The sequence below is a fragment of the Ovis aries genome, chromosome 6 (genome assembly GCF_016772045.2).
Source record: "Ovis aries strain OAR_USU_Benz2616 breed Rambouillet chromosome 6, ARS-UI_Ramb_v3.0, whole genome shotgun sequence".
Taxonomy (NCBI): domain Eukaryota; kingdom Metazoa; phylum Chordata; class Mammalia; order Artiodactyla; family Bovidae; genus Ovis; species Ovis aries.
In genome coordinates, this window is record NC_056059.1 from 87,964,912 (window position 1) to 88,086,807 (window position 121,896).

At 38.4% G+C, this 121,896-nt stretch overlaps 1 protein-coding gene across 3 annotated transcripts; it reads left to right on the top strand.

Annotated features, from left to right (window-relative positions):
- Positions 1-42,666: 42,666 nt before the first annotated feature.
- NPFFR2 (neuropeptide FF receptor 2) lies at positions 42,667-121,392 on the top strand. Of its 3 annotated transcripts, XM_060416660.1 has the most exons (5): positions 42,667-42,810; positions 104,997-105,052; positions 110,417-110,748; positions 113,419-113,518; positions 116,635-121,392. In XM_060416660.1, the coding sequence occupies exons 2-5, from the start codon at positions 105,009-105,011 to the stop codon at positions 117,467-117,469; spliced, it is 1,311 nt and encodes a 436-aa protein (XP_060272643.1). In that variant the 5' UTR covers positions 42,667-42,810; positions 104,997-105,008; the 3' UTR covers positions 117,470-121,392.
- Positions 121,393-121,896: the final 504 nt, after the last annotated feature.

The window sequence follows — 121,896 nt, forward strand, 5'->3', positions numbered from 1 at the left end:
TATAACCTATAAAATGCTAATGAAAACAATTGAAGATGACACAAACAGATGGAAAGATATACTAAGTTCTTGGATTGAAAGAATCAGTATTGTCACAATGAGTATGCTATCCGCAGAAACCTATAGATTCAATGCCATCCCTATTAAATGATGAATGGCAATTTTCACAGAACTAGAACAATTTAAAAAAATTTTTAATGTAAACACAAAAGACCCTAAATAGATTTGCAAAGCAATCCTGAGAAAGAAAAACAGAGCTAGAGGAATCAGGTTCTCTATCTTCAGACTATTCCACAAGGCTACAGCAAGTAAAATAGTATGGTACTGGCATAAAAACAGCCACATAGATTAATGGAAGAGAACAGAGCCTGGAAATGTTCCTACACTTATATGATCAATTAATCTATGACAAAGGAGGTAAGAATATACAATGGAGAAAAGACAGTCTCTTCAATAAGTGATGCTGGGAAAACCAGACAGCTACGTGTAAAAGAAGGAAACTAGAATGTTCTCTAATACCATACACAAAAATAAACTCAAAATGGATTAAAGACCTAAACATAAGACTGGATACTATAAAACTCTAATAGGAAAATACAGGCAGAACACTCTTTGATATAAATTGCAGCAATATCTTTTCTGGATCTACCTCCTAGAGAAGTGAAAATAAAAACAAAGATAAACAGATAGGACCTAATCAATAAACTTAAAAACTTTTTCCCAGCAAAGGAAACCAGAAACAAAATAAAAAGAAAAGCCACATATGGAAGAAAATATTTGCGAACAAAGTGACTGACAAGGGATTAATATCTCAAGTATGCAAACAGCTCTTATAACTCAATGTAAAAAGAAAACAAACAACCAAATCAAAAAATGTGCAGAATATCTAAATAGATAGTTCCTCAAAGAAGACATACAGATGGTCAAAAGCATATGAAAAGATGCTCAACATCACTAATTATTAGAGAAAAGCAAATCAAAATTATAATGAGGTATCACCTCATCTGGACAGAATGGTTATCATCAGACCATCTACAAACAATAAATGCTAGAGAGGGAGTGGAGAAAAGGAACTGTCTTACACTGTTGGTGGGAATGTAAATTGATACAATCATTATGGAAAGCACCATAGATGTTCTTTAAAAAAACTAACGGGAGAACTACTATATGATTCAGCAATCACACTCCTTTGGCATATATCTGGGAGAAAACCATAATTTGAAAAGATACTGCACCCCAGTGTTCATTTCAGCACTATTTACAACAACCAAGACAGGGAGGCAACCTGAGTGTCCACTGACAGAAGATTGAATAAAGAAGATGTGGCGCATATATACATTGCAATATTATTCAGTTATGAAAAAGAATGACATTATGCCATTTGCAGGAACATGGATGGACCTAGAGATTATCATACAGAAGTCAGAGAAAGCCAAATATCATATCACTTATTTGTGGAGTCTAGAAAATGGTACAGATGAACTAACTTATAATACAGAAACAGACTCACAGACTTAGAAAACAAACTTATGGTTATCAAAGGGGAAAGGTGGGAGGGAGGGATAAATTAGGAGTTGAGATTAACATATACACACTACTGTATATAAAATAGTCAACAAGGACCTATTGTAAAGCACAAGGAACTAATGAGAAAAGAATCTGAAAAGAATGGTTATACGTATAACTTAATCTCTTTGGTTTACAACCAAAACTAACATATTGCAAATCAGCTTTCTCTAATATATAATATATAATAAAAATTATATTTCAAAGAGTTAAAAATATAATAGGTAATTTAGACCGCTAAAGATAAGGAAAACAATTCAGTATGCAAGAAAAATAAAAGAAAGTATAAGGAATGGAAATCCATTTTCTTAAGTGGAAAGAATTATTTTGTCCTAGAAATCCTTGTTTCTGGAAGGGAAAATAAGGGGCCAAACTAATGTGAATACTGAAAGCTGTGAAAGATTTGTGAAAAAGGAACCATTAAAAAGACTTTTGTAATACTCCATTATATATATGTACCACAGCTTTCTTATCCATTCATCTGCTGATGGACGTCTAGGTTGCTTCCATGTCCTGGCTATTATAAACAGTGCTGCGATGAACATTGGGGTACACATGTCTCTTTCAATTCTGGTTTCCTCAGTGTGTATGCCCAGTAAAGGGACTGCTGGGTCATATGGCAGTTCTATTTCCAGTTTTTTAAGGAATCTCCATTAAAAAGAATACATTTGAATCAGTTCTAATGAAGTGGATGAAACTGGAGCCTATTATACAGAATGAAGTAAGCCAGAAAGAAAAACACTAATACAGTATACTAACATATATATATGGAATTTAGAAAGATGGTAATGATAACCCTATATGCGAGACAGCAAAAGAGGCACAGATGTATAGAACAGTCTTTTGGACTCTGTGGGAGATGGCGAGGGTGGGATGGTTTGGGAGAATGCCACTGAAACATGCATATTATCATATGTGAAACAAATTGCCAGTCCAGGTTCGATGCATGAAACACGGTGCTCTGGGCTGGTGCACTGGGATGACCCAGAGGGATGGGATGGGGAGGGAGGTGGGAGGGGGGTTCAGAATGGGGAACACATGTACACCCATGGCTGATTCATGTCAGTGTATGGCAAAACCACTACAATACTGTAAAGTAATTAGCCTCCAATTAAAATAAATAAATTTATATTAAAAAAAGACTTTTGTACATGGTCAGGCTTGAATAAATTTAATTAGGTAAATGGATTTTTTCATTAAAAGTAGGCTAGTACAAGACTGTGTATGTAACTTCTCTCTGTTAAGAGAACACAGTTTTCTTGAAATATTGCATTTTGATAATAGATGTGTGAGTTTCTTTGCCTTTAACTGCTCTGTATTTGTTTTTGAAATCTTTTGTCATTTGGTTAAGTAAATAAGTGTTGTTTCACAGTGATTAATGATCTTATTTGACCAAGTATTTAAAAATTTTTTAAATATTTTCTATAAACTTCCCTAATATCAAATTGTAACTCAAGTTCTTTTAACCTCCTGCTAACTTGGGGATACTACAAACAAATCCCTAGAGGTCTCAGAGAAGAGATGGGCTTATTTGGTATGTGAAATTCCTTGAGAAGCATTGTCAAGTGATTCAAGATAAATCTTCTTAGGGTGTAAGTAAATTTCACTGATACATATATTCTAAAATTTGTATGGAATTCCCAAAAGTCTGGTATGCAGTGATATGTTGTCAGTCATAATTCTAGGTATTATCTTAAAATGCTATATGTCATAGAAATATCAAGTTTCTGATTAATTGCATTGTAATTGGATCTTTAACCATGCCATTTTTAAGCCTTGTCATTTATAGACAATCATTACTTTGATGCTTTTATGAAATGAAGATTTTAAGAAGAGTCATAAAAAAAAGGAATTTTTGCCAAATTAAACAATACTGAATTGAGTAAGAAATTACAAAACTAATAAAAAACCTGATGACTACATTCGTATCAATAAAGATTAATTACATAGAACTTAATAAACTGTTAAATATGATTTATAATTTTATGACTTGTAAAGCCAATGTATGTATTTTTAAAACTTTATTTTCCAGAAAAATCTTTCCTCTTAGGCTATGATCTACAACAATGAATAAAGTGAAACTTTGTAAACAAAGATGAAACATTTTTCTCTCTACCTGATCCTTCCATGATTTGACTTCTCCAGCTGGTTTATTGCAATCAGATTACAACGGTTTATATTAGTAATTGTTTTAATTTGTTCTTTGTTTTAAAATTATCAATGCTTTGTATCTCTCTGCTGTACCATGACCTTAGTAATGTTACTAGCTATATTACTTATCCTGTCTATTTTGTAAGATTGCATCTAGTATTATCCAATGTGTAACCAGACAAAATTAATAATGGCTAAAATCTTGAAGCAGTTGATCATATATATAACTCTACATAGAATAATTAGTGCGCGGGCCAGCGCACTAAGTGCAGGTGGTGGTGGCGGCGGGCGGGTGCACTAAGCACGGCCAAGAGCTACCCCACATCCGAAGTCAGGGACAGCGGCCCAGACTACCAGGCTGCGATGGCGCAGGAACGGCTGGGAGGAGATACCCCATGTCAGAGGTCAGGGGCTGTGACCCTGAGGAGCCACCCCGAGCCTGAGGCCAGGGACGGCAGCTGGGAGGAGCCACCCTAGGAGCAGTGGCTGAGCAGGCCCAGGAGGGCCTAGAGGAGCTATCCCACGTTGAAGGTCAAGAACAGCGGTGGTAAGGAGATAACCCTCGTCCAAGGTAAGGAGCAGCGGCTGTGCTTTGCTGGAGCAGCCGTGAAGAGATACCCCACGCCCAAGGTAAGAGAAACCCAAGTAAGATGGTAGGTGCTGCAAGAGGGCATCAGAGGGCAGATACACTGAAACCATACTCACAGAAAACTAGTCAATCTAATCACACTAGGACCACAGCCTTGTCTAACTCAATGAAACCAAGCCATGCCTGTGGGGCAACCCAAGACGGGCGGGTCATGGTGGAGAGGTCTGACAGAATGTAGTACACTGGAGAAGGGAATGGTAAGCCACTTCAGTATTCTTGCCTTGAGAACCCCATGAACAGTAGGAAAAGGCAGAATGATAGGATACCGAAAGAGGAACTCCCCAGGTCATTAGGTGCCCAATATGCTACTGGAAATCAGTGGAGAAATAACTCCAGAGAGAATGAAGGGATGGAGCCAAAGCAAAACCAATACCCAGTTGTGGATGTGACTGGTGATAGAAGCAAGATCCAATGCTGTAAAGAGCAATATTGCGTAGGAACCTGGACTGTCAGGTCCATGAATCAAGACAAATTGGAAGTGGTCAAACAAGAGATGGCAAGGGTGAACGTCGACATTCTAGGAATCAACAAACTAAAATGGACTGGAATGGGTGAATTTAACTCAGATGACCATTATATCTACTACTACAGGCAGGAATCCCTCAGAAGAAATGGAGTAGCCATCATGGTCAACAAGAGTCCGAAATGCAGTGCTTGGATGCAGTCTCAAAAACGACAGAATGATCTCTGTTTGTCTCCAAGGCAAACCATTCAATATCACAGTTATCCAAGTCTATGCCCCAACCAGTAATGCTGAAGAAACTGAAGTTGAACGGTTTTATGAATACCTACAAGATCTTTTAGAACTAACACCCAAAAAAGATGTCCTTTTCATTATAGGGGACTGGAATGCAAAAGTAGGAAGTCAAGAAACACCTGGAGTAACAGGCAAATTTGGCCTTGGAATGCGGAATGAAGCAGGGCAAAGACTAATAGAGGTTTGCCAAGAAAATGCACTGGTCATAGCAAACACCCTCTTCCAACAACACAAGAGAAGACTCTACACATGGACATCACCAGATGGTCAACACCGAAATCAGATTGATTATATTCTTTGCAGCCAAAGATGGAGAAGCTCTATACAGTCAACAAAAATGAGACCAGGAGCTAACTGTGGCTCAGATCATGAACTCCTTATTACCAAATTCAGACTCAAAATGAAGAAAATAGGGAAAACTGCTATACCATTCAGGTATGACCTAAATCAAATCCCCTATGATTATATAGTGGAAGTGAGAAATAGATTTAAGGGCCTAGAACTGTTAGACAGAGTGCCTGATGAACTATGGACTGAGGTTCGTGACACTGTACAGGAGACAGGGATCAAGACCATCCCCATGGAAAAGAAATGCAAAAAAGCAAAATGGCTGTCTGGGAGGCCTTACAAATACCTGTGAAAAAAAGAGAGGCGAAAAGCAAAGGAGAAAGGGAAAGATATCAGCATCTGAATGCAGAGTTCCAAAGAATAGCAAGAAGAGATAAGAAAGCTTTCTTCAGCGATCAATGCAAAGAAATAGAGGAAAACAACAGAATGGGAAAGACTAGAGATCTCTTCAAGAAAATTAGAAATACCAAGGGAACATTTCATGCAAAGATGGGCTCCATAAAGTCCAGAAATGGTATGGACCTAACAGAAGCAGAAGATATTAAGAAGAGGTGGCAAGAATACACAGAAGAACTGTACAAAAAAGATCTTCACGACCCAGATAATCACGATGGTGTGACACTCACCTAGAGCCAGACATCCTGGAATGTGAAGTCAAGTGGGCCTTAGAAAGCATCACTATGACCAAAGCTAGTGGAGGTGATGGAATTCCAGTTGAGCTGTGCCAAATCCTGAAAGATGATGCTGTGAAAGTGCTGCACTCAATATGCCAGCCAATTTGGAAAACTCAGCAGTGGCCACAGGACTGGAAAAGGTCAGTTTTCATTCCAGTTCCAAAGAAAGGCAATGCCAAAGAACACTCAAACTACCACACAATTGCACTCATCTCACACTCTAGTAAAGTAGTGCTCAAAATTCTCCAAGCCAGGCTTCAGTAATACGTGAACCGTGAACTTCCTGATGTTCAAGCTGGTTTTCGAAAAGGCAGAGGAACCAGAGTTCAAACTGCCAACATCCACTGGATCAAGGAAAAAGCAAGAGCATTCCAGATAAACATCTATTTCTGCTTTATTGACTATGCCAAAGCCTTTGATTGTGTGGATCACAATCAACTGTGGAAAATTCTGAAAGAGATAGGAATACCAGACCACCTGACCTGCCTCTTGAGAAATCTGTATGCAGGTCAGGAAGCAACAATTAGAACTGGACATGGAACAACAGACTGCTTCCAAATAGGAAAAGGAGTACGTCAAGGCTGTATATTGTCACCCTGCTTATTTAACTTATATGCAGAGTACATCATGAGAAACGCTGGACTGGAAGAAACACAAGCTGGAATCAAGATTGCCAGGAGAAATATCAATAACCTAAGATATGCAGATGACACCACCCTTATGGCAGAAAGTAAAGAGGAGCTAAAAGCCTCTTGATGAAAGTGAAAGAGGAGAGTGAAAATGTTGGCTTAAAGCTCAACATTCAGAAAGCGAAGATCATGGCATCTGGTCCCATCACTTCATGGGAAATAGATGGGGAAACAGTGGAAACAGTGGCAGACTTTATTTTGGGGGGCTCCAAAATCACTGCAGATGGTGACTGCAGCCATGAAATTAAAAGACGTTTACTCCTTGGAAGAAAAGGTATGACCAACCTAGATAGTATATTCAAAAGCAGAGACATTACTTTGCTGACTAAGGTCCGTCTAGTCAAGGCTATGGTTTTTCCAGTGGTCATGTATGGATGTGAGAGTTGGATTGTGAAGAAGGCTGAGTGCCAAAGAATTGATGCTTTTGACCTGTGGTGTTGGAGAAGACTCTTGAAAGTCCCTTGGACTGCAAGGAGATTCAACCAGTCCATTCTGAAAGAGAACAACCCTGGGATTTCTTTGGAAGGAATGATGCTAAAGCTGAAGCTCCAATACTTTGGACACCTCATGCGAAGAGTTGACTCATTGGAAAAGACTCTGATGCTGGGAGGGATTGGGGGCAGGAGGAGAAGGGGACAAAGGAGGATGAGATGGTTGGATGGCATCACCGACTCAATGGACGTGAGTCTGAGTGAACGCTGGGAGTGCTGCGATTCATGGGATCACAAAGAGTTGGACACGACTGAGTGACTGAACTGAGCTGAGAATAATTAGGACAACTCTAGATATGAAAAGAAGCAACAAGGAAAAACATTTCCTGCGTCATAACAGACTAAATCAGGTGATCCAGAGATTTTAGATTATTAGTTGGGTCAAAGCCAATATTTAACACATTGAGTGACCTATCAACAGAATAGTCGCCTGATCTAGGAGTGAGCTTGCTTTGCATTGTGGGACATGAAATCCCTCCCAAAGACTGGTTAAATTTATGACCAAGAGGTGACACTGTAGAGGAAGAATGTCACTCACCATATCAGTAAACAAAGGATGTTGCAGCCATCAGCGACTGCAGCCATCCCCAATTGTGCACACTGAGGGGATTCAGGATGGAAAAGGCAGGAAAATGGCTCTAGACAGTTAAGGTGCATACCGATGAGTCCAGACTCTTGCATCTTCCTGTATACAGGAAAGTGCTAAACTCATTAATTTGAGATACTAGGTTCTTTGTATTGGAGAAGGAAATGGCAACCCACTCCAGTGTTCTTGCCTGGAGAATCCCAGGGATGGGGGAGCCTGGTGGGCTGCTGTCTCTGGGGTCGCACAGAGTCGGACATGACTGAAGCGACTTAGCAGCAGCAGCAGCAGCAGGTTCTTTGTAATTAAGTTATCTTTTAATGTTCTGAATACCTGGTCTTTGCTGCAAAAACTCCTATATATATCCTGGCTCCTCCCTTAGCTCTTTAGGACAGTCCCTTAGGGTCATCGCAGAGCCTGTTTCCCAGGCTTAAGTCCTCAGCAGGTCTTCCAAATCAACTATATTTCTCAGTTTTTAAGTTGTGCAGTTTTCAGTTTATAATATTAAATTTCAAACAGGAAATCATGTATCTTTTTATGTTCTACATTTTTATTTTTCAAATGTTATTTTAGTAGGCTCTAAAAACAAATTAGAATGTTAGAGAATAATTTTCTGTCTTCCAGCTGCTATGTTGTAATAGATTTTCTTAACATTAATTTTCACACATTATTGCCTCTCTCATTTCAAAACAATATTTTAAAGATGAAAAATAAAAGAAATACCAAAACCAAAAATGTTGTCTTTGAGTAAGCACTATGGTTAAAAGAATACAAAAAGTTGTATTATTAGCAATGTAACACTATGTGGGTATATATTCATTTCCTCACAATTACCTAAAATGAAGAAATGAATAAAAGTAATCTATGTGAAGACGGGCTAGAAAACCTGTTCATGGAGAAGTCACTCATAATGTCAATGCTAGAAAGAAAAACTGCCCGTGACAGCCCGTAGCTGGCCTGGTACTCATAGCTAGGTCTTGGTATTCGTTTGTTGGACATGCACCGTTCACCAGAGAACTGACATTAGTCACGGCAAAACCAAAGTTGTATAATCATGTCTAAGCACAGGCAAAAACATAACTACTGTACAAACCACAAGAAAGATAGAATATTCCAGCTGAGTGACTACTGCTTTTTTTAACTGAAGTCTTTAGCTCCATTTCATTCTTCTGACCTTCTGGGTAAGATTTATTAAGACATTCAGTCACATAATTATGCTCCACTTTCTGACAGCCTCCAAGCTAGAGAAAATCTTTCCTTTTTTAAACCCTCCCCAAAGCAGCTAACACAAAGCCCAGATCCTACTCTTAAGTATTTCTCATACCCTCTTACTAAGCTGCCCCAGGATTTGCCATGGGTAGCTTCTCACTCACAGCAAAAGCAATAAAATTGAGATTTGTGCCCCTGGTGATATTTGGCTGGAAGGAACTAACAAATGTCACTGGTTCTTTGAATGAGCAGATTTGCCTCATAAATTATATTCAGTTTTTTCTGCAAAATATTTTTCTATGATTTAGCTGAGTGCATGGATTTACAGTCTTGTGAATGTCTAAACTGCTAATTTTTGCTGTATAAGTCAATATTTTAAAAAAAATGAGCTCCTATTTCAGTTATACCAATATGCTTTAAGTCTGCTAACTTTACCTTTTTGTCATATCATTTTAAATTATTTCAGTTTCTTTAATTTTTAAATTATGTACAACACAAATTTCAGTTTCTACATTTCCCTTTCATGTTCAGAATAGAAAAATAAGCAGGACATTCCAGAAAAGAGGAAAACATCTACATTTACCTAAGATAACTGAGCTTGGCTACTAGTCTACATGGTTGACTATTTTTCCTGTAGTTCACTGTGACTTTTAAATATATTCCTTCAGCAGCTTAGGCTATAATATGAGTTATCCTTAGTTCCTTTCTTTCTCTTACGACTGATCATTTTCTTCTTCTACTCTCTATGTCCTTGGCCTGCACTACAGCCCAATTCCAATTTAACAGTAAGTCTTTTAAAATAGATGATGACCAGGTAATTTATCTTCCTCTCCATGTAAACGAGCCTAGGTCAAATGATGTCCATCTCCAACCTGCATTATCACAAATGCCTCCTAACATATTTTTCTGTTTCCAGTACTTTTCCTTCCCCAGTGTACATTTTCTGCCCAGTACCTGGTATGAATCTTTATTTTTATTTTGCAGCATGTCTTGTTGGATCTTAGTTGCCTGACCAAGAGTTGAAAATCTTGCCCCCCTGGCACCGGAAATACTGAGTTCTAACCCCTGGACTTCGAGGGAAGTCCCTTGGGTGAACTTTTAAAAACATAAGTCGAATCATGTCATTTCCCTTCTTAAAACTTTTCAGTGGTCTTTCAGTAAACTTTAAATTCATATTCCTTATAATGGTCTACAAAGTCTAGCCCTATCTGTCTCCTCTGACTCATTTCCTAATCTTTTCAATTTGTCACTATTGGCTCCTCTTCAGAGTTCTGTTAATATGTTTCCTCTTCAAAAAACACTTTCCTACTACTTAGCTAAATGTCTCCTCCTAATCACTTTCAAATCTCTTATTCTGTTCTTTTCATAGCTGTCACTAACTGATTGTGTATCATTAATTTGTTTACTTGGCTAGTTCATCTTCCCAACCCATCAAATCTGAGGATAATGGAAGCAAACACTTAAAGACAAAATCCTACACACAGAAGTGACTGGTTATTCATGCTAAAACTATCAGTTCCCAATAATGCAAACTCCAAGGCAATTCTGTCAAATAGAACACAATTTATAAGAAATATTAGAAAACAGTGGGAACCAACACCTACACCTCTTCCCCAAAGGTCTATGTTGCTGCTGCAGAAAGTGAAGGTAGTTCGGACAAAGTTCACCGAGTTCCTTTCATCTAGAGAGACAGACAGAGGATGGGAGAATGACCTAACGGGTGCTTAGTTGCTCAGGCTGTGTCTGACTCTTCGCGACCTCATGGACTGTAGCCTGCCCGGGCTCCTCTGTCCATGGGGATTATCCAGGTAAGAAGACTGGATTGGGTTGCCATACCCTTCTCCAGGGGATCTTCCCGACCCAGAGATCAAACCCAGATCTCCCGCATTGCAGGCAGATTCTTTACTGTCTAAACCACCAGGGAATTTCAACCAGAAATTGAGGCGATTTTCCTCTCTTTAACGCAGCCAAAACAAGTTATTTAAAAATAAAATAGCAACAAACTCAGAATTAGTATGGTTTTTCAGTAAAGTGCCTTTACTTTCTAAGTAATAATTAGATATTAATTTTCTTTTCTTTTGGTGAGGGCTGTTTCCTTAATGGTGATACTGTTTCAGATTTCTAGGAGAGATCTGAGACTATCTCTAAACTGCTTACCCTGTCCTAGTTTTATGAGGGGCATAAAATATGCTCCTGCATTTAAAGTGTCCTTGTCCAATCACTGCTTCTCCCTCCACAGACACCCTGCTTTCCTCTTTATATAAGGTGACTCATCATGATGGATTCCAAATTCAACTTGTCCTTTCTCCTGTTGAGCATAGAGCGGCCAGATTCATCTGTTCTCTAACAGAGCTCTTACAAAATAAAATGAAAAAGAATGATCACAATGTAAGCCATAAAACAAAAGAACACAGTATGCTTTTACTTTTTGCCCTTGTCAAACTTATCTAAGGGGAACAGAATAATACAGCATCGCTGAATCATGCTGTCCAAGTAGCCAGCTCATCAGATTCATATGTTTACCAAAAATGACGTTATCATCCAGAAATTGACCAAAAGAGCCCCACTAGTTTGCTAAGGCAGTGTGGTCTAAGATTCTTTAGAAAACTAGATCTTGGAAGTGAGGAGAACTGAAATATACTTAGAGTTCCTTTCCCTGACAACATGCATTCATAAAAGGGGAATATTTTCCATTGTTTATCAACAAGGCCTGTTAATAGTGAAGTAGACTCCCTTCAAAGAGAAGGAGCCAGCCTTACACTGAGGGGAAAGTCTGGAGGCTACTCAAGCTAAAAGAAGAGGTAGGGATTGATGCCCTTGAAGGCAAGTTGCAAATATTGACCAATAGTCAAAGGTCTGTTGGTGTGCAGTACACATAAACACTCAAACAGAGTGTCATAGGTATTAGGACTTTTCTCTAATTTAGGTTCTCAGTTCCATTCTAAAGCAGCATACAACCTGATAATGAGTTTAATTCATCCATAAGGCAGATAGAAAATGGGGATGAAAAGATATGGTGGAGTGTATACTCGAAGAAGAAAAGCTAATAGAGGTAGAGTGGATTACCCAGGTAGTATTCTAACATATGGAGAAAAGGTTAAAACTACATAAAATGACCTGTCTCTCTTCATGTCTTCAGGGTACTTGGATGACTGCAAATATTATGAAAACATTATCAATCAGGCCTTTAATCTTAAATTCTATGACATTTTAACCCTGTTCAGTAAACTCAAATCTACCCTTGGACCATCCACCCAGAATGATTTAAGAAAATAAGGAAGGAAGGAAGGAAGAAATGAAGGAAATAAAGAACATGAACCTTTTGGACCTATGCAAAGTTTTTCCAAAAGGAAAAAAAGAAAGCGTAATGGAACTTTCCAAAGATTAGTTTAGAGAGCATTCTTTTGCAGTAAACCCCACATTCTTAATAGCATTTTTACAAACTGTAGTTCTAATTGAATTATTAATAATGAACTATATAATTAATATATAACTGCAATGTATTCTATAATTAATATTATAATTATCAAATAACTCAGAATTGAATTAATTCTGAAATATCATAGATGACAAATCATAAGGATGTTTTTAGTTTTCATATCATAATAACATTGTCATACAAATATATATTCATATTTTTTATTTCTTTCCGCATTAAAAATGGGAAATTCACCAATGCACACATAACATTTAAAATCCTTTTATCTATATATATATACCTTGAAACTAAAACCATGTAAACATTTTGTCAAAATTTTTATTTCAACCACCAGAACTAGAGTGCTGTTCCCAACTAAGATGATTATGATATTACTTTAAACTTGAATGGTTATTTCTTGACATAGGTGGCATTTATATGGGTGGATTCATGTTAAGTTGTCTATTTATGATTTGTGAACTTTTCTATACAGATGTTATCCTTCTTTAGACATAATTTTTTAAAGTCTTGGATAGTTTTCTTTTGTATGGGTGCTTGACTCTTTGGGGAAGGGCTTTGAAAATTCACATAACTTGGGTAAGCAGCTAGTTTCATCAGGAGTCTTAAGGAACCATGGAAATAGAAAAGACAATTCAGTGCACTTTGGTATGGGAGGTAAATTAAGTGTGTGTGTGTGTGTGTGTGTGTGTGTGTGTGTGTCTGAACAGCAACTTCTCTTTAAAGCAACTTCTCACCTGTCATTAGGAACCCAGGTAATAACTGAATATCAACAATATACACTTTTAGATTCTATGTAAATTGCAAAATTTCCAATCTAAATTCAGATCCAGCCTCAGAAAAATTTATAAAAATGAATCATCTTCAGGGCAAATCTTGGCAAAAGTAGATAAACTGGAATAAACAAACATGTTTATATACATTTTATACTACATACATAAAATTTTATTTCTGTACAAGGATGAGAGTTTTTTTGTCATTAAAATGATAAAATATCTAATAATAATATTATAACCAATGATATATGTTAAAGGAACTATTTATAAAAGTTTGTATTAAAAGAAGAATGTTTGTAATGAAGTAACATTAAAAATTTAAAAGATTCATTAGGTTTTGATGAAATGGTGATTCACATAAATGTTTCAGTTGCTTAATGAATAGATATCTAATTAAAATTGGATTACTTACGTTCCATTAAATGTCATCTATTTCTACTCCAATTGAAACTGGAGCTCATTGCTTAGATGTTTACCATAAATATCATAAGTAAAAATTCTAGCTCACTGGGTAATACAGAATTTTCCATTCCTTTGATTTTATTATCTATGCCTTAGGTGAAAACAGGGCTATTTATTATCAAAGTGGGAAATCTGACAGGGTAATCAAATTGGGATTTCCCCCAAGTATTATTTATATCATCCACATGTATCTCTTCCAATATTTTTTTGATTACTCTGTGCTTCCAAATTTGACTCATTTATTACTATATTCACACACTTTTTAATTTTTGTAATTTTGTTATTCTGCCTTACAGTTCTTTCCAATTTTAGGCTCATTTCCAAGTAATATCTATTAAATTTATGCAAAAATAAAAAGCAAACTAAATATTCATAATCAATAGTTCTGAAGTATTTTGATAACATTTCTTTCTTTCATTTATTAACAAATTTTATTTTTAAACCAGTTTTAGGGTCACTGAAATATTGAACAGAAAGCAGAGTTTCAATGTACTCCTTTTGCTCACATACACAGCTACCCCTACTACCAACATTCTGCCTCACAATGATATGTTTGCTATATTCAGTGAACTTACATTGCCACATCATTATTATTGTATAATATTTTAAATTAAAATTTACTCAAGAATTTCAATGTTAATCTGTTCCTTCAGGCAGTTTGAATGGTATTGTTTGTGAAGATATACATATGGTTTAGAATCTCTGAAAACACCTCTTATTCAGTGAGGCACAGTTTATAAACCAGACTTTTAAATAATACCAGCTGGAAATTTATAAACACTACTTATTGTATCACCTGGTCATCAGAGAGTAAGAACTCAAAACAATTTGTAAACTATTTTTTCCGTATGCATTCAATTTTTAAAGTGATTTTTAAGCAATTAAGTTTGACAGATGGCCAAAAGGCATGTGGAAAGATGTTCATATCACTAATTATCATAGAAGTGCAAAACAGCCAAAATGAAGTATCACCTCACATCAGTCAGAATGGCCATCATTCAAAAGTCTACAAATAATAAATGCCAGAGAGGGTATGGACAAAAAGGAACCCTCCTACACTGCTGGAAAGAATGCAAATGGGTACAGTAACTATGGAAAACAGTATGGAGTTTCCTTGAAGAACTAAAAAGAGAGCTACCATAGGAGCCAGCAATATTACTCCTAGGCATATATCCAGAGAAACCCATAATTCCAAACGATGGATGCATCCCAGTGTTCAGTGCAGCACTATTTACAATAGCCCTAGACATGGAAGCAACCTAAATGTCCAGTGACAGAGGAATGGATAAGGAAAATGTGGTACATACGTACAATGGAATATTACTCAGCCACGAAAGAGAAGGAGAGAATGCCATTCGCAGCAACACAGATGGGCCTAGAGATTATTATACTATATGAAGTAACTCAGACAAATATATATGATATCACTTATATGTGGGATCTAAAAATGATATAAATAAACATATTTGCAACACAGAAACAGATTCACAGACTTTCAAAACAAACATAATTACCAAAGGGAAACGGAGGAAAGGAGTAATAAATTAGGAGTTAGGGATTAACATATACATACTACTATATATAAAATACATAACCAACAAGGACCTACTATATAGCACAGAGAGCTATATTCAATATTTTGTAATGACTTACAGGGCAAAAGAATCTGAAAAAGAAAAAATATATAAATGAATCACTGTGCCGTACATTTGAAACTAACACAATATTTTAAATCAACTACTATAAAAAATAAAAATTTAAAATAAGTTTGCATTATTGCCATACACTGAGCATTTGTTTATAAATTACACTCCTTTATCTGTATAAGTGGTGTTTCTATCCTATATTTGCATAGTACTGTATTGATTGTTTTCAAAGCACAATGATACTTCATCTGTTAAGCATGATGAGTACATTTATAGAAATGTAAAATGACCTTCTTTATCACAGCTCTGAAACTCCTTGGCATCCTAAGTAATCAAAGAAAGCCCAATTATATATAATCAGTCTACTATACCTTCAAGTCCAGAAGAGTATAGTTGTGTTTTGTTTTGTTTCTTAAGGATTAAGAAATGGCTTGGGGGAAAAAGAAAAATGAGAAGCATTAGGAAGTGATAGTTGACCTTGCTGACTGCTACTTCATCATGAGCCACACAGACACAACGTATTTCTTGGGAGTCCATCTGCTTGGCCTGGGAGACTTTTCTCCATGACTGCAAGGAAGATCCATGCATCAGAGCATGATCTGCCTAGGTCCCTCCTGTCTCCTAGTTCCGATTGGTCAACCACCATCAACTTCCTGGTTTCATTTCATCATTTTATCCCTTCTATGGTTGTCTGGGATGTCGTATATCAGTCCTCGTGGGGTAGTGTTCCATTCAGGCCCAGAAGTGGTGGCAACAATCAGAAACTCTCAGCACATGGCTAGTCAGCCTGACTGTCCTTGAGATTAGGGAAAGGGCCCAGGGTAAGTTGGTTATAGGCAACACGGTCCTGGCAGTGGTTAACCAGAAGTGGATGCAACTGCAGCAGAGATAAGAAGCATCAGAGGGTTTAGAGGATTGGAGGAGGTGCTAAGTCTTACACAGAGTTCCAATAAATAACAGATGGAACACTTGAGTTTGGTTAATTTGTGGTGAGTTTATTGCCAAAGGTGCTATTTTTAAAGAGCTTATTTTGCAAAGGTGTGGGTGAGTTTTAGCAGAACCACAGGCAATCATAAAGTTATTCAGAAATAGTAGCAATAAAGTTGACACCATTCCTAGGCTTAAGGGGACCAGGGGAGGGAGCTTCTGCTAGAATCAGGAAGAAGAGAACGTTGGAGAGAGAACACCTAGAGAAGAGAAATGACCTTGATCAAAAGGCACAGGCAGCCTGAGGCAACCCACAGAGAGAGGGAACCAGGGAAATAAACTGACCTCTGACCTCATCATCTTTTCTCTGTGCACTTTCATGCTGGGGCTCCCCATGGACTGAATCTAAGCAGAACCACAGAGACAGGGACGTTTTGATGCAGCCCCTATAAGTCAGCTTCTCCTGCCCAGGTGGGAAAGGGTGAAGAGCAGATGGAAGGGACAAATATAAGCCACCAGGCACACCTGTCTAGTAAATCTATGTGTGTGTGTGTATGTGTATGTGTGTGTGTGTGTGTGTATACACATGTGCTCAGTCATGTCTGACTCTTTGTGACCCCATAGACTGTAGCCCACTAGGCTTCTCTGCCCATGGGATTTCCCAGGCAAAAATACTGAAGTGGGTTGCCATTCCCTTCCCCAGGGGATCTTCCCAACCCAGAGATCAAACCCAGGTCTCCTGTGACTTGTCTTCCGAGTCTTGTCTCCTGCATTGGCAGGTGGATTCTTTACCACTGTGCCACCTGTTTAGCAAATAGAACTTGCTATTCTGTAATGTGGAACTAGTCAAATGAAATTTCATGTTTTCTTAAAGGAGAAATTCCCGAGAAAGTCTCTCTTCCAGTTTTCCTATAGTTCACTCTACCTCCTATTTTTAAACTAGTCTTACCTGCTAGCTCAATGGTTCTCAAATTTTTTTTTTCCCTGTGAGCATCAGAACCACCTGCAGGGCTTGTTAAAACACAGACCACTGGGTCCCACAACCAGAGGCCCAGTTTTTGATTGAGTAGACCTGATGTGTGCCCTCCATCCTAAGGGAGACCAGTCCTGGGTGTTCATTGGAAGGACTGATGCTGAGGCTGAAACTCCAATACTTTGGACACCTCATGCGAAGAGTTGACTCATTGGAAAAGACCCCGATGCTGGGAGGGATTGGGGGCAGGAGGAGAAGGGGACGACAGAGGATGAGATGGCTGGATGGCATCACTGACTCAATGCACATGAGTTTGGGTGAACTCCAGGAGTTGGTGATGGACAGGGAGGCCTGGTGTGCTGCAGTTCATGGGGTTGGATAGATTCGGACACAACTGAGCAACTGAACTGAACTGAACTGAATTGATGTGTGCCTGAGAATTTACATGTCTCACAAGTCCCAGGAGATCCCATTGCTGCTGGTCTGAGAGAACCTCTCCACTGGCCATCATAAAAGCCAGCCTCCAGTACTTGTGTTTTCAGAGGAAATGACTGAGACTTCTCTTTAGCCCTTCACCACTGATTGCTTGTCCTTCTGTTGCCCACCTTACCTGCTACTCTCTCCACCTCTTTCCCCAACATACACAGAATTTCGATCCTTTCTTTGTTTTTGCCTGAGACGGTTGTGAATTCATGGCTTTTATATATATGTGTGTGTGTGTGTGTGTGTGTGTGTGTGTGTGTGTATACATATATATATGAATATATATGTATAAGGAATAGTATATGTATAAGGAATGGAATAGCATATGTATAAGGAATAGCAAACTTCAGCTGTTTTTTTTTTTTTTTTGTCACTTACTGTGTTGCGATGCTCTGGAGTTTTTACCTCAAGACAATTTTCTCTTGAGAGTATTATCAGCTAAGATGGTTAATAATACTTCAAGAGGTAGAAAAAAATATCTGGAGAGTGGATAGTGGGCCAAGCCAAGCACTGTCTTGTGCCATGGTTTGAGAAGGAGTTGGGGTTTGCCATCTCCAGACACTGAGCTCTTGGCACCTTCATCTAGGCTGGCTTGTTTCAGTAACAACCCGAAGGCTGCCTGCCAGGGAGTCAATCTCTCAATAACTCTGCATTGCACAATATATTTTCTTTACATAGTCTCGTTAATGAGTTATACTCATTAGAGAATATGGCCAGTACAATTTACTGAATTTATAGAGATTTACTTTGTGACTAAAATGTCAACTTTAGAAACATTTTCTGGATGATAGAAAAGAACTAGCTTTCTTTTTGCAAGACAGAAAGTTCAACATGAATTCATGGCTTTAGTGAGCCCCCTGGCTTTAATTCTTGCTTCCTGCTCTTTCTAGACTAGCCACTGACCACTGACCAGCCTCTTGACCATTTCCCTTCCTTTGGACCATCACCCCTCTATACCATTTCTGGTTTAACGCCTTCAAGGCTCTGCATCTCCTATTCTTTCATTTAATAACCCCTTGCTCCTGGTTCTCAGGTGGATTTCAGTTCCCAGACTTTCAGAACCCTATTCTTGCTCATTCCCTCCCACAGGGTCCACTCAGGGCAACTTTCCACCTCTGGGATGCATAGTTGAGGACAACTGAACAGTTTGGATCCCAGCCAACAAATATGGTCACAATCCTAGTGCCCAGAAAAAGAAGATAAAAATGTATGCTACAAATAGTACAGATTTAAAGGACTTTTTCCCCCCTTAGAAAAACATGTATTTCTGCTTTATTGACTATGCCAAAGCCTTTGACTGTGTGGATCACAATAAACTATGGAAAATTCTGAAAGAGATGGGAATACCAAGCCACCTGACCTGACTCTTGAGAAATCTGTATGCAGGTCAGGAAACAACAGTTAGAACTGGACATGGAACAACAGGCTGGTTCCAAATAAGAAAAGGAGTACATCAAGGCTGTATATTGTCTCCCTGCTTATTTAACTTCTATGCAGAGTACATCATGAGAAACGTTGGGCTGGAAGAAGCACAAGCTGGAATCAAGATTGCCGGGAGAAATATCAATAACCTAAGATATGCAGATGACACCACCCTTATGGCAGAAAGTGAAGAAGAACTTAAAGAGCCTCTTGATGAAAGTGAAAGAGGAGAATGAAAAAGTTGGCTTAAAGCTCAACATTCAGAAAACGAAGATCATGGCATCCGGTCCCATCACTACATGGGAAATAGATGGGAAACAGTGGAAACAGTGGTTGACTTTATTTTTTTGGGCTCCAAAATCACTGCAGATGGTGACTGTAGCCATGAAATTGAAAAATGCTTACTCCTTGGAAGGAAAGTTATGACCAACAAAGACAGCATATTAAAAAGTAGAGATGTTGCTTTGCCAACAAAGGTCCATCTAGTCAAAGCTATGGTTTTTCCAGTAGTCATGTGTGGCTGTAGAGTTGGACTATAAAGAAAGCTGAGCCCCGAAGAATTGGTGCTTTTGAACTGTGGTGGTGGAGTAAACTCTTGGGAGTCCCTTAGACTGCAAGGAGATCCAACCAGTCCATCCTAAAGGAGATTAGTCCTGAATATTCATTAGAAGGACTGATGCTGAAGCTGAAACTCCAATACTTTGGCCACCTGATATGAAGAACTGAGTCATTGGAAAAGACCCTGATGCTGGGAAAGGTTGAAGGCAGGAAAAGGGGATGACAGAGGATGAGATGGTTGGATGGCATCACTGGCTCAATGGACATGAGTTTGGGTAAGCTCCAGGATTTGGTGATGGACAGGGAGGCCTGGCATGCTGCAGTCCATGGAGTCGCAAAGAGTCAGACATGACTGAGCGACTGAACAGAACTGAAGCACCCTGGATGCTTTACCCCATTGGTAGTTTTTATTTTCTTGCTTGCCTACTGTTTTAGGTAGATTAAGCTGGCATCAGTATGCAGGATGGATGGGAAAACTGAAGAGGCCAGAGGCTTATTAGAGTTTTAGAAAAAAGAAATATGTTCCAGCTATTCACAGAACATTTACTATACTACACTATTAGTTTGTGTGATGACATTCTTGTTCGAATTGGGGGAAGATAGGGTGGGAAGGTCATTATTTCATGTCCTAAGAAGATTAAGTTTCCATTGCATAGAGGGTTTAGGCTACGTATTTAGGCTACTTATCAATCTGGCGAATGGCTTGTGTTGGGGAGACGAAGGTCTCATAACGGTGAGCAGTTTTAAGGCATCTGTTTTGCTTTCCTTCTCATGTCTCTGCTCCTGTGTATACCCTTCCTCTTAATCTTAGCCACACCAAGTTTGGCCATAGCTGTACTGGACATGATGACAAAACCCATTTATTTTCTTTCAATTTTCTGATGTACACCATTCTGCTTAAATCATGCTGTTAAGCTTGCATATTTCAAAGTAATGAAGGCATCCCTGGTGATGTGGAGATTAGTTCTGAAAATGGAGTGTGGAAGTCAGCATCTTTTCCTCATTGCCATAATTACAGCCTCCTGGAAAAGAAAACGTGCCCTGAAATTTCTGTTTTAGCTCATAGATATCTAACACAATAATTTCTGAAATTTTAACTTATGGGGTTTCCCAAGTGATGCTTGTGGTAATCTGCCTGCAAATGCAGGAGATGCAGGAGGTGTGGATTCAATCCTTGGGTCAGGAAGATTCCCTGGAGGAGGAGATGGAAACCCATTCCTGTATTCTGGCCTGAAAATTCCATGGGCACGGGAGCCTGGTGGGTTACAGTCCTGGAGCCATAAAGAATCAACACGACTGAGCCCTGAGTGCCTGCATGCTCAGTTGGGTCTGACTCTTTGTGACACCCATGGATTAAAGCCTGCAATGATCCTCTGTCCATGAAGTTATCCAGGCAAAAAACCTGGGACAGGTTGCCATTTCCTCATCCAGGAGATCTTCCTGACCCAGGGGTCACACTTGCATCTCCTGCATTGGCAGATGGATTCATTACCATGTGCCACCTGGGAAGGCATATCTGACATGTTAATATATAATTATATATCACATGAGGCTTCTGAGATGGCTCAGTGGTAAGGAATCCATCTGTCTATGCAGGGGATGCAGGTTCAATTCCTGGGTGGGGGAGATATCCTGGAGAAGGAAACAGCAACCCATGCTAGTATTCTTACCTGGGAAATCCCATGGACAAAGGAGCCTAGCAGACTACAGTCCTTGTGGTCATGAGTTGGGCATGGCATAGCGACTAAACCACCACCACTATATATCATATACAATATATAATCTTTGAATATATAAATATATATTTACATATGTAATACATTAAGTGTATATACACAAACACCATATAGACAGTGCCATTCAAATCCCTATTAGATTGAAAGAGTGCCCAAGAGACTACACATGAACATTACCAGATGGTTAACACCGAAATCAGGTTGATTATATTCTTTGCAGCCAAAGACGGAAAAGCTATATACAGTCAGCAAGAACAAGACCTGGAGCTGACTGTGGCTCAGATTATCAACTCCTTATTGCAAAATTCAGGCTCAAATTGAACAAAATAGGGAAAACCACTAGGTCATTCAGTTATGACTTAAACCCCTTTTGATCATATAGTGAAGGTGATGAATAGATTCAAGGGATTAGATCTGGTAGACAGAGTGTCTGAAGAACTATGGACAGAGGTTAGTAACATTGTACAGAAGGTGGTGACCAAGATCATTCCTGAGAAAAAGAAATGCAAGAAGGCAGAGTAGATGTCTGAGGAGGCCTAACAAATAGCTGAGGAAAGAAGAGAAGTGAAAGGCAGAGGAGAAAGGGAAAGATATACCTATCTGAATGCAGAAGTTCCAGAGAATAGCAAGGAGAGATAAAAACTTCTTAAGTGAACAGTACAAAGAAACAGAGGAAAACAATAGGATGGGAAAGACTAGAGATCTCTTCAAGAAAATTGGAGATACAAAGGGAACATTTCATGCAAAGATTGGCACAATAAAGACAGAAATGGCAAGGATCTAACAGAAGCAGACGAGATAAAGAAAAGGTGGCAAGAATACACAGAAGAACTGTACAAAAAGGTCTTAATGACCTGGATAACCAGAGTGGTGTGATCACTCACTCAGAGCCAGATATCCTGGAATATAAAGTCAAGAGGGCCTTCACAAGCACTACTATGAATAAAGCTAGTGGAAGTGATGGAATTCTAGCTGAGCTATTTAAAGTCCTAAAGGATGACGCTGTTAAAGTGCTGCATTCAATATGCTAGGAAATTTGAAAAGCTCAATAGTGGCTATAGGACTGGAAAAGGTTAGTTTTTATTTCAATCCCAAAGAAAGCCAATGTCAAAGAATGCTCAAACTACCATACATGTGTACTCATTTTACATGACAGCAAGATTATACTCCTTTAAATCCTTTAAGCTATGCTTCAGCAGTATGTGAACCAAGAACTTCCAGATGGATTTAGAAAAGGCAGAGGAACAGAAGATCAAACTGCCAACATCTGCTGGATCATAGAAAAATCAAGGGAATTAAAAAAAAAACACATCTACTTCCACTTCATTGATTACACTAAAGCCTTTGACTGTGTGGATTGTGACAAACGGGAAAATTCTTTAAGAGATGGGAATACCAGACCACTTTACCTGTCTCCTGATAAACCTGTATAGAGGACAAGAAATAACAGAACCAGACATGGAGCAATGGACTGGTTCAAAATTGGGAAAGGAGTATGTCAAGGCTGTATATTGTCACTTTGTTTGTTTAACTTTTATACAGAGTACTTCATGAGAAATGCTGGGCTTAATGAATCACAAGTTGGAATCAAGATTGCCAGGAAATATATCAACAACCTCAGATATGCAGATGATACCACTTCAGTGGCAGAAAGCAGAGAGGAATTCAAGAGCTTCTTGATGAAGTTGAAAGAGGAGAGTGAAAAAGCTGGCTTAAAACTCAACATGCAAAAAACTAAGGTCATGGCATCCAGTCCCATCACTTTAGGACAAATAGATGGGGGAAAAGTGCAAATAGTGAGGGATTTATTTTTTGTGCTCCAAAATCACTATGGATGGGGGCATGATAAACCTATACAGCACATTAAAAAGCAGAGACATCAATTTGCCATCAAAGGCCTATATAGTCTAAGCTATGGCTTTTCCAGTAGTCACATATGGATGTCAGAGTTGGACCATAAAGAAGGCTGAATGCCAAAGAATTGACGCTTCTGAATTGTGGTGCTGGAGAACATTCTCGAGAGTACCTTGGACAGCAGTGAGATCAAACCAGTCAATCCTAAAGGAAACCCACTCTGAATATTCACTGGAGGGACTGAACCCAAGCTGAAGCTCCATCACTTTGGCCACCTGTTTCCCAGAGCTGACTCACTGGAAAAGACCCTGATGCTGGAAAGACTGAGGGCAGGAGGAGAAATGGGTGACAGAGGATGAGATGGTTGGATGGCATCACCAATTCAATGGACCTGAGTCTGAGCAAACTCTGGGGGATAGCGAAGGATAGAAATGCCTGGTGTCTTGCAGTTCATGTGGTTGCAAGAGTTGGACATGACTTAGAGACTGAACAGCCACAAAAACTTTAATTTGGTATCACTGTTGATTTTGCTTTTCTTTACCTTCCATATTCTTGGGCATAAGGCGTTCCTATTATTGAGAGAATTCCAACTGAGGGCTTCCAACAAGAATTGTGGAAAGGTGAGGATGCCATCATAGACTGCAGGATGGGAGTTGTTCTCTCCCATGTCTTGTCTTGATTTAGATATGGCAGACCGCAGCATGGCTTAGTCTCTCAGCTGGAAGTGTCAGCTAGAGAATTCATGGAGGGCAGTGAAATTTCCTCACTTTAATGAAAGTTAAAAACAGCAAAACCGGTATCAACCTTTATTTCACACAAGCCTCAAAGAAAGGTTATGCATCGTGTTCTTCCTGATATGCCTCACCCACTGACACACTCGATCTCTTAGCAGTGCTTAATCTCAGACAATCAAATGTTTGGCCATACTGGAAAATTCATTATATTCAACTGATCTCTGGCTCATTACAAGTGCTTCTACTTCTCTCCATTTCAATGAAATAGCAAAAGAATAAACTTCTTTTCAGACTTCTGTTTCAGGGGCTCATAAATCTTTTGATGTTATCTTCCCCAATGAGATGACATGGCTGTTTTGAGTGAAACTCATTTGAAACTAATTTGAAAAAGTTTCACAGTTGATTTAAGAAGATACAGTGTTTGGAGTAAAACTGCTTGTGAAGATAAATGCTAATTCTGAATAATAAGAGGAGAAACATATTACAGTTTTAAAAATGAGAGATGAGAGTAAGAAGTGAGAAGAGAGTGAAAAATGACAGGAATTACTAAACACTAATAAAGTCATCTGGAAGTGCATAAATATGGTTTTCTTCTTTCCTTGTAGAAAAGATTATAGATTATAGTTTCTTAAATAGTCAGTCTTCTCTTAGTGTTAACATATCAAGATGTTATTAAAAGAAAGATTGCAGCATTTTTTAGATGCCTCTTTGCTCTCAGATCCATATTTGTCCTTCTCCAACTACTCTGTTGCCTCAAATAACCATATTGCCCAGGCTCCCATGTCTTTCTGATTTCTAGTTAGTGAAGTCAATGAGAGGTACTAGCAAAAGACTACACAGTAGAAGAGATGAATCCAGAAAATGTCTTCTCCTTCTGTCACTGGTGGCATTTCCTGTACGATCTGCATCACCTTCAGGGTTCCAGCTTTCCACCAGTTCGTCCCTTCCTTGGTAGCCCCAGGTTCCTCCAGATTGCTCACTATCATTCTAGCTTCTTTGGGATGGTTGCTCCTAAGCCTGCTAATGCCATCCCTTGATGCCACAAACACTTGGAGTGGCAGCAGATTCTAGCTCTTTCTTGTCTGGTTTCTTAGCTTTTCCCATCACGTGTGTAACCAATTCTTGATATTAAATTTTTCTACTTGAACTATCTCAAGAAATTTCAGTTATCCTGATTTCTATAGTGATTTCTCTCCACTGATTTTTAAAATAATTTTTTTCTTTTAGAACAGTTACAGAATTACAGAAAATTTGTGAAGCTAGTACAGAGAGACACCATATACTCTGTACTTAATTTCCCATATTATTAACATCTTATATTAGTATGGTGCATTTGTGACAATTAATAAGCCAATAAATGTATTATTATTGACAAAAGTCTACACTTTATCCAAATATCCTTAATTTTTACTAGATATCTTTTCCTGCTACAGGATTCCATCCAGAAAACATTCACTAGTCTTCTGAGACTCCTCTTGGCTATGACAGTTTCTTAAACTTTGCTTGTTTTGGACAATCTTGACAGTTTTGGTAAACACTGGTTGGGTATTTTGCAGAACTGTACTTCCATTGGGATTTAACTGTTTTTTTTTTTTTTTCCTCATGATTAGATTGAGTTTGGGAGAGGAAGACTGAAAAGGTAAAATGCCATTTTCATGATCTCATATCAAAGGTCTATACTATCAACAGGGATAATCTCTATTGCTGTTGACCTTGGCCACCTGGTGGAGGTGTTCATTAGATTTATCCATTGTAAAGTTCTCCTCCCCAGTTCTTTTTTTCACATTGTATTTTTTTTTGGAGGAATTTATTGCTATGTGTAGTTCACACTGAAGGAGTAGTTCACACTGTTGATTTTAAAGCTTATAATTCTGCAGGTTAAAGGTTGTTGTTCAGTTATTAATTCTTGTCTGGCTCTTTACGACCCCATGGACTGCAGCCCACCAAGCTTCCCTGTCCTTCACTATCTCCCAGGGTTTGCTCAAACTCAAGTCTATTGAGTCAGTGATGCCATCCAACCATCTCATTCTCTGCCAGCTCCTCCTCCTCCTGCCCTCAATCTTTCTCAGCATCAGGGTCTTTTCCAATAAGATAGTGCTACTTTATTGTGCCACAGAAAGGCTGTTCTCAGTCCACTCTAGAGACTTATTTTTCCCTATCTTGACAGGTAGTGATTTTTCTAATTTAATGTAAATAAATTGTAGTCTGTCTATGGATTAAACCACAATACCTTTGCACTAAAAGGTATTATTGCTTTCTCTAATTCAAATTAAAAAATCCTATATCAGTCAAAGCTCTCTTATCCTATTCCTGTAAATTAGAAATAGGCATCATACTCCACAGTTTGAAGTGAGATTTCAGAGCCCTGCAATTTTTAAAGCCTCAAAGATTTCCTTTCCCTGGAGGAACCTGGAAGAACAATTAGGTATTCATTTGGTAGAACTGTCTCATTATCTTCAGATATGTAGGTGATTAAAAAAAAAAAAAAACCTCAGCAGCATAAGAATAAGAGGCTCAGATGAAACTGTTGTGTCAGGCCCATTGATCACACAATTAGCAATAAGGACTAAATTCTTAGCTGTTTTGCTGTTGAAAAAAAAAAAGTGGAACTGCAGCCTGATATTATGCATTTAGTCCTCTATAATTAGGGAAAGTGGTGGCATGGTCTTTAGCTTCTTTAAACAAGACTGTCAGTTAAAGCAAGCATCCTCCTTATCTATCCCTAATGAGTAGCAAAAATTTCACAGAGGGGCACTTGTCCATGGACCATACAGACGGTGGTAGCACTGATTTAGGGGACAATTCATCATGGTTTAGTAGTTGTCCACACGTTAGTGTTGTCCGTGGAATGTTAACTGAGACAGAGCTGTATGACTTCAGTTATTCTAAAAATCTGCTAAAAACACTTCTTTGCTATTTTTCTAGGCATTTTTAAAGATCTAAAATCAAGAAATATAATCTGAGAGAAGAGAAAAGGACAGAACAATTCTGGAAGCAGGCAAGGAATTAGATTCTGAAGTTAGGAAATCACACCTACCTAACCTTGGAAAGTCTAGAATGGAAGAAAGGATTTCATTGGGAATGCAAAACATTTTTATTTTTGCAAAACAAAAATAAATTATGCAAATTCCTCTCTTCCTCATCTCTGATAGGCATTATATTCACTTCCCTAAGTTGTTCTTTGTCTGGCTTCTCCATTCTCATTGCCTCTGATAAGTGCAAGACACTTGTTTCCCCTGTATAATCATTCATAGTCTCTTATTTTTTTCCTGCTCATATTTTGGGTACAATTTATTTACTTGAATACTTCTAAGACATATTTCCTATCAAGTCTCCAATAATTCCAATATCAGATGTGCTGGAGGACTGAAATATTTGAAAGTTGAATTTGTATGTATACGGATAGACTGATGGATATTGCTGCAATAGTCTATTGGAATTCAGTATTGAGATGTAGATTATTGTCTGGTTTAGCATAATATTTTGCTGTCTCCAAAGAAAGTGATTTTTTTTTTCATAAGAGACAGGCCCCATGACTGGACGATTGTGTCTTTGCTTTTGGTAATGATAATACAATCATCCAATAGTAGAAACATCCATCTGAAAAGTCCAGTACTTTGAGATGTGATCAGTGGATCTCTTTCTTAGACAGAAATATTTAAACTTTGTTTCTTCTCCAAATAGAGACTATTTACAAATATCTAACCCTTTAGAACTTTTGAGAACTTATTTGTTATTGAGCATAAAAGAATATAAAGATTTACCAACTAATCTATTTTCCTGTTCCATGTAGTTGAGACAGCCCAGTATATTTCTCAATAATTTAGTACTTATATTTCACAGAAAATGTCAAAATAATGAGTACATCCAATAAGTGATAAAACCTTCAAATAAGATACAGAGTACAATATTTTTTATTTAAAAGGCATTAATGGATAATTTGGAATGGGACCAAGATTTTAATAAAATATTTGATTTATTACCATATCAGGCAGGATTTTATTAAATGAATTTATTGTCAGGAGGCGCCCTCTACAGACTATATGGAAAAAACTTCTCTAAAGAACACATTAAATTACTGTGGTTGATTAATCTGTTTCAGTTCAGTTCAGTCACTCAGTCATGTCCGACTCTTTGCTACCCTATGAACCGCAGCACGCCAGCCCTCCCTGTCCACCATAAATCCCAGAGTTTACCCAAACTCATGTCAGTTGAGTCGGTGATGCCATAAAAAACATCTCATCCTCTGTCGTCCCTTTGTCCTCCTGCCCTCAATCTTTCCCAGCATCAGGGTCTTTTCAAATGAGTCAGCTCTTCGTATCAGGTGGCCAAGATACTGGAGTTTCAGCCTCAGCATTAGTTCTTCCAGTGAACACCCAGGACTGATCTCCTTTAGGATGGACTGGTTGGATCTCCTTGCAGTCCAAGGGACTTTCAAGAGTATTCTCCAGCACCACAGTTCAAAAGCACTAATTCTTTGGTGCTCAGCTTTCTTTATAGTCTAACTGTCACATCCATACATGACTACTGGAAAACCCGTAGCCTTGACTAGACAGACTTTGTTGACAAAGTAATGTCTCTGCTTTTTAATATGTTGTCTAGGTTGGTCATAACTTTCCTTCCAAGGGCCAAGGGTCTTTTGATTTCATGGCTGCAATCACCATCTGCAGTGATTTTGGAGCCCAGAAAAATAAAGTCAGCCACTGTTTCCACTGTTTCTCCATCTATTTTCCATGAAGTGATGGGACCAGATGCCATGATCTTCGTTTTCTGAATGTTGAGCTTTAAGACAACTTTTTTACTCTCCTCTTTCACTTTCATCAAGAGGCTCTTTAGGTTCTTCTTCACTTTATGCCATAAGGGTGGTGTCATCTGCATATCTGAGGTTTTTATATTTCTCCTGGCAATCTTGATTCCAGCTTATGCTTCCTCCAGCCTAGCATTTCTCATGATGTACTCTGCATATAAGTTAAACAGGGTGACAATATACAGCATTGGCGTACTCCTTTGCCTATTTGGAACCAGTCTGTTGTTCCATGTCCAGTTCTAACTGTTGCTTCCTGACCTGCATATAAGTTTCTCAAGAGGCAGGTCAGGTGGTCTGGTATTCCCACCTCTTTCAGAATTTTCCACAGTTTATTGTGATCTACACAGTAAAAGACTTTGGCATAACCAATAAAGCAGAAATAGATGTTTTTCTGGAACTCTCTTGCTTTTACAGTGATCCAACGGATGTTGTCAATTTGATCTCTGGTTCCTCTGCTTTTCTAAAACCAGCTTGAACATCTGGAAGTTCATTGTTCATGTACCGCTGAGGCCTGGCTTGGAGAATTTTGAGGATTACTTTACTTACTAGCGTGTGAGATGAGTGCAACTGTGTGGTAGTTTGAGCATTCTTTGGCATTGCCTTTCTTTGGGATTGGAATGAAAACTGACCTTTTCCAGTCCTGTGGCCACTGCTGAGTTTTCCAAATGTGCTGGCATATTGAGTGCAGCACTTTCACAGCATCATCTTTCAGGATTTGAAATAGCTCAACTGGAATTCCATCACCTCCACTAGCTTTGTTTTTAGTGATGCTTCCTAAGGCCCACTTGACTTCACATTCCAGGATGTCTGGTTCTAGGTGAGTGATCACACCATTGTGATTCAGTTCAGTTCAGTAGCTCAGTTGTATCTGACTCTTTGCAACCCCATGAATCACAGCATGCCAGGCCTCCCTGTCCATCACCAAAACCCAGAGTTCACTCAGACTCACGTCCATCGAGTCAGTGATGCCATCCAACCATCTCATCCTCTGTTGTCCCCTTCTCCTCCTGCCCCCAATCCCTCCCAGCATCAGAGTCTTTTCCAATGAGTAAATTTCATCTTCTTTAATTATAAAAATATTATCATTGCACATATAATCAATGTATTTTTAAATGATATAAACCTTAAGTCTGATGATGAATTTGATCTTTTGTGATTAGTAGGAAAATACTTTGAGAGCGCAAAAGTTTAGAAATAAAACTTACTTTGAAAGAAACCCAGATCTGTTAACTATCTTATGTTTTTTTTCTATTATGTAATTGACTCAAATATCTCTAGTTTCAATATACTTTAAAAGAGGAAAATAGGGATATATTTATCAGCAGCTGTCTGATAGACTGCTATGAAGACGAAAGGAATGGTGTTTACACCGTAATGACAACCATTTCATCTAAATGAAAGTAGCCTAAATTCTACTTTTCTTAAAGCTGGTTAGTGAAGAGCATTACTCACTGTTAAGTGTAGAACTTTTTTCTCTTAGATCTTAAGAAAAGGGAGACTTACTCTTAGCAGGGAAAGAGAGAGAAAGTGAAACTTGTGGCTAATACCATATGATTAAAATCCATCATGATCAATCAGGAAATTAATAGCTAATGTTTGAATTCTCTAATGCATAAGACATTATAACACTTTATATGTCCTAGCTTATTTAATGGTCACAAATATCTTAAGAAAGGGAAGAAAAACCAGAAGTAAAACAAAAAGACAATCTACAGAATGGGGGGAAATATTCACAAATGATGCAACTGACAAAGGATTTGTCTCCAAAAATTTATAAACAGCTCACGTTACTCAATATCCAAAAAACAACCTAATCAAAAAAGAGGCAGAAGACCTAAATAGATATTTCTCTCAAAGATGACATACAGATGGCCAAGATGCATATAAAAAGACACTCTACTTCACTAATTATTAGAAAAATGCAAATCAAAAGTACAGTGAGATATCACTTCACACCAGTCAGAGTGCACACCAAAAAGTCTAAAACCAACAAGTGCCTAGAGGATATAGAGAGAAGGGAACCCTCTTACACTGTTGGTGGGAATGTAAAATGGTACAGTCATTATGGAGAAGAGAATGAAGTTTTCTTTAAAAACTGAAAGCAGAGATACCATATGATCCAGCAATTCCACTGCTGGGCATGTATCCAGAGAAAATCATGGTTTGAAAGTATACGTGGACTTCAGTGTTCATTGCAGCACTGTTTATAATAGCCAAGACATTAAAGCAACTTAAATGTTCATTGGCAGATTAATAGATAAAGAAGATAAGTAAAGTAAGTAAAGTCACTCAGTCGTGTCCGACTCTTTATGACCCTGTGGACTGTAGCCCACCAGGCTTCTCCGTCCATGGGATTCTCCAGGCAAGAATACTGGAGTGGGTTGCCATTTCCTTCTCCAGGGGATCTTCCTGACCCAGGGATCGAACCCGGGTCTCCTGCACTGGAGGCAGACGCTTTAACCTCTGAGCCACCAGAGAAGCCCCATAAAGAAGATATGGTACACATATACAATGGAATATTACTCAACCATTAAAAAGAATGAAATAATGATGTTATACAGCAACATGGATGAAACTGGAGATTATCATACTAAGTGAAATAAGTCAGACAGAAAAAGACAAGTATGATATCATTTACCTGAGGAATCTAAAAAATGATACAAACTTATTTATAAAACAGGAAGACTCACAGTCTTAGAGAATGAACTTATAGTTACCAGGGTGGAAGGGCAGTGGGAGAGGGATAGACTTTGAGTTTGGGATTGACATATACACACTGCTATATTTTAACTATCAAGGTTCTACTGTAAAAAATAAATTAGAAAATACCTTATGAGTAGATTGGAGAAGGAAGAAATAGCAACCCACTCCAATATTCTTGCTTGGAAAATCCCATGGATGGTGGAGCCTGGCAGGCTGCAGTCAATGGGGTTGCCAAGAGTTAGACATGACTGAGTGGCTTCACTTCGCTATGAGTAGGTAATACTATTATCCCTATTTTATAGGTAAGAAAACCAAATAGCAGAGAGAAGTAACATGTCCAATATTCACCAAGATGATAATTGTGGAACTAAGATTCTCTAAGCTATAATGCTCTATTGCTTTTATAACAAATATTACTTTTATCAAAGAAACAGCATGCTGAAGACTTTGCATCCATCTCTCTAGTCCTGGCTTACTAAAGCGTTAATTAGCTCAAATGACAGGCTCAGCACTTGCTACAGGACAATAAAAATTGTATTCCAAAGTGATTAAATTAAGACTCACTCAGCTGGGGCTTTACATTTAATGAAGGAAGCAGACATAGTAACAATGAGATGTGATAACTTTGAAGAGATGTATGTATGAAGTCCTAAAAGCACACAGGAGAGGGGTATTCTTGTGAAGGGAAAGTCCAAGAAGATAGAGCAGCCTCTGTAAATACTCAGCATTGAAAGAGCAAGGCTTGCTTAGAGAAGTACAAGTATGGAGCTCAAAATGGCTGGAGCATGAAGGTCAAAGGCAGACCAATGGGAAACGGGAATGTAACAGAGGTAGGGGATAAATCAGAAAGCAGATTGTATCCAGCTATCTCAAACTAGTGGTTACCGGTGAGAAGACTGTTAGGAGGAGGGGTAGGACAGGGGTAGGGGATTAAGGAGGTACAAACTACTATGGTAAAACAAATAATATATAAGGATACATTGTACAGCACAGAAAATACAGCCAATATTTTATAATAACTTTAAATGGAATACAAAAATATTAAATCACTATGTTGTACTCCTGAAAGCAATGCAATACTGTAACTCAGCTGTATGATAATAATAACAGAGCTTATTTTCTTCTGGTGAAACATGGTCCTTTTGTGGAGTTTCTCATTTTGGTTAACAGTACCCCAAACCACACAATTAACCAAAGCAGAAATATCTGAAGCATCTTCAAAGCTTTTTATTTAGTCACACTTTTCATCCAATGACTCTTCAAATTCTACTGATACTACATCCCAAATCTCCAGAGAGTCTTCCATTCATCTCTCAATCTAGGCCACTACCTCTTTAGTTAAGTTCTTATTGTTTGTCAGCATCTCTCAGGGTAATTCCTTATGCTTGCTCTCTCTCTACTGCACACTATGTTATAGGAAGCAACTGTTCTAAAATACCAATCCAATCCTGTCACTGCTGTACTCAAATCTTCAGGGGCGCCCTCTTACCTTCAGGAAAACAAAACAAAACAAAACAAAACCCTAAATCCTTAGCACACACAGCTCTCTACCATCTGCCCTAATCTATATTTCTGATGTCTTCTTCTGTACTACCTAATGCACACACACTGGATTTCAGCTCTGCTGAGCTAGAATACTTTCAGTTATTCTGGTTCAGATGTTGGGTAGCTTAGTTGTTAGGCACGTGGCCTACCTGCTCAACCTGACTTGATTTCAAACCCTGTCCATTCAGCAGTTAGTTTTGTGGTTTTAAGAAAGCAATTTAATTTCTCTGGGTCTGAATATTTTCAGCTACAAAAGAAGGAATACAGAAAATTATTGGTTGTGAGAAGCAAATAAGATACTGCATTTTGCAAAATGCCTGGCCTCTATTTACTTTTAATAAATATTAACTTTGTGTCTTTTTAAAAAAATATTCTGCACCTGCAAATATGTGGTTCAGTGCTCTTGGAATAATCTATTTCTACATAAGTGTTTGCCTGAAAATTTCTTACTCACACTTGAATATTATTTGACATGGTAAATACTCTAATAACAAATAGCCAAAAGGTCATCTCTCCCAGGTAGTCTTGCCTGGACTGCTGAAGGAAGATTTAGAAAATCTTGTTAAAACCTCCAACAGTGCATCTACTATAGTAGCTATCCCAAGAATGTAATTATTCATTTTTTTTTTGCTTCTGAGCCCTGGAGGAAGGACATTGTTTCTGACTGAAATGTGCAATAAATACTTATTGAATGAATGACATTAGATAGTTCAAGAAGATGGCTTGTTGGCTTGCCTGTTATCACCTTACTGATTTCTGTTATACACTCAAGCAAATTTTAAGACTAGTAAAAATCAGCTATCTTTTAGAAAGTTCAGAGATAAACCCAGGCACATATGGACATCTTATCTTTGACAAAGGGGGCAAGAATATACAATGGAGAAAAGACAGCCTCTTCAATAAGTGGTGCTGGGAAAACTGGACAGCTACATGTAAAAGAATAAAATTAGAACACTTCCCTAACACCATACACAAAAATAAACTCAAAATGGATAACAGACTTAAATGTAAGGCTAGGAACTCTAAATCTCTTAGAGGAAAACATAGGCAGAACACTCTTTGACATAAATTGATGCAATATTCTCTCTGACCTACCACCTTGAGTAAAGGAAATAAAAACAAAAAGAAGCAAATGGAACCTAATTAAACTTAAAAGCCTTTGCACAACAAAGGAAACTATAGAAAAGATGAAAAGACAGCCCTCAGAAAGGGAGAAAATAATTCCAAATGAAGCAACTGACAAAGAATTAATCTTCAAAATGGATAAGCAGCTCATACAGTTCAATATCAGAAAAACAAACAACGCAACCAAAAAAAAAAAAATGGGCAGAAGACCTAAAGCAACATTTTTCCAAAGAAGACATATAGATGGCCAATAAATAAATGAAAAGATGCTCCAAATCACTCATTATTAGAGAAATGCATATCAAAACTAAAATGAGATATCACTTCACATTATTCAGAATGGCATCATCAAAAAAATCTACAGTGAATGTTGGAGAGGATGAGGATAAAATGGAACCTCCTGCACTGTAGGTGGGAATGTATACTGGTACAGCCTTTATGGAGAACAGTATGGAGATTCCTTAAAAAAACTAGCAATCAATCTACCATATGACCCAGCAAAGAGATTAAGAAGTGACCAGAAAGAAAGTAAAAGTCATTCAATTGTGTCTGACTCTTTGCAACTGCATAGACTATACAGTTCATGGAATTTTCCAGGTCAGAATAGTGGTGTGGATAGCCATTCCCTTTTCCAGGACATCTTCCCAACCCAGGGATCAAATCCAGGTCTCCCCCATTGCAGGCAGATTCTTTACCAGCTGAGCCACAAGAGAAGCCCAGAATACAGAGAAGAACTAGATAATAAAGGTTTCAACCACCCAGATAACCAAAATGGTGTGGTCATTCACCTAGAACAGGACATCCTGGAGTGTGAAGTCAGGTAGTTGTTAGGAAGCAATATTACGAATGAAGCTAGTGGAAGTGATGGAATTCCAGCTGAGCTATTTCAAATCCTAAAAGATGATGCTGTGGAAGTGCTGCACTCTATATGTCAGCAAATTTGGAAAACTCACCAGTGGTCACAGGACTAGAAAAGATCAGTTTTCATTCCAATCCCAAAGAAGGGTAATGCCAAAAATGTTCAAACTACCATACAATTGTGCTCATTTCACATGCTACCAAGGTTATGCTCAAAATCCTTCAAGCTAGACTTCAGCAGTTTGTGAACTGAGAACTTCCAGGTGTACAAGTTGAGTTTAGAAAAGGCAGAGAAATCAAATTTCAAATTGCCAAACATTCACTGGATCATGGAGAAAGCAAAGGAGTTCCAGAAAAGCATCTACTTCTGCTTCATTGACTATAATAAAGCCCTTGACTGTGTGGATCACAGCAAACTGTGGGAAATTCTTAAGGAGTTGGGATTTCCAGACCACATTATCTGTCTCCTGAGAAAGCTGAATGTGGGACAAGAAGCAACAATTAGAACCTGACATGGAACAATGGACTGGTTCAAAATTGGGAAAGGAGTATGACAAGGCTGTTTATTGTCACTCTGCTTATTTAACGTCTATGCAAAGTACATCATGCAAAATACTGAGCTGGATGAATCATAAGCTGGAATCAACTTTGCTGGGAGAAATATCAACTACCTCAGATATGCGGATGATATCAGTCTAATGGCAGAAAGTGAAAAGGAACTAATGAGCTTCTTGATTAGAGTGAAAGAGGAAAGTGAAAAAGCTGGCTTGAAATTAAACATTTGAAAAACTAATATAACAGCACTCAGTCCCATCATTTCATGGCAAATAGATAGGGAAAAAGTGGAAGCAGTGACAGATTTCACTTTCTTGGACTCCAAAATCATGGCAGACAGTAACTGCGGCCGTGAAACTAAAAGATGTTTGCTCACTGGAAGGAAAGTGATGACAAAACTAGACACAATATGAAAAAGCAGGGATATCATTTTGCTGACAATGGTCCATATGGTCAAAGCTATGGTTTTTTCAGTAGTCATGTACGGATGTGAGAGTTGGATCATAAAGAAGGCTGAACATCGATCAATGGATTCTTTTGAATAGTGGTGCTAGAGAAGAGTCTTGAGAGTCCCTTGGACGGCAAGGAGATCAAACCAGTCAGTCCTAAAGGAAATCAAGTCTGAATATTCTTTGGAGGGACAACTGCTGAAGCTCCAAAACTTTGGCCACCTGATGCAAACAGCCAACTCATTGGAAAAGACCCTGATGTTGGGAAATATTGAGGACAGGAGGAGAAGGGGGTGACAGAGGATGAGATGGTTAGAAAGCATAAATGACTCAATGGACATGAGTTTGAGCAAACTGTGGGAGATAGTGGAAGACAGAGGAGCCAGGTGTGCTACAGTCCATGGGGTTGCAGAGTGGACATGACTTAGCGATTGAACAACAAATGACAAAATAATCCCACTACTGTGCATAAACCCTGAGCAAACCACAACTGTAAAAGATACATGTACCCCAGTGTTCATTGTGGCACTGTTTACAATATCCAGGACATAGAAGCAACCCAGATATCCATCAACAGATGAATGCATAAAGAAGTGGTACGTATAGACAATGGAATATGACTCAGCTACTAAAAGAATGAATTTGAGTCAGTTGTAATGACGTGGATGAACCTAGAACCTATTACACAGAGTGAAGTAAGCCGGGAACAGAAAAACAAATATTGTATATTAACTCAGAAATATGGAATATAAAAGAAAATGGTACTAATGAACCTATTTGCAGAGAAGGAATGGAGACTCAGATGTAGAAAACAGACTGGTGGACACAGCAGGGGAAGGAGACCATGGGATGAACTGAGAAAGTAACATTGACATATATACACTATCTTGTTTAAAACAGATAGCTTAGTGGGAAGTTGCTACATAACATGAGGAGCCCACCCTGGCACTCTATGATGACCTAGCGGGAGATGGGGGGAGGGGAGGGAGGCTCAAGTGGGAAGGAATATATATATATATATATATATATATATATATATATATATATATATATAAAATTATGACTGATTTGTGTGGTTGTATGGCAGAAAGCAACATAAGACTGTAAAACAATTTTCCTCCAATTAAAAAACACATTTAAAAATCAGTTATCTTTGTAAGTTTACTTATTCCATTGTTAAATGTTCACTGGGATTCTATGCTATGGCATTTTGGTAGATTCAGGGATAAAAGCAACAAAATATCAAAACAAATACTTAGTTCACACAATTGGTGTTTAAAATCAAGATAGAATGTGCTCATAACCTCTTTTCTTCAAATAGTGCTAAAATCATCAGATAAAATAACAAGCCAACTGGTGAAGAACAACTTTATCAATTTTTTAAAAATGTATTAATCTGCCAAGCCCTGCACAATCACTGGTCTTTTTTCCCGTAAACATGTGCTGGAAATACACATAGTATTGCTGGAATAGAGACTGAGTTTCCTGAGATAACACAGTAGATATCTTTTGCATGGGTTTATATATCAGATAGACCCAGGCTTAGCAAATAATTTTGGAAACTGGAAATACTTGATAAGAATAAGCCTGCATGTACATCCACAGGTTGAAGTGAGAACTTCCCAGGTATGGTTGTCGAGATGCACGCATATAGGTGAGAGTCTTAACCCTAGGTCATAGGATATTGATAGTAAAACACAAAGTCTTTCTCTCTTACTCCTCTCACCTACAAGAATTTGATCACTTAAGTCTATGATCCTCACAACCTACATTTGCCTCATTTCATCCAGCTCTGACCCACAACTCCGTCCCTCTACCCCTATCCCTTGTTACCTACGTCCAATAGTGACTCTTGACTTCTCCAGGCCACTGGTGCTTGTACCTCCTTTTGGAAACCACTCCTGCTCCGATCGTCATGAAACACTTCACATTCTTTTCATACCTCCCTAATTTCTCCTCACTTATTTTTTTAGGCCTCTCTTCCTTTCTCTACCTTTTAGGCATCTCTTAAAGCTCTTTACATGAGTTTCTTCACTTTCCAGTTTTTCACTTGCTGAGTCAACTCACACCTACAGCTCCAACTATCACTTGTATGTGGATGACTCTCCAAATCTAAGTTAGAAATGTAATCTCTCTGGCACCCTAGAGTTCCATATTTCAGCTGCTTACTTGGTATTACCCTCTGGCTCTTCTGAAATCACTTGAAATTCAACGTGTCTAAAACTGAGTCAGTATTTTCTCCAGGGTGCATATCTGTCTTTAGACTTCGTTGTTTTATACTAATGGTGTTAGCATCCTGTGTACGTGTGTGTATGTGTGAGAGAGAGAGAGTCACTCAGTTGTGTCCAACTCTTTGCAATCCCATAGACTGTAGCCTGCCAGGCTTCCCTGACCATGGAATTCTCCAGGCAAGAATACTGGAGTGGGTTGCCATTCCCTTCTCCAGGGGATCTTCCCAACCCAGGGATCGAGCCCAGGTCTCCCTCATTACAGGCAGATTCTTTACCATCTGAGCCTCTGGGGAAGCCGATATTAGCAACCTCTAATCATGGAAATTCTAAAACTAGTACAGTCTTAGTCGCCACCTTGGCCTCAGTGGCCAATTCCTGCAGCATGTACCTATGTTAAGTATTCTATCCCATCCCTTTTTTTCCGGTTTTTCTGCCTCTTCTTTAACACAGTTCTCTCACCAAGACTACAGAAAATTTCTTGCCAGCACTGTCTTCCCCATATAATTGGTCCTGCTTACTGCCTACTCTCAACTTGGCTCTCACTTTGTACACTAGTTTAGGCAAAGCTCCTTATCCTCAGTTGGTTTAGACCATAGAGGCCCATTAATCCCCAATTAGCCTATCCTCTACCCCAGGTACCCAGCCCTAGTCCTCAAACCATGGGAGGAAAGATGACACAGACCATCTCAAATAATAGATAGCCCAATACATACTACACATCATAGAGATGCCAGGAGTAATTAATAAGCTATTGAAGGTATGATTCTTTTACAGAGGTTAGTTTTTTTCCTACTCATTTTAGCACTGTAAGAAATTTATCTCAAATCAACTGCAATCAAATCAAATACATACAAATAGCTACATATTGATAACTGAGAGAACCATTAATTACATGATTTTTTCCACTTCCCTATTTATACAGGTTTCTACTTCAGGAAATTCGTCAAAGGAATTGCTTAGTTTGTTGTTGTGTAGTTGCTAAGTCATGTCAAACTCTGCAACCACATGGACTGTAGCCTGCCAGGGTCCTCTGTCCATGGGATTCTCTAGGCAAGAGTACTGGAGTGGGTTGCCATTTCCTTCTCCAAGGGATCTTCCCAGCCCAGGGACTGAACCCTCATCTCTTCCATGTCCTGCACTGGCACCAATCCACCTAGAAAGCCCTGTTTTGGCCATTACCCTAAAGAAAACCTTGCCTTCCTGCAGAAGGCTGATAAATAGATTAATTCATTTTAGATGATTAGAGCATTTTTTGTTCTAAATTGACAACATAAATCTACTCTTACATGCAAAGGATTAAGCTAAATTCTCAAAATTTATGGGTACTTAAAAAACTCAGAGACACAAATTTTTTAAATGTAACAATGTATTGAATGAAAAAATACTTCTCACTCTAATCCTTTTTTGCAGTTCTGAAATATCGGCTTTCCGAGAACACTTACGGTTTTGACTTCCTAAGCATTCATCATAACATCGTGATACATTTTTCCAGAAGCAGCGGATTTAATCTTATCACATAACTGTTACTGGAGTTTGGGTAAACAATGATTATTTTAAGGCAGTAGCTTAAGTGTAAAAATGAGGGCCACTGAAATAGAAACCAAACATGCAATTAGAAATTATTTTGTAATTCTCTTCCAAGATTCAGACCAGCACAAATGAGAGGTTAAGCAGGAAAGAAGTCTGATGAGATCATTCTTTGATTTATTATCCCATAGTATTCCGCAAAGCATTCATCACACTGTGGTGACCCCTAAAAAAGGTCAAATGTTTCTTATTTAGAAATTGCCTTGACTGACTCTTCCTTTGTAAAAGTAAAGAAACTAGAGAGTTTAAGTGCCAGTTTGCTCCAGGTGCTTAAACTCCACATTGTTTTGACAGGTTTCAACTCAAAGTACAGCCAGTCATTCATGATCACTCTGTTCAAAGCCCCACTCCCACCTTCATGTTTTATCTATGTGAATGAATTTCAATTTTCCTTAGGTAGGGTTAGCACAGAATAATGGATAATCACAACACCATGGAGCTCAGGTAGATTTGGGGTCTGACACTGTTTCTATCACATATTAAATCTGTTACCTTGGCTTCCCTGGTGGCTCAGAGAGTAAAGCGTCTGCCTGCAATGCAGGAGACCCGGGTTCGATCCCTGGGTCGGGAAGATCCCCTGGAGAAACAAATGGCAACCTACTCCAGGATTCTTGCCTGGAGAATCCCATGGACAGAGGAGCCTGGTGGGCTACAGTCCACGAGGTCACAAAGAGTTGGACACGACTGAGTGACTTCACTTTCACTTTGGCTAACTACTGATTTCGGTAAGACCTAGCCATTCAAAGTGTGGTCTATGGACCAGCAGCATCTACAACACCTGGGAACTTTTCAAAAATGCAAACTTGCAGCCCCATCTCGGAACTTTGGAGTCAGAATCTACACTTAAATTCTCCATTAAAGTTGTCACTGGGGGAGAGGGAGGGGAGGAGGATAAGGACAGTAGTTCTCACAGGGTGCTGTTTTATGAGATACAGAAAGTGACTCATAATTTAATGATTATTACATGACAAGTTTTGTATGTCTTTTAATTTGTAATAGAATTCTTGCAAGCTAGACATTACCTCACTGTCTCATTAAAAGCTTTGCTATTATTCCTAATTCACTTTGATGATCTGTTTTTCAAATGGTGGTAAGTAGAATGATACAGGGGTGTGTGTGTGCTCAGTTTCTGAGTCAGTGTCCGACTCTTTGCAAACCCATGAACGGTAGCCCACCAGGTTCTTCTGTCCATGGAATTTTCCAGCCAAGAAATACTGGAGTGGGTTGCCATTTCCTCTTCTAGGGGATCTTCTGGACTCAGGGATCTAACCCACATCTACTGTGTCTCCTGCATTGGCAGGCAGATTCTTTACCACTGAGCCACCTGGGAAACCCTATGATATAAAGTGATGGGTCATAATTTTTTTTTTTACTTTGATTTGAGAATATCTGATTAGATACAGAATGCCTTTCTCTTTTTAGCTTTATTTTAATGAACTTTTACTTCTAAGTCCTGCCTCCTATTAGTATCTGTTTATCTGTTTAATGTCTTTTATCCTAAGACTTTCTATGCCTTTAAATGTGGTTACAAACTCACAAAGTGTGACTAGCATCTCTGCCCTGAACTTTGTAAAGGTTTGGGAAAGATAGCCCTTTCAGGATCCTGCATACAGGATCCAGGTTTAAACATACACATGTCTGAACCTACAACCTTAATCCAAGACCAAAGAATCCTATTTAAAAAGATTTCTCCAAGCAGCTTCTTCTTGTATCTCACAATCTGCAGTGATTTAGGCAGAGATATGTAATAGAGAGCTGAATTTTCAGCTTCCGGAGCCTACTATGTCATTTAAAAACAACCTCTGTGATATTGGACAAGCCATCGAATTCCATGCCTTGGTATGGACTGGAAAAAATTGTACACTATGACTTAGCAAGTTTGTTGTGGTTTCCCATAGCTGTCCTTGCTGTGCTATGAAGGTCCAATCTGATAACTTATGCAAACAAACACCCATTCACAGGCTTTCCCCACACCTGACCCTCATCTCTGTTACTCTCCTAAATCACCTTTATCCCTTTCTCATAATTGTATGAACCTATAACTTAGTTATATATTAGGCACGATTTCTCCATTAGCGACTTCCAACGAAGCACATTTTTCTTGTTAGAATCACTGAGTTTTTCTTTCAGGTTCGTTCCTTTTACCTTCTAATTACAGCATGAATTCACATTTCCACAATTCCAGAGAGGATTTCTTGCAAGCTAAAAGGTCTTTGCAAGAACTCATGGATCAGGGTCCACTTTGGAGAAGGGGAGGGTTATCACAGTCTGCTTGCAGCCTGCAATGAACTCTTTAAGAGAATGTTACAACGATAAGGTTTACCGAATGCTTACTATGTACCAATCATCACCCCAGGCATTTTGCACAGACACACTCATTCAGTTCTCAGATTACCCAGTGACTACTATCAGCCTCATCTGTAGTTTACAATGAAATCCCAGACACAGGGAAGCTCAATCACTTGCCCAAAGTATGGAGCCAGGCAATCAAAGACGCAGTGTTAGTCATAGTGATGCTTTCTTTCCTTTGCAGCACACGGATTCTGAATTTCACAAGAAGGTATCCGGATGCCCCTTATCGGGATGTGAATACTTTCTTTGGGCTCCCAGCAGCTGGCTGCTGCCCCCTGGAGAGTGACGTTACATGGAGGGGGCCAGGAGGCAGAGAGCGAGCCAGCGAGCGAGCACACAGCCCTAAACGTGCAGCCTGCAGGCAAGCGCCGGCGGGGTCCGAAAAGCCAGGCGGTGGCAGGTGGAACCGGGACAGGATCATCGGAACCTGTTGCTGAAACCCAGCCAGGACGCTTCGACTGGCGTGGTCTGCAGGTAGGGGCGCGGGTCAGACTGGGCTGGGGACCCCAGTACCCGCGGCTGCCTTGGATGATTCGCATTAGCAACTGGGGAGTGTTATCTTGGATTTTGTAACTTTATTCTTTCCACTTTTCCCAAATCCCTTCCTAATCCCCCGGGGCACTGTCTGTGGACTCACAGTCCAGGAAGGCGACCCTTTGGTCACCAGCGTGACATTTTGGGGCTTCTGTGCCCAGTCTGTCCAGACCACTGATTCCTGTTCCCAGGCTCCTAGCGCTGGGATGGGGCTGGGAATGGGGAGGAGGGAGCCACTTTCATAACCTTAAAGTTCTCCAAAAACCCCTCCATAGCAAACCCCGCCCCCTCCTTTTTTAAAAATAACTTTCCTGTTGAGTTTCCTTGAAGTCCATGCCTGATACTAGCGAGTTTTCTAAACTTCTGTCTACATTTGTGATTATTTGAGCAATGATCTTTGGGTATGTGAGTGAGGTTGCATCTTATATGCTTTTATTTGCCAGAAAGGCTAAAACATGGTTTTTTACCCAAGTCCAGCACAGAGCCATCAGTGAAGGTATTTGAAGAGATTTTTTTTTTTTTCTTTTAAAGCTCTTTCTAGGTTGTGAGAAAGGATTTCCAGATAATGCCAAGTTTAGCCTGTCTTTTACAAAACCCCAGGCATTTGCCAGAAGTTCAGCCCTTGGTCAAAGATAGCGTCTGGTGTGGGAAACAGGAGCAGTCTCTGCTCTGCGCTATGGTTTGTTTGTTTGTTTTTTTTTTAATACAGAACTATAAGAAACAAAGATGAATTTGCTTATCCCTTCTTTTGCCCTCAGCTAGACTGTAGATATTTCAAAAAATTATTTATTTTAAAAAGTCAAATCTAAGATGGCATAAGTTATAAGAATATGATAGATTTCTTTTTTGATCGAAGTATTAAAAGTTATTTTAACCATGTGTCTAAATTTCTCTTTCCATTATACATCCAAATCATTTTCAACTGATAATGACCAACGAGGGGAAAGATAGGCAAATTCTGGTTTGTAATGTGTGGATACATTTCTGTTTTCAGCTCCAACTCTAATTATGTAAACCAAAATAGCTTGTGTAAAATCATCTTAATATTTTAAGTTATGATTGAATTTGCAAAATTGCTGTGAAATGCTCAAGATAGAACCATTATCATGAACAGAGAGTTGAGTGGCAACTGTATGCAGAGTTTGGTTAGCGTCTTTCATCTGTTAAAAGCTGCTATCATTTAAGAGAACAGGTCTTCACTGTATACTGCATTATCATCATTAAAAAGTAGTTATTATAATAACCTAAAATGTAATTTCAATATTGCCTGATGATGCATTAATGTGTTATTCATATGTTATCTTCTGCTTTTATTAGCATAAATATTTTTCTAAAATTCATATCATCCAAAAAGATCTTCCTAATAGCCGTTTTTCTTGATGTCCATAGGCATCTTCAGGAAAGTTTGAATCTCAAACATTTTTTTCTTAGTCTGTCATCTATCTGTCTATTTTACCTGACATTTTTATTCCTGAGCATTTTATGAATAAATTATGAAGTATTTAAAAGTCTGTATTAGAAATTTGTTGTTTTATTTTTATGATTCTTTTAAGTCATAGCTCATTTTAAGCACACCAGTATTCTTTTTTTACAGATTCAAAGGCTGTAGAATGTATAGATATAAATTTACTATTAACCAGTCAATGATTTGCTCCTGCGAAAATTGTTTATTGTTCTTATATTTATTGTTTATTATTATTTATTTGTGTGTGTGATTGTTGATTTTAAAAATTCATGAAAATGACTCTCTGATAAATATTCATGAATGTTTTCACTGTAGTGCCCTAGAGTGGATCTCCAGCTGTAATACAGACGTAAGAATAACTGTTCCTCAAACATCATATATTAAAAAATAATCATTTTGTAAAATATTACTTTCCTCATTCTGGAGAGGGGAAGTTGATTTTAAGTGAAAACTTTAAAACTGTTGTACATATTGAAAGACAGATAAATAGAACCTCATGTTCCTAAAATAGATCTATATATTTTTATATTAATCTTACCAAGTAGTTCTCTTAAAGATGTGAATTTTATGCCTGCAATTAGCCTGCTGTTGACAGCTGATTTTTCTTTCCTTCCTAATTACCTTTAGTTTTAAGTTCTAGCTCTGGGGCATAAACTGGCTCTTAAATGAATTTTCCAATTGCCTTGAAACTGAACATTCGGGATCTAGAAGGTCCCTTACTCTATTGAACCAAAGGCAGATGGAAAGATACTGCCCCAGCAATGAGTTACAATGGTCACCACAAGAGACAGCTGTTTTGAAGGAGTCTCATGTCCTTTAAGCGCCTTGTGGAATTCTGAGATACCAGAGTTACACAAATGAAGAGATAAAGTTCTTTTCCCAGTCAGGCTTCTCATTGGCTCTGCGCCTAAGGCAAATCATTTAACTTGAGTCTAAATTTCTCAAATATAAATGGATAAGTTAGAATATGCTTTCTAAAATCTTTTCATCCCTCTGGGTTTCCCTGTTCCTATGATAAGAGGGCAGACAATCCAGGGTGAGAAGGCATAGATAGCCTTGTTTTGCTACTTGAAACCAGCCACCCTTAGGCAAGGCCCTGAAAATTCTATAAATTCACTATCTCCTGTCTCAACTGGACGATTAGAAGGAATGAATGGAGTGGTATAGGTGACTGTGCTGGATGCAGCCTCTGGCACAGCAATGTTCTTTAGGATACCCATCTCTGACAGATCTAAAGTTTTTCCTGCCTTCAGTGGGGAGATGAGAGAAGTGCAGAGAAATTCCTTCCACATGTTCAAGTGGCCATTACCAGTACATGCATGCATGCTAAGTTGCTTCAGTCATGTCTGACTTCACGACCCTATGGGCTGTAGCCTGTCAGGCTCCTCTGTCCATGGGATTTTACAAGCAAGAATACTGGAGTGGGTTGCCATTTCCTTCTCTGAGGGAACTTCCTGACCCAGGGATCAAACCCGTATCTCTTATGTCTCCTGCACTGGCAGCAAGTTCTTTAGCACTAGCACCACCAGGGAAGCCCTACCAGTGCAGCTTCTCCAGGATGTATCAGGGATCGGGACATAGGATGATCAGAGCCTCAAGCATGGAGTGAATGCCTCTTTGATATTTCACCAACTCTCCCCTCACACACAGAAAGTCAAAATGAGTCAGAACAGCATAAAAATCATTCTCCATGCCACACAGACTGAGAAGACAAGCCCTGTTCCAGTTCCCTGTCAACCTGGGTGTAGTTCTGTTCCAGTTTAACACACCAGACACATTATATCAGGGGAATCATAACAGCTGCAGAAACCCAGTCACACCACTGCAGTAATTTAAAGAAAGAAAAAAACTACGAACAAAATAACACCTGAAATGCCAAGAAATTGGTTCTCTCTTACCTTTGTTGCTACTGAAAATTTAACATGTCTAAATACTACCAATATTTCTTACTTCATTTCCATTTGGGGCTGTTGAGAGGCCTTATTTAAGTGTCTGCATAAAATCTGGGTTCCACTGAGGCACCTACAGACTAAGGCATCTTCTGCTGGAACTAATGCATCTTTTTTGAGTCTCTCCCAGGAATCTCAATTGACCTTCATTTTCAAAACCCTGAAGGGTCTACCAAGCATATGAGAATATTTCAGTTCTGCTTGTTTGGGAAAACAGTTTCTGAAAGCCAAATGAGATAGTGAGAGCTAATCTTCAGTGAGTTTTGTCGATAAGGAAACAGAGGCTTGGAAATGATTTTGCCCAAAGTAAACACATTTGCTAGACTGAGGAATCGGGATAATGAATTCATGCAGCCTTCAAGTCCATGAGCTTAAATTCAATCCTGCAGGGCCCCCGAGTATATAGTAACAGCAGCTTACAATCAAAGTACTTATTTCTGCATATGCCAAGCCTTTCTAAACAAACAAAGCTGCATTCTTAGGAAGAAATAAATATTACAGGCTTAATGAAATTTCTTATAAACCAAAATAGGAAACATTCATTACTTGTGAAACTTTTTCAAATTCCTGTACCTAAGTCCCACCACTGGACATAAATTGATCTGGAGTTGGCTCTGAGTATTTGTATTTTTTATTTCACTTAGAAATGAAAAGAATCTGCATGGTTACTTTTAAGTGAAAATAATGGGTCCCAACCCACATTGCTGTTTGCAGAAACAGATAGAAGAAACTCAAGTATTATCTAGGAAAAGGGATATTTAAAGAAAACAGGACAAGGGGATAAACATTTTGTGAATCCATTCTCCCCAGAACTCTAGCCAAATCAAATAGTTGTCTATATTATGTTTACTTCCTGTGAACATAAAATTCAATAAGGGGAAATTTCAGATCAAGAAGTTGCTCATGACTTTTAAGATTCTCCTGTTCTTCGGGGAAGAAAGCAGCAGGGATCTGTAAGTCTTGCAAATTACTTCTTCTTTCACAGAGCATCATCTCAAACATCCTATCTCCTTGCAAAACTGAGACATTTAGAGAGGTGTCACCTGAACTCTACTTTCATTTAAAGTAGGGTATCTTATTTAATGGCTTTTCTTAAAGACTCAAAAAAACTGAATTGAACTGAAAGAACCTAAAGTTTCTAACTTTACCTTTTTCATTTCATCCCTGTCCCTGCAATCTTACACAATGGTACTAGAGTGAAGGTGGGCTCGTTAGGGACTCAGCTTCCTACCCTATAAGCAGAGTGCATTGCATGATTAGTCAGGCACCCTCTAGTAGAGTTTGGCCCTCACTGGTGGCTCAGATGGTAAACCATCTGCCTACAATGCAGGAGACCCAGGTTCAATCCCTGGGTTGGGAAGATCCTCTGGGGAAGGAAATGGCAACCCACTCCAGTACTCTTGCCTGGAAAATCCCAAGGATGGAGGAGTGTGGTAGGCTACAGTCCATGGGGTCACAAAGAGTCGGACATGACTGAGCGACTTCACTTTCTTTTTTTCTCTAGTAGAGTTTATAGCCTCTCGCTTCCTTCGTCTTTTACTCATATCCCCTGGTCGCCTTTCTGGAATTCCCTATCCTCAACAGGTTTGCAAAGTCTTTTTGTCCTTGGATGGCTGCTGATGTCATTAATATCACAGTGCTCCTTCAGGCTTGAAAGTCTTTGGCTACAATCCTGAGGAGATTTGTTCTCTTTGTCACCACTTCTTTCACCTGGAAAAGCTACTTTGAGTGGTTTCTGACCCAGAGCACTGTTTACACTTCTTTCACAACTAGCAGCCCTGAGGGTTCACTGAAGACTGTGCACAGCTTGCCCAAATACCCCATCTCGAGCATGCATTTCATGATATTTTGATTATCCAGGTTTTAGGAACTTTTTCTAATTCAAGTTTTTCTGTAGAAGCAGGCCCTTGAAGTTTCTAAAGTTTGCAAGCCTGACGAATTCTGAGTTCATGCTTAGCACTCATTCCCCTTGTCCTCATGTGGTCCCTCCAGCCTGGAACATTCCAAGCTCAGACCTCCTTACAGCTTTTGGACTTGCCTTCTCCCTACCTGAGAATTTCAAACGTCAGAGTTGCACAGGCAGGGATCAGGTCTAGTGTGCTCCTAAGGCTACTTGTCCTCACAGTGTCCTCTGGTCTGTGCCTTAGCTACTGAGACCACCTCTGTGTTACTTGAGACCATCTGTATGTCTGTGTTCACTTGCTTCTGAGCTTCCTCTCCCTAAGCGAAGTGAAGTGGCTCAATCGTGTCTGACTGTTTGTGACCCCATGGACTGTAGCCAACCAGGCTCCTCCGTCCATGGGATTTTCCAGGAAAGAATACTGGAGTGGTTTGCCATTTCCTTCTCCAGGGGAACTTCCCGACCCAGAGATCGAAGCCAGGTCTCCTGCATTGTAGGCAGACGCTTTACTGTCTGAGCCGCAAGGGAAGCCCCCTCCTCTCCCTAAGGAGAGTGTAAACTCCACAAGAGATCATCTTGATGCTTTTACATTAACTCCTAGCTTCGGTGTCTAGAACAATATGTTGCACAGTAGAAACTCAGCAAATATTTGCCTAGTGAAAATTTCATTTCCATTAACCCATCAGATTCTCCCGCATCCTCTTGCATGTCCAATCAAGATGCTAAAATTTCAGTCTTTAAATCCCATTCTTCCTTTATGCTTTCTTATCCTCCTTTCCACTCGTCCTGGCTTAACTAAAAGGTCAATCTGTACATACTTTTTCATTTCATGTGGCAGAAAAAGTTTTGAAAAAGCCACTTAGTTGCCACTGACTGCACTATTTTAATATATGTGGGTTCCATGGTATCTGTGTATGTGGATTTTTAAAAATAATCTGGGCCTAAGCACTAAGAAAGACAAAAATATGGTAAAAAATACTACCACATTTACTTTTAAGTAAAGTTAAATCCACCTATTCTATTATTATAATTAGCATATTATAATTTCATCTTTAAAATATTTTATTTTTAAACTATATGCATATGTAATTTTATATAAGTGCCCAAATTATATCATATTCTGTAGCTACTAAATTCTTAATTCTTCAGTTTCCTTTCTTAATTGTCTCTGTCCACTCTTTTCTCCTATGTTACTGAATCACAAGTAACCCATGTTGGCAATTGAGTTCTATTATTTTAGCTTTTCCTATACTTTTTATGACCATTCACATGTATACATATGAATACATGCTTGTGTATATACACATGCACAATCTTTTTATTTCCAGTTTTCAAAATTGTATAATTTTTCTTATTCATTAATACTTCATGAAAAGCCCTTCATTCCAACTGTTCAGTTCAGTCACTCAGTCATGTCCGACTCTTTGTAACCCCATGGACTGCAGCATGCCAGACTTCCCTGCCCATCACCAACTCTGAGAGCTTGCTCAAACTCATGTCCATTGAGTTGGTGATGCCATCCAACCATCTCATCCCTTGTCATCCCCTTCTAGTCCTGCCTTCAATCTTTCCCAGCATCAGGGTTTTTTACGAGTCAGGTCTTTTCCAATGAGTCAGTTCTTTGCATCAGTTGGCTAAAGTATTGGAGCTTCAGTTTCAGCATCAGTCCTTCCAATGAATATTCAGGACTGATTTCCTTTAGGATTGACTGGATTGATCTCCTTGCAGTCCAAGGGACATTCAGGAGTCTTCTCCAAAACCACAGTTCAAAAGCAACAATTCTTCAGTGCTCAACCTTCTTTATGGTCCAACTCTCTCATCCATACATGACTACTGGAAAAACCATAGCTTTGACTAGATGGACCTTTGTTGGCAAAGTCATGTCTCTGCTTTTTAATATGCTGTCTAGGTTTGTCATAGCTTTTCTTCTAAGGAGTAAGTATCTTTTAATTTCATGGCTGAAGTCATCATCTGCAGTAATTTTGGAGCCCAAAAAAACTAAAGTCTCTCACTGTTTCCATTGTTTCCCCATCTATTTGCCATGAAGTAAGTGATGGGACTAGATGCCATGATCTTGGGTTTTAGAATGTTGAGTTTTAAGCCAGCTTTTTCACTCTCCTCTTTCACTTTCATCAAGAAGCTCTTTAGTTCTTCTTCACTTTCTGCCATAAGGGTGGTATCATCTGCATATCTGAGATTATTGATATTTCTTCTGGCAATCTTGATTCCAGCTTGTGCTTCATCCAGTCCAGCATTTCTCATGGTGTACTCTGCATAGATGTTAAAAAAGCAAGGTGACAAATACAGCCTTGACGTACTCCTTTCATAATTTAGAGCCTGTCTGTTGTTCCATGTCCAGTTCTAACTGTTGCTTCTTGGCCTGCATACAGATTTCTCAGGAGGCAGGTAAGGTGGTATGGTATTTCCATCTCTTGGACAATTTAACAGTTTGCTGTGATCTACACAGTCAATGGCTTTGGTGTAGTTAATGAAGCAGAAATAGGTGTCTTTCTGGAACTCTCTTGCTTTTCCAAAATTCAACAGATGTTGGCAATTTGATCTCTGGTTCCTCTGCCTTTTCTAAATCCAGCTTGAACATCTGGAAGTTCTCAGTATATGTACTATTGTAGCCTCATTTGGAGAATTTTGAGCATTACTTTACTAGCATGTGAAATGAGTGGAATTGTGCAATAGTTTGAACAATCTTTGGCATTGACTTTCTTTGGGATTGGAATGAAAACTAGCCTTTTCCAGTCCTGTGCCCACTGCTGAGTTTTCCAAATTTGCTGGCATATTGAGTGCAGTACTTTAACAGCATCTTCTTTTAGAACTTGAAATAGCTCAGCTGAAATTCCATCACCTCCACTAACTATGTTCATAGTGATGCTTCCGAACACTCACTTGACTTAGCCCTCTAGGATGTCTGGCTCTAGGTGAGTAAGCACACCATCATGGTTATCTGGGTCATGAAGGTTTTTTTTTTTTGTACAGTTCTTCTGTGTATTCTTGCCACCTCCTCTTAATATCTTCTACTTCTGTTAGGTCCATGCCATTTCTGTCCTTTATAGTGCTCATCTTTGCATTAATGTTCACTTGGTATCTGTAATTTTCTTGAAGAGATCTCTAGTCTTTCCCATTCTATTGTTTTTCTCTATTTCATTGTATTATTCACTTAAGCGGGCTTTCTTTTCTCTCCTTGTCATTCTCTGGAACTGTATTCAGTTGGGTGAATCTTTCTCTTTCTCCTTTGCCTTTTGCTTCTTTTATTTTCTCAACTATTTGTAAGGCCTCCTCATAAAACCACTTTGCCTCTTTGCATTTTTGCCTTGGGGATGGTTTTGGTCACTGCCTCCTATACCATGCTATGAACCTCCATCCATAGTTCTTCAGGAACTGTGTATACCAGATCTTGAATCTATTCATCACCCCTACTGTATAATCATAAGGAATTTGATTTAGGTCATACCTGAATGATCTAGTGGTTTTCCTTACTTTCTTCAATTAAGCCTGAATTTTGCAATAAGGAGCTGATGATCTGAGCCTCAGTCAGCTCCAGGTCTTGTTTATGATGAATGTATAGTTCCATGTATTTGCTCCATCTTTGGCTGCAAAAAATATAATCAATATGATTTCGGTGTTGACCATCTGGTGATGTCCACGCGTAGAGTCATTGCTTGTGTTGTTGGAGAAGGGTGTTTGCTATGACCATTGTGTTCTCTTTACAAAATTCTGTTAGCCTTTGCCCCGCTACATTTTGTACTCCAAGGCCAACTTGCCTGTTACTCCAGGTATCTCTTGACTTCCTACTTTTTCATTCCAATCACCTATGATGAAAGGACATCTTTTTTTGGTGTTAGTTTTAGAAGGTCTTATAGGTCTTCACAGAACCATTCAACTTCATCTTCTTTAGCATTAGTATTTGGGACATAGACTTGGATTACTGTGATGTTGACTGGTTTGCCTTGGAAACAAACTGAGTTCATTTAGTCATTTTTTTAGATTGCACCTAGGTACTAAATTTAGGAATATTTTGTTGACTATGAGGGTTACTCAATTTCTTCTAAGGGATTCTTGCCCACAGTAGTAGATCTAATGGTCATCTGAATTAAATTTGCCCGTTTCCACCCATTTTAGTTCATTGATTGCTAAAATTTTGATATTCACTCTTACCATCTCCTGCTTGACCACTTCCAATTTACCTTGATTCATGGACCTAACATTCTAGGTTCCTATAGAGTATTGTTCTTTATAGCATTGGAGTTTACTTTCACCACCAGACAGATTCATAGCTGAGCATTATTTCTGCTTTGGCCTAGCCTCTTCATTCTTGCTAGAGCTACTTCTCCTCTCTTCCCCAGAAGCATATTGGATACCTACTGACCTGGGGGGCTCATCTTACAGTATCATATCATTTTTGCCTTTTCATTCTGTTCATAGGGTCCTCAAGGCAAGAATACTGAAGTGGTTTGTCATTCCCTTCTCCAGTGGACCACTGGAGTTTTATCAGAACTCTCCAACTTGACTATAGTTAACAACATTGTTTTGTATACTTAAAAGTTTTAAGAGAGTAAATCTTAGCTGTTCTCACCACCAAGAAAAATGGTAATTATGTGAGCTATTGATTACCACTAACCCTAATGTGGTAATAATTTTGCAATATATACGCCCATTGAATTTTTAAGACTTACACAATGCTATATCTTATAAAGCCAGAAAAAAAATTTTTTTTTTAAATTAGCATGGAGACATTTGAACTCAGGCTTAAAGAGAGATTGAACTATATGGAATATTATACCGCTAATTTCCTCTTGAGCTCTTTGGTTTGTATTTCTTTAAAGCATTATTCTGTATTTTAGCAGAAAAATGTTTTCATTCTGGAGTACTGAGGGAGACCCAATGCTATGCTTAAATGTAACCTGAACCAGTATTAAGTGGAGGCTACATTTTTGTGATTAATAAAAATATAAAAATTTATGTCAAACTGGAAAAAAAATGAATACAGGATATCTTTTGCAATCATCAGATTGAAAAAATTTAGGAAGGCTATCAGAGCCAAGCACTAGAGCAATGGAAACTCTTATTTAGTTTGATCACTTTGGAAAGTGATGAAAGTGAAAGTGTTAGTCACTCAGTCGTGTCTGACTCTTTGTGACCCCGTGGACTGTAGCCTGCTAGGCTCATCTGTCCATAGATGTCTCCAGGCAAGAATACTAGTGTGGGTTGCCATTTCCTTCTCCAGAGGCTCTTCCTGACCCAGGGATCAAACCCGGGTCTCCCGCATTTCAGACAGACCCTTTACCATATGAGCCACCAGGGAAGCCATCATATTTGGTAAAATTAAAAATGGACATACTTGATATATATACATAAGGAGACATGTATAATCTCATTGTCACAGAGTGTTAATGAGAGCATTATCTGCAATTAGAAAATGGAAAAAAGTCTCTAGAAAACGGATAAATGCTCATATGATGAATACTACCACTAAGGACAAAGAGAAGCTGTCATGCATTGGTTAAATGGAGAGACTTTGGGAAGATTTGAGCACTGCTCTGTCATAACTTGGGACTCCCCTGTTGGCTCAAATGATAAAGAATCTGCCTGCAATATGGGAGACCTGGGTTTGATCCTGCAGTCCCCTGGGGAAGGGAATGGCAACTCACTTTAGTGTTCTTGCCTGGAGAATTCAAGGGACTGAGGAGCCTGGTGGGCTACATTCCTTGGGGTCACAAAGAGTCAGACAGACTGAGCGACTAACACTGTCATAACTTTAGACAGCTATTTGTCCTGTAGCTCTGTAAAACATGGATAATACTTACCTCAAGAGTTAAGTATAAACAAGTTAATCCATGTAATGTATGTAGAACGTTGGCTGTTACACAGAGAAAATTCATTAAATGTTTTATTATTATTATTCAGAGAGTCAAAAGAATGAACTAGGTCTATCTATCTGCACATGGAAGTATCCTGAAAAACACTATATTGAGTTAAAAAGAAAAGTTTCAGAATTAAATACTCACTATGATAACTAGAGATCCAGAGTAACCCAAATCCCCACAAATCAATGTATTTTACTGCTTGCAAATATTTGTAGGGAAAATGTAAAAATGATTGCCTGAAGCCCAAAAGACAAAGCATTGGGAAGCTTTACTTCATCATATTTTATTTCACTTATAAAATAACAGTCTTTCAACAAATGAGATAGATATTAATATTTATCAATATGTAAGTCTTGTCTATAATATTATGACTTTTATATTGATACTTAAAATGTTTTAAAAAATAAAAAGATAAAAATACAGTAAAAATTTTAAGTTGAAAAGTCAGAAAAATGTGGTAAAAATTTTCTAAAAATGTAAAAAAAATTAAAATGTTATTTGATAAAGGTCTCATTTAAGTCAGTAAGAAAAACACTAAGATTGCTTTCATATATTAATGGACAAGTTTCATGCAAAAGCAATTACAAAATAGAAAAAATATACAAATAGCTTAAATATTTATAAAGATTCTGTCATTTTAACAACAACTTTAAAAATGTTGAAGCAAAAATATAGTTTTGTTGATCTCTAACAACTAATGTCACTGATTCAATGGACATGAGTTTGAGCAAACTCCAGGAGATAGAAAAGGACAGGGAAGACTGGCATGCTGCAGTCCATGGGGTCGCAGAGTCGGACATAACTGAGTGACTGAACAGCAATAGCTTCTAACTAAATTTTTAAAAAATTATTTTAGTGAAATGAGCACTGTATATGTTATGGTTGTAGCACTGTAAAGTTTTAGGTAATCTCAAAATAATTTAGTATAGATATAAAATAGTATTTAGTCATCAGAAACATTTTTGAAATGCAGCTTTAATATAAATTCATTTATTTCATTACTAGTAAATCAAAAATGCTGAATTAAAAACCCCATAAGCAATAATGTTTGGTTATGTCTAATATCCATTGCCCTTAGAATGCATGTGTGCTAAGCTGCTCCAGTCATGTCTGACTCTTTGGGACCCCATGGACTATAGCCCACCAGGCTCCTCTGTCCATGGGGATTTTCCAGGCAAGAATATTGGAGAGGGTTGCCTTGCCCTCCTCCAGGGAATCTTTCCATCCCAGTGATCAAACCTGTGTCTCTTAGGTCTCCTGCATTGGCAGGCAGGTTCTTTACCACTGGTGACACCTGGGAAACCGCTGCCCTTAGAGTAACCACCGAAGTTTTTGTTACAGCCTAAAAGGTGCTTTTTGATTCGATCCATATCTGTTTATTATGCGGAGCTTCCCTTGGATGATGCTATCTCTCCATCTCTAGGCTTTGGCCAAAGTGAACTTCTGCCAGGGTCTCTTCCTTCTCAGTTTTGGTGAATATTGAATTCTGTAATTCTCACTGACCTCCCCCCACCCAAGTGCCTATCCTCTGCCTTAATAAAACTTATTCTTGACTTAATTTTTTCCAGCCCCCCACAGGAGGCCTGTCCAGTCCAGGTTAGAGAGGTCTCTCTGATATGCTTGCCTTAGAGCTCAGGGTCCACACTCATACTAGTCATCATCCTTGTATTATAGTTAATTGACTACTGTTTGTCTTTTATGCAAGACTGTTAGCTTTCTGAAGGCTGGTAAGTCTGAGTATTGTGTTTAGTTAATAGAAGAATATACTGAATGAATGCATGAATTAATGTATGACTGAATGAATAAAAATCATAGAAAAAATATGCTGACATTAATAGTTGGGGTTCTATGAGGTTTTATACTTTATAATAATTTCTTTTCTGCCCATTTGAGTTTGGAGCCTTTTAGATACAGATGCAACAGTTTAAGTCATGGATGAAATGATAGCTTTATTACCCCTCTACACTGTTGGTGTGAATGTAAATTGGTGAAGCCACGTGGAGAACAGTATGGAGGTTCCTTAAAAAGCTGAGAATAGAGCTACTACCATGTGACCTGGCAATCCCACTCTGGAGCACATATCTGGAAAAGATGAAAGCTCTAATTGGAAAAGACTCATATACCTCAATGTTCATGGTGACACTATTTACAACAGTCAAGACACGGGAGCAACCTAAGTGTCTATTAACAGACAACTGGTTTAAAAATATTTGGCGTGTGTATACAATAGAATACTATGTAGGCTTAGCAAAGTGAAATATTGCCATCTGCAGGAAAATGGATGGACCTAGAGAATATCATATTAAGGGAAGTAAGTCAGAGAGAGGTAAATATTATATGATATCACATATATGTGGAAACTAAAATTTGATACCGATGAACTTATTTATAAAATAGAAACAGACTCACAGACAGTGAAAACAATAATATGGTTACCAAAGGGGAAAGGGTGAGGGGAGGGATACATTATTGATAGATACACACTACTATATATAAAATAGATAACTAAGGGCCTACTGTATAACACAGGGAACTGTATTCAACATCTTGCAATAGACTATGATAAAGAAGAATCTGAAAAAGAATATTTACATCTATCTATCTGAACTTGATATATATGTATATATATATATATTTTTAGCTGTGCCACATGGCTTGTGGGATCTTAGTTCCCTAAGCAGGATTGACACTTGCACCCTCGGCAGTGAAAGCAAGGAGTCCTAGCCACTGGACTGCCAGGAAATTCCCTCCATCTATCTATTTGAATCACTTTTCATGTATACCTGAAACTAACACAATATTGTAAGTCAGCTATATTTCAATTAAAAAAACAGCATTATTACTGATAAAACTGCTGTTTCAAAACGTGATGAGACTGTGGGCAAGGGAATTTCCTCTAAAAGTTATTCCTAAATTGGACAGTTTTCACTTAATCCCTCAAATACAGGGAAACAACCCAGTTCATACAATTTTTATGAATACAGATCATATAATCCCTATAGGCAGCAAGTTCCTAAAGAGTAATAGAAAGGAGAGATTAGTTTTTTTCTCCCAGACTCCTTAAGTCTTATCAGAGGAGTGAGTGACTGAAGCCTCAGAAGGCTCATCTGAGAAAATTTCTTTCAATATAGAAACATTTCAGGAGGAGGGGATTCTACCTCTAGTGGTAGTAATTTGGGTTTTCCATTTTTGTTTATATTTTCTGTATTTTCTAATTAATCATGCACTCTTTTTAATTGGAAAAAAAATGTTTTGAAACGTAAGTTGCAATAGTAATTTTCCTTTGCTACTTATTATCTCACAAGAGTTAGTTGAGGCGATCTGTAATACATTTATATTCATGTGAAAGATCTCATGTGAGAGAATGAAAGAAGTACCTAATGGAAAAAATAAACAAATTTCTTGAGAATTAGCTAAAAGAAAAATATACATATTAATGATATACAACTGCACAAGGCCTCTTGTGTGAGAAAATTATGTTTTAAATGAAGTGATTGGTGGCAAGAGATGAGTACTGAGGCTTTCTTTACAGTCCTTTAGTAATGTGACCAAAATTTTTTCCCTTATCTCCTTTTCCAATATGTTCACACTATTTTTCCACTTGTGATTGGTAATCTTGAGTTTCAGTGAAGCTAATGTGAACTTTTAGAGCTAGAAAGAACATTAGACATAATTTTTATTTTCTTCTTAATTTTATAAATTATCAAACTATAATGTATAAATATCAAACTAAAATGTATAAGTATCAAGCCATATAACTTAGGGACAGCCAAGATGAGGTGTCCCATTTCCTATTCTCCTACTTGATGTCTTTTCTGCTAGAGCATACTTCCATCCACCACGAGATCACAACTTTTGAGGATCTTGTAAAGAAAAATAGCAATACACCTTCCAACAAAGAAAAGGAAAACATTCCCACTCCTCTGAAAACTTTGTGAGGGAAGCATTAAGGAGTACTCCTTGGAAGAAAAGTTATGACCAACCTAGATAGCATATTCAAAAGCAGAGACATTACTTTGCCGACTGAGGTCCATCTAGTCAAGGCTATGGTTTTTCCAGTGGTCATGTATGGATGTGAGAGTTGGACTGTGAAGAAGGCTGAGCGCCGAAGAATTGATGCTTTTGACCTGTGGTGTTGGAGAAGACTGTTGAGAGTCCCTTGGACAACAAGGAGATCCAACCAGTCCATTCTGAAGGAGATCAGCCCTGGGATTTCTTTGGAGGGAATGATGCTAAAGCTGAAACTCCAGTACTTTGGCCACCTCATGCGAAGAGTTGACTCATTGGAAAAGACCCTGATGCTGGGAGGGATTGGGGGCAGGAGGAGAAGGGGACAACCAAGGATGAGATGGCTGGATGGTTTCACTGACCTGATGGACATGAGTCTGAGTGAACTCCGGGAGTTGGTGATGGACAGGGAGGCCTGGTGTGCTGTGATGCATGGGGTCACAAAGAGTTGGACACAACTGAGCGACTGAATTGAACTGAGCTAGGTCAATTAACCTGATCTCTGTGGAACATGTTATTAAAATTGAAAGTACTTATCTCATATTCAAATACTTTAAAACCTAGCTTTTCAGCTTGTGTTTAATAGTTTTAGTGTTCTGTTACACAACATGATTGGGTTGTTTTCTATATAAGTGAATAACAAGGATAACAGTGCAAAAGCAAAACTGTTTGAGTTCAGAGTTGTCTTCTTAAAGTTACTATTTGGAAACAAGAGCCGAGGTACATTTAATTAGATGGAATTTGATAGTTTCAAGACTGAGTTGTTTCTTAGATTGTCCTTTTGTTATACCTTTGTGCCTTCATAAAGGATATGTGTATGTTCCAATGCATTCAGTATGGACAAATTTTAATATAGCTTGCTAGGATATTGTGCAATAAGACTTTTGAGAGTGGTCATTTTGGTAAATATGGGCAAAAGGACCTAGGAAGCTATCTTTTAACTAAAGCTGTAGAATATAGACTACCATGGATCTGCAGAATGTTATTTGCTGTTTATTTTAAAGAGATGGGAAATGTTTGATAGGAGAATTTTTTAAACTATAACAATTATAGCCTTGAACATGATAGTATTTGATAACTAAGATTTACCTTACAAAGTGTGATCCACAAGCTGGGTTCTCTTGGTTCATGTTTATATCAAGAATTCCAAATATCAGTTATTAGACCTTGCAGATTTTATATTAGCTAAAGAGAGTGCTAGCCTTTGAGGTAAGATAGATACAGGCTCAGTTTAGAATAAAGCTATAGACACACATTACTTAATGGCCTTTATCTGAATAGCAAAAGGTTAGGGGGAAGCTTTCCACATTTTTAGTTCATTTTTAGAATTTTATTTTTAATTGGAGTATTGTGTTCGTTTCTGTCATATATCAACATGAATCAGCCACAGGTATACATATGTCCCCTCCTTCTTAAACCTTCCTCCCATCTTCCTCCTGCCCCCCATTCCATCCCACGCCTCTAGGTTGTCAGAGAGCATCAGATTTGAGCTCTCTGAGCCATACAGCAAATTCCCACTGGTTATCTGCTTTACATATGGTAATGTATATGTTTTAATGCTACTTTCTCAGTTTCTCCCACCCTCTCCTTCACCCACTGTGTCCACAATTCTATTCTCAATAGCAGCAATTATTTTATAGACATCTAATTAAAACTGTTCTCATATTAGCATCTCCTTAGCTGGAAAACCAGTACCATGGTGAATTTTCTTTGACTGTCTATGCCAGACATTTATGTAACCATAGAAGAGAGAACTGTTAATAGTAATGTAAATAAAAGGAAAATCATATCAGTAAAGGTTGACCAAGTGTGAATATAGTAATTGCAGAAGAAACAATTTGATATCATCAGTGATATGCCCACAGGTCAAGTTATAAGAAAAGGGATTTAAATAGAGCACTATTTCCAATTGAAAATGCATCATTCACATGTACTAGAGTTATCTAAGATAAAATAACAAGTTTTTTTCTTCCCACAACTTTCCCTTGTAGTGTGTTATTTTTGCACATAAAATATGAAATTTAACCCTAGGTTAGTGACTCAGTGGTAAAGAATCTGCTTGCCAATGCAAAAGATACAGGAGACACAGGTTTGATCCCTGGGTTGGGAAGACACCCAGAGATCCGGCATCTTTTATTTTTATTTTTTAATTTTTTTAATTTTTTATTTTTTAAATTTTGAAATCTTTAATTCTTACATGCGTTCCCAAACATGACCCCCCCTCCCACCTCCCTCCCCACAACATCTCTCTGGGTCATCCCCATGCACCAGCCCCAAGCATGCTGCACCCTACGTCAGACATGGACTGGCGATTCAATTCTTACATGATATTATACATGTTAGAATTCCCATTCTCCCAAATCATCCCACCCTCTCCCTCTCCCTCTGAGTCCAAAAGTCCGTTATACACATCTGTGTCTTTTTTCCTGTCTTGCATACAGGGTCGTCAATGCCATCTTCCTAAATTCCATATATATGTGTTAGTATACTGTATTGGTGTTTTTCTTTCTGGCTTACTTCACTCTGTATAATTGGCTCCAGTTTCATCCATCTCATCAGAACTGATTCAAATGAATTCTTTTTAACGGCTGAGTAATACTCCATTGTGTATATGTACCACAGCTTTCTTATCCATTCATCTGCTGATGTAAACAAAACAAAAACCACTACTGAGTCACACCCAGCTGTAAACATGTCACCATGAGGGAGCCCCATCCCAACCCCCAGGCCACAGAGTTGGAGGTGAAATGACAGGGCTTGGGAGGAGGGTCACCGGGGAGGTGTTAAGCAGGGTGTAGCAGATGCAGCAGAAGACCCCTGGTAGGTGGGGGGTCAGGGCAGGAGAGGGGGCTGAGCTCTCAGGAGCCTCAGAGTGACAGTCCCAAAGGGCTGGGAGGCTTAAGAAGCCTCTTCCTGGGGGCTTCCTCAAGGCCCTCTGCCCTCCCAGCTGCAGCCCCTGAACTCCAGGGCCCCAACAGCAGGAAGGTGAGGGCCGCCCCCAATGCCATGCCCACCCCCACCGCCCCCCCAGGCCTGCCCAGCCCAGTCCAGTTTCCTGGTTCCCTGTGAGCCTCCCTCCAGGTTAGGCTGCGGCCTCAGGGGACCGGATGAGACACCCCCACCCCTCCACTCCCAGCTCCTTAGAGTCCAGCCCTAGGTCTGGGCAGCTCCTCAGGGAGCAGCACGTGGCTCCTTCCTTGGGGGCTCGGGTCCCTCTGTGGCCCTCTGACTGGGATGCGGCAGTGCGGTGGTCAGGAGGGGGCTGGCCAGCCTTCACACCGCCATCTCCTGGTCCTCCCTCTGGATCATCTGGTAATGCTGCAGGTTCTCCAGGTATGCCGCCAGTTCCGTGTCCTGAGCCTTCTCAGCCCTCTGCCGGGGAGTGTCGCCCTGCTGGCCGGTCTTCATGAGCGAGGCCCCGGCTTCCACGATGTAGTGGCAGATGGTACGCTGGTCCAGGGCTGCTGCCTGGTGCAGGCAGGTCTCCCCGTTTTTCTCCAGGGCGTCAAGAATCTTAGTGGGCGTGGGCTCCAGCAGGTAGCCGACCACTTCCTTGCTGCCGGTGCTGAGCGCGGTGCAGGAGCATGCGGCTCCGCTCTTAATGGTGAATAAGGTCGCCCCCAGCTCGGTGCAGCTCCTGGAGCTTACAGAAATCGGATCTGGAGAAGGAAATGAAAGCCACTCCAGTATTCTTGCCTGGAAAATTCCATGGACACAGAAACCTGGTGGGCTACAGTCCATGGGATCACAAAGGGTCATACACAACTGGGCGTGTATGCAATGCCAAACACATTCTTCCGTTTAGGGAAGACTGGTTAAATTTAATTTTTTATTAGTTTTTATTGGAGTATAGTCACATTACAACGTTGTGTTACTTTTTGCTGTACAGCAAAGCAAATCAGATATGGATTCATATTTATCCTCTCTTTTCATATTTTCTTCCCATTTAGGTAACCACAGAGCACTGAGTAGAGTTGCCTGTGCTATACAGCAGGTTCTCATTAGTCATATATTTTATACATGATTGCAGCCATGAAATTAAAAGATGCTTGCATCTTAGAAGAAAAGCTATGGCAAACCTCAGTTCAGTTCAGTTCATTTCAGTTGCTCAGTTGTGTCCAACTCTTTGCGACCCTATGAATCGCATCATGCCAGGCCTCCCTGTCCATCACCAACTCCTGGAATTTACCCAAACTCATGTGCATTGAGTCGGTGATGCCATCCAGCCATCTCATCCTCTGTCGTCCCCTTCTCCTCCTGCCCCCAACCCCTCCCAGCATCAGAGTCTTTTCCAGTGAGTCAACTCTTCCCATGAGGTGGCCAAAGTACTGGAGTTTCAGCTTTAGCATCATTCCTTCCAAAAGAACACCCAGGGCTGATCTCCTTTAGAATGGACTGGTTGGATCTCCTTGTTGTCCAAGGGACTCTCAAGAGTCTTCTCCAACACCACAGTTCAAAAGTATCAATTCTTCGGTGCTCAGCTTTCTTCATAGTCCAAGTTTCACATCCATACATGACCACTGGAAGAATGATAGCCTTGACTAGATGGACCTTTGTTGGCAAAGTAATATCTCTGCTTTTGAATATGCTATCTAGGTTGGTAATCCAATCCCAAAGAAAGGCAATGCCAAAGAATGCTCTAACTACCGCACAATTGCACTCATCTCACACGCTGGTAAAGTAATGCTCAAAATTCTCCAAGCCAGGCTTCAGCAACATGTGAACTGTGAGCTTCCAGATGTTCAAGCTGGTTTTAGAAAAGGCAGAGGAACCAGAGATCAAACTGCCAACATCTGCTGGACCATCAAAAAAGCAAGAGAGTTCCAGAAAAACATCTATTTCTGCTTTATTGACTATGCCAAAGCCTTTGCGTGGATCACAATTAACTGTGGAAAATTCTGAAAGAGATGGGAATACCAGACCACTTGACTTGCCTCTTGAGAAATCTGTATGCAGGTCAGCAAGCAACAGTTAGAACTGGATATGGAACAACAGACTGGTTCCAAATAGGAAAAGGAAGACGTCAAGGCTGTATATTGTCACCCTGCTTATTTAACTTCTATGCAGAGTACATCATGAGAAACTCTGGGCTGGAATAAGCACAAGCTGGAATCAAGATTGCCGGGAGAAATATCAATCACCTCAGATATGCAGATGACACCACCCTTATGGCAGAAAGTAAAGAAGAACTAAAGAGCCTCTTGGTGAAAGTGAAAGAAGAGAGTGAAAAAGTTGGCTTAAATCTCAACATGCAGAAAACTAAGAACCAAAATAGATGAGGAGACAGTGGAAACAGTATGACATTAAAGCAATGTAAATGCATAGCTGCCTATTCCTTATCTATAGGTACAATTTTCAGTAATTTTACCAAAACTATGATAGCAAGTGTATGGTTTGCATAGATGCTTGCTATCATGTAGAGGTAATTCTCTTATATTCCTAGCTTTAAAAATCATAAGTAGTGGTAAATACCATATTTGTATATTGAATCTACATTCATGGATTTGAAAACTCAATTTTGAGATTTTTAACCCACTTCAAATTGATTTGCAGATACAATATAATCCAAACACATCTCAGATACCTTTTTTAAAGAAAATGGTAAGATGTTAATCTCTAAGAAAAAGCAAAGAAACTAGAAGAGACAAACTCTTTTCAAATGAACAAATTTGGAGCATTTAGACTACTTAATTTAAAGATTTATTGTAAAGCTATAGTAATTAAGATAGTGTTATTAGTTTAAGCATAGACATATAGATCAATAGAACAATCATAGAGAAACAGACCCACAGTTATTTGGTAAATTTATTTTAGAAAATTATCCAATGTAATTCAATCAGAAAAGGACAATATTTTGAATAAATTACACTGAAACAACTGGATAGCTCCATGAAAAAATTTTTTTTCTAGACCCTTACTTCACATCACAAACAAAAGACAAACCAAAATTGAGCACAAGCATAATATGAGGTAAAACTATATAATTTCCATTAAAAAATAGAAGAAAATCTTTTCAAACTTGTGTAGGTAAAGATTTTCTAAATATGGCAGAAGAACAACAAACCATTAAAAAAAAGGTATCATTAACTATCAAAATCAAAGAAAAAAACTTATACTCTTTAAGAGACCCAATCGGAAAAACAAAGACAACCCACAGACTAGGAGTGAATACTGTAACAGAACACATAACTTACAAAGGGCTTATATCCAGAATACATAAACAATTTTTACAAAGAATACAAGCGGATTACTTGGTGGTCCAGTGGGTTAAAAATCTGCCAGTCAATGCTGAGGATATAGTTTCGATCCCCAGCCCAGGAGGATTCTACATGCCTCGGGGCAACTAAGCCTATGTGCCACGACTGCTGAGCCTGCACTCTAGAGCCTGTGCTCAAGAGAATCTACAGCAGTTACGTGCACACACCACAACTGGAGAGGAGCTCTTGCTCACCACAATTAGAGGAAGCCCCGGGATCGAACCCAGGTCTCCCACATTGCAGTTTTTGGGAAGCCTCAATTCAACCCACGACACTGAGAAATGGGATATTTGCATTATGTCGGAGTGTTTCCTAGCATATACTTTTAAGTGGAAAGGGAAAAAGACTCCGCATTGGAGAAACCTGGCAAATGAAGGTCAGCATCCTCTGTGATAGTACAAATCCTAGTGTGTGCTTTCTTATATGGTGCCCTCCACAAAATTGCTTTTGTAATACTTCTGCCAAAAATGCAGAATGTGAATCTATTCCTGAGGAAACACTAGACAATGGGGCGACATCCTATAATACTTTTCAGGAAGTCAAGGTTATGAAAGATAGGAAGGGAGGATGGAAAGATGTAACCAGAGGAAGGTTTCTTTGGTTCTAAAGGACAGTGTCGGGAGGTGGTAATACTTGAGTAAGACCTATGAGATAGTGCTTTTATCAATGGTAATTTCCTGATTTTGATCATTGTTTTGCAGTTGTGAAAGAGACCAAAGTTTTTAGGGGCTTAAGGGGACTTATATCAGTATCTTACTGCCACAGAGTTCAGAAAATACTACACATACATAGAAAAATTACGATAGAATAAATATGGCAAAATGTCAGCAGCTGGGGAATCTGAGTGAAAACTATATGGAAGTTATCTGTATTATTGTTGTAACTGCCCTTTAATTCTGGAATTGCTTACAAATAAAAAGTTTAAAATTTTAAAATTTTGAAAATGTGACTCTATACTTAAGAGGAGTCTGGTTCTAGAACGTCAATCTGGCTGGAACACTGGTGTTACATGTGCCCTGTCTTCCGTAATCTGGCTTTTGGTGACAGTCTAGCAATCTGACTGGTTTTCTAAAGTATCCATGGTTAGTTAGAGAATAATCTGTTCTAAGGACTTCCCTGGTGGTCCAGGGGTTAAGAATTCGCCTTCCAACGCAGGTGACATGGTTCAATCCCTGGTCAGGGAACTAATGCCCACATGCCACTGGGAAACTAAGCCTGTGTGCCACAACCAAGACCTGATGCAGCTAAAAATAGACCAAAAAAAAAAAAAAAAAAAGAACAGTCACCTCTTTGTCAACCTGTGAACAAGCTTAGGGAAAATAAAATCTCTGGACTGTTAATGATTTATTTTGAATTATTTCACTAAGTTTTTTTTTTATTTAAATTTAGAGTTTCATCTGTTTTTTTTTTTTTTTTTTTGATAAAGATTAACTCTGCTATGGAATTAAACCAAATTGGAGTTCCAGGACCAGTTCATTAGAATATGTAGTTGTTTTCCGCAATGTGGGTCAAATGTTGCTGCCATGGGGTCTTGGTGTCCCAGTAGTAGGTTGTGTCTTTAGACATGTGGGTTTTCTTCTATCATCTTAATGGTTGTTAAAGCCAATTTGTGCTCTCTGGTCCTATGGTAGTGGTGCTCTGTGCACTTAATGATTAGAAGAGACGATGGCTAGGTTGCTGACTGGTGAAAGAACTTTGTTACAATGGGAAATATGTTTCTGTGTTCCTTATCTTGTTTTATGGCAGTGAGCAGTGTCATAAACAGCTAGTATTTTAGTGTGATCTAAGGTTTTTCTTAAGTATATTTGGTTAAAATGCAGTTGCTAGAATAATTTAGGGAAAATGTTGAGTGGAACTTCTGGGAAAGGAAAGCTTGACTTATATATGATAGAAACTAAGAGGATGAGGTCTTGGCAGCATGCAATATTAATACTGGGTGTTGTACTACAAGGCATTAAGAGGTGCTCTGGGACAGAGACAGTTTCACTTTAGAGGTTCAACATCTGTTTTTCCTATTTGTTGCAGCCCTCTCTACCTTTTAGGACAATAGGTTAAGTTTACAAATCAATTTTAAAATGTGCCATCATAGAGCTAATCCTTTTGTTTAACTTTTAAAAATTCAATTTTATTTTTTCTTCCCACGGCTAGTGCCTTTTGCAGGTAGTAATAAAGTTAAATTGTTGCACAATAAAATTTCCCAGTTTATTTTCTTCTTAACCAGTGAAATACTTCTCTTTGTCACTGACAATGTAAAAAGATCAAGCTAATGTGGGAATGAAAGCTATCACTTTTTAAAAACTGTAATTGAGTCAGTTCTTCTGCAAAGACAATCCTCCATCTTTTCACGTACTGAAGGTACAACTAGAAAACAGTAACTACCCACTTGCCTGGAAGTCAAATAAAATGCATTTTTAGGCTTAAGGGAGGAACCAAGGAATTAGTCTCACTGCCACAATTGATGAAAAGATTTCCCTATGTTGTAAGCTTGACATGATGTGAAGTGATAGCCCTAATATTTTTTGGTAAGATTATATTAGGGCCATATTTCTTAGCCTGAATTATCTTCCCTTCTTTGTTCGTATTAGACATAAAATATAAAAGTAGGATAGGGAAGAATATCTAGAGTCTATCAGATCCACAGCTTATCAGCATGTGAAAAAACAAAAAACTTGTCTTTCTCCAGTTCTTTTTTCTGGGGCTGGATCTTGCAAAGTGGACATATTCCAAAGGATTTATTTCTTTTTAAATTGAAAATGAATTCAGTTGAATGGAAGAAACAAAAGCATGAAAGGCTGCTACCTAAACTTCCAAGAAAAGTTAATATGATCTCTTTCCACACCACATTAGTATTTTCATTTTTAGTCTTAATGTCTTGAATGAAGTATACTGCAATGGGTCTGAATATCTGGAATTACATACACTGTACATGAGTCCTTCTCACTATAAGCAAACAATATCTTATTACAAAAGAGAAAAAAATGCTTAATTTTTCTCAAAAGAATGATAGTAAATAGCAAAACATAGAAGACCTGTTAGATCAAATGTTATCTTAAATGCGGGCTTCCCTCATAACTCAGTACATAAATAATCTGCCTACAATGCTGGAGACCCAGGTTTGATTTCTGTGTCAGGAAGATCCTATGGAGAAGGAAATGGCAACCCACTCCAGGATTCTTGCCTGGAGAATCCCATGGACAGAGGAGCCAGGCGAGCTAGAGACCATGGGGTAGCAAGAATCAGACATGACTGAATGACTAAACCACCACCACCATTATTTTAAATGAAATTTACATAAAGATAGACAATAGCAGCGCAAATGAAGCATTATCCTCTAATTTGAGTCCAACTCTTTACGACCTCATAGATTGTAGCCTGCCAGGCTCCCCTGTCTATGGAAAGAAAACTGGAATGGGTGAGAAAACTGGAGTGGGTAGGCATTCCCTTCTTCAGGGGAACTTCCCAACCCAGGGAGCGAACCCATCTCCTGCACTGCAGGTGAATTCTTTACTGTCTGAGCCACCAGGGAAGCCAAGTAGTCTAGCAGTGCAGAGACTAATACAGAACTCTGAACTGGTCATTTTCATGGTCACTAGTGTCATAATAAATAGCTTTAGTTTTAGCTTAAAAAAACATAGAAATATTGACTATTTTAAACATGATAATAGCTCAGCTATCACAAGTAAGTTCAATATTTGCAAATTAATATCAAAAAGCAACAGAGACATTAAAATATCACTCAAAAATTTAAGAGAAACAAGTTTTGTAGGTCAACAGTTTCAGGATTCCACAAGCACAAATTTTGACATACATTAGAACAGTTAAATTTTATCCATTTTGTTCTAATTGCAGTTTTAAAATGTATTAAAATATCCACTAAAATATCTAAGGGTTTTTTAAATGTTTGGTTTATCTCTAGAAATTTAATACTTTTATGCAAATACAATTTAGTTAAGTTTGAATTGCATAACTTTTCTCTCCAAATATCCAAACTTTTCTTTGAATTAAAATATGCCATGCTCCACATTTGTCTTTCTGTAGCAACTAAATGATCAATATGGAAGAGGAATATAACTGATTTTGAAGGAGATTGCTGGGCACAAAAGCTTATATTGAAGATGCAATGTAGCCTAAGGATATTGTATCAGTAAGGTTCCAGTTAGAAAACCAGAGACCTATTCTATTTTAAGCAAGAAGAAATTTGATACAGATTATTAGGTGTTGGCAAAATCGTTGGGAGAAATGGAACCATGAAAGTCAAGGAAAACTACCGCTAGATCTCATACTCACTCCAAACTTTCAGAGAACCAGGACACAAAAGAAACTGCCACCAGTGATCACAACTCCCCATCACAGGGGTGCATGACTTACAAGAATGTCCTGAGTCTGCCAAAGCCCTTGCTACTTCTTTTTTGCTGCCAGAGGAGTTGTAGTATCACTTCTACCTCTCTTCCACCTTCCAAACAGCTTTTGAATAGCTCATATCAGTGACTAACATGAAACTCTGCTAGTAAGGTAAGATACAAAGAAGTGCATTGAAGGATCTGGGAATGCTGCTGAGTTGAAAACAGCCATATGAAGAAGTCTATCCCTTTGGCTATTCAGCATTTTTACACATCTTTCCATGCATATTGACCCTCCAAACTATAAGATGAACGTAAGTCTGCTAAATTTGTGACATTCTTTCTCATGGAAATGAAAATGTGCTTAATCTCTTCCAAAATATAGGAAACCTGCTAATCATTATATACATTACTGTGTGTTTCTCAATCCTCTTTGAACTGTCACAGTTTCACTTTGATATCTAGTCAGTTCAGTTCAGTTCAGTTGCTCAGTCATGTCCGACTCTTTGCAACCCCATGAATCGCAGCATGCCAGGCCTCCCTGTCCATCACCAACTACCAGAGCTCACTCAGACTCACGTCCATTGAGTCAGTGATGCCATCCAGCCATCTCATCCTCGGTCGTCCCCTTCTCCTCCTGCCCCCAATCCCTCCCAGCATCAGGGTCTTTTCCAATGAGTCAACTCTTTGCATGAGGTGGCCAAAGTACTGGAGTTTCAGCTTTAGCATCATTCCTTCCAAAGTAATCCCAGGGCTGATCTCCTTCAGAATGGGTTGGTTGGATCTCCTTGCAGTCCAAGGGACTCTCAAGAGTCTTCTCCAACACCACAGTTCAAAAGTATCAATTCTTCGGTGCTCAGCCTTCTTCACAGTCCAACTCTCACATCCATACATGACCAGAGGAAAAACCATAGCCTTGACTAGACAGACCTTAGTCAGCAAAGTAATGTCTCTGCTTTCGAATATGCTATCTAGGTTGGTCATAAATTTTCTTCCAAGGAGTAAGCGTCTCTTAATTTCATGGCTGCAATCACCATCTGCAGTCATTTTGGAGCCCCCAAAAATAAAGTCTGACACAGTTTCCACTGTTTCCCCATCTATTTCCCATGAAGTGATGGGACCGGATGCCATGATCTTTGTTTTCTGAATGTTGACTTGACCTTTAAGCCAACTTTTTCACTCTCCACTTTCACTTTCATCAAGAGGCTTTTTAGTTCATCTTCACTTTCTGCCATAAGGGTGGTATCATCTGCATATCTGAGGTTATTGATATTTCTCCCGGCAATCTTGATTCCAGCTTGTGTTTCTCCCAGTCCAGCGTTTCTCATGATGTACTCTGCATATAAGTTAAATAAACAGGGTAATCTGAAGACTAATTCTAAATTTAACCACCACCACACAGTATATAATATACTGATTGAAGAGGAGAATGTAAAAAGAAAATAGTACATGTATATACACACTCATACATATACACAAATATATTACCTAAAAAAATTAAGAAGAAAGTGTTCATAGTTAATATAGTCTTCATTTAGGCACTTTGTCATTAGACCAAATTGATATTTATAACTTTGTTCAATACTTATTCATTGTTCATTTGATCTCAGTAGGGATGTTTACAGGCTGTGTTCTTTACTAAGTTGACTGACCCAAACCTCCATTCTTGATGTCCTACCTGTGCTGGCTTGCATAGATTCCATTCAGTTTTACTACTGAACATGGAAGTATTAAGAAAATTCTTTAGGATCTAGACATACTTTCATTGTATATAATAACCACCCTACTCCCTCTTGATAATCTGTGAATTTACTTCAACTGGTACAGTAATCTCCTTTGCCTCTTGGTTCAATGACACTGCGATTTCAAAGTAGTTAAGTGGGATCTCAACCACCTGTTCACGGGAGCCATTTTCGTGTCCCCTAGCAGTAGTATTTCTCTTTAAGAACTAAAAATTTAAACCAAAAGAGCCTAAAGGTGGTGGGCTGGAATGGAAAAGTTTAGCAATTGGATTATTACGAGTGCTAAAGAACAGAGTTGTTGCTACTTTTACCCCCTGGTACAAGAACTTATGTATTCTGTTGTAGGGAAAAATAGCATCTTATTGTTGGTTCAGAGAAAATAAGAGTAATTTGTAGAATTGGTGTCATTCCGAAAGTTTTTGTTTCTCAAGGAGACAAGTCTACTGTTTTATAAAACCCATTATTTCTGAATGATAGATTCCATGGAAAGATTGATGAATCCATTAGGTACCATATGATTGCGTCCTTCTTTTCCTAGAAAATATTTCTTGAGCAGAAGCATAACGGGTAACACACTATGGAAATGAACAATGTATCAGTAAGAATTTAGATAGTAGTGCTGAAAAAAGTTTCAAGGAGAAAAGGCACATTTATATCCATAGCAAGAGTCTTTTTTGCAAGAAAGGAACCTCACTGCAGTGGGGTCAGCTTAGCCAGTTTCAAAGAAAGAAGACATGTTATTGAACCCAAATGCGATATCCATGGATATATTGTTGATGAAAGAGTTAAATAACCACAGAGCAGCTTGGGAAAGAGGCTAAGTGACTATCTTGAATAGGTCGTATTATTTACCTGACTACTGAGAGCCTCTCTTCGGTGGGGATTTCCATGAGACACAAACTTACAACATGTGCTCATTTAAATTGCTTGATCTGTATACTTCTTCCCCAGACCCTGTACAGTCCTCCAGTATTGGTCCATTAATAATTGACAATTAATCATTGTATATCAATATCTTTGGCAATCACTCAAACTATACAACCAGATGCACTAATCAACTTGGGGTCTACCAAGGTTTACCTGATGCCTCTCAGAGCCACTTCTGTTTCCTTCGGTCAGTGTCACCACATCCCATGGGACCAAATTCCAAATCAGGAATTTTTCTAGAGGCCTTAGGTGTGGATGGAGGGAGAGGTGGTGACACAGCAAGAACAGATGTGATAGGAGATGAACTTACTTATTTGTGTAACTTTTAGTTTCTGGACCTACTCAAGTCTGATCATATATATTGTAGCCTGGTGTATCAGGTAATACCCAGAGTGCAACAGACAAATCAGGTCGCATGATCTTTTATTTTTCTACCGTCAGCAGTTCTCTCAACCTAAGCACAATAGCAAGCTAGAAACTGTTTTTGAAAGGCAATTTTCCATTTTCAAGGAAGAATACAGATTTTCTGTGAAACCCTTAGGATTGGATGTGTTTTTATCACTCTAGGGAGGATTTCCATTTATTATTGCTGCCTGTCAAAATCTTTTAAGCACAACTGGATCTCTACAACCTGAAGACCAAAGTGGCAGAGTAGCTGAGGACCCACAGCCCAAATCTCCTGCAAAACCTCTTGCTCTGGGCTTCTCTAAAATTTAGCAATATTAGAGGTTAGTTAGCAAATACATCAGTTATCTACGAGTAAATATTTTTTATAAAATCCAGATGAGCCCATCAAGTGTCGTGTTTCTTAGTTGCTGAAAGGTAAAAACACAGCAACTGACTTTCTCTTTGCAGTGGAAAACCATTCATGCCTTGGACCATTATCTCCCTGGACACTTCATTAAGATGCCAGGTTCCTGAATTTTCATGGCTATTATCTTCTACCTGCTGGTATTCATGTGTTTTATCAAGGCATCAACTGAATTAGCTAATGTCTATTCAACAGGTCTGATTAATATGATTTCTCATTTTAGTTGATCAGTAACAGGAAGGTGCGGAAAAGGCAATGGCACCCCACTCCAGTACTCTTACCTGAAAATCCCATGGATCGAGGAGCCTGGTAGGCTGCAGTCCATGGGGTTACTAAGAGTCAGACACGACTGAGCGACTTCACTTTGACGTTTCACGTTCATGCATTGGAGAAGGAAATGGCAACCCACTCCAGTATTCTTGCCTACAGAATCCCAGGGATGGGGGAGCCTGGTGGGCTGCCACCTATGGTGTCGCACAGAGTCAGACACGACTGAAGCGACTTAGCAGCAGTAGCAGCAGCAGTAACAGGAAGGTGAGTCAGATCCCTATGAGCTAGATTATAAAACAGGGCTGAAGAATTGACAGTTTGACAAGGCCGTGAGGTAAAGGAGTGAAGATATGCTGTCTTTACACAGTAAAAGTAAATGAGTTCTTGCAGTCTTTGAGAGTTTCCATGGAGAGAAAGAAAGACTTTTTCAGACACAGAACTGCACCCCAGGTTCCAGGGACTCTGCTGATTTATTCCCATAAAAAAGTACTTCTGGAATAGCAGAGGCAAGAGAATCAATACCTGATTTAAATTTACAATAATATTTTGCCAGGTTCTGAAGCTTACTTTTTTCATTTAAAAATTTTTCAAATTTATTTAGTACTTTGATTGATTTATGTGTATTTGATTTTCAAAGAACTGCTTATATTCAATGTGTATAATTTAATGAGTTTGGACACATGAAAACACCTCTGATACTATCACCACAAGCAAGTTCAGTTCAGTTCAGTCACTCAGTCGTGTCCGACTCTTTGCGACCCCATGAATTGCAGCATGCCAGGCCTCCCTGTCCATCACCAACACCTGGAGTTCACTCAGACTCACGTCCATCGAGTCAGTGATGCCATCCAGCCATCTCATCCTCGGTTGTCCCCTTCTCCTCCTGCTCCCAATCCCTCCCAGCATCAGAGTCTTTTCCAATGAGTCAACTCTTCGCATGAGGTGTCCAAAGTATTGGAGTTTCAGCTTTAGCATCATTCCTTCCAAAGAACATCCAGGACTGATCTCCTTTAGGATGGACTGATTGGATCTCCTTGCAGTCCAAGGGACTCTCGAGTCTTCTCCAACAACACAGTTCAAAAGCATCAGTTCTTTGGTGCTCAGCTTTCTTCACAGTCCAACTCTCACATGCATACGTGACTACTGGAAAAACGATAGCCTTGACTAGATGGACCTTTGTTGGCAAAGTAATGTCTCTGCTTTTCAATATGCTATCTAGGTTGGTTATAATTTTCCTTCCAAGGAGTAAGCGTCTTTTAATTTCATGACTGCAATCACCATCTGCAGTGATTAATAGATAAATCCAACACTTCCTAGAGTTTCCTGGGGTCCCTTTGTTTTTGGTTTGCTTTGTAGTCATAACACAATATGAGATCTACCCCTTTAACACAGTCTGAAGTGCACAATATCATAACGTTGACTGTAGGCACTCTGTTGTTCAGCAGATCTCTAGACTTTATTCATTTAGCAACTGAAACTTTAAATCCATTAAATAACAACTCCCCATTTCCTCTACTCCTTAGTCCTGGGCAACCAGCATTTCATTCTCTGCTTCTAAGACTGACTATTTTAGATACCTTATGTGACTGGAATCATGCAGTATTTATCTTTCTATAACTGGCTTATTTCACTTAGCCTAATAGCCTCTTGGTCCATGCACGTTGCCACAAATGATAGGATTTCCTTTTTGTAAGGTTGAACAACAGTCCATTGTGTGTGTATATATATATGTATACACATATAGGCTAGAGGTTAGTGAAAGACTTAATCTGCTGAAGCTTATATATCTGCCCAGCATTGCTGGAGGAGCAGAGTATGTTTCCTTAGCTCTCTTTCACCTTCCAAATCTCATGTAATGGCCTTTCACCACTGGTCTAACCCAGAGCAAAATAAGGTTTTTGGTTTTCAGCCCTTGTGACCTGGGAGCATACAGACAAGGCTGAGAATGGTTCTCAGCTATTACCAGGCAATCTGACATGGTGTTATGGGTATGAGCCATCCTACTTGGGGTCAGATTCTGCTTCCACCACCTGCCAGTTGTGTGACCTTTGGTGAGCCACCTGACTTCTCTGTGACTTGGTTGTGCTAGCTATGAAATGTAGATAATTTCCCTAACTTGAAGAAATTTTGAGAGTTAATGCAGATAGATGGTGTGTAACAATGCTTGACATATAATAAACCTCAGTGCGGTAAAGAATTATTATTAAAATCTAGAGTATGGTTTTGCCAAAATCCAAATAAAAAGATTAGGCAAATAATCTATTTGTAACTGTGTAGTACGTGAGTTTTTAAAGTATTTTTTCCCATGAGTCATAATAATTTAACATCTCCAGGTGTACTTTATGTTTAAGGCAACATATTCTGATAGCTAGTTTAGGTCTAATTAGCATTGCTCTTAGGTAAGGGAGGCATCACTATCTGAAGACTCAGAGTAATACACTTTAATCACTATTTTTTGAAGGCTAAGGAAGAATTTAAATTTTTAGCACTTTTTTTCTGAGTAGGATCACAGATTGTATTTTGTTTTTTTCTAATGTTCATCTTGTTGTTCAGTCACTCAGTCACGTCCAGCTCTTTGAGCCCCGACGGACTGCAGCATGCCAGGATTTCCTGTCCTTTGCTATCTCCCATCTTCTACCAATTCAGCATCACAGTAATCTAAGTCTATACCTCAACTACTAATGCCAAAGAAGATGAAGTTGAATGGTTCTATGAGGACCTACAAGACCTTCTAGAACTAACACCAAAAAAATAGATGTCCTTTTCATCACAGCGGACTGGAATCCAAAAGTACGAAGCCAAGAGATACCTGGAGTAACAGACAAGTTTGGCCTTGGAGTACAAAATGAAGCAGGGAAAAGCTAACAGAGTTTGGCCAAGAGAAGACACTGGACATACAAACACCCTCTTCCAAACAATACAAGAGATGTTCTACACATGGACATCACCAGATGGTCAAAATGTTCATCTTAGGAGTCTTTAAAAAATTAAAATACCTTGAAAGAATTGCTCCCTACCCATAAAATAATAAAACAAAAACTAACTAACCTAAATTCCTCTAGAATATTTTTCCAGAAACACTGATTGCAATGTAGTCAATTAGACATTTTTCAAGCTGAATTTGTAGTTTATGTTTTAAATTTTCAAAAGTAAACAAAATTATTATAGGCCTCTAAATTTGTATGGCTGTTTGTTACACAGAATTTTTGTAACACTAGATAAGTGTGCATGACACAAAGATTAAAAAAAAAAAACCTACAGTGTATATCAGTTCAGTTCAGTTCAGTTCAGTCACTCAGTCATGTCCGACTCTTTGCAACCCCATGAATCACAGCATGCCAGGCCTCCCTGTCCATCACCAATTCCCAGAATTCACCCAAACTCATGTCTATCGAGTCGGTGATGCTACAGTGTGCATACTTATATTCAAAAATATTTTTGTTTAGGAAAGTCAGAAAGCATCATTACCCTGTCTGATTCTTTTTCTAAATATGCAAAGATTTCAAAAACATTTCAGGGGAAACCTGGAATATTTGTTTTCATAACCAAAAGCAAGCTTGTATTTCTTATTCTCAAAGAATCCGTAGGCAACACAAACAAATCAGCGGAACTTATTCATTCTTAACATTTTACTTTCTACACACACTTGCTGCCTCTGTTGAAATAAACAGGATAATTTGAAGAAACGAATGGTCTCTCTTTAGTGTTGCTGTGCAGCAGGAAGTCAGACTCTAAAGAAAAAAAAAAGTGTTGTTAAGTATTTTGGGGACGTGGAAATAATCTGAAGAAAAGTAAGAGAAAAATGTTATAGTGTTGAGCAACACAGTTTCCAGCACTCAGCACAGAAGTTTAAGACAAAATATTAATTAACATAAATAAACAAAATCATCTACAGTATTGCTTGAGAAAGACAAGAGTAATTATTCTCAGTAACTCCACTTTTACTCAGGACCAAGTGAAATTTTCCACCTGGGGGAAACAGGAAAAAAAAAACTACCAGAGAGGGTTTAAGTTAGTGCAGGAAAAACCAGTCTTTCACCTATAATGTGCTAGTCACCCTACTAGGTGCTAAGGACACGGTCTTGGCCAAAAGAAATGACTGGTAATCTGTATGAAAAGCAGAATGAAAGCATATATAAGATGGGAGTCATAAAATTTGCCTACAGAGAATGAGTCACAGAGGAGAAAGTCAGTGACTATGTCTCAATATATGTTTATAGTTTACCAGATGGGGGGAAAATGTGGCAGAAATAAAAAGAAGTTGTGTACACAAAGGCATGCAGATGTGTACAAGTAACTCATAATGGGAAAACTCCAACTAATAGGAGAATAGGTGGTCTGAGACAGAAAATGATAGAGATAAAATATGGTTATTGATGGGATGTTAATTTGTCTGCAGCAATAGGTAACTGTCTCAAAACTCAGTTGCTTAAAGGGCTTCCCAGGTGGTGCTAGTAGCAAAGCATGGTTTGATCCTCGGGTCAGGAAGATCCCCTGGAGGAGGAAATAGCAACCCACTCCAGTATTCTTGCCTGGAAAATCCCATGGACAGAGGAGCCTGGTGGGCTACAGTCCATAGGATTGCACAGAGTTGGACACGACTGAAGCGACTTAGCACACACTCACACACAGTGGTTTAAAAGAACATTTATCTTATAGTTTCTGTGGCTCAAGAAGCAATGAGGTATGTTTTAGCTGTATCTTCTGGCTCGCAATCTCTCATGTGACGCAATGAAGTTCAGTGCCAGAGTTGAGGGCATACACACCGAGGAAACCAGAATTGAAAGAGACACATGTACCCCAATGTTCATCGCAGCACTGTTTAAAATAGCCAGGACATGGAAGCCACCTAGATGTCCATCAGCAGATGAATGGATAAGAAAGCTGTGGTACATATATACAATGGAGTATTACTCAGCCATTAAAAAGAATGCATTTGAATCAGTTCTAATGAGGTGGATGAAACTGGAGCCTATTATTCAGAGTGAAGTAAGCCGGAAAGAAAAACACCAATACAGTATACTAACGCATATATATGGAATTTAGAAAGATGGTAACGATAACCCAGTATGCGAGACAGCAAAAGAGACACAGATGTATAGAACAGTCTTTTGAGCTCTGTGGGAGAGGGAGAGGGTGGGATGATTTGGGAGAATGGCATTGAAACATGTATAATATCATATATGAAACGAGTCGCCAACCCAGGTTCGATGCATGATACTAGATGCTTGGGGCTGGTGCACTGGGATGACCCAGAGGGATGGTACAGGGAGGGAGGAGGGAGGAGGGTTCAGGATGGGGAACACGTGTATACCTGTGGTGGATTCATGTTGATGTATGGCAAAACCAATACAATATTGTAAAGTAATTAACCTCTAGTTAAAATAAATAAATGTATATTAAAAATTAAAAAATTTAAAAAAATTAAAAAAAAAAGTGAAACTGATGATGTATGCAAGAGGCAAATTGGGCAGGGCATTTAGCAGCCCAGTGGAATGACAGGAGAGTTTGCACAGGAGGGATGTATTGATCCCTGAGCTTGAGACTAAGAAATACTAATGCTTATCACCAGAGATCTAGGAATAAAAGGGTTTCAAGTGCCTCAGCAAAGGTTTACAGCTTCCAGATGAGCACAGCATTAGCCCACAGTGGTGGGAACCCTTGTTCCCTACTCGTCCCTCACAGGTGTGCTGCTGCTAGGGTGATCATCACCTGCTTGTCAAACTTGAACCTGGACTTGAGTAGGCAAATGTCAATCCACCAGAGGAGCCCCATGGTCAGAGAGAGGAATCTGAAAGCAACCAGCACAGGCAGCTCAGGAAGAAACTACTGAACATGACAAAGGTAATTTGCATAAAAATTATATCAAGAACCTTTTACAAATTTTACACACAGAGCACTGAAAGACTGGGAATGAAAATCATTCCTTTGGAATCAAATCATTTTGTAGGCAAGTGGAAGGAGATAATGTTAATAATTGAAGACTTAATTAGTGACCTGGAATATCAAGTTAAAGAAATGGTTCTTTGGAAAAAATTGAGATAAAATACAATGAGATGGAAATAATGGGTACCTACAATGTGAATAATATTAATTCTAGAAGAAGGAAAAGGAATGGAGAAATAATAAGCAATTGTTAAAGAAATGGGAGAAAAAGTTTGGTCTGAAGGAAGCTTTCTTTTTCAAGAAATTGAAAGAGAAAGAAAGATCCAATATTCATGTTTTTAAAGAAACTGCTAGTCATGTGTTAGCATAAATATTTAATTCTGATGAAAATGAATTTATTTTCCTACTATAATAGAAAGTAATAAAAATTCACTGGTTTCCCTCTCAGGCACGCTATTCCAGCCAAACGGTCCATTTGGTGGTCCATCCCTCCACAATTCCCGGTCTTATTTCCTCTTCTAGTGCACTTCTCCCAGTGACAGAGGGACTATTCACTTTTATTGGAAAACAAAAGGGAGTGCTTTCAAAGTTACATCAAGACAGCAGCCTATGAGATCTGCAGGTCTCACCACTGCACTGCTTCAGGAATCTTGTCTCAGCCTATCAGCTTCCCTGTTGACCCCATATGAAACAGCAATCACCACTACCCTGCAGTTCCTATCCCCCTTACCCTACTTAATATTCCACCTTGCATATTATGCATGCACTTGTTATTAGCTCTTCCCAACTCTGAGAGTAGGACCTCCTTTGTCTTGTGTTTACTGCTGTATCTCCAGTGCCTAGAACAGATAGGGGCACGTGGTAGGCATTCAACAAATATGTGTTGAATGAATTAATTAACAAGTGAGTAAATGAGCAAAGTAGAAAACTCAAATAGACCAATTTTTACAGAAAAAAATGGGAAGGGAGCAAGCAGATGGGTCTAGCTGACATAGCATAGAAGTGACCAAGTATAAGCTTCTGGTGTTTTCCTGAGGTTCATGTGTGTGACCTTTCCTTCATTAGCTGAATGTCTTTGGACACATCTATTTATTTCTAAGTTTCCTCAGTTTTGAAATAGAGATGATAATTACAGCTTGTAACTAATAATTCAATCATGAGGATTGACTGACTTAATAAGAGTAAAGCACATAGATCAGTGAGTGGCATAAAAGTACCCTATTTTTAAAAAATCTTTTGGAGAATAACATCCATGCTATTTAAGAGGAAAAGCAGAAAATGAGGAAAGCAGAAAAATATAATGCTATGCCTTGTGAAGAGCATCTAAATCTCACCTTTGACTAATTTCATTTATGACTACAGATTTCTTTTCTAACAATCTGAAAATTAGCTGTGTTCAAAGAGCAATGGAGTATGACCTACAAAAGAGTATCCTATGAACACAAAGATAATTAATTGTAGATTGTCAAAATGAGTCATTAAATCAACACAATTTTTAAAACTAATTTTATCATTGCATCCTAGGAGGCATTTCATAAAATTTGACAGTCTTTCCTAATTAATGCACTAAAATACAGAAATAAATGAAAACTAAGTATGACAGAGTCTTCAAAGTCCAGCTGGAAACATTCTAAGAAGTGGATTGCTTAAGCCGTTTTTATTAAAATAGAAATAAGATAAAGATGGCCCTGATCGCTGCAGGTGTTGTGTTTATTATTACTCAACATTAAAGTTCCAAAGCATCTGCAGTAAGACAAGAAAATAAACAATTCTGATGAAAGCTATAATACAGTCAAATAACCTTTCCACTGACTGAGAGAAAAAAAAAAACAACTTTCAGGGGGAAATATACAGAGAATTTCTACAAATTAGTAAAGAAATGACAACCAGCTCAATAGAGATGTTGCTTGAAATACACGGCAAGAATACTGGAGTGGGAAGCCATTCCCTTCCAGGGGATTTTCCTGACCCAGAGATCAAACCCAGGTCTCCCACATTACAGGCAGATTCTTTACCATCTGAGCCACCAGGGAAGCCCAAATATACAGAGCCCAAATATATTAATTCTACAAATTAATAAAGAAATCACAGTCAACTCAATAGAGATGTTGCTTGAGATGGAGATAGGAAGTTCTCAGCAAAATAAGTCTAAATAGTAACCATATGGAAATACGTTTAACCTAGTAATAATGAACTATACATTAAAGTAAAAATTAGATCATACTTTTCACATATGAAGTCAGAAGGGGTGATCATACCCACTTCCCTTATTAACTGATGACATTTATCAAGCACTGATGATGTACTAAGCATTATTTTCATGCTCCATATATATTAACTAACTAGTTCTTAATAACAAATACATGAATTAGGTACTACTATAATTATTCCCATTAGTAATTTGTTCAAAGTCATAGAATTAAAAAGCTGCAAAGCTAGAATTGGAACCCAAGCAGACTGGCTCCAGACTGTGGCTTTAACCACCACTCCAAACTTCCTCATTGCTGTCAGCAGTATAGGAAAAGAGCCCTCCTCCTATATTAATCACTGCAATGAGAAGTCTAGCCTCTTTAGAGAGTAACAGCACAATATCTATTGAGATTAAAATGTTATGTATACTTTAGCCCCACATTTTACTCCAAGGAGTCCATTCCCTAGGGAAAAACAACTCAAGAATGTAAGGGTATGTGTATGAGACTAGGGATTACAACAGAATACTCAGGAATAGAGGTTAAGTGGATGCATAATTGTAGAATAACAATTAAGACTATTTCATTCTTGTAATGAAACTTGTAATTGCTTCCTTAATATTCATTTCCATATTCCTAGAAACTTTATTTTTATTTGGCAATTTTTTCTCTATATACCCCCTTCAACTGATACCAATAGTCCATGCTCTTTGAAAAATGGTGACAGCTAATTCTGCCTTAGTTTTAAGCATGAGCTACATAACTGAGGTCATATTAGTGCTATAAAATAGAGCTTTCTGCAGTGATGGAAATGTTCAATATAGTAGCCAGCAATCAATAAGCTACTGAGTACTCAAAATGTGGCCAGTGTAACTAAGGAAACAATTTAACTTTAGTCACATGTGGCTAGTATTTACTATATTAGTGCAACCTCAACTAATCAGTGCAATATCATCACCTAAGCACAATAATTAGTACAAGGATGTTACTGATTGTCTTCTGGGAAAGAATTTTTCTGCCTCTTTTTAGAACATGCTTCTGACAAACTCTCTTTGGACGTGGATAAGGCATTATGTAGTCTGAGAAGTAATTGAGGGCCTTACTGAAAACATGAAAGAAAGCCATCTTTAGAATAAGTAGAAACAATGGAAGACAAGTATAGACAAACACAAACCAGTATCTTTTCGATGCTAACCTATTGAATAAAACTAACTCTGTAGTTGATCCTACTTCTATTAATAAATTTTCCAGTAACATAAGCCATGAATCACTCTTAGTATTAAATACATCTTTTGTGGGTCTCCTCTTGGATTGGAGCATGTAATAGATTGTATTAATCAAAATAAGATTTAAAACTTTCAGTTGAACTGAAATTAGTTCTAAGAAATATTTTAAAGGCAAAAAGCAAGATGCATAAAGATTATGATGTTACATTTAAATGAATGATTCAAAAATACTTGAAGTGAGAGATTATAGACAAAGGGAGAAGGCTAGAATGATGCATCTGGTAAAGGATTAGAAGGTATCAGGATTAGAAGGATTGGAGGTATCAGTATGAACTCACATTTAGGTTAATATAGAGAAACAGGGTGGCATATAAAAATAGGTGTACATATATAGGTGCTGGTGTACATATTTATATTTCCCTGCTCTGTCAGCTAAGAGGGCTTAGAAGCAATGTTTCTGTTCTTTCCCTCGAACAAGCACACCTAGACCTAGAGCTGGGTTTCTAAAACTATTCTCCAATAAGCAAAGCTCCTTAGAGAAAAAGCTAATTATGAGATTGGGACAAGAAGCTCACTAGGTGGACCTGAAACATCTCATAGTGCCAAAAAGTAAGCAAGTGTCCCCCGTCACTTTGAGAAAAAAAGATCAGGGGGTATGTTAAAGGAAACAAATATGAGAGCTCCCACTAACCAAAGCTGAAACAATCTGAGCAACAAAACAAACGAACTAGTATTAAATGACAACCCAAAGTATAAGGTATATCTCATGAGTCCATCTTGATAGAAAAATGAATACAGAAATGGGAAAAAGGAGACAATTCTCTCATAAAGAATTCCTAATAATTTATATAGCTGTATACTTCATCTTCAAGATGCTAGAGGATACCGCTCAACTCCTTTAAGCGTGGGCTATGCATAGTTACTTCCTTCCAAAGAGTACAATATGGAGGGTTGGGGGACGAGTGACTCTATGGAAGAAAAATCTGACAAATACACCTCAGTCAGGAGATAAAGTCAATGTCAAAAGTGATAGTCATACTGATAATAGATACCCTTGATGTATAATTAGAATGACACTGTTTCTGCGGTCTCTCTCCAAAATACACAACCTTCATGTAATCATGGGAAAAACAGGAGATAAATGTCATTTTGACGGACTTTTTGCAAAATACATGACCAACACTCTTTACAACTGTCAAGGTTATCAGAAACAATGAAAGTGAGAAAAGTTGTCACATCCAACTGGAACTTAAAGAGATGTGATGGCTAAATGCATTGTGGTATTGTGAATGGGGTTCTGGAACAGGAAAGGACAGTAGGTAAAAACAAAGGAAATATGAATTAGTTAGCAATAATGCAGCAGTATTGATTCAATAATTTAACAAGCGTACCATATTAATATAAAATATCAATACTAGGGAAAACTGAGTTTAGAACATATGGAAATTCTCTGTGCTATCCTCTAAGACAGTAGTCTAAATATCATGTAATAAAGATTGAGGGAGTGAGGAATTAGAAGGGAGAATCAGAGGGAAAAAGACTAGCAACATGGAAAATACCCAGAGCATAAGTCAATCAGAGCACAGAATGTAAAATATATCAATCATATTGTAGACATATAATACTGAAATATGCTTGTGAACAATTCAAATATTCCAGAAATAAAAACAAGAATATTGATGAAATCTTAGGATCAAGCAGGGAGGTTTTTATTCTTTTATTTATGTTATTTTTTATGCAGTACCAATAGTAAAATATCAAGACCAAATAATGTCGACACTCGATGAGGGAAAAAACATAATTCTGGACATCATCCACAGAAATTATGATCAACTGATCTGGGGTTATTTATCTTGAAGAATTTGCTTTTCTTTTTTTTTTAGCAACCCAATCCCTCAGGCCCCAGTGTTTCTCATACCCTAACATGTTTAGCAAACAAACTGAAATGAACGTCAGTACTTGTGGGTAATCTCACCCAGCAGAGCCATGGATTCATGGAGAAGAGTATAATTGAATATAAAGATCAGAAGGACATGAAGGAACTGATACTATATTGAATTTTGACAAGTGAGTAGGGTTCTGGGCTGTAAGAAAAAGAATGTGGCCTAAAAACAAAATACAGATAGCACAGGCAAGGTAGGGAGGAGTGAATGACATACTTTATGTGTTTGGGAAAAAGCAAAAGGGCCCCTCAGGCCACACGGCATAAGGGATGGGCAATAAGTCTAGGAAGATACTGTGTTAGTCACTCAGTTGTGTCCCACTCTTTGAGACCCCACAGACTGTAGCCTGCCAGGCTTCTCTGTCCATGGATTCTCCAGGCAAGAATACTGGAGTGGATTGCCATTCCCTTCTCCAGAGGAACTTCCCAGCCCAGGGATTGAACCCTGGTCTCCTGCCTCGCAGGCAGATTCTCTACTATTTGAGCTATAGGGAAGGAAGATAGGTAAATACCAAATGCAGCAAATCATCACTTGCTACTCTGTGAAGCCTTTTGCTTATAGTTTATCACGAATCCATTTTTGTATTAAAGAATGAAATAACCTAATTTGGTCTATGTCATAGGAAAAATGCTATGAAAGGATTGATTGCAAGAGAGTTGGGTGAGACATGTTTTGTATATTTGATATTTGGGGAAAACAATATTTTATCTTTCTTATAACTAAATAAATTGATTTTACATGTTTGTTTATATCTCACTTTTAGAAAACTGCATGTAAACTACTCCCCTAACAAGCATGTACCCCCAAAATGGATATTAAGCATCAAATGCATTAGAATAGACAAGAAGTCAAGAATAGACTGAAAAGAAGTCATTGGCTTTGACCATTAGGAAGTAGCCTTAAGAACAGATTCACTGAAGAGTGAAGGCAGGCACCACTATGGACTAAAGACAGAGAATATTATTTTTCTTCAGGAAAAATGATGAGTGAGTGCTATACAGAGAGGCAAGTTTGAGAGTCATTTTAGCACAAATACAACCTAATGTATCCAAACCATGAGAGAGGAAGAGTCTGTGTGATAATCATCCCCAGAGAAGAATCACTCATCACTCACTTATGTTGCACTCCTAGACTGGAGATCTGTGATGTAATCCTAGAAGGGAGTTAAAGAAGCAGTGTACACCATCAGCAAAAAATATTTTAAATTCTTATTCAATGATGCTGCCTATAGCATATAGAATTTTTAATAAAGAGTAAAATATTTCCTTTTTAATTGCAAAGTCAGAAATGATCTGAATGTAATCTTATATTGTCTTCAAAATGAGAAAATATCCCCCCACCTCTGTGTATCTAGTTATGACTTTCCAAGGTACATAGAAAAATAAAATGTTTTAAAATAACATCTTTTGTACTTGTGTTCAGTCAGTCAGTTCAGTCACTCAGTTGTGTCCGACTCTTTGCGACCCCATGGACTGCAGCACGCCAGGCCTCCCTGTCCATCACCAACTCCCAGGGTTTACTCAGACTCACGTCCATCGAGTTGGTGATGCCATCCGTCCATCTCATCCTCTGTCGACCCCTTCTCTTCCTGCCTTCAGTTTTTCCCAGCATCAGGGTCTAGGGTCTAGGTGCATGTGCTAGATTTGGATTAGCTACCCCTACATTTATCCTAATGTTCAAGGTATTTCAAAATTTGTCATTGTTATTTAGTTGCTAAGTCATGTCCCACTCTTTTGTGAATCCATGGTCTGAGTCCGCCAGGCTCCTCTGTCCATGGGAATTTTCCAGGCAAGAATACTGGAGTGGGTTGCCATTTCTGCTCCAGGGGATATTCCTGACCCAGGGATGGAACCTGAGTCTCTAGTGTTTCCTGCGTTGGCAGACAGATTCTTTACCCTTAGTGCCACCAGGGAAGCCACTACTTAAAAGCACTCCTTTCCTAAATCAACTATACTCCAATGAAAGTTTTTTTAAAAGTAAAGTAAAACTACTCTTTCCTGACTTTCTTTCATCCAGACTTTCACCAATGTAACCTGTGTATGTGATACGATATATTTATTGCATTTTTCTGTTTGCAGGCATAAACTACTATTAGAAAAACATTCTGTCCCTATAGAACATATTGTGGGACCACTTTAAGTACTCCTACTACCTCTTCCAGGAGCTGGGGTGGGCTAGCAAATGGAAAAGTAATGGCAAATCTAATAAAAAGTAAAATTAAATATAAAGAGAAGGAATATTCAACCACTCTCTTATTCACCGTCCTTTCACAGCTGAGGTCCCTTGCTTCTCTTCCCAGATGACCTTCAATGAAGAGAATACAAATTTTATTTGTATGAATTTGGTCCTGGGGTAAATAAAGCTCTTTTAAAAGGAGGTAGAATATTAATGCAGGGCTTTCCTGGTGGCTCATTGGTAAAGAATCTGCCTGCCAATTCAGGAAACATGGGTTAAATCCCTGGTCAGAAAGATCCCCTAGAGAATGCAATGGCAACCCACTTCAGTATTCTTATCTGGTGAACCCCATGGACAGAGGAGCCTGGGGTGCTACAGGCCACAGGGGCACAAAAAGTGAGACACAACTTAGTGACTGAACAACAACGACAAAGAATATTTAGCATCCCCAAATGTTGTTTACTTTGCCAGTCTTTAGCACTAAAATGAAAGTGCTACAGGCTTTGCCAGGCAGCCATGTAAAACCCTCACCTGAAGGAGCTCACAGCTCAGATAAGAGCTTCATCTGGAACCATCTAATCTCTTAGTAGAGATGTGTCTGATTTCTACAGCAAAGCTTCCGTGAGGTTCTAATTTTCACTTCATTCCATTTGCCTGTTTAGATATGACAGTTATTTTTAGACATTTTAGCTCTAAGGAAGCCAGTATTTACTGACATATTCTTATAAAAATTTGATTTGCCTCAGAGGATATTTCACTCTAAAGTGAGTGTAAATTAGGTTGAGTTTTCCTCCTCATAGATTTTAAAGGTCATTTATATTGTTCGTATGTGTGTTGGGATGGAATGGTGGTGGCATTTCCTCCTTTCTTTGATAGAACTATTCTTATTTTAAAAGTAAAAAGCACATATAAATTAGAAAAATAATGGTATCTGATCTCTTAAAATGTATAGTTGATGCATTATCTCAATGTTTGTTCAAAAAGGCATATAGTTTATCAGACAAACTTAACATGCTGTAGCATTTTGGAATTCCTCAGTAGTAGACTGTCTTATCCATCACTAAAACACAGTCTCAAAAAACCACATTTTTATTTCAATGTAGCAGCTAATTTGTAATAAAAGTTGATCATGTAGATTATTTAGCTATATATTTTATTTTACAGTGAAGATTTGCATGTATAATACCACTAAAATTTTTAAAAGACAGTGCTATTTGAAAGCATACAATAATGTTTTTTTTTTTTTTAACTAGGAACTAAAGAAACAAAGGCCAAATCATTTCTCTTCCATCTTTTTAAAAATCATTTCAGTTTGAGATGATTGTCGATTCACATACAGTTGTAAAAATAAAACAGAGAGATTCTATGTCCATTGATCAAGCCTCCCAAAATGGTAATATCTTACACAACTATTGCATACTACGACAACCAGGAATTTGATACAATTCATTGCCCTTACTCAGATTTTTCCCATTTTATATATTCTTCGGTGTGTTTCTCTTTAGTTCTATGCAGTTTTATACCATGTGCAGATTTGTTGGACCACCACGATAGTCAAGATACAGAACAGCTGCATTTCAAGTGTCCCTCATGCTACCTATAGTAACAGCCACCTCCCATTCTCCAACCTCCTTAGGCCCTGGCAACCACTAATCTGTTCTCTATCTCTAGAATTTTGTGACCTCTAGAATGTTATATAAGTGAAATGACATGGTACAAAAAAGTTAAGATTGATCTTTTCCACTCAGCATAGTTCTTCTGAATTGCTTTTGCACAATAGTCAAAAAACTGTTGGGCATGTTTATGTAAATCTACTTCTGGGTTCTCTATTCTGTTCTGTTGATCTGTGTGTCTATCCCAAGTTGATCTATACTTTTATTTCATTTCTATCAAAATCCACACAAGATATTTTGTGGACATAGGCAAGTTCTTTCTGAACTTTAGATGAAAAGGCATAGGGCCATGAAGAACTTAAACAACTTTGGAAAGAAGAAAGTGAAAGGAATCTCTCTATTCGATACTAAGGCTTTCTATGTAGCTACATTCATAAAGGAAATGTGGTGGCGGTACAAACATTAACTCATAATGGATCAGAGACCTAAATGTAAAACTTCAAGATAAAAAAAAAAAAAAGAAATCTAGGGACTTCCCTGGTGGTCCAGTGGCTAAGACTCCAGGTTCCCAGTGTAGGGGGCCTCAGTTTGATCCCTGATTGAGGGACTAAGATCCCATATGCCACAGCTAAAGATCCTACATACCATGACTGAAAAACAAACAAACTCAGAGTGTTGCAACGAAGACTGACGATCTCTCATGCTGCAACTACCACCCAACACAGCCAGACAGCCAAATAAATAAATCAGTTGCTTAGTCGTGTCCAACTCTTTGTGACCACATGGACTGCTGCATGCCAGGCTTCCCTGTCCATCATAATAAATAAATAAATAAATGTTATTTTAAAAACCTAGAAGAAAATAGGAAGGAACATTTTGTCATCTTGGTTAGGAAAAGATAAAATCCATAAATTAGACATCATAAAAATTATGAACTTCAACTCTTCAAAATTCTGATTGAACCTTTACCAATATACCGCCTGACCAGGACATGTAAAGGAGAAAGCTAATAACTGATTTCATAAATTTTAGTTGACCTCCCAATATCCACTTCGGAAAAAATTTAGAGAGGCCGAGTGCCGTGAACACTTGAAGAGAGTATTTTGTTGAACAAAATTGGTAAGGGATGATTAGGAGAAAATATTTGCAAATGAACGCATCTGATGAATGACATATCTAAATATATAAAACTCTCAAAATTCAGTATTAAGAAAATAAACAATCCAGTGAAAGCTTGGCAAAAAATTTAAGCAAACACATAAGATATATACATAATAAATAAACACATGGAAATGTGCTTCACCACCATTATCATTAGGGAAATGGAAATTAAAACCATACTGATTAGATAAGGCCAGAAGACAATGGAGTTGAAAACCTTCAGCTCACCTCCTCTCTAAGAGCACACCAAAATCACAACTATCTGGAGAATAATCATTTATGAAAAAGACCAAAACCTACCAGAAAACAGCTACAACTAAAAATAAGATGAAGGAACCATAAGCCAGGCAGACTCATAATACAATCAAGTCCCCTATCCCCAGGTGGCTAACCCACAAACTGGAGAATTATATTATAGCAGTTCTCCTACAGGAGTGAGGATCCTGAGCCCCAGGTTGGACTCCCTAGTCCAGGGGTACTGCACTAGGAAGACCAGCCCCCACCCCACTACCTCCCACTCCCCACCCCACCCCACCCCGCCTCAAGCATTTGGCTTTGAAGGCTTCCAGGGTTTAATTTAAGGAATCCCACAGGACTAACAGAATAGACTCTGCCCTTAAAGGACTCAAAAATAACCTCACTTGCCTCAAGACATCGAGCGAAAGTAGTAATTTGATAAGAGGCTGAACCAGTCTTACCTCTGGTCTTGAAGCGTCTTCTGGAGAGGCTGGGGTCAGCAGTGGTTCACCCTTCAGACATAGTCAGTCTGTCGTGTCTAACTCTTTGAGACCCCATGGACTGTAGCCCACCAAGTTTCTCTGTCCATAGAGTTTCTCTGGGCAAGAATACTGGAGTGGGTTGCCATGCCTCCTCAGGATCTTCCCAACCCAGGGATAGAGTCCTGGTCTCTGGTATTGCAGGAAGATTCTTTACCATCTGGGGCTCCCTGATGACTCAGATGGTAAAACAGCAATCAGCCTTCAATGTGTGATACCCAGGTTCCATCCCTGGGTCAGGAAGATCCCCTGGAGAAGGGAATGGTAAGCCACTGCAGTACTCTTGCCTGGAAGATCCCATGGACAGAGGAGCCTGGTAGACTACAGTCCACGTGGTTGCAAAGAGTCGGATATGATTGAGCAACTTCACTTTCTTTACCATCTGAGTAAAGAAAGCTCTGATTGCTAGGGGAGCCTAGCAATCAAACAGGCTGGGGGCAAACCAGGCCTACCAGACTATGGCACAGTCAGCCTGCCATGACAGGGGGACCCAAGCAATTATCTTGGGGGAACCCTTAGAGCATATATTGGGTTGGCCAAAAAGTTTGTTCGGTTTTGGTGTAAGATGTTATGGAAAAACCTGAATGGACATTTTGGCCAACACGATAGTTGGGGTGAGGAGCTGGGAGTGTACTGCTGGGATGCACAGAATATTTCCTACAGAAGGCCACCTCTCCAAGGTTGAGAAACCTAACTAACCCACCAGAGACCTAAAAATACCAATAGCAACCTCGACCAAATGAGGCGGCAGAGGAACAAGTTCCAGGTGAAAGAACAAGACAAAACCCTCAAAGAAGAACAAAGTGAAGTGGATATAGGCAATCTACCTGAGAAAGACTTCAGAGTAATGATTGTTAGGATGACGAAAAACTCAGGAGACTGGATTCACAGTGCACAATGTTAGAAGTTTCTCTAAAAGAGTTGGAAATTATGAAGAATGACCAGAGATAAAGAATGCTGTCATTGTTCAGTCCCTAAGTCCTGTCTGACTCATTGCAACCTCATGGACTGCAGCATGCCAGGCTTCCCTGTCCTTCGGTATCCCTCTGAGTTTGCTCAAACTCATGTCCTTTGAGTTGGTGATGCCATCCAACCATCTCCTCCTCTGCTGCCCCCTGCTCCTCCTGCCCTCAATCTTTCCCAGCATCAGGGTCTTTTCCAATGAGTCAGCTCTTTATGTCAGGCAGCTAGAGTATTGGAGCTTTAGCTTCAGCATCAGTTCTTCCAACAAATATTCAGGGTTGAGTTCCTTTGGGATTGACCGGTTTGAGCTCCTTGCTGTCCAAGGATTCTCAAGAGTCTTCTCAAGGATCCCAATTCAAAAGCATCAATTCTTCAGTGCTCAGCCTTCTTTATGGTCCAACTTTCACTTCCATACATGACTACTGGAAAAACCATAGCTTTGACTATATAGACCTTTGTCAGCAAGGTGATGTCTCTACTTTTTAATACACTATCTAGGTTTGTCAAGAATATAATCATTGAAGTGAAAAATATACTAGAAGAAATCAGCAGGAGATGGCAGAGAAGGGCAAACTGACTACAGCTCCACTGCCTCTGTGTGTGTGTGTGTGTGTGTGTGTGTTTTAATGAAGTTCTATTACAAAATAACTCTGCTTATTTGTTTAAAAATTGCCTACAGCTGTTTTGTACTGTACAACAGAGTTGAATAGTTTATTACAGAGAACTTTTGACCCACAAAGCCAAAAACATTTACAATCTGTTTTTTGTTTTTAGTTTTTACAGGAAACATTTGTTCACCTCTGTATATAGTTTCTATAAGAATTCCTTTTCCCACATGGTTCTTCCTTCCTGGCTGAACCCTTACTGATACAGCACCTGTATCAGTGGACATATAAAGAAGAAGGCTAATAATTGATTTAGTAATTCTTAGTTGGCTTCCCAGTAACCACCTCTGAAAAAAATTAGAGAAGCTAAGAGTACAGTGAACACTTGAAGAGGGTATTTTGTTGCAGAAAATTGGAGTTCTATTTCATTTTCCTTTGCCGATGGTTTCCCTAGCCACCTACAACATTCACACACTTCATAAGCAAGAGACAGATATATTCCTACCAAATCCAGCCTAGTCACTGAGTGGGATGGAGATAAGAGGGAATTCAAGAAAACCACCTTGAGTTTGAGACTGAAGACTCATAACAGACTCAGAGGGCAACAGACTGCCTGACACTACCTATGGCAGCAAATAGATGGTTGTTTTTGGAAAATAACTGTACTCCCAGTCAACTTCTATAGCATGACTCTCAGGTAAACACAGAATTATTACTATTATTTACTCCTAGCTTCATATCTTATGTCATGGTATCTCAAACTTCTTTGTTGTTTGGTCACTAAGTGGCGTCCCACTCCTTTGCAACCCCGTGGACTGTGGTCCACCAGGCTTCCTCTGTACTGTAGTCCACCAGGCTTCTTGCCTGGGAAATCCCATCCCTCTGTATGGGATTTCCTGGGCAAGAATACTGGACTGAGTTGCCACTTCCTTCTCCAGGAGATCTTCCCCAACCAGGGGAACGCCCAACTTCTGTACTGGCAAGCAGATTCTTTATGACTGAGCCCATCTGAAACTTCTAGAAAACTAAATAATCTTCAACTATGAAGGAGGAGGAAAGAGAGGCTACTGGGACAAAGGAGCAACAGCTTGGATTTTTCATATATATATATATATTTTGCATTTCAACATTTAGTTATGAAGTTGTTTGGATTTTTATTCCCAGCATTTTTTTCTTCCCTTTCCCTTACATGTTCTATGTCTTTTTCTTTTGTTCAACTAAATATACGTCATGCTGAGATTATCACAGAATAAAACACTTTTAACTTTAGACTTGTTTCTGCCTAATTGCCTGGGCAAATGATGTTCTTTTTTTTTTTTTCACTTTTTATTGACATAATTACTGATTAACAAGAGCAACGGAATTATGTCAGGTTCAATGAATTAGATCTGTGAGACAGTTTAGATGTAAAGAGTTGTTAATTGCTATCTAACTAAAAAACAAAAGCTTCTGAACCCTCCTACAATGATTATACTCCCACCCCTCTCAGTGGTACGCAATGCCTTAGTAGAGAAAACTAAAATTTTGAAATGAAGCAAATGTCAAGTGACATTTTTGTAATTCTTGGGACTACCAATTAAGACATGCATGCATATAGCCATAGCAAGCCAAAATCTAAGAAAGGAAAGAATGGGCTGAAAGTGTGGATTTCCTAATTTTATAAACTGAAAGAGGGCAGGAGCTGTGTATGACACTCGCATGATACACACTAACAAGAGGCTCAGTAATGACTCCTGGTCAACACTGTGCCCTACAGGGTCTTTATGGACATTCTTTATGTGAAATAAGGCATCAAGAATTACTGAATACCACGTATACAGTAAGGGCTTCCCAGGTGGCTCAGTGGTAAAGAATCTGCCTGCCAATGTAGGGGCTGCAGGTTCAATCCTGGGTTAGGAATATTCCCTAGAGAAAGAAATGGCAACCCACTGTAGTATTCTTCCCTGGAAAATCCCAAGGACAGAGGAGTCTGGCAGGCTATGGTCCATGGGGTTGCAAAGAATCAGACATGACTGAGCAACTGATGAGCACTGAGCACCAGTTCATAATAAATGTAAAATAAATGTCTTTTCCTTGGTATCACCTATTATGTTCTTGGTGATAAAATGTCAACCATTGCTCTCTACTGAAGGCAGAAAGTATTTTAAAAAATAGTCCATGAACTAGCTTAGACAAGATACAAATATTTAGACACTCTTTGTTTTGCAATGTGGAGAAGGTTTTAGCTCTTTAAGGCCCTCAAAGTCTTCTAATAGTTCTGATGGTACGGTGCATGGATGTCATTAACAGCTCTATTTTCTGTCAGTCTAACTGTAGGCAGGCTACATTACTTAAAGCTATTCTTGCTATCTGTAGTGTTCTACTGAGGCCTCTTAGCATGTGAGTTGATAAACTGACCACTGAAAAATAGATCTTAATTAGGTAAAAGCATTCTAGAAATTCAGATATAGAAAAATAAGCTACATATATCTACATAGTTTTTTTTCTGATTTTTCCCTGATTATAAGAAAATAACCTCATGTCTATTTATTTGAACATTTTAAACTCTATAACAAAGAAAAAAATTTAAATCGATGGTTGTATTAGTTCTGTTTAGTATTAAAATACAATCACATTACTTAAATAGTATGCAATTCTTCAAAAATAGATCCTCTTAAAGATGTTTGACATAAAACCACAAAATTCTGTAAAGCAATTATCCTTCAATTAAAAAATAGAGTGGCAAAAACAACCAAATAAAGAAAGATATTTTAGAAGAATATTAACAGCTTATTGATAATGCAGAATAAATGCAAAATTATTGTTGGTAGAGACTGAGTTGAATATAAATAGTGTAAGATGACACAGGGTTTAAAAAAGTTATGTTTGGTATGAGAACACAAAAGTATATATTTTAAATGACTAAACTGTTGATGAACTTTGAAATGCATATTTAATGATAAGAAAGTTAGTAAGTATTTTTACAAGTCTGTAATTTCCTTATAAATATTCTTAGAAATACTGGGAGAAAAAAGGAAACAAGTTTAAAACTATATAATATTAATAGACTGTTAGACACCATCAGAAACACCCGTAGCAGTTGAGAAGCTATTTCAGGCTAATATTTCAGTGGTGTCCATGAGTATTTTGATGTGTGGGTGTGATCTGAAGTTACATGACAGCTTGTAGTTCAATTTTTAACACTAACCTCTGAGCTTTGAAAAATATGAGTTGTGGTCCACACATCAGCTTTTTAGAAATATGTTTAAGACCCACTATAGAGTCTGTGAATTGCTTTGATAAATGCCTTGCTGTTTGCTGCTGTGGTTAATACACTGGAAAGAAAAATTAAAATAACATTCAAAAATTTTCCATGGCCCTTGGTGTTTCTCCTGGAAAGACAGCTAATATGATTTCTACTGCTTTCAACTTACAGAGATTGTTTCAGAAGTAGACAGACTTGGCTAAAAATATAATTGAGGAAAAGTTAAACCAAAACTTGAAATTTTGCTGTTGTTTTTCTTTTTTAATTGCTAGGATTTAAGCGTTAGTAAATTCTCTCATTTAGTTAATTTTTATTCAGTTATGACAGGTGAAAAGCCCTCTAAAGGATCTAAAAGAATCAGAAAAATACATTAACTTTCTGAATAACAAATTAACAAGAGTTTGAGATTTTCCCCTAAGCTGACGATAAAAGGGCATTTGTTTGCTTTCTGGAAGCAGGTGGCTAGGACTGGACAAGAGAAAATGAAGGGAATGAATAGGGAGTGTTAGAGCAGTTCGCATCACTTGAGGTTAAAATAAATTTCCCGAACAAAACCTCTTATTATGGTAGGTATGGCTGGGGGGACTGTAAGAAAAATGCGATGTAGTGTTAAGTTTAAGGTTGTTTCCATCTCTAGCTCTATTGCAATTCCCCAGCATCATCCCAGATTAAATACCTAAGATAAGTGTACTTTGAAATTTAGGCCAAAAAGACTAAAGGAATAGAGAATTTAGTGAGAGCCAGAATCAGGGACAGGAAGGACCCAGATGTCCCATTTCATCACTTGTTTGCACACGCAAATAAATGTTAGTATCCTCAACACAGACCTAATGTCTGGATTTGTTCCTTCAGAAATACGAAAATATTTTGATTCCTAGAATAATTTTAGGCTGTTTGTGCTTAAATTCTAATTTCATATTTGATATTGTCAAACTTGATAATAAACAGGTATATGGTTTAGCCAGCAAAATCAAGTTTATTCTGGGATAGCAGAGGAATGGGCTTCCTAGGTGGTGATAGCGGTAAAGAACCTGCCTGCCAGCGCAGAAGACCCAGGAGACGTGAGTTCCATACCTTGGTCAGGAAGTTCTCCTGGAAGAGGGCATGGCAACCTACTCCAGTATTCTTTCCTAGAGAATCCCATGGACAGAGGAGCCTGGCGGGCTACAGTCCACAGCGTACAAAGAGTCAGACACCACTGAAGAGACTTTATACACACACACACAGCAGAGGAATCATAATTTGAGACAAACTCTGGTTCACCATAAGCAAGTCTGGAACACAAAAAGGGAGAACATTCTTTTGCAGAGGAAAGGAGGAAACTGGACTATTTTGAATGAAAGTTTACAGGAGAAGAGCAAGCCTTTGTGGGTGTGACAGCTTTTCATTGGCTGAGTTGCAGCAGTGTTTTCATAGGCTAGATCGTTGCTAAACAAGGAGAAAATCTTGCTTCCTCCTGCTGGGATCTGGAAAATAAGATTCTTCCTGCTGGGGTGTGTAAAATAAGCTGCCACAGGTGGTACAAGCGGTATATATGAGGTAAATGCTCCAGCGCTCTTGGAGGCTTTCTGACTCCATTTTGAACTGGGCTTTCCTTTATCCGTTTCATACAAATTTGATATTTAACTTAATATTTGATAATTCTACTGCAGTTCAGATACTGTATTTTCAACATTCAATACTCTGCTTCAAAAATTAATAGTTTTCCATTATCCATAAAAGTCTATATTTTATTAATACAAATGGGGAAACTGCTTACTTCAGACTAAAATAAATCAATAACTCAAGAACTGAATCCATAACTTAAGAACTGATAGAGACTGTATAGACTTTGCATTTAGACTTGAATTCAAATTTCCCCTTTGTTGTTTAATTTCTGTATGATGATGAATAAGAATATTTTGAACTTTCAGTCTTTTTCATTTATAAAATAGGGATAATCATACATGAATTTCAGAGTTGCTGGGATTATTAAGTGAAATAATAAATGTAAACCAACTAACATGTGACTCAATAATTTTTTAACTGTTAGTAGAATATTCTGGTCTCTATAATAGGAATAATAATAACAATGATAATAATGTTACAATTACAATAATAATAATATTATTATAATTTTTACAAATTTAATAATGTTGCAATAATAATAATAATAATATTATTATAATTTTTACCAATTTGTTTGAGTCATCTTTAAGCTCGGATAGGACAGGAAGTTTTGCTTGTTTTTCTCATTGTGTGTCATTAGTAGGAGATTGAATTTTAGGAAGGAGTTTTCCTGTTAATATAATTTCTTGAATTTGCTTGCACGGTGTAATAAAATGCCATCTGAACAAAAAGGTAGTTATGCTATAATTGACACATAAGGAGCAGCGAATTGAAAGTGATGAAGACTTCAGAAATTTCTTAAGTGTTTGTTAGATAACTACTGCCAAGAAGATGGTTTACTTTTGGGCTATTATCATTTTCAACCAGCTAGAGAGAACTCAGGGTCTTTTCATAGCTTCATATTGAGATAAATGATTCTATTTTCTTGTCATGACAGTATCCAGTTGCTAAAATATAATTACTTGAAAACAGTTTTCAAGAGCTAATTTTCTATAGAGGAAGAAGAAATATCTGTGCTATTTCCACTCATTTACACATTAAGTAATGAAGTTCCATTAAGAAAAATAAATAGTTGGTCATAAAAATCTGTCTTTGTCTGGTACATTGCTTCGTTCTAACAAATTTATTGGGATAATTCATATACCATTCAATTCACTGACTTCTGTACATTAATTCTTTTTTTGAAGTCATTAATTTATTCATTCAATATTGTTTACCTACTAGTAATCCTTAATAAAGATATGCTTCGTCCCATGCAATCTAATATTCCAAAAACAAGGTCAAAATAAGTATATTATGTTGAATACCAAATCTGTAAAAAGAACTAAAGGAAATAGAGTAGGTCCTCAGATGAGACAGATATTTACAACATATTTTTTTCCTTGAGGCAATAACATTAAAATTAGCGTCACTGGACATAGGTACATAAGAAAGATATTTAAACAAGGCATTTAAACAGGATATATATATATATATATATATATATATATATATATAATATGAAGGAATAGATACCATAAGATAGTCAAGGACTAATAATCAAATACATGGCATAAAATTAAAATGATTTAGGGATTCAGAGGAAGAATATATATTTCACACTAGGTCAGTCAATGACAATTTCCAAGATGAAATAAGATTTATGTTGTGACTTCAAAGAAGGCAGAGCAGAAGAGAAATAAATATCCTTGGATAAAGATGAAGGAAGGGGTGAAAACACAAACAAAAGCAAAGGAATGGAAAACCATAACACATCCGCCAGGACTAATGTGTGAAAAAAGTCAGCTGGAGTGGAATGCCCCCCTTGAGGAGAACTGCACATATCCAACTGATATGCTCATGAGTAAGGTTGTTAGTCAGGAGTTTCACAAAGCCACAAGGTATGTAGCATACTTTTCAGAAATGTTATATTTTTACAGGAGAAATTAATTGAAAATATGATTTTTTATTCTGAAAAATTCAGATATGAGGTGAAAATTTATAAGTCATTCTAAGTTCAGCTACTTCCCCAGATTTCATGGGTATGTGTCCATTCTCCTTAACCACGAGTCCCTTAGTGAAATAACCTGAGTACTGAGAATTGAAGATAAGGCTCATGAGGTCCATTGGGTATTGTTTGTCAAAGAAATTAAATGACAGATTAGTGAGTTTGGAGTTCAATTGGTAGGAATGACAAGCCTTTGAAGAATGCTAAAGAGTGGGAAACCCCAAAATACACTATTTTAGGAAATTACTACCTATACTGCAATAATTACAACTTAATATACAGGATGAGCAAGAATTTACAGGATGGATGAATGAAGAGAAATTATAGGCTGAGACCAACTTAGAAAATGTAAACCCAAAGGATTTGTTAAGAGAATTGCCTTGTTTTGAGAGTCAGTTCTATAATGTGATTCATAAGAACTGTCTAGGGTTCCTTCTTGATTATTCTTGAAGATTAAAAAGATTATTTCATTGGGTCCCTCACTTACTAATCTAAAATCTGAGAATAGTTTGTAGCGAAAGAGAAAACCTATGAAGTTTTGACTTTAAGGGAATACAAAGAGGCAGTAAGTTATAGTGGCATGTCATTTCTAAACTGTACTAATGAAACAGAGCAAAACCCTATGGTCCTTCTCCACCATGTCCTCAGCCTGTCTTTAGCCTGTAGAAAAACTTTAGCCAAAGAGTAAGTTTAATCAAAGAAGTGAGAAAATGTAGAAGCAAAGAATGACAGGACAAAACTATAATAACTGAGTCAGTAAGAAAAATGAAAGACCTTTAGTTCCTTTTCAAGGGCTATAGATAATATTCTGAGCCTTTATCTGTGAGCTGTCTTATAGATACTGAAACCCTCACCAGGTGGAAGAAGTTAATTCCAAGAATTGGCCCCAAGGAAATAGGAACAAACCAACCCTGGGAGTGAAGATTAACTGTACTTAAAGCAATCAAGATGGTGCAGGTCAGACCACCCCATAACCAATTTCAAGATGACTGTCAGAACTCACTGTGCTCTTTCTCCACGTAGATCCCTCCCTCTGTCTATAAAAGCTCTTGACCTCTGATTGTCAGAGTGGGGAATTGGCCTTTGGACAGGCATCTGCCTTCTCCCCCCACACCACCCTGGTTGTTGGCATCCAAAGCTCAGATGGTAAAGCGTCTGCCTGCAATGGGGGAGACCCGGGTTCCATCTCTGGGTTGGGAATATCTCCTGGAGAAGGAAATGGCAACCCATTCCAGTATTCTTGCCTGGAAAATCCCACAGACGGAGGAGCCTGGTAGGCTACAGTCCATGGGGTTGCAAAGAGTCGGACACGACTGAGCAACTTCACTTCACTTCACTTCCTTTCCACTAATCTTGTCTCTTTATTGTCTTTTGAGGAGTGAGCAGCCAGACCCCACTTTCAGTTACACCCTTAGAAAATAATGACAAATTAGTAATCTGTGTTGATTTGTCTTCATCAGAAAGAAATATACTTTCCAAATAAATCTTATCAGAAGTTATTTTAAAAAATACATCTTATTTACCATAAGAAATTGAAATAGACAATCACAGGCTACTCTAAATAGCAAGCTTTCTTAGAAAAATAGCAGTGATCTCAAAGGTGATATTTTGGAGGACTGGCCTTGTTGGTAGAATATTTAATGAGCAGTTTAATTGTGGCTCCCTGGGGATAAAGAGGTCTTAGAATCGTAGAAACTATGACAGAATAACTAGCCAAGTCTCATTTCTGCCCAGCTGGATCTGTGCTTCAGCCACCTAAGCCTCCAGCTGTATTTAATTCTCTCCATTTCTGTAGATGGTAAAACATTCCTACACAGGAAGTAGAGAAGTGACCATAAGAGCAAAACTCGTGGTGTTCCCCATCAGTCCTAGGCTCCTCTTGAAGATAAGTCTGTTATTTTTGACCACAAAAGTGTCAGCTTCAAAGCTCTGTCCAAGCCAAGGAACACCCCGATGGCAACCCTAGAAAGAAAATTGAAACTTTTCCTGGTCCTTTCCATCTCCCTAACCTCTCCACCTACAACTCTGGCAAGGATGGAAACTGAGATTGATGAGATGAAAGTGGAGATATGCTACAGCAAGTCAGCAAAGAGAAAAGACAAGAGGCATCCTTAGTGGAGATTTAAAATTTTGTTTATTATACTTGTATGGCTATGTTAATAACTATGCTGCTTTTTATCATCAGAAAATATTAGAAAATATTAAGATGTCTTCCAAATTTTACCCAGGGACAATGGGGACTTTAGCCTTAAATAATAAAATTAAATGGTCAGTAGTATACAGAAAATGAAGATCATGGCATCTGGTCCCATCACTTCATGGGAAATAGATGGGGAAACAGTGGAAACAGTGTCAGACTTTATTTTGGGGGCTCCAAAATCACTGCAGATGGTGACTGCAGCCATAAAATTAAAAGACGCTTACTCCTTGGAAGGAAAGTTATGACCAACCTAGATAGCATATTCAAAAGCAGAAACATTACTTTGCCGACTAAGGTCCGTCTAGTCAAGGCTATGGTTTTTCCTGTGGCCATGTATGGATGTGAGAGTTGGACTGTGAAGAAGGCTGATCACTGAAGAATTGATGCTTTTGAACTGTGTTGTTGGAGAAGACTCTTGAGAGTCCCTTGGACTGCAAGGAGATCCAACCAGTCCATTCTGAAGGAGATCAGCCCTGGGATTTCTTTGGAGGGAATGATGCTGAAGCTGAAACTCCAGTACTTTGGCCACCTTATGCGAAGAATTGACTCATTGGCAAAGACTCTGATGCTGGGAGGGATTGGGGGCAGGAGGAGTAGGGGACGACAGAGGATGAGATGGCTGGATGGCATCATTGACTTGGACATGAGTTTGAGTGAACTCTGGGAGTTGGTCATGGACAGGGAGGCCTGGAGTGCTACAATTCATGGGGTCGCAAAGAGTTGGACACGACTGAGTAACTGAAATGAACTGAACTGAACTGAGTATACAGATATAACAGTTTTTACATTGCATCTGCAAATCATGCTTGTTCAGTGTAGCTGCTGCTGCTGCTGCTGCTAAGTCGCTTCAGTCGTGTCTGACTCTGTGCGACCCCATAGACGGCAGCCCACTAGGCTCCTCTGTCCCTGTGATTCTCCAGGCAAGAACACTGGAGTGGGTTGCCATTTCCTTCTCCAATGCATGAAAGTGAAAAGTGAAAGTGAAGTCGCTCAGTTGTGCCCAACTCTTAGCGACCCCATGGACTGCAGCCTGCCAGGCTCCTCCGTCCATGGGATTTTCCAGGCAAGAGTACTGGAGTGGGGTGCCATTGCCTTCTCCACTGTTACATTCAAATAAAATTGTCTCCCTCCCACGTGTTTTGGAGAATCCAGTATCCACATGTCTTCCTACCACAGTGTCTCCAGGAATTCTCTGGATAAATATGAAGAATTCTGTTCCAATCTTTTCCTTTATAGCTGCTCTCTTCTCTCTGCCCTACACTAGCCCAAATATTAGAACATATCCCTTGATAATTGAAAAATACCTCACAAAGGCAGTTATATCTAACAGATTTGCTGACAGTTTGGGAATCTGAGCATGGAGTGATATAAGAGCGAGTTTAAAATTAAATATTAGGCATGATAGATCTTATGACTTCCCTGGTGGCTCAGACGGTAAAGAATCTGCTTGCAATGCAGGAGACCTGGGTTCTACCCCTGGGTTGGGAAGATCCTCTGGAGAAGGGAATGGCAACCCACTCCAGTATTCTTGCCTGGAGAATTCCACAGAGGAGCCTTGCACGCTGCAATCCATGGGATCGCAAAGACCTGGACATGACTGAGCAACTAACACTTTCACTTTCATAATGGAGTCTAGAACTTCCTCGGCCATATCCATCTCATTGAATTTGATTCTGGCCAGTTGCTAACTTTCAAGTTATCCACTCCCTCAGCTGTGTTGCTGACCTTCCACTCTTAGGAGACCCTTTCTCTGTTTCCCAACTTTTCCAGTTATTAGCTGTGGAGCCTGCGTCAGGTCGCTTAACATTTTTCTTACTTTCTTTATATATTAAATTGAGATACAGTTAGTATCTACCTCATACTGAGATTAAATGACATACATAAAGCAATTACCACAGTTTTCAGTACAGAGGTGATATTAAAATACTCAGAGGTAATAAAGTTCTTAAGGTAATTTAAAAATGTAAGTATAATAAAGTATTTAACTGTATCTTTGGTTATTCTACTCAAAGTCTTTATGCCCTAGAGGGTAAGGTTGTATGAGGTTAGTCACTTTCTTATATGCAGAGAACTGTTCTAAGTATTTTTCTAAGTGAAACATTTTTCATTCCAGTAGAAGCCATAACCTCCTTGAAAATAATGTTACTATTCTTCAGAGGACATTTATGGAAAATAAAAAGTAAAAATACTGGTAGGAGGTAAACTGAAATATTAGACTGTGCCTTTCTAGATATAAGGATAGGAGAAGTTATTCAATTCTCTGTGCATAGTGTATTTTATAGCTAAAACCTGAATTGCTTTCTTTGAAATCTTACTCATTTTCATGACTTAGTAATAATTTCAAGGAAATTAAGGGGCTTAATTGAAGAAGGTCTGGAATACTGAAGGTGACTCCTTAGGAACACTCTTCTGGCATTAGATGCTTACTCTCTGGCCTGGAGTAATAGATGAGGTCTCCAAGTTAGGTTTTGTAGTATCACCTATCCAGCAGAGTGAGTGTTCAATCCATGAAATATCTCCGTTTTATATCTCAGCTTTCATGACATTTTCTAGGGAGGCATACCTTCTCAATCCATAGACTCTAGGTTTATTTATTATATGCAAGTCTTAGGAATATCCTATTAAAACCTTTAAATAGATAAGCCCATAATCTTAGATAATAACATTACTTTACCTGGGGTCTAGTTATTATGTTCACTTAGTTTGAATCATCAGCCTTCTTTTCTTCTCTGAAGTCTTTCTCATGATGTTTGGGGGAAAAGTGGGCTACCAACCAGCTGCTTCAACACCTCCAACCAGTTCACTCTCTAACCTCAGTTAAAATTTCTTTGCCACAAGTTTCTGAAATTATTATTATATCATCACACCCTTTAATATTTTAAACAAAGAATAGTGCTTCTCGTACCTTGCCGATCACCAATATTTGAAATACCCCACGAGGAGTAGAAATAAGCCATGTTCACAGTGAATGTAACTCTTTCAAGATCTTTTGATATGCTTTTGCAATCTCAATTACTGATATCTTCAATTGTGCATAGCTATTTGAAACTTCTCCCCTGGTGGTTCAGCAGGTAAAGAGCATGCCTGCCAATGTAGGAGACACAAGAGACCCAGGTTCAATCCCTGGGTCTGGAAGATCCCCTGGAGGAGGAAATGGCAACCCAGTCCAGTTATTCCTGCCTGGAGAATTCCATGGAGAGAGGAGCCTGGCAGGTTATGGTCCATGGAGTCATAAAGAGTCAGACATGACTAAAGCTACTTAGCACACATGCAAACTTCTTTATTCAGAGGAAAGAAGTCTAAGGGTTCTCTCCCAACACCGGCTATTAATCAGCACCAGATATGAGCGTGGTGTTGGTGAAGTTCCTCTTACCCTCTCTGAGGCTTCCGAACTTTTTTTGATCTAAGGGAGTGCTGGAATCTCTCCTCAACTGGAACTTCTACAGAGGCTCTCTCTTCTGTGGTATCTTCCCTTATCAGCATCTTGCAGGTTTTCCCAGCTGTGGTTGAAGAGAGCTGGAACCAGTTCATGGGCTCCTACTGGTTCCAAAGCCCATATGAAGTTTGTCTGCCTATTAAGCAATGCCCAAGTGGGAGAGACTTCTCCGGAGTCCTTTGGCATTCAGCGCTGGACCCCACAGTGGCACTTTTGTTCATGAATGAATTCCAAATTTTAATTATTAAATGGGGGTGGAAAAAGGAAGGACATTTTGTACTTACATGATATTGCTGTCCTCTGGTGATATATTTGAAATTGTTTTGAAAATTAAAATATTAGGCCATATTATTCTGTCTCTTGTAGTTTTTCACCCCCAGTTTAAGAATGTGCCTTTACAGCATCTCTGTTATTGCTGTTTTCTCTGTCTCAAGTCAATGATTTTAGCAATCTAAATTGTCATAACTGCTTGTATTTAATTTAGTCAGTTCATAATTATTAAATTAGTTGCTTAATAACTACAATACCTTTTAATGATAATCATTAGACTTTAGATAATCCAAAATAGATAGAAGTAAATGCCAACACCTTCCTGTCCTTAAGTCCTTGTACAAATACACAGAAATAAAAAGGAAAACATGAAGAATACAGTAAAATTAATAATAAGAACAATAATAATAGAGGCAATAGGGGAAAGGTCAAAGAGAGAAGGATGACAAAAATGTAGAGGGCTGGCCATGGTCAGCTTTGGTGTGTCTCACAGTCTAAGTAAACAATGCTTGATGACAGTTGCCAACTTGGTCCATTTAATGAGTCTTTGATGTAAGAATAAAAAATATAGACTCTTCTTTCAGATGGATAATTCTTTCTATAGTATGTGTGAAACACCATATTATAGTATATTTAAACCTAATAAATTAGAGTCTCTATGGATTCTTTCCTAACGGAAATTTAGGAGATACAACTATTTTGGGTAAAGTATAGCCAGAAATGCAGGAGACTTACAGGAGACTTGGGTTTGATCCCTGGGTCAGGAAGATCCCCTGGCATAGGAAATGGCAAACCATCCTAGTATTCTTACCTAGAGAGAACCCATGGACAGAGGAGCCTGGCACGCTACAGTCCATGGGGCTGCAAAAGAGTCAAACGCGAGTGAGCAACTAAACAACAATAGCAACATATGACTTATTACTATTGTGAACTTATAAGAGGAACCTAAGCTATGTCAAGTGGTTTTATTCTGTACAAATGAATTCAGATAATAATATGGAAGCATTTTTTCCAGATTATAAAAAAATCTGGAAATAGGAAAAAATTTGAGAAATATAAATAAGTAAAAAATAATATATTATCCAACCATTCCATCTTCCAGAGTAATCTATCTACTCTCAGTGTTTTGGCAAGTACAATTCCAGAAGAAAAACATTTTAAATCATTTCTTCTCCTGACTTCTCTTCCTGAAGACCTACATACTCTTCCTATAGATGAGTCTGAATAAATTGTCAAAACAGGATTATAAATGGAACTCATGAAGTTTATCCTATTATTCTTATTTTTTCTCTCCAGAATTGAAGATGAATGAATGAAAAAGAAAGCTCACAACCAAGTATTTTATTCATCAGGTATTTTCCCATGTAGATATAGAGAATATAAGACTAATTTTTGGTAAAATGGCTTATGTTTACAATTTATCTAATTAACATGTATGTTCTAACTTGTAACATTTAGACTTTCTGTTATTAAAAAGACATTACACATTTTCAGCTTCACATTTTGAAACTACTGAATCATCAGTATGCGTAAATTTGCCTTCCTCAAACTGATATACTCAAATTTCTTTCTCCTTATGTTATTTCATCTAGAAATGAATATGATTCACAGAGTATACTTTAAATAATTTTAGTTTTAAAGGTGTTTGACCAGGGGTACATTTCATTTAAAGCTTTTTAATCAACTGTATGGAACTTTTAAGTGCCCGGTAAGAAAGATGCCCAATGCATGAATAGCAAAGAGCAGTTGTCCCTGATGTATTACATTGAGATAAAACAGGATCTGACTTTTCCCCACTTCACTATAGTAATTCTATGAGTAATGATCTTGTTTCCAAAGTCACATTATTATAGGTTAATCTAATGGTCAAAGCTCTGACCTCATGTACAAAAATTTTATAATTGAATGTTAGGAGAAAATAACACATATAATGGCAGACACTTTGTTTAACTCTCTGAGTTGCATTTTGCATGCTATTTTGCAGTTCAGTTCAGTTCAGTCGATCAGTCGTGTCCAGCTCTTTGAGACCCCATGAATCGCAGCATGCCAGGCCTCCTTGTCCATCACCAACTCCCAGAGTAAACTCAACTCATGTCCATTGAGTCGGTGATGCCATCCAGCCATCTCATCCTCTGTCGTCCCCTTTTCGTCCTGCTCCCAATCCCTCCCAGCATCAGGATCTTTTCCAATGAGTCAACTCTTTGCATGAGGGGGCCAAAGTATTGGAGTTTCAGCTTTAACATCAGTTCTTCCAATGAACACCCGGGACTGTTCTCCTTTAGGATGTACTGGTTGGATCTCCTTGCTGTCCAAGGGACTCTCAGGAGTCTTCTCCAACACCACAGTTCAAAAGCATCAATTCTTCAGTGCTCAGCTTTCTTCACAGTCCAACTCTCACATCCATACATGACCACTGGAAAAACCATAGCCTTGACTAGACAGACCTTAGTCGGCAAAGTAAGGTCTCTGCTTTTCAATATGCTGTCTAGGTTGGTCATAACTTTCCTTCCAAGGAGTAAGTACTGCAGTAATTTCATGGCTGCAGTCACCATCTGCAGTGACTTTGAAGCCCCCAAAATAAAGTCTGACTCTGTTTCCACTGTTTCCCCATCTATTTGCCATGAAGTAATGGGACCAGATACCATGATCTTCGTTTTCTGAAAGTTGAGCTTTAAGCCAACTTTTTCACTCTCCTCTTTCAATTTCATCAAGAGGCTCTTTAGTTCCTCTTCATTTCTGCCATAAGGGTGGTGTCATCTGCATATCTGAAGTTATTGATATTTCTCCCAGCAATCTTGATTCCAGCTTGTGCTTCTTCCAGCCCAGTGTTTCTCGTGATGTACTCTGCATAGAAGTTAAATAAGCAGGGTGACAATATACAGACTTGACGTACTCCTTTTCCTATTTGGAACCAGTCTGTTGGTCCATGTCCAATTCTAACTGTTGCCTCCTGTCCTGCATATAGGTTTCTCAAGAGGCAGTTCAGGTGGTCTGGTATTTCCATCTCTTTCAGAATTTTCCACAGTTTGTTGTGATCCACACTGTCAAAGGCTTTGGCATAGTCAATAAAGCAGAAATAGATGTTTTTTTGGAACTCTCTTGCTTTTTTGATGATCCAGAGGATGTTGGAAATTTGATCTCTGGTTCCTCTGCCTTTTCTAAAACCAGCTTGAACATCTGGAAGTTCACGGTTCAGGTATTGCTGAAGCTGGCTTGGAGAATTTTGAGCATTACTTTACTAGCATGTGAGATGAGTGCAATTGTGTGGTAGTTTGAGCATTCTTTGGCATTGCCTTTCTTTGGGATCGGAATGAAAACTGATCTTTTCCAGTCCTGTGGCCACTGCTGAGTTTTCCAAATTTGCTGGCATATTGAGGGCAGCACTTTCATAGCATCATCTTTCAGGATTTGAAATAGCTCTACTGGAATTCCATCACCTCCACCAGCTTTTTTCGTAGTGATGCTTTCTAAGGCCCACTTGTCTTCATATTTCAGGATGTCTGACTCTAGGTGAGTGATCACACCATTGTAGCAAAACCAATAATAGGATTAGTGAAATCCACGTTGGCTCCCAAGACAAAATATGATTTTAGTTTATCAAAAATCTACTGGGGGACTTCCCTGGTTGAGAATATGCCTTGCAATGCTGGGGATGTGGGTTTGATCCCTGGTTTGTTGGGAACTAAGATCCCACAAGATTTAGAACAACTAAATTCACACATCACACTAGGGAGTCACAAGCAGCAACTGAACATCCCTCGTGCCACAACTAAGACCAGAGGTAAAAAATTTTAAAAAATTAAATTTTAAAAAATCTATTGGAATAAGAGGAAAAGAGACTCTTCTGTCTTAAATGAGTGACATGAAATTTAATATAATACACTGGAAGATTCCATATTAATCCTCCTAACCCTTTAATCTCAACAAATACATCATGAATGCATATCTGCTTTCCTTTCAGCCTGGTTATAAGAAAAAGAATGTGTAAATATAAAGCATTACATCTTATGGTATATTCTACCCATATGTTTGCCAGCTGTAATTGAATCCACAGAAAAATGTTTTTTATTACTAACTCTTAGCTTCCTACATTTTTCTCATGTCTTTCTCATTTGTATTTAAAGTGCTTCCTTGCCTTAGGTACAAATATCTTTAAATATTTGTGTGAAAGCTTTTTTTTTTGGAAACTTTAACTAAAATGATTTTTGTCAGGCTGGTAGGTTTTCTCACTGAGTCTCTGGACCCCAAAGACTTTCTCAGCTTGAATTTGTATAGCAGGCTACAGTTGGTTCTACTCAAATTCCTTTCGTTTTCTCTTCTTCAAGCCCTCAAAGTGAGCCTTCTGATCCCATGCTCACTTTGCTTTTCACTTTGGTTTTTATCTAACTTTAGGAATATGAAGTACAGAAAAGCAAAGACGAATTTTAAAAATTTGAGGAAAGGGAAGAAATTAAATAGCAAAATAATGGGAGCTGTTGGAGAAAAATTATCCTCCTTGAGTTATTTTATATTAGTAAAACACTTGTTTACCCTTCCCTGTACCTGAAATACAAAAGCTATCTAAAGTCAAGTATCAGAAGTAAGTAACACATATATTAATCTTATATAGCACTGACAAAAATAGACATGCTCCTCTACTATGATGTAAATGTGTACCTGGTAAAAGACTAAAAAATGCTAAGTGATAATGAGGTCATGGTTCAGTCTTCTGCAAACTGGGCTGATTTTCTACCTGTAAAGACATTTGGATTTATCCTCAACAACTCCACTACTCCTAAAAACACAAATATGGGAGCTCCATCATACATGTCCACTTTCAAGCTGATTTTCACTTAAGGACACATATAACATTCTATCCAATTTATAAGGCATGCAGAAAAGAGTTAACAAGTAGGCCTGAGTCTGCTGTCTTTAGAAAGGTCCAGCTTGCAAGCTGGATTAGAGTCTGGGAATTTAAATAAATTCAAAACAGCTCCCTCTCTTGATACAAGGTTTCCTTAAATGGTAGAGTGGGTCACTGGGCCTAATTTGTTTATACAATCACATGGTTCATGCTGCACATTTAATTATCATCTGGGAGCCTAGAATTTTGACACATACTAAAAAGAAGTTGCCCATATGATCGCTCTCTAAAAACCTTGGAATTGAGTAACAAGCTTTCCTCCTAGACGACTTTAACACTTGTTGTCAAACTTGTCACAGAAGGAATGAAGCATGTCCTGTGAGACTCCACTGCGCTAGGACTCTTGGAACCTTGTGCCTGGTTTTCTGCAGATTTTACTCCATATGCCTTTCTATTTGCTGATTTTGCTTGGGATCCCTTTACTATAATAAAACTAGCTGTGAATACACTATATGCTGATCTTCCCACATGGCCCAGTGGTAAAGAATCCACCTGCAATGCAGGAAATGTGAGTTTGATCCCTGGGTTGTGAAGATCCCCTGGTATGGGAAATGGCAGCCTCACTCCGGTATTCTTACCTGGAAAATCCCATGGAAAGAGGGAGCCTGGCAGGCTACAGTCCATAGAATTGCAAAAAGTCAGACACCATTGAGTGACTTAGGACACACACACAATATGCTGAGTCCTGTGAGTCTTTCTAATAAACCATCAAAATTTGGAGTGTTACCCTGGACCTCTGACACCCACTGATTTTTGTCTTTCTTAAGATATATAGATTTTAAATAAATATTTATTCAATAAATACTATGTGAATTGAATTATGCTATGTGAAACCAAGATAAGTAACCCAGACCTATTTTAAGAAATTCAGTTTTGTTTTGCAGAGCACCAGGCTCCTCCGCCATGAGATTTTCCAGGCAGGAGTACTGGAGTGGGGTGCCATTGCCTTCTCCTATGTCTACATACAGAAGTATATAAAAATAATATCCAATTAACTGAGTCAAAGCAGAATAAGGAAAATACAGTAAGCTCTTTTCAATGCAACTTTTGAAGATGTATACATTTCATCTCATTCAAATATCAGGAAAGCTCAAGGCATGTTAGTTAGAACAAGTAGATTTTGACAGGCTATGATATTTGAAGGCAAGAGAAAGAGGAGTTTTGGGGAAATTTCCCTTGAAATTTTGCAAGTGGATAGAAAGTATGGTAAATAAATGAATAATATAGAATATATCAAGGAAATAGATATATTAATAACTTCTACTTATATCACAAAGTGGAATTTTCAAATGCTCTTGATTAGAATCCTAATAATTTGAATGTCTGATTTGTAACTCATTTATATTACTGGAGTGGTAACCATTCCCTTTCTGCAGGGGATCTTCCTAACCCAGAGATCAAACCTGGGTCTCCTGCACTGCAGGCAGATTCTTTACCATCTGAGCCACCAAGGAAGCCTTTTCAAGCAAAACTGATGTGTCACTGTGTGTGTGTGTGTGTGTGTGTTTGCTCAGTTGTGTCTGATTCCTTGCAACCCCATGGACTGCAGCCCACCAGGCTAGAATACTAGAGTGGGTTGCCGTTTCCTTCTCCAGAAGATCTTCCTGACCCAAGGATCAAACCCACGTCTCCTGCACCTTCTGTATTGGTAGGTGGATCCTTTACCACTGAGCCATCAGAGAAGCCCAGGGGTCCTTATAGAAAGTCCATCAAAATTCCATGGACTTTTAAAAGCATATCTCTAAAGCTCTCTTAACCTTATATTCTCTTGACTTTTAATCATGTTTTTCTTTTCTGCCTCTTCTTTGTTCAGGTCCATCATGAGTGAGGAATGGGATTCAAACTCTACAGAAAGCTGGCATTACATGTGGAGTAATGACACAACACATGATCTGTACTCAGATATCAATATCACCTATGTGAACTACTATCTTCACCAGCCTCAAGTGGCAGCGATTTTCATTATTTCCTACTTTTTGATCTTCTTCCTATGCATGGTGGGAAATACAGTGGTTTGCTTCATTGTAATGTGGAACAAACATATGCACACAGTCACTAATCTCTTCATCTTGAACCTGGCCATAAGTGATCTACTAGTTGGTATATTCTGCATGCCTATCACACTGCTGGACAATATTATAGCAGGTATGTCTATCCACTCCAGTATTCTTGCCTGGAAAATCCCATGGACGGAGGAGCCTGGTGGGCTACAGTCTTTGCGGTCACAAACAGTTGGAAATGACTGAGTGACTTCACTTACGTAGATCTGTGTACAGCTCAAAGATAATATGAAAAAATATTTGTCCCATGTCCCTGCAGCCATGGTACGGTCATCCGTTCATTTCAAACATTTACAGAGTTCCAAGAACTTCTCCAAGTAGCTGTCCTCATGAGGCTTACATTATAAAGGAGGATAAAAAAACAACAAACGAAAAGCTGTATAAACAGTCAGAGAATAAAAAGAATTATGGGGAGAAGTAAAGCAAGTGACAGAGATGAGAGGTGGAGGCTGATTTTTATAGAGTTCACTAAAGGTCATCCATGAATGATGATACTTCTTACTGAAGACTTTGAATTTCCTTGGCAGTTCTGAGCACATATAATATGGTAGGAATGTTATTGAGACTATTATGGGTCGTAAAGTTCAAAGAACTGCTAAGTGTGTTTTCCATTAATATGATGTCTTCTATATAATGTCAGTAGATATTTAGACCCACTTGTGGTTAACTGGGCTTCCCTGGTGGTTGTGAGGTTTCCAACAGTTTTTGATGGAAGGCAAGCAGCAGGAACAACGATATGTCACAAAGTGATAGTTTCATTCATGGAGTAGTAATTTACATGTGCAACATAAACAGTGGTTCGGGTGCTACCCTAGAGGACTTCTGGGTCCGTATTACCACTTCCTAACACAACTTTATGTCCCCTCCCTTGTGGCTCAGCTGGTAAAGAATCCACCTGTCATCAATCCCTGGGTTGGGAAGATTCCCCTGGAGTAGGACATGGCAACCCACTCTAGTTTTCTTGTCTGGAAAATCCCCATGGACAGAAGAGCCTGGCGGGCTGCAGTCCATGGGGTCGCGAAGAGTCAGACACAACTCAGCGACCAAGCACAAAACATCACATTATACACCCCAGAAGTATAGGAACGGTGCATCTACGTCTCCGGGTAGAGTTTTGGTACATAGTACCTGATTAATAAATATTTGTTGTATTAACTAATGAATAGCACTCAAGATATTCATATTCCAAATCTGCATAAGAAAATATAAAAAGTATTTAGATCAAACAAGCCATATCATGGGGCTACTGTGGTGGCTCAGGAGTAAAGAATTTGCGTGCAGTGCAGGAGATGCAGAGATGTGGGTTCAATCCCTGGGTCGGAAAGATTCCCTGAAGGAGAAAATGGCAACCCACTCCAGTAATCTTGCCCAGAAAGTAAACTGATGTTGAATGCCATAAAAGGGAAAGAACTGCGGTGTGGTTTGCTGTTACTGCTGTTTAGTCAGACACAACTGAGTGACTGAACAACAATAACAAAGTCATATCACAGTTCTTTTCCATTATGGCATTCAACATAGGTTTACTGGAAAATAGGAGATTTCTCTTAAGAATTTATTTCTGTTTCTTTCCTTTCTCTGAAGTGGGAGTCAGGGAATGTTTACAGTGGCTATTCCATCATAATATACTACATAAATTCTGCGCTTCCATGACACTTGTCATTTAAAAGCAATATTTATTAATGATGTACATTTTTAAGTTGTTCTAGACAAAAAGAATTGATAAAAATTGTTGACTCAATAAACTTAAGAAATGATCTCAATATGTCCCCCATAAATATCTATAATTAAATTACTAGTTAAATTTTTTTCATATACCGTACCCTTCCCTACCCCTGATTCCTATTCCCAGGAGGCAGCCACATTCAGCATCTTTGCATTTATTTTTGGTAATTACTATAATATTTCTGAATAACATGTTTTTATTCTAATATATTATCCAACTGCAGAAGATGCAATTTAGTTCTCATTATCCTCTTCTACCCCAAGAGATAGCTTCCCTCACCAAACTCCACTGAACTGACAGCACTAGGGCAAAAGAATATAAATCCATAGAAACTGTCTGAACGTGAAATTGGAAAAACAACATGACTGGTTGAAATTTGGCATAAATGCCAACAGACACATTTATACAGAGCCACAAATATACATTCATTTTTTTACCTCCCTCATTCTCTCAATATGAGCATATCATTGTTTTTTGTTAAATCAATATTTACGGTACGCATTCCTATTATTATATGTACCTTACCCCTGCTGAACCATGTAGAGTACTAGGAAAGCAGCCTTTTCTCTTATAAAATGTTGTCTGTTTTCCTGGGTTTAATAAGAGCATCATATTTTGATTTGTTCAATGTTTTGAGTATAGCTATCAATAATGTATTCTCAGATTTTCTTCCAGGAGAGTTAAGTTTCTTGCCAATACCTTCCAACATATAAAAGCACATCAAAAAGATGTAAATGAGGTGAATAATAAAGCTTCCAAGCTTGTTGTGGGGATTAGATATGTTAATAGATGCAAAATATTTATTAGAGCATATAGAATGTTGAAACTACTGTATAAGCTTTGACATTATTTATATACTGAAAAACAAAGCTCTGAATATATTAATGAAAATAATGGGAAACATTGATTGTTCCCTGGATCTTTTAGGAAACAGTTGCATCTAATTTCATGTCTTTCTCTTCGAAATTTCAGTGAAATTAAAACATACATGTATGATCTCTCCGAAGACTAACTGTTCCATTTCCCTTTCAGGATGGCCTTTTGGAAGTACAATGTGCAAGATCAGTGGCTTGGTCCAGGGAATATCCGTTGCGGCTTCTGTCTTTACTTTAGTTGCAATAGCAGTGGATAGGTAGGTCAACCCCAAACTCTGAATCCAAGAAATTGAGCATGTCTGCAACTATTCTACCTAACCAGTGAAAAATGTGTAATCTGCTACATTTGGGCATATTTGTTGAAAATTATGTTCATAATATATCCCTTTATATATATATATAGTATATAATACATATGCATAGTATATATATGTATATATTATATATACATAAATTGTATCCACAATATGTATCCCTTTATATGTATATAGAGAGAGATAGAGAGAGAGAGTGTATGCATGTATATGCTCAGTCACTCAGTCATTTCTGATTCTTTGTGACAACATGGACTGGCCTGCCAGGTTCCTTTGTCCATGGAATTTTCTAGGCAAAAATACTGGAGTGGGTTGCCATTTCCTACTCCAGGGGATCTTCCTGAGCCAGGGATCCAACCCATGGTCCTGCATTTGCAGGAACATTCTGTACCACTGCACCACCTGAGAAACCACACACACACACACACACACACACACACAAAGAGTTTAGTAATAAAATGAAACTAGTAAAGTTTTCATATTTTAAAATTAAATAATTAGAGATGATTCATGTCTTAGTTTGGCCTGCTATAACAAGGTATAATATGTTATTTGATGAATGAATGAATGAAAAACTAATACTTGAAGTTTCCATAATTGGTTTTACAAAAGGAGCAAAAATACCTAGAACAGCACCTATGAAGTTATCTGTAATTTAAGGGTGAGTAAATGGGAGAATTCACTGATTAGAAGACTAAATGAAAACTTGGAGGTTAAGACAGAAGACCTATCACTTCATGGAAAATAGAGGGGACAAAGTGGAAACAGTGGCAGATTTTATTTCCTTGGATTCCAAAATCACTCTGGATGGTGACCACAGCCACAAAATGAAAAGATGCTTGCTTCTTGGAAGTTACGAAGGAAGCCTCATGACAAACCTAAACAGTGTATTAAAAAGCAGAGACATTTCTTTGTGGACAAAACTCTTAAGTCCAAGCTACAGTTTTTCCAGTAGTCCTCTAGAGATGTGAGAGTTGGACTATGAAGAAGGCTGAGAGCCAAAGAATTGATGCTTTCGAACTGTGCTGCTGGAGAAGACTTGAGAGTTCCTTGGACTGCAAAGAGATCAAACCAGTCAATCCTAAAGGAAATCAACCATGAATATTCATTAGAAGGACTGATGCTGAAGCTGAAACTTCAATACTTTGGCCACCTAATGTGAAGAACTGACTCGTTGGAAAACACTCTGATGCTGAGAAAGATTGAGGGCAGGAGGAGAAGGGGGCGAGAGAGAATTAGTTGGCTGGAGAGCTTCACCGACTCAATGGAGATGAATTTGAGCAAACTCTGGGAGATAGTGGAGGACAGAGGAGCCTGGCATGGTGCAGTCCATGGGGTCACAAAGAGCTGGACACGACTTAGCGACTGAGCAACAACAAAAACAAGACCTTACATATGCTTTGAAGGAGTTGTAAAGAAAGAAAACAGAGCAGTCAAAGCTCAAGCTAACTAGTCATTATATAAAGATATTAGATAAACTAGTTTGGGTGGCTTCTAAGCCATTTTAAAACTCTGTTTTCTTACCTGCAGATCTGGAAAACAGTAAGTTTCCCTAACATTTTAGTTTTATAGAGTCATCACAAAAATCCAAGAAAATTTAATAGATGATAATACTTTGAAAAATATATTATGCAGTTGCATAATTGTATGGTTTTCTTATACTGGAGAAGGAAATGGCAACCCACTCCAGTATTCTTGCCTGAAAAATTCCATGGAAAGAGGAGCCTGGCAGGCTATAGTTCATGGGGTCACAAAGAGTCAGACATGACTGAATGACTGAGCACATGGTTATCTTATAATGAACATAATGAATATCACTAATAACATTAAGAATCACAATGACAAAAATCAACAGCATTAAAATGAACCAGTGTTACTCTTCATATGGATATTGAATCTTCATGCTCCTTAGAAGATATAGAACACCAGGAAGGTGTATAAATAGAACTCATAATCAGAAACTCTCAGACTCTTGCAGCTTTGAAAAAAAACACCATAACACTTGGTGGCTCAAAACAGTAGTGTTTAGTACTTCCCACAACTCTGTAGATTGGCTGGGTGTGGTTCTCCTACTCTATGTCTGAAATCACTCATGCTTCCACTTATACCATGCTTGCTAATGTTCAACTAACTGGCCAAAGCAAATTCCATGTCCAAGCACACAGATCACATGTGGGCATGAAGGGCATGAAGGAGAGTGTAAGAATATGGTCTCTGGAGCCAAACCACATGTGTGATTATGGGCAAGATTTTTTACCTTTTCTAAGCCTTTTCCCCCTAAAAGGCTTAAAGACACAATCCATTCAAACCAATGGAAAGGACCCTAGAAAAGAACATTAAATGTTCAATATGGGCTGCTTAACACTAACATTTTTATTATATCTTTAAAATTTTTATTGGAATAGAGTTGATTTACAACGTTGTGTTAATTTCTGCTATACAGAAAAGTGAATCAGTTGTAAATACATATACATATATACACGCTTTTTTTTCTAAAGGTTTATTGTAGTTATTTATTTAATTTACTTTTTGGCTGTGCTGGGCATAGGCTTTTCTCTAATTGCAGCGAGTGGGGCTACTCTTCGTTGCGATGCACAGGCTTCTTGTTGCAGCAGCTTCTCTTGTTACGGAGCACAGGATCTAGGAGCGCAGGTTTTAGTGGCTGCAGCACATGGGTTCTGCAGTTGAGGTTCACAGGCTCTAGAGCGCTGGCTCAGTAGCTGTGATGCGTCAGCTCAGCCACTCTGTGGCATGTGAGATCCTCCCGGACTAGGGATCAAACCAGCATCCCTTGCACTGCAAGATGGATTCCTAATCATAGGACCACCAGGGAAACCTGAGTACTTTTACTATTAATAGTGTCTGATATACTCCACTTATTCATATTTTGAGTTGAAATTAATCTCATATAAAAATTACAGAAAATGCCTCTCTCCTAATTCTAACTTTCTACGTTTTAGGGAGAACGTGGATGGAAGACTGTAATTACTTAAATTTAATTAATTACTTAGCCAGAAGTTATGAGGCAGTCCTTCACTGATATTTGCCTTTAATTACAGGTTCCGATGTGTTGTCTACCCTTTTAAACCAAAGCTCACTATCAAGACGGCATTTGTCATCATTATGATTATCTGGGTCCTGGCCATTGCCATTATGTCCCCATCTGCAATAATGTTACATGTACATGAAGAAAAAAATTACCGAGTGAGATTCAACTCCCAGGATAAAACCAGCCCAGTCTACTGGTGCCGGGAAGACTGGCCAAGTCAGGAAATGAGGAAGATCTATACCACAGTGCTGTTTGCCAATATCTACCTGGCTCCCCTGTCCCTCATTGTCGTCATGTATGGAAGGATTGGAATTTCACTGTTCAAGAGGAAAGTGCCCCACACAGGCAAACAGAACCAGGAGCAGTGGCACGTGGTATCCAAGAAGAAGCAGAAGATCATTAAGATGCTCCTGACCGTGGCTCTGCTTTTCATTCTCTCCTGGTTGCCCCTGTGGACCCTGATGATGCTCTCAGATTATGTTGATCTGTCTCCAAATGAACTGCAGGTCATCAATATCTACATCTACCCCTTTGCACACTGGCTGGCCTTCTGCAACAGCAGCGTCAACCCCATCATTTATGGTTTCTTCAATGAAAATTTTCGTCGTGGTTTCCAAGATGCTTTTCACCTCCAGCTTTGCCAAAAAAGAGCAAAGTCCAAGGAAGCCTATACTCTGAGAGCTAAAAACACTGTGGTCATCAACACGTCTCATCTGTCAGCACAGGAATCGACAGTTAAAGACCCACGTGAGGAAATTGTGCTTTGTAGGATAAGTGCTGAAAAGCCTTTACAGGAATTAATGATGGAAGAATTAGGAGAAATTACCAGTAGCAATGAGATGTAAAAAGAGCTGGTGTGATGATTTTAACTCTGCTGTGTGATATATATTGAAATATGGTTGATTTCTATGGCTTTGTGCTTCAGTTCTATGAATGTTAGAAACCCTCTCTGGAAAAAAGTAAACAAAATGAACCTCCTGTTCATAATCAATCTTATTGTATTTGAAATATATACAGAAACTCATACACAAATTGGCATGGATAAATCTATTTTCTAGGACTAGTTTTCAAAGCCTGATCTTTTCCAACTTTGCTATGTATGTATGAGTCAAGCAAGTGTTTTATTGTGTATATATGCAACACACATACACACGCATTTTCATCAAATGGTGATAATGGGCAGTTCTTTGCATGAGAGCATGTTTTGCGAATTCTCCTTTTGCTTTTGAATTGGAAAATTTAGACTACAGAACTATTTATCTGTGTGTGCTTTTAAAATGTACTCAGCTTTCTTAGAAATAAGAACTGCAATAACAAATAAAGGGATGCTGTATTTGTTTGTATTTAAAGGTTGACTTTTTTCCTTTTAAAAAGTACAAAGTTGGTAACTATTGCTCCAAATGAGTTATTGTTGGGTTTTAATACCTCCATAAATGAATTTAAGCCCTAGCTGAACCCACGTTTCTTGCAGAGATGATTCAGGATCCCAAGCTGACCTCCTTTCTAATAGAATTCCTGACGTAAAAAAGTCAATTTTGTAATAAAGCAGCAGTTGTCAGAGGAAAGCAGTTCTCTTTTGAAGGGCTTAATCAGAGATGTTCAACAGTCATCGTAAGACTCTCAGAAAATTTGAACTGATTATTCTAGATTTCCTACTGGGCAGGATGTTTAAATCTGGAAGTCCCACTGGATTAGCAAATTAATACTGCTACTAAGAGAATGGTGAACCCCTGGATTCTGCCCGGTTAGGATTATGTAGTGATAATAGTCATAAATGCTGGCTTTTATTCTGAGGTGAGATAGTCCCTAGAAAATTGGGAATTATAAAATAACAAACAGTTTTGCAAATAAAAATAAATCTCTGGGCTTGGACCTATCACATTTTCTCGGGCTGTAATGTGGTTCAGTGTAAAACTTTCCAACCCTATAGGCCTTTGAGAAAATAATTGTTTCCACTGGGTTTGTGCTATATAATATTTAAATCTGTATGTGTTACATATTTCCAAAACCTTTTTAAAATTTCATTATTTCCTCTATATCATGTCGTCTATGTGTTCTGAAGAACTTATTTGGGACTTCCTCAGTAACCACTTTTCTGACTATAAAATAATAAAAATTACATATGGAATATAAAAACAGTTATTATGAAAACAACACCTGTTACTAGTAGAGTTTTCACGAAAAACAGAATGGTCCAAAAATTGCATGTAATTCCTCTTCAAAGGAAAAATAAAACAGTGAAAACACTATGTAGATCAGCATCCTGTATGTATATCTTTGCCAAGAGTGATTATTTAGGAATGATTATTTTGCCATTGTCCACCTTAGAATATCATTAATACATATTACATTTCTACAATTGTGCTACTTTAATGGTGAAAAATCATTTAAACTTGTGGCTTTGATTACTAGTGTGGCTGAATAATATTCCATGTTTCTTATTGATTTGTATTTATTCCTCTTCCCATTCATTGGCCATTTTCCCATTGTAGTTTTGTTGTTGTCTTTTGTCTATTATTATGTACTTTTGGGGGCTTCCCTTGTAGCTCAGTTTGTAAAGAATCTTCCTGCAATACAGGAGACCTGCATTTGATCCCTGGGTCAGGAAGATCCCCTGGAGAAGGAAATGGTAACCCACTCCAGTAGTCTTGGCTGGAGAATCCCAAGAACAGAGGAGCCTGGTGGGCTACAGTCCATGGGGTTGCAAGAGTTGGACACGACTTAGCAACTAAACCGCCACCGTGCACTTTTTGTATCAACCATCAATAATAGGCAGAATTGGTCTTTTTTTTAAACACACACACACACACACACACAGAAATGGTGTCTTTTCTCTGCTTAAAAGCCATTAATCATTTCTTTTCAAATGAGGGGAAAAACAACAACAAACTCCTTTTCAAGACTTACACTCCTTTCTTTAGTTTTTCTGCCCCCCGTCCACCTCTTAACCTTGTCTCATGCCCTGCACTCATCATTCACACTCCCGGGGCTTGTGTTGTTGCATCAGGCACTCAGCCGTGTCCAACTCTTTGTGACCTCATGCACTGTAGCCCGCCAGGCGACTCTGTCCATGGAATTCTCCAGGCAAGAATACTGGAGTGGGTAGCCATTCCCTTCTCCAGAAGATCTTCCCAACCCAGGGATCAAACCCAGTTCTCCTGAATTGTAGGCAGATTCTTCATTGACCAAGCCACCAGGGAAGTGCCCTGCCTGCCTGCATGTTCCTCTGCCTTTACCAAGTTCTTTAATGCTTCTGCTCCTGCTGCTGCTAAGTCGCTTCAGTCGTGTCCGACTCTGTGCGACCCCATAGACAGCAGCCCACCAGGCTCTCCTGTCCCTGGGATTCTCCAGGCAAGAACACTGGAGTGGGTTGCCATTTCCTTCTCCAGTGCATGAAAGTGAAAAGCGAAAGTGAAGTCGCTCAGTCATGAATGACTCTTCGAGATCCCATGGACTGCAGCCTACCAGCCTCCTCCGTCCATGGGATTTTCCAGGCAAGAGTATTGGAGTGGGGTGCCATTGCCTTCTAGATTGTACCTATTTCCTTCCTGCCAGAAACATTCTTCCCATTGGCTTCCACTGGTTCTCTCATCCTGTAGGACTCAAACTAAACCTCACCTGAGCCCTGTTTATTCCTTCAGAGTACTTCTCATTATCTGTAATTATCTTCAGAATTCTTTTATTTACTTGTTTATTATCCATATTCTCTACCAGAAGGTACACTCTATAAGGGCAAGAATTCTGTCTTGTGTATCATTGTGTTTCCATTGTCTGGGCAAGTGTTTGGCACATAATGGATGAATAATAAATATTTATTGAACAAATTAAGTAATTGCAAATATTTTCCACTTCTAATTTACATTCTAATTTACTTATGATTATATTTTATTTTTAGATAATGAGAAAAATTCAGAGTATAATAAAAACATTGTATAAAGTAGAAAAACATGTGAAGTAAAATGACTTCTTATCTAGTTACCTAGTGGTAACCATTCTTACTGTAATTTGGGGGCATATTTACATGTTTTCTTTAATAAAGTTATGACTCTGGGACATGTACTTTATAATTTCTTATTCATTTAGTATATCAAGAACACATGTCCATGTTTTTTAATATTCTTCAAATATCCATTCCTTAATTTACTAAATTTCCTTTCTGAGGCTGAAAATATAAGCAAGCTATTTCCTAAATCTATAAAATGATGCAGTTATGTGTACCTTGTATAATACTGGGCATATTTATAATTATCTTAGAATAGACATATAAAAACACAACTGCATGACCAAATCCAGGTACATTTGATAATGTTTTAATACACATTGTCAAGCATTTCTTAAATAGGTTTTAATATTTCTTACTTCCCTTAGTGGCGTAACTGAGCTTCCAGAAAGCCTACCCCACTCCAGTATTCTTGGGCTTCCCTGTGGCTCAGCTGGTAAAGAATCTGCCTGCAATTATTTTGCAGACCTGGGTTTGACCTCTGGGTTGGGAAGATCCCCTGGAGAGGGGAAAGGCTACCCACTCCAGTATTCTGGCCTGGAAAGTTCCATGGACTGTACAGTTTATGGGGTCACAGAGTGGAACATGACTGAGTAACTTTCACTTTCACTTTAGTGGTGTAACAGGGTTTGCTCACTCACACACTTATAATATGGCATATTCCATAGAACAAAATTGTCAGTTTGGTAAGAGAGAACTTGTATACCTATGTTTGTTTCATTTCATTGTTATGCAGCTGGGTATTAAAATAATCTTCATTTAATTTGATTCATTTGTATTCACTTGTCTTCATTTGTATTTGTAGCCGAGGAAAACGTTTCCCTTTTCTTTTTAGTTTGTTGGCTGATCTATAATTAAATGGACATAAGACGGTACAGAAGGGAAACAAATTTAATTACATATGTATGGGAGCCCCATGAAGACATGAGAGGCTCCTGGAGAGTCAGGCAACTGAGGCTTTTATGCCATCCTGGACTAACGAGAAGAAGGGCAGGGGGTGGAACATCAAAGGGGAGGAAGATAATTCACAGGAAAATGGAAAGAGAAAATATTTGTTGAAGAAATGTTTGTCACACCATGCAGTCTTTTTTATGTAAAAAAAATATATATATACATATATATATACATATAGTATATATGTATATATATATCAGTTCAGTTCAGCTCAGTTGCTCAGTCGTATCTGACTCTTTGTGACCCCATGAACTGCAACACACCAGGTCTTCCTGTCCATCACCAACTTCCAGAGCTTACCCAAACTCATGTCCACTG

Coding starts and splice junctions, on each gene's coding strand:
- NPFFR2 (XM_060416660.1), top strand. CDS start 105,009: ATGAATGAAAAAGAAAGCTCACAACCAAGTATTTTATTCATCAG. Junction 105,053..110,416: donor CCAAGTATTTTATTCATCAG/GTATTTTCCCAT, acceptor TTCTTTGTTCAG/GTCCATCATGAGTGAGGAAT. Junction 113,519..116,634: donor GTTGCAATAGCAGTGGATAG/GTAGGTCAACCC, acceptor CTTTAATTACAG/GTTCCGATGTGTTGTCTACC.